Below are 121,896 nucleotides of genomic sequence, written 5' to 3'. Positions count from 1 at the left end.
CTACTTCAAATGGCAGCTGAATGCCCCATGTTGAGGAATAGAGTTAACCTATACCTGTATACATTACACTGCTTGCTGCTAGATTTTAAAAGTAATTTATTACACAGATAATAAAACACTCTCAATGACAATCAGATTTGTCTAGAACCCATTAGCCCAAATGAATAGATTTGAATCACCACCCATGCACTGTGAGTAGACACTGCTAATAAATAATTAACTGCTTTTTTTTCTAGGATACATTTTCTAAATGCAGATTCACAATCTTTGGGAGCAAAGGCGGCCACTCTCAGTCAGAATTTTCAGTCAAGATATAACTTGTCGTCTTAGCCTTAGTCTTTCTTCAACTTAATATCAAACATTTATCTTATTTAAACATCAAAGTAATAATCACCATTCCCCATTTCACATATTGTATGGCAGCAGCTTCAACAATACACATTTGATATTTTCAGTCATTAAGCTCTCTTTTTTTTTTTTTCCCCTAATGGAGACAAATAAAGTGGGAAGCAGTTCAGTCCCGAGCATCACAGTTTTAAGAGAACTCAATATTGCAGATGATTGCTTGGAAGCTGTAGCAGTAACAGACCACCTATGAGGAAAATGGAGATAATTACAAACAACAGTCACAGCTGTTAACGGCAGCACTCATAACACATCCTCAGCATGAAAAGATTGCAACTAATGCATCAGATGTTCAGCCACACTCAGTCACTGTGATGGACCCGGAGTGAAGACGATGTATAGACAAAGCCAACAACAACAGCAGGAGAGGTCAGAGTTAAAGTCCAGAGTTTTCCTTGCATGAGAAATTTTTAATCATTTCAGAATTAAGGCTTAACTTATTTTGCATAAGAAATATATTACTTAAAGGTTATTTATCAATCAAAGCTGCAAGGTTTCTTACCATATTTTAACACTTCCTATAGATGGCACTTGAATCATTGTTCTTATTTTTCCCTGCTGTACAAAGAACCTCCCTTCATACAGATATTGTGCTCTATATTCTTTAGTTCCAACGCCATTTAGGAAACACTTCATAGCTCCCAGACAGGGACATATAACTTTCACTAGCCAAGGACTAAATTATCTTGGGTTTTTCTCCAGAAAAATAATTAGGATTTACTTAAGAATATTCATTTTTGGAAAAACTTACTGATTTCATTTCCTATAAAACATATTTAATGTTAGAGGATAAAAGACACTAAATAATTCTAATGTCTTTTGCTTAATATCTTACCAAGCCCATGAAATAAGCAACAACCATGACAAGTAATGCCAAAAAAAAAAAAACCCCGCATAAAAATACTCATAGTCTAAGTCCCATAGATTAACTCAAATTGTGATAATCACATATAATTTAAAGAAACATGGTTGATACTACTTTGAGATAAACCAGCATAATCAGAATATATTAAGACTTATAAATGAGAATAAGATGATATTACCATCATCTCTTTGGGTCCAAATCATATCCTGTTAATGTGAATTATATGCATTTGAAATGTTTATTGTCACATACAAGAAGGATGTTTTGCTTTTGGCAAAATGTTAGTATATAATGTGTTTGCTTAAGGGACACTGAAATGTAGAAAAGTACTGATGAATTTAAGTTTTGTTTGAAATGAATGAGTGTTAGCTGGTCTGTAGTGAGATTTAGTTGGAGGGGCTTCCCTAGTGGCTCAGACAGTAAAAAATCCACCTGCAATGCGGGAGATCTCGGTTTGATTTTTGGGATTGGGAAGATCTCCTGGAGAAGGGAATGGCAACCCACTCCAGTATTCTTGCCTGGAGAGTCGCAAAGAGTCAGACACGACTGAGTGACTATACATTCATACACACGCACACCCTATTTGAGAGACAGAATCATGCAAATTAGTTGTAACCTCAGCTAGAAAAGGGCTTCTACAGGGAATGTATAGAGGACCATCTACTATCCTAAGTACAGAGGAAGGCAAATAATGACATGTATAGGGTTAGATAGCTTAGAGAAGAGGGATATTAAGATAATTCCTGTCTTACCTCTCTTCTGAAAGAAAATAGAAGATAAGTTCAGTTTAAAAGATGAATGTGATCATTAGAAGTCTAGAAAGTAGCTCCATTTCTTTTTCAAGCCTTGGTTCCCCAAATCTGTTTTCCCTCCTGCTAATGGTGCTTTTGGGGGGACCTTAGAAAAACTTACTTTTCCCATACCCTGAATTCATATCAGTATGGAGATACAACAGTGAGAAAACTGATGTCTTACATTCCTTAGAGATCTTCTGTGTTAATAAATCAGTAAATTAAGCGACTTTTGAGTATATTTGAATGTATTCTCCATATAAAATAAAAGTTTTCAAAGCATTATCGCATTTAGTATTTCACTTGAACTGAACAACAGTCCTAAAAGTAGAAAGTGAACACATTTTTGTTATTAATATGACATTAATGGCATCTCATATTTATAGGTCATCTTATAATATGCAAAGTGATTTTATATAACTTTCTCATTCCAGCTTCAAACAAATTATCAGAGTACCAGAAGAATTTGCAACAGAATAAATACGAGTAGTTAATATTCATAAAAGTTGTTCAAGGTCACTTAAGAGCAAAGAAATAAAAATTAAAATTACCAAAAAACATTTTTACTTGTCAAATAATTGAGGGAATGACATGCTTAATTTTGTCAAGGGCATGTGTTGGCAAAACAGGTACTGTTATGTGTGGCTAGTAAAGCTGTAATTTGTTACACCTTTTCTGAATGACATTTGGCACTAGGAATTTATTCTGAGGAAAAATGGGAGATATAAACATAAATTTACTTGTAAATGAATTCACTACAGAGTTATTTATAACACAGAATACCAGAAACCACATTTTTCTGGGTAATTGTAATTTGAGGCAGTCATCTCGGAACACGAGATCTTGGGAAGGTAGACCCTGTAATGTGAAACAATAATTGGAAGAAGGCTGGGATCATAGCTCCCCTATCTGAACTGACATCCCTGGAGTTTATTTTTATTTTTTTATTTTTTTCCCCTGGAGTTTAATATGAGAAAAATAAAATGCTTATGTAGGGCACTATTCCTTTTTTGTTGTTGTTTTTCTTTTTTATTTTTTAAATTACTAAAATACATTAACACATTTACAAGAGACTTGGAAAATACAGAACAAAGTTACATGTAGTTCCATTATATTTTACAATTTTTTTTTAAATAGATCAATTAAGATTTTTAGTCAGAGTTTCAATATCAAACTCTCAAAAATTAATAGGATGAATATACAGGAAGATAGAAGGATATAGTGGACCAGAAAAGCACTATTAACCAATTCAATTGCTATGGACCAAAGTGTATTAAGATTTACACAATTTTCACACAACAGTAGGATACAAATATTATTCAAGTTCCCCTAGACTATAAACTAGAAGACACTGGAACATATCCAGGGACATAGAACAAGGTACAAAAATTTCATGGTATAAAGGATTGAAATCAGTAGGGCACTATTCTTTGGGGATTCATTGATTATAATCCAACCTAATTTTAACTGGCATAGGTATACTCGCTTGCTTGCTTGTGTATATATGAATGCATTTATTTAATCCATAAAATATATCTTAGGTAAACTTTCAATCTCTTTGTTACAAGCATAGTCTGTATTACTAAGGAAACTGTAGGAGTGAGCCTACATGGTAATAACTTTGCCCATTGCAAAGCCAGTAGATATTGGAAACCTAAAGTTATTTTAAAAACTATTGAAATGTATGTCTCTGATTAAACTGGCTTAGGTAATATCCTTTATTCTGATTCTAGGACTTGATGATCCTGAGATTTCTTTTAGCTTTATGAGTCTATGGCTGATTTAGCAGCCACATTTATTATTTAAAGAAAGCGAGAAAGATGGTGTTAAATGTTCCTCAAAGTGGAATTGAGGTTTTAATTATTACAGGACATATGGGTGAGAGAGACACTGAACAGCTCAATTCCGAGCCTGACCATTTTTCTGTGAATATTTAAAAATACTACAGTGTGGCTATCCAATTAAAAAGCTCTTGGTTGGTGTTTGTTTGCTTTCAGTAGGCACCAGTCATTCAAGTCATTACAGCACTTCCAAATTAATGAAGAGAAATCTTTTTGTAAAGTAGTGATTAAAACTCCCTTAATTTTCACTCAAACAAAATCAGTGCTACAAAAACTATGCAACACTTTTGGCTATAGCTGCTTATTTTGTGATGTAAATTAAAGGCCACCCTAACAATGAAATCTGCAAAGCTGAATTCAGTGTATGGAGCTGTAGGAAATTCTCCGATTTCTTCTCTTTCTGAATTATTATAGTAAAGATGGCAGATGTTTTAACTATTAAAACAACTTTACTTAAAGAAGGCAGTCTCTTTTCTGCAGATGGCCTCTCAGAAGTCTTTTTTTTTTTTTTTTGATGACAACTCTCGTGTTGTTTAACTCTTCTATAGCATCTTATGTTATTTATTATTGTATCCTTTCTCCTCCTCTCCCTGCCTTCTTTCTTCTTTCTCAGTTGTTGAAATCAAAGTGTTGGTGCTACCATGGATAAGGAGAATATAAAATATCTCTTTGAATAAATGCTCCGCCCGGACACTGACATAGATGAATGTCAGGGCAGTGAACCTGTCCTCTGTGACCCCAAGTCCTGTGTCTGCAGAGGATAGCTCTGTGCTTCTGGAAACGTCCTGGGCCCCTAGTTTCTGTCCTGCCCCCTGTCCTGCTCTCTCTAGCTCCTGGATGAAGCTTCTTTCTTCCCTGCCGCCTCTTTTTCCTTTACTGTGTTATCCTGAGGCTCGAATAGTCTTCAAGTTCCATCTTCTTCCACACACCCACTTCTTTTGGGACCTCTTTTTATGCTTGTGGTTCCACCTATTATGAAGACAGACACCAAATCTATTTCTCCAGTTCCAGCTTCTAGACTCCTTACTGGACATCAGTACTCAAATTTGTATTTCAAGCCCGACTCCTTCTCTTTCCCTTTTACAAACCAGTCCTTTGATGTCACATTTTTACGACTCTATCGGCGCTTTTCCAGTCACCCAGACACTGAAATTCTGATATCCTTTCCTCTAATCAGGCATTCCTTTGCCATATCTCCTGCACCCATCCTTTCCTTTCCATTCCCTCTGATACCAGGCTGGCTCCATTTGCTGTGAGATCAATTGCACTGGAATCTGAAAGGACTACACAAAGATTAGTTTATGCTCTCTGTTTTCAGTCTCTCCCTCATCATCTCCTTTGTCTTTAGGCAAATCTCGTTTGCCTTTGGGATTAAATCCCTTTATGTTGCATATAAGGGTTCACACAGTTTACTTTCTAAATACCTTTGGAGCTAATCTACTTCCCTCACACAAACCTTCCATTTCAATCCAACTTAACTAATTACTATTCATTTAATATTATTCCTCTTTGTTCACTCTGTTCTTCCTACCCAAACGGGCTGAGTATGTTTCTCCAGCAAAAGCCCACCCTTTCTCTAAGGTCCAATTTAAACTTTAACCCCCTTTCATGAGCTTCTGTTAACATGAAGTTACATATGCTGCCTTTTAAGCTCAATGATGAGCTTTAATCACATTTCTTCTTATTTATCAATTTTTTATAACACTTTGTTGCTTGGTATATTTTAATACACTTTATCTCTAGTTTTAGATTATAAACTACTTGAGGGCAAGGAGTTTATTTGTATTTTCCACAGTTAATAGGAATGTTCAGCATATCAGATTGCTGCCTGGAGGTTGTGTCATATATTGTAAAAAACTATTTACCGCCTTTCTTTCCATGAATGATGAATGATTCTGAAATTATTCAAAATAGCTACCTACATAATAGGAACTGAATTTGTCTTGAAGACATTTGTACTTAGTTTTATTACCACTTGTATACCCATGTGGGTTTTAGTCTATTATAATTTTATTCTGCCCTTGGGGGATTCTCAAGGTCTTTAGAGCTCTAGGGCTTTATTTATCCCTGGTAAATAATACCATCATGCACAAAAGGAAATCAGCAAAACAAATTTCCTCATTGTATAACTACACACAAAACTGCCAGATTTAAACTATTTGAGAACAGGAACTACCCCACAAGATTTGTCTGTTAAAATCCAAAAAGCTTTGAAGATACTTCCAAGGCTAAAAGTAACACACAGTCAAATCAGGAGTCACACAAAAAAAACCCCAAAACACTAAGGAAAACATTTTCCCCAGAAAGATAGTGTAGTTATTGTTGTCTGGGGCAAGATCCTTTTCTGCGTCCCACAAAATAGTGTGTGTTGACAATTAAGCTAAGAGTAGATTCCTTTTTAGCCTTTGAAAGCAAGAGTTGGTAACTGACAGTAAGAAAACTAGTATAATGCCAGCAACTTCCTAATATAAAAAGCCACTTAAATTTCAGCATGAAATCAAAAGTTTTAAATAAATGGAATTCATGTTCTGAAAGGCAGTTCACATAATTTGCAGTACTTACACTATTCTTTCACAAAGAAGTGTAGGAGAGCATGACCAGAAAATGATTCAGTTGCTGACAGAGAAAGTCCTTTGTTCTCAAATGTGAAGTAATTTTGATTTTTTTAAAATATATTGAAAATAGCATTGAGTTATCGCCACCCTGGAGTTGTAAAGATCTAGAGAGTCCTCTCTTTAAAATAATTCTTATTGTTTCATCTATAAGTAGAAATATTAGAATTCAGTTTTCCATAAACTGCATTCATCAAGTATTCATTAAAACATTCCAAGCATATTTCCCATAACCTCTTTTTTGCATTCTCTTTTCCAGGCAAACTAAATTAGTAAGTGCTCACATGGTATAATTCCCCACCTCTGAATCTCTGCTCATATTGTCTTTCCCGCAGAAATCTCAGGAGATTGCAGTACATAGGCAACCCAGTCTTAAGTCATTTAAGACATAACTAACCACACCCTTTCTTATGGCGGGCAAATATGGTTTCAAACTCAACCTTAAATTATATCAAAGTTATCTAGCACATACTCAATTCCAGCTACTGGATAAATATCATCTTATATCTAGCAAAGAGAGGACCTGTAAAGAGTTAAAATAGTGGGTATAAAAACCACGTTGGCAGTTCAAAATGGTGACCTTAGAAAAATATCATGGTCTGTAATTTTTGGATCTTAAGATACTTGCTGAAAGAGCAAGAGCATAGAGTTTTTTAACATCTAGATTTCATTTTCAGGACTCCATAGAGCATTTTTATAACACACCAAGTCTGCAGTCATTTCAATGGCTGTTTATGGCCTCTGTCTCAGCCAGTTCAAGTGGAGGTGAAAGTTGACTGCTTCAATGGTGCTCCCTATTTTGAAGTGGACCAATTTTCTGCTCTTTGGTAGTTTGTGACTTTTTAGCACTTCAGTGTATTGCTTGTGATCTGTATTTTGATTGCTAAGGCTTGAAGACTTTGTTTTGGTAGTAAGGACTTTTGATTATTCTTTGAAAGTTCTAGCGTTAGCTGATTATGTTTAGCATATGCTTAGAAATTAAAGAAGCAGCATCTGATTAGATGTTTGAGAGATTGAGAGAAAAAGGCAAAAATCTAACTTTTAAGTCAGGAGGTGAAATGCCTGTATTGAATTGACCTATCTATGTAAGGGAGCTTCTTAAAATATAATTGCTGAGAATCATTGTGTCAAGTCATTTGCTGAAGTTATTGCACGTATTTGTCTTGGTGACTCTGTACAATAGGGATGACTAGGCCATGTTGTGGACGTCTGCTGCTTTTTGAACTGCTTTAATCTTTTCCTTTATGAAACTATCCCTCCATGCAATTCACATGGTGCAAGAAAGTAATTATTCCTTCACCTCCGTGTGCTGTAGATCAAATCTGCCAACCTGTACTAATCTCAGTAGCTTAAGTACCTAAAGTCCTAAGAGAAAGAACAGAGCTCAAGCCATCCAGAATCCATGTTGGAGAGTCATGTGGCTCTTGGAGCCACATGTGACCTTGACATTTTGTCTGATGTTTTTAATATTGAGGATATGTATACTTGGTACTTGGAATGGCAAGGACCCATCTTTGCTACTTCTTGGGGAGAATCTTCCTACAAATGAAGGCAACCTAGAGGGAAAGCAGAGCCAAAAAACTATGTTAACCAATACTTTTTTGTTGTTTGTTTTTTGCTTAAGCCATTTTTAGTAGAGTTACTGACATTTACTGTCAAAAGAATGCTAACTAATATTCTCTTCCAATTTTGTTACATGAAAAAGGGTACCTAACTTCGCCTTATATTCACAGCTAGTAGGTGGCCAGCCCAGGATTTGAATACAAGTCTCTCTGAGTCTAGAAGCACAGTCACATAATGACTCTGAGAGTAGTTTGGGGAATCTGGGTACTAGTTAGCTACTCAAAACATCAAGATGGCTTTGGACTCTGATTTCAAATTAGGCAAACCATTTTCTTCCCAAGTGGTTTTTGTGTACCCCCCAAATGATAAGGGAACAGTTTCTGAAGGGCAAATGTAATCCTGCAGATTCTTGCATATATTATCTGTTTTTATTAAGACAATCTTGGAGAATGTTTGCTTATCTTAAGCTTGGCAAGCGAGAATGTTTTCTAGAAATCACCTCTTTACCTCTATCAGTGTTGGCTTGCATTGATTAAAAATTCTGATGTTTACTGTTGTACAAATAGTCAATATAAGTTAGGACCAAATGATGGGAGTTGCTACAGAAATTCATGGATTTAGATCAGCAACCTCTCCTGAGATGAACTTTCCTAATAGGTACTTTCATAAGCCAAGCAGGGCTTTCTTGGCTTTCTCCTCTCTGGCTCTCCACTATGTTTGGATGACCTAGTTAGAAAGAGGTCCCTGCTTGGATGGCATGGAGAACTGTAAGATGAGGAAGCTGTTCTCTGATGTCTGTGACATTTAGTGACGTCTTATACTCGCAAAAATTCATGGACCACTAGGTATATCCTTTTAGGTTGAGATAAAAACAGATGTAGGAATTCTTTTCTAACAGAAAGATTTCAAAACCTGTTCTGGAATTTCCTCAATATGCTGGAAAAGAAGTTACACTGTTAAGGGAGATGGTGGTTAGCTGTAAGGAGAATTGCCATTGTTTGTTTCTTCATTTAAAGAAATTTAAATCTCTTAATAATTTATGGGGATAGAGTTGCAGGTATTCAATTAAGTGTGTCAGACTTAGTGTATACAATGACAACTTGTGAATGGTAGGTTTTTCAGGTGTCATAGATATTCAGGTTTTTGTTTTATCTTTTGGACTCTTGTTTACTCTAAAGCATGAAGAAAACTTTCAGTACACTGATTTCAGAGGCTTAGATTCAAATAGGCAATATTTATCAGAGTGCACATTTTAAACTTAGTTCCCCCAATTTTTAGGACAGAACCTGACTTAAATATACTATCAAAATTACTTTAAAGTAGATTTGTATTGCTTGCTATCCATTTATATTTAGTTGAAAAAAGACTCCAAATTTATTGTTAGCAAACCTGGTGTTTGGGGATTACAATAAATAAGCAGACATGGCTAACTTGATCTGTTTTTAAAGTCTATAAAAGTATACTATAAAATGAAAATTGGAAAGTTAAATACAGTGAGTTACATTAGCTTCTGTTCCCTCCTGAAACTGCAGTAAAATGACAGTAAAGATATCTTTTAAGGTCGTAAATAAACAAGGACAATGAGAACGGAAAAGACAATGTCAATAATGAAATGTTGGAAGCTAAAGAACAGATGGAGGGGTTATAACTGACTTAGCAGATCCCAGAAAGCTGAGTCCCAATCACACAGTAGAAAAAGCAAAGAGCAAACTGATTTACACCATGAGACCTCCAAAAGACTCCAGAATTACTGATGTTGGCTAGTGCTGGAAGTGGGAGATGCAAGTGGGTGGAAGAGAAGGGTTTGGGTTAAAAGTCTCTTAAGAAAGTTAGTCCCCCAGCTGTTTTTCCTTCTCTGTGCAGCTCATCACTGCTCCTCCCCAGCGTGGCAGGTTTGCTCTCTAGAGAAGGTCTCTGTCCTGTTTTGTTCTAAGGCACATAGAGAACATGATGCCCCACTGTAAACAGGGAATGAGGTGAAGATTTATGTACCCTGTTAACTCACCAAGCTTGGCTGTTAGACTTCTATCCTCAAGCAAGTACTGAAGAAGCTGTCTCTGAGGAATCTGATTAGTCCCCCAAGTAGAGCTGCTGACTATCCCCAGTGAGTTGATTTAGGCAGACAACAATAAAAAGAATCAACATTCAATACCCATTTGCCTCCACCACATGTAGACCTTCTAATCATCAGTTGATGACTCAGTCACAAATTTGAACAGTCAAGGATCACCAAGTATTTGAAAAAGACTCCAGTGTACTTTTGAAGGCCTCCAATTTCAAAATAAAGAAATAAACAAAGACATTAGCTTGAAAGAGAGGCCATGAAACAAGGAAAAAACAATGACCCAAACCCAGTTATCTTCAAAATAGTCAAAGAAATAAGAACATATATTGTGTTCATGAAATACTTGGTAGAAGAGTTAGAAAGGTTGAAAAATTCTCTCAGAAAACATAGCAAAAAGAAAAAAAGATGCAAAAAAAAAAAAAGAATAAAAGATAAAATCAGAGGATCAGTGTAAATAGGAAGTTCAACATCTGAGGAATTTAGGAAGAAAAAAGTAACATCATAGAAGAAGTAATTCAGTGACATTATCAGCATTGCAAGTTATGAGTTTCTAGATTTAAAAAAATATGTCTGATATAAGGAATGAAGGAAAAAGACCTCATACTAGACATACTATTTTGAAATTTCACAACATCAAAGAGAATAAGCTAAAAATCACTTAAATCTGATGGAAAAATGGCTTCTAATCTAGAAATCTGTGTCCTGCCAAACTATCATTCAAAGTTGGGAATAGATTGAAGACATTTTCAGAAATGCAAGACACCCTAGATTTTAGCACCCATGTTTTTTTTCCTGGGATATTAGTAAAGTATGTGCCTAAAGTAAAGAAATAAACGAAGATCCAGAAAACATAGGATCCAGGAAAGACATCCAGCATGACAGACCAAAACGAATTTCCAGGAAAAAGTTCAAAAGAATAATCAGAGTACGAGATGCAGAATATGCAAGTTTGTATGTATGTATGCATGTAGAGGTTTGGTAAAGAAACTGGGCTGTGTAGCCTAGTTCAGTGCTGCTATATTCATTAGATTAACTTGTCCCTTTGTTAGGCTTAATTAATATTGTGCAACACTATTGTTAACAATTTCCATTTTGCCATATGCGTATATATGGTAGTCAAAGCAATAATTTGATGAATTATTAATTCTGTTCACTAATTTATCCAGCATGGCATCTTCAGAGGCATGTTCTGAAGCGTTTAAGATTTTAATTTCTGTAGAAATTCCAGTGAAAGGTTATGATGAATCTTTATGGAAAAATTAGATTAAACCAGAATCTGCTCAATAGGAAAAGGGACATGACTGCAGGAAGTGGAAGACACTGGGGGCAAATGTACTGTTTACTGGTTTAATGTAGCAATAAAATTGTCCAGCACAACCCATTGATTCAAGAATTGTCATTGCACATCCTGTAACTGAGCAATGAAGTATGGCAAGAGAGCTTTTAGAAAAACCTATGTGAGGTTTAGATTATAAATAGAAATATTGACTTATCAACTTGTTTGAGGGGCAGTCGCCTCACTAAGAAATGATTCTTGTGACTACCTCATTCAGATTCACTGTCAATTCATGTTTTCACACTGAAAATACCTTGTCCTTTCTTGGTCTAAATATGTGTCTCTTCATTTATACTCAGTGTTGAGCAGAATGACAGTTCTAGCAATAAACATGATAATTTTCCTTAAAAAAATTTTTATTCTTGGGGGAAAAGTTGCATTTTTATGTTGGATTCCTTTGTAATTAATAGCTTAATGTTGAGCTCCTTTTACTTCTGCACAAATGGGTATCTGATTGCTTATGTATTCAGCATACATATTCCTAATTTAAAATACAGAACCTAATCATCCTATTTCCCTTGCTTTGGGAGCCTTGTTCTCTCAGTTAACCATTCATCATTGGCCTTTAAATTGCTGTAGGCAAGCAGAAAAGTATTTCCTTCTTTATATTTTCTTAGCATATTTTCACAGAAAAGAAAATTAATAGAAGTATAAAAGACTCCCTGAGAACATTTGTGGCCACTGTGATTTAGAAATATTATTGGTTAAAAAAAAAAAAAAAAGTATGAAATAAAAGAATTAAAAAGAGGTGAAGGAAACTTGCAGTTTTGATTTTTAAAATATTTCTGAGATGAACAAGAAACAAAACTAAGTTTCAGGCTGCCAACCATAGAGTTTCCAAACCTGTAGCCGCGCTGGAACTATCACGTTCTCACACACCCTTTCATGTAACACTAGATGATGGTGGCAAATACAGACACAGCCACTCCCATTCTTAATGCAAGACAAGTAAATTGCAACTGTAATGAAATACTGTTTACAGCTGTCAGATTGGCAAAGATAAAAAGACTTGCTAATATGCTTTGAGGGTAAGGGTGTGGAAAAGATAGCTTTTTATCCTCACACACTACTGCTGGGAATGTAAAGTGGAATGACCTCCAATGAGGGCAACTTGATAATATTTACCCAATTCCCTGCTTATACTCTTGGCCTAGAATGCTACTTCTGAAAACTTATTCTCCAGAAAATATATCCACATGTATGAGGATATTCATTGTGATTATTCTTTTGGCAAATAAAATAATGAACCAACGAATACTTTGAATGTCCATCAATAGACTGCTGGTTAAGTAAATTATGGTAAATTTATGATAGGGAATATCTATGCCATATGCAAGAGATGTTATTAAGTGCAGAACAGTGTGTAAAGGTGAAACACTACCATTTGTAGAGGTTTTTTCCTTTGATTTTTTAATTATTATTTATAAGAATTTATAGAAGGCTTCAGAAAAGCTACATAAACTGGTGACAGAATTTGCCTTGTAGGGAAGGGAGGAGGACTAGGGTGGTCTGTTTCCATGTATTTTTTTGTATTGTGGGGGAAAAAATGATGCCAACACAACATTTTTCTGTCCAGTTAAAATTTCAAAACAGAATGGCAAGCCCAGTTCCGTGGGCTCATATTCCTACTGACCACTGCAACTCTAACCTGTCGTAAATACCCCTAAATGTCCAGAGGGAGGCCCTGGAGGTGAAGGGAAAGTGGAGAACAGTTGGATGGAGGAAATATCACGAAATGAGTAATGTTAGGGACCATGATGTTACTTTACAGTTTTTGGGTGCTTAGAACATGCTTGGTGCTGGTCAGTTTTCCATGTATTAACCTATTTAATCCTCACATCTGTCCCGAAAAGTCTGTATAATCATTGTTTTCATTTTACAGATGAGGTAGACCTGAGAGATGGGGAGGTTGAAGAACCTGCCCCAAATCACATAATTATTAAATGACCTCCCACAATGCCAGTGACTCTAAGCACTGCACTCAGCAAAGCAAAGAGGTCCCTGCGTTCCCACCAGCACTCTTCTGCCCTTTTATGAAAATGACCAACTGTTCTCCAGTCCAATAAAAAGGTATTTTTCTCTCAAAAAAGGAGACCTGTTTTCATTCATTATTTGGATTTGCAAATATTTACAGAGACTGTGTGGGCAGTATGAAGACTAGTTAGTTTCTTGGAAATTGGAAGGCTAAGCAAACGAAGGAATGAGTGAAAGGTATGCCAGACAAATGCCAAGAGAAGGACAGTGGGTTGTCAATATTAATATCAGAGAACACCATCAAAAGTCATAATATAGGAGGAAAATTTTTTAAAATATTGACAAAATACTTAATTTCCACAGTGAAAATGTCACAGCCATGAATGTTGAATTGTTAAATATGTACAACCAAAGATATTAAAAATTCAAGAGGAATGAACAAAACCACAGTCATTGTGGTACATTTTGACACTTATCCCCTTCTGTCTCTGTCATGTCAAATAGAAGAATAGTGATGGTGATATCAATAACAAGGAATAAAAGTAAAAGGGAATTAAAACATATTTACTGCCTCAAAATGATTTATAAATCTGTCTCATAAAATTTGAATTTGCATTTATTAGAATGTTTAGTGGCCTAGGGATTTTGATGCTAACCTAACTGAGTGAGATTCCTTCCCTTATGCATTTTCTTATACATGATAGAATGTGTGTGTGTTAGTCACTCAGTCATGTCCAACTCTTGAGACCCTTTGGACTGTAGCCTACCAGGCTCCTTTTTCCATGGGATTCTCCAGGCAAGAATGTTGGAGTGGGTTGCCCTTTCCTTCTCCAGGGGATCTTCCCGACCCAGGGATCAAACCCGGGTCTCCTGCATTGCAGGCAGATTCTTTACCATCTGAGATACTAGGGAAGCCCAATGATAGAATAGACCATTTTAAAGGCAGAAAAAAATATGAGTATACCATAGGAATTATGCTCAGATGCAGACAACAGAATTTTTAGGAAGGTGGGGAAAAGAGAGTCTCTAATAAAGTATCTGGAGTCATACTGTAAGATACTGTTAATTTTAGAGTAGAAAAATGTACTTTCCTTGTAGCTCTTCCACCCCAATCCTGGACCAGGAAAAGTAGAATTTCTTTAACATCTTCTTCCCACAAGCAGGGTCTAATGGACTGAAAACCTAGGCCAGTGTACATGCTGGGAAAAAAGCAGGAAGATACCGATGGGAGATCAGGATGGGTAAGGGACCATGGAGGGAAGGATCATATTTTGATGGTGACTGAGCACCATAATTTCCTCTGTGAATTGTCTAATCCTAGTCTTTACCCATTTTAAAATCAGGTGATTTATCTTTCATTATTGATTTACAGAAGCTCTTTATATATTATTTAAATTAACTATTTTATATCTGGGCTTCCCTGGTGTCTCAGTGGTAAAGAATCTGCCTGCAATGCAGGAGATGTGGGTTCTATCCCTGGGTCAGGAAGATCCCCTGAAGAAGGAAACAGCAACTCACTCCACTATGGCTGGGAAATCCCATGGACAGAGGAACCTGGCAGGCTACAGTCCAGGGTAGCAAGGATCAGACATGACCTAGCTACTAAACCACCACTACCAGTTTATATTCAAATTAGATCTATTATGTCCAAATATTTAAATATTATATCCAAATGTACTTACTATATTAAATATTAACATTATTGTATATCCAAGTTTATCTAGCATATTCACATAGTTCTAGTGCATTTGGGGGCTTATTTTTGTGTGAATGTTTTGTCTACAAATGTTTACACTTGATACAGTGAAATGTGTTCATTGCCTTTTTTATGTCTTCTGGGTCCTTATTTTGTTAAGCAAAATTTAACAACTTCTAAATGTAATATTTTTGTACCAAATTGGAATTTCTAAACTTCATTCAGTAGTTCACCTTACTTCTCTTTTAGGCATTTGAAATTATTATATGGATTCCCTTTAACCTCCTGCAACTATTCCTTACATAAGTTTGGAGTTAACCCCTCACCCAGGGCTCAGTTTGGAGAATTCCCTTGGTGGCTCTGGTCTCCTTTGGTCCACTTCATTTTCATTCTCTCGTAGCCCTCTGTGTTTTGCAGTCTGCGCTCTGTTTGGATGTTCACTTCCTAAAACCTGCCAACAGAGAAGAAATAACTATAACTGCCTTGATCCATTAAGAGATACAGAATATCTTCATTTCTGTGTCAGATTTTATTTTTCCCTATTGCAACTTATAATTTCAAAATGTTCACTTCCTAAGCAATACATCAGTAAGCATACAGCCATATTAACATACCCTTGATTAGTCTCTTTCTGTGCGATATCCCCCCCACCACTTCTCCTCACTGATTCATGGCCCTCAGCTGATGTCTTTAAGTAGTATCTGTCACCCCAATGGGGTGGTGGGTGCTGTTTCTTCTCTGCAACGCATGTTGAACCCCATGACTCTTTTGGAACTGCTTTGCAGGGACTCTGTTCTCTCACTGTTCTATCAGGCAAGTATTTCTCTGCTGGTGACCACTTTGAATCTTCATGGTGCTGGACCTTTGAGAGACTCTGGAAGAGTGGGTGAAGGGTCTATTTTCCTTTGTATTATACTCTTTTAGTGGAGTTCAAAAGCTGAGTTATTTGGAACCAATGATATACTGAGTTCAACGCATACCTTAGTTTGAGTTCTTCAAAAGCCAGCTCCAGGGTTAGGACTTGGGAGCATGTGGTTTATTTGTAGAGTATTCCAGTAAGCACTGGATTTGATCCCTGGGTTGGGAAAATCCCCCGGAGGAGGGCATGGCAACCCACTCCAGGGTTCTTGCCTGGAGAATCCCCATGGACAGACGAGCCTGGCGGGCTACAGTCCATGGGGTCGCAAAGAATCAGACATGATTGAGTGACTAAGTGCACACTCACAAGTGAAGGAGTGGGGAAAGAGAATGAAGAATCACTGATTGAGGTTATGATAAGCTGGTTATAAGGAGGAGCAAGGATGCCATCTGACTAGGGGCAGTCTGAGATATTGGGTGGAATACACCACAGAATTGTCCACTAGAGCACGCAGGAAGCTTGAGTATTTATCTGCTGATTTCTATCTCTCAGTTGTTGAGGGGTGCTCCTGGGGCTGTAAAATCTCAACGTTTCCGAACTACAGTCGGCAAACTCCCAGGGCTTTGGAGAAAGCCCTAAGACTGAGAAATATTGACCTGGTTGCCTATACAGGAATGTATATTCACCACAGCTATTCACCACAGCTATTCACCACAGCTGCTGGTGAATAGAGTGGACATGGACAGAACCTGCCACTGAGAAACTGCACCTTCGTTTTATACTTAAAATTCCCCCGTACCATCACAGCAGATGCATGCTCCAGTGTGTTTTCTCTGAGCCAAGTTCACCATGAATACTATCATTTTTTGTGGAACTCACCTGCTGTTATGTGGAACACCCCCCACATACACTGTCAGCCCCTCTAGTTTTCCAGGCAGACCTAAGATGTCCAAACGCCACAAATGAATACAAGTTCAGTTATTTCCTAGCAATCCCATGAGACTTCCATGCAAATAGATTTCCCCATAGTTCACAAGTTGCAGCCCATCACATGTTTGAACTCTCAGCAGTGAACACAGCCACGGTCAAACTGATCATCACATCATACCATCTTAAAATAAAATTTAATCTTTTATGTCTTTTTCTTTCCTGAACTCTGCCAACTGGTACTTGACTTATTCTATATAATGTAACATTGATTTACTTACAAACAGTTCTTGCCAGGTTTCCCTAGATACTCATAGCAACTGGCTTCTTAAAACTTGCCTTTTGTGCAGACTTAAAGTGACAGCATTCCTTTTAAAAGCACAGAAAATTAATCAGTTCTTTCATGTATAGAGTGACACATAATTGTTGCCTCTTGCTTGTTGTATACAGACAGCATCTTCCATTTATTTCCTTGACAATGATTTTGGAAGACATGACATTAGGTCAGGACATTCCAAGGACAGGAAAGAATGACTGAGGCGCAGGTGATTATTGAAGTCCTCTTTCTTCCAATGATTTATGGTAAAGCTCCAGGCAAGCAGGCTGGCTCCTCTGCATTGCAGTTCCCTCGCTTTTAATATGGAAATACTTATGTGCTAAAGAACTCCAGGGAAGGAAAACCAGGGGGCAAGATCAGCTGCCCCTGGCAGAGTGGGAAGCAGAAGGACTTGACAGAGAAACAGCATGTCAGAGTTCGCAGGCTCTTGTTAGCAATTGACATTAGGTGAGATTAACTTGTGTGGGGGACACCTTCCCAATTAGCCATGCATCTGAAGTAGCCCTTGTTAGGGTTGAAGTATTTGTTGTTTGAGTTGTTTGCATTCTAATATTGTTTCCATATGGGTTGCAATCTGACTGGTGTCTCTCTAGAGGACTTAGATTAGTGCTTTATCCATGATTTACTTAATAAATGCCAAGTGATGTATTGCTATATATTGAGGCTGTATAAAATAGCCCTATTTAATATTTTTCTCTGTATTCAGAGAGGAGTGTGATAAATTCACAAAGAAGTAGAGAATTTTTCTTCCCCTCTCAGTCTAGAACTGAGGAAAAGCAAGGCAGTCTATCTCTGTGTTCATTTCTCTCCAGTTCCCGCCTCTGTCTGCCCTTGTCTGCTTCACATACAGGCACATTCGCAGACACACACATACTATGTAGATTCTCTTTTCCCGTCCAAGGACATTCCCCACACTTAAAGTTAGCCTTGACCTGTCTTACCCCTTTGAAACCCATGGGAGAGGCAGTGTGGAATAGTGTAAAGAGCTGAGGTTTTGACAATAAACACAGTTTTGAATCCTGGCTTTACCACTCAGCTATATGACCTGCAAGATACACAAACTTTCCTCAACCTTCTTTCTCTGAAGGTCCAGATATTTGCTACCTCTTACAGTGAGAGAATAACACATCCCTTCCCATGACACATGGCTTGCGGTACTGTCTCCCTCAGGGAGGATTAGGCTTCCAGCCATTATGTTACCCTTGTCTGTGTGTCTTGCTTTAGCCAGTGGGTGAACAGAAATCTCAAGAGCCGTGCTGTGGTTTGACTCTTGGTCTTTGCTGCTGTCACAGGTGACTATGTCTTAGGAGGGGGTTGTTAACTTCAGTTTGGGTCTGGAAGAACAGGCAACATGCAGCACAGACACAGTGGATCCACCATGGAGACCTAAAACGTGAGCAGGAAACAAACCCTTATTGCTATAAACCACTAAGACCACACAGCACTTTAGCCTTATATTTCCTTATCTGTAAGATGGGGATAATAATATCCACTCTGCAAAGCTACTGTAAGAGTGAGATAATTCTATAAAAGCTCAGCAATTGGTAGTCAACGAACAGCTTGGAGATGGCAGTTTAAAGGTTTTTAACTAAAACAGCTAGAAAGGAGGGATTCTGGAGCCCCTACCTCATTATTTTTGAAGATGCTTTCTAATCAAAGGAAGGCGATTCTTTCTAAAACGATCTCCTCCTTCCTTTTTAGGAAAATGTCAGCATATAATTCAAGTCACAGTTCTAATTTCATATCTTTAATAAAGTTTCACCCAACCCTCTGCCCCTGTGTGAAATCAATTGCCTCTCTATAGCCATAACAACACTGTATTATAAATGTTTACATGCTGAATTTCCCACAGGACTGTGCAGGCCTTTAGGGTATAAACTGATTTTCGTATTCAAACATCTAACAAGCAATGGAATAGGTAGAACTGATAGTGGAGCCTCATCCTAGAAACAGTTTTAATTTATGCTGAGAAACACAACAAAGTTAATGATTCTATTATCTTGCACAATGACAAGCACATCTAATAAAGTGCACTCAAACGATTGTGTAACAGAATGCAGTAAGGATGCCTTAGAATTTTTCACCCTACTGTTCATCACTGGGACTAGAAGGAGAATGGCTTGAGTATGTGCATACTTTCCTTTTCTCTTTCTTAAGCCTACTCTAGTGGGTCTCACATTATGCTCTGTATAAGAATGTCTGTGTATAATATATTTGTGTTTATTGTAATTTAAGGGCAAGTAACTGGGTTTTTAAAGAAAACATTTTAATAACTTTATGGAGGTAAAACAGACATGCAATAAACTGCACAGAGTTAAAAGGTACAGTTGAAAAGTCGTCATATGTTTATACTGGTAAGACCATCACCACAATCAAGGTAATGAATAAACCTATTCCATTAGAAGTTTTCTTGTGTTCCTTGTAATCTCACCTCCATTTCTCCTCCTTGGCCTTTCCATCCCTAAGTGACAGCTGACCTGCTTTCTGTAATATAAATTAGTTTGCTTTTCCTGAGCTTTATATAAATGGAATCATACAGTGTGTACTCTTTGTTGGGCTTCTTTCACTCACTAGAATTATTTTGAGATGAACATTTGGGTTATGCCCAATTTGGAGCTATAGCAAATAAAGCTTCTTTGAACATTCACGTATATGACTTTGGTAGGCATATGTTTTTATTTATCTTGGGTAAATACCTAGTAGTGGAATGGCTAGATCATATTATAAGTTTATATTTAACTTTATAAGAGCCTGCCAAACTGTTTTCCAAAGTGGTTGACCATTATGCATCCCCTAGCAGTGCATATGAATGCCAGCTTTTCTATATGCTGTCAACACTTGGTGTGGCCAGTCTTTTTAAGTGTAGCCATTCCATGGGGTATACATCTCATTATGGTTTCAATTTGCATTTCTCTAATAGCTCACAATATTTAGATTCTTTCCATATGCTAATTTGTTACACATATATTTTGTTTGGGGAAGTGTTTGTTCAAAACATTTTCCCCCGTATTTTATGGTGTTATTTGTTTTTTTTTACAATTGCATTTTGAGAGTTCTTTATATTTTTTCAATACAAGTTTTTTGTTTTTTTTTTCAGAAATATGCTTTGAAAATATTTTTCCCATCTGTGGCTTGTCTTTTCATACTCAAGAAAGTTATTTGGAGAGTAATCTAAGTTTGGTAAAGTCTACGTTATCATCTTTTCTTCCTCTTATGTATATGCTTGTAGTGTCTAAAGAATTGGTTTTTAACCCCAGTCATACAGATTTTCTATTCAATTTTCTTCTAAAAATTTTATAGTTTTTTAGGCTTTACATTTAGTGCTGTGATCCATCTTGAGTTAATTTTTGTTATAGTGTGAGTAGAGATCAAAGTTCGTGCTTTTGCATATGGATTTTCATTGCTTCTGTCACTATTTGTTGAAAAGATTGTCCTTTTTCCATCTTTGCAACTTTGTTAAAAATCAATTGTCCATACCTTGGCAATTTTGAATACTGTTGCAGTGAACATGGAAGTGCAAATATCTCTTAGAGATAATGATTTTGTTTCCTTTGGGAATACACTCAGTAGTAGGATTTCTGAATCCTGTGGTAGGTTTTTTTTCCCCCCATTTCTTCCCCCCAAGCAATCTGCATTCTGCTTTCTGAAGTGGCTGTACCAGTCTATATCTCTACCGAGAGTGTTCCTTTTCCTGGACATTTTTGCCAGCTTTTGTTGTCTCTTGTTTTTTTTTGATAATAATCCTAGGAAGGTTTAAGCAATGTCTCATTGTGGTTTTGATTTGCATTTCCCTGATGATTAGTGATGCTTAGTACCTTTTCATATCCTATTGGCTTTTTTGTAAGCCTTCTAGGAAAATTGCATATTCAGGTTCTTTGCCCATATCTTGATTGGGTTATTTGTCAGTTTTGCTATTGAGTTGTTATGAGTCTCTTGTATATGAGTCTCTTGAATATCTTCTCATAGTCATTATTAGGTTGCTTTTTCATTACAATGATGGTTTCGTTTGCTGTGCGAAAGCCTTTTCATTTGTAGTTCCACTCGTTTATTTTTGCTTTAGTTGCCATTGCTTTTGCTGTCAATTTTTAAAAAATCATTGCCAAGACCAATGTCCAAAGGGGCTTACTCTCATAAAGAAAATGGTATGGCTATTCGAGGTTTTTTGTATTTCCATACAAATTGTGAAATTCTTTGGTCTAGTTCTGTGAAAAATACCGTTGGTAGCTTGATAGGGATTGCATTGAATCTATAGATTGCTTTGACAATATGGAACTGGAGGAATCAACCTGCCTGACTTCAGACTCTACTACAAAGCCACAGTCATCAAGACAGTGTGGTACTGGCACAAAGACAGAAATATAGACCAATGGAACAGAATAGAAAGCCCAGAGATAAATCCACACACCTTTGGACACCTTATCTTCGACAAAGCAAGGATATACAATGGAAAGAAGACAACCTCTTTAACAAGTGGTGCTGGAAAAACTGGTCACCACTTGTAAAAGAATGAAACGAGAACACTTTCTAACACCATACACAAAAATAAACTCAAAATGGATTAAAGATCTAAAATGTCAGACCAGAAACTATAAAATCCTAGAGGAGAACATAGGCAAAACACTCTCCGACATAAATCACAGCAAGATCCTCTATGACCCACCTCCCAGAATACTGGAAATAAAAGCAAAACTAAACAAATGGGACCTAATGAAACTTAAAAGCTTTTGCACTACAAAGGAAACTATAAGTAAGGTGAAAAGACAGCCCTCAGATTGGGAGAAAATAATAGCAAATGAAGAAACAGACAAAGGATTAATCTCAAAAATATACAAGAACTCCTGCAGCTCAATTCCAGAAAAATAAATGACCCAATCAAAAAATGGGCCAAAGAACTAAACAGACATTTCTCCAAAGAAGACATACAGATGGCTAACAAACACATGAAAAGATGCTCAACATCACTCATTATCAGAGAAATGCAAATCAAAACCACAATGAGGTACCATTACACGCCAGTCAGGATGGCTGCTATCCAAAAGTCTACAAGCAATAAATGCTGGAGAGGGTGTGGAGAAAAGGGAACCCTCTTACACTGTTGGTGGGAATGCAAACTAGTACAGCCACTATGGAAAACAGTGTGGAGATTCCTTAAAAAACTGGAAATAGAACTGCCATATGACCCAGCAATCCCACTTCTGGGCATACACACTGAGGAAACCAGATCTGAAAGAGACACGTGCACCCCAATGTTCATCGCAGCACTGTTTATAATAGCCAGGACATGGAAGCAACCTAGATGCCCATCAGCAGATGAATGGATAAGGAAGCTGTGGTACATATACACCATGGAATATTACTCAGCCATTAAAAAGAATTCATTTGAATCAGTTCTAATGAGATGCATGAAACTGGAGCCCATTATACAGAGTGAAGTAAACCAGAAAGATAAAGACCAATACAGTATACTAACGCATATATATGGAATTTAGAAAAATGGTAACGATAACCCTATAGGCAAAACAGAAAAAGAGACACAGAAATACAGAACAGACTTTTGAACCTGTGGGAGAAGGTGAGGGTGGGATGGTTTCAAAGAACAGCATGTATACTATCTATGGTGAAACAGATCACCAGCCCAGGTGGGATGCATGAGACAAGTGCTCCGGCCTGGTGCACTGGGAAGACCCAGAGGAATCGGGTGGAGAGGGAGATGGGAGGGGGGATTGGGATGGGGAATAAGTGTAAATCTATGGCTGATTCATATCAATGAAAAAAAAAAGAAAAGAAAAAAAGAAAAAAGAAAAAATATGAAACAAGCATGTAAAAATATTAAGAAATTAGCATTACTTAAAAAAAAAAAAAAAAAGAAAATGGTATGTATACACAGTGGGTCAGTTCAGTTGCTCAGTCATGTCTGACTCCTTGCAACCCCATGGACTGCAGCACGCCAGGCTTCCCTGACTGCAGAACCCCTGGAGCTTGCTCAAACTCATGTCCATCAAGTCGGTGATGCCATCCAACCGTCTCAGCCTCTGTTGTCCCCTTCTCCTTCTGCTTTCAATCTTCCCCAGCATCAGAGTCTTTTCCAATGAGTCAGTTCTTTGCATCAAGTGGCCAAAGTATTGGAGCTTCAGCATCAGTCCTTCCAATGAATATTCAGGACTGATTTCCTTTAGGATTGACTGGTTTGATCCCCTTGCAGTCCAAGGGACTCTCAGGAGTCTTCTCCAACACCACAGTGCAAAAGCATCAATTCTTTGACACTCTGCTTTTTTTATGGTCCAACTCTACATCCATACATGACTACTGGAAAAAACATAGCTTTGACAAGACAGGCCTTTGTCAGCAAAGTAATGTCTCTGCTTTTTAATATACTGTCTAGGTTTGTCATAGCTTTTTTCCCAAGGAGCAAGTGTATACACAATGGAATATCATTTAACTTTAAACAAGAAGGAAATCTTGCCATTTGCAACAGCATGGATGAACATGGAAGGCTTGAATATTCAGTATAATGTTGAACAGAAGTGGTGAGGGTGAACATCTTTGTCTTGATCCTGTTCTTAGGAGGAAAACATCTAGTCTTTTACCATTAGGTAATGTTCAGTTCAGTTCAGTCACTCAGTCATGTCTGACTCTTTGCAACCCCATGAATTGCAGCATGCCAGGCCTCCTTGTCCATCACCAACTCCCAAAGTCTACCCAAACCCATGTCCATTGAGTTGGTGATGTCATCCAACCATCTCATCCTCTGTCATCCCCTTCTCCTCCTGCCCTCAATCTTTCCCAGCATCAGGGTCTTTTTAAAATGTTAGCTGTAGTTATTTCATAGACATCCTTTATCAGGTTCGGAAAATTCCCTTATATCCCTCTTTTGCAAAGAGCTTTTATCAGAATGAATCAGATTTTATCAAATACTTTTTCTGCATTAATTTGGATGTCACCTGATTTTGACATGTATGTGAACAATTAGGGTGTACCTTGATTGACTTTTGGCTGTTTTTAATCAATTTTATATTCATAGGATAAGTTCTACTTCATTATGACACTTTTCATTTTTTAATGTATTGCTGGATTTGATTTCCTAAGATTTTGTTTAAACATTTGAATTTATAGTCATGAGTCATAGCCAGCTCTAGTTTTGCTTGTTTTTGTTTTTGGAATGCCTTTGGGTTTGGTTAAAAAGTAATACTAGCCTCCATAAAAAGATTTAGGAAGTAGAGAATTCTCTTTAATTTTCTCAGAGTTAAAGTCAAATTGGGATGAATTCTTCCCTACTTGTTTGGTAGAATTCACCAGAGAAGACTTGGGCCTGGAGTTTTCTGTATATGAAGGTTTTTTTATTTACAAATTCAATTTCCTAACTAGGTATGGGATTATTTCTCTTATCTCTTTTCTTCTTGAGTGAAAGTAGGTGGCTTATATCTTCCACAAATTTGTTTATTTCATCAATGTTGTCATATTTATTTGCATGAAGCTGTTAGTAACATTGTCTTATTTTTAAGTATATATAGAATCTTTGGTGATGTTATCTTTCTAATTCCTTATATTGATACTTTTGTCTTCTTTTTCTCCAGACCAATATACCTGGGTGTTTATTGCTTTTATGGATTCTATCAAAGACTCTGATATCATTTCATTGGTGTCTAGTCTGGCAGATGGGCACAGGTGCTATTCCGTGTCTTGCCTGAGTTTTAGGAACTGTTCTCTCTCACCTTACAGGTGGTTCTGTCCCTGTCTGTGGGCAGCTTCTTCACATGCACTCACTGATCTAAACTCTAAGGAATATCAAGAGTGACCTTCTGCAGATCTCCAGTGTTCTTTTTCTGTGCAGTTCATTTCTTTTCAGTACTCTGTCTTGAAACTATACCCTCTTGGTCTCTTCAGACCCTCAGCTTCATCTTTTCACCTCAGGGAGCCCACCAAACTCCTCCTGGATTCCTCCCTCCCTGTAAACTATCTGGAAACTCTCTTGAGGCAATAATCCGAGCAATTATGAGGATCACTTCATTTATTTTCCACCCTCAGGGATCACTGTTCTTCTTTACCTGGTGTCCAGGGCCCTTAAATTCATTGCTTCAAATACATTGTCTGGTTTTGGGACTTTTTTTTTCAGTTAGGAGAGTAAATCCAATTCATCTTCTAAAAGTCTTTCTTCCAAGATGGCAGAAGTCCCTCAAAGCTAATTTCGATCCTGTGATTTTTCACCTCAGTAAATTAAATCTGTGAAAGTTAATTGATTTGACTAAAGGTTTTACTGCTAGTAAATAAAGCCTAGCTAGGAACAGTTAGACCTAGAACTCACAACCCAGTCTTTATTTCACTTAGCAGTCAATCTTCAACAAACTTTCATTTAAAAAATTTGCATGTAGTCAAATGTCTGTTTGGGAACATATGCACAACTATATCAATTTTTGGTGCTTGATAACTTAATTTTAAGTAATTCACACATATGCTAGTAAAAAATAGTGTGATAAAATGATTTTTGCAAAGAGCTGCTCCTGTCTGCATGCCTACTGTTACTTTGGTGTAAATTTACCATTACCTACAATTGCAGTGTTAGCTGATCTACTTTTACAGAGTTTTTCCAACACGAATCATACAAAACTGTCAGCTGTCAGCTGTGAGCTATGTTTATTTTGTATCAAGTATATCCTAGAAAGTGAGAACTTACATCCTTATACTGTGGTTTTTATACAGAAATAATGCTTAAATTAACACATAGGGATATTTAATTTCATTTACATATTTTAGAATTATGAGAAATTATATCTGCCAGACTTGGTGAAAGCGATGTTGTAGATTATTCTAAAAGTAGAGTTGGCTTATTTTTTTTGTCTGTTATTGGCAAATATGTAATATTAATTTCTTCCATCTTGGAAAAGCTGTCGTGCTGATTGAAGTGTATTATAGAAGAGTTCTGGTGACTGAGATTTACATATATATGTGTATGTATACGTATACACACACACACTCAAAATATGTTTATTGAATGGATAAATGAATACTTACATGTTTCTTCAAGTTCCTGACCCAAATTTTTATTCTTTAATTTTTAATTGTACTAATATTCACTAAGTATTTAAGTACCAGGCACTGTAGAATACCCAAAGATGAATAAATTTTAATTGCTACACTTAAGGTGTTGATGGCCTAGTATATTGCATTAATTAGGAGGCACGCACTATAGAGGACAAGGTGGTGTGAGTGAGGTTAATGCCATAAAAGAGTACAAAGAAAGTTCTGTAGGGACTGGGCATCTCAAAACTCAGAGAGCAGTCACCTCCACTTGGGAGAAATTGGGAAAGTAGACAAGGCATTTAAGATGAATTTGGAAATATGGGTAATGTTTTGATAGGTAGAAATAGACATCCAGGAAATTCCAAGCAGGAGAATCACATGTACTGAGATGTTCCATTTATCTGGTGAACAGAGAACCTGTAGAAAGAGCTGAGGGATGAAACTGGAGCAATGGGAAGGATGACGTGGCAATAATATTGTTAGCAGCCACAGAATGAGCAGGAGAGTCTGTAATTAATGTCATTAGAAATTGGAAGCCTTCACATATTTTAGTAGGAATTTAGTAGGATCAGAGCTGTGTGTGAATTTAAACTGACACCTGAACATAGGAAGGAAGAGGGCAGTGATGAGGGCATGGAAACTTGGTTAGGCCACAAGAAAAATAATATTCAGAAGAAACAATTGAAGTACAAGTTGGGAAGATTATAAAGATGTTTCAGAGGTAAAAATCTAAATAATTTGACAACTGATTAAGTATAGTCATTAAAGTAAAAGAGAAGGAAGAGATTTACTTAGCTGCAAAGAATTTTATAAATGTACTCAATTTGTTTGTAGCTAACGTTTCCAAATTAGAAACCACAGAATACTGAACTCAGAGATGAAGTATGTGTGAGAACATAGTAATCTGAATGTAAACTGTCTTTAATGTCTGTACACAGAAATCGAGGCCAGACCAGTTAAGCCAACACAACAGGGTAAATAAAGTTTGAAAAGTGCTCACATTAGTAGTTCTTTTTACTTTCTCTCTTTCTTTAAACATGAATGACCTTGAAGTGTTCTGAGTTTGCGTGGCTGGAGGCATAGTCCTACTGGTAATGGAATCTGGAAATCCAAAGAGTAGGCTAATAAACTGATTATTACCAGTCATGTGTTCTTTGACTCTGAACACATTTGGACCACCAAAGCAAACAAAAACAAAATCTTTCTCCAAGAATAAAATTGTATTCAAACTATGAGGTCAAAGACATGAGAGGGAGTTGCAGATGCTTACAGCAAATCTAATACAAAAGAGTTTAAAGAACTGATAATATTTGAAGCCATGTTTAAATGTATTCATTGCAAGGACCACATAAAATTATGCAAACCCCTAGACCTTTCCTGAATTAGCATTGAGCTCACAGACACCTGATACCAATGCTCAAATATTTTTTAATTCCAATAATCACTATTGTCTCTTATTCATTTTGAAGATTGCATAGACACAATACTTTTCTCATACTACGTGTGAACACTTTTTGTCTTTCAGAATTATTCCTGATTTTGAATATTTCACTTTCTACCTAACTATCACCATTTATCACAACTTTCAATGATTTTATGATCTTTATTTTTATTTTTAGTAAGATATAACTCTTCTTTCCGGCACCTTTACTATTTCCACTCAATTTTTATGTATCAGATATGATAGTATTTATGTTCATGAAGCACGACAACGGGAAACACACCCTGTACCAGTAAGTACTGTGAGAGACAACCCTAAAATGAATGTACCCAGCTGCTAAAGTCCTCTCTTGTTTGGGTGCAGAAATGAAACAACATTTGCTTTGCTTATGAAAGTTAACAGGTTGAGAAGTTCATGAGTACAGGGGATGTGTGTTTATGCTGTGGCCTCAGGCCTTCCATCTCCTGAGAACATACTGGAAGTGAGTCAGTCTTTTCCTGCAGGTCAGCCATGATGGTGCAACACAAGAAATTCAAGCCTTTTCTGTCTCTGCTAAGCCAAGAGGCCCGCTGTGTATGATAAATATTTCATTAATGTTTGGGCAGCGTCTGAATTCCCCTATATAAGAAAATCACAAGAAACATTTATGAAAGGATTCTTAAGAGGTAACTTCTCATTGAGAAAATGCACCCAGTCCTCAGTTCACCAGCCTCTCTCAGGACTTGGGGCTTTAGCCAGGCTCAGGGGGTACCACATGAGGGTGGGGTGTGGGGACTTTCTTCTCATCTTATGGAGGCTGTGCTAGGACAAAGTCTTGCTGATCACAACAGTTTTCCTACCCAGGGAATGAAGACAATATTGTACTATTCTGCTTGATTTATATTCCTTTTTGTAAATTTCTTTCATTCATTCCCTCCACTACTTAAGGGCTACATTAGGTTGCACTGATACAGAATGTGCAAAGAAGGGGAGGGTTTAGAGAGAACCTCGGGATCGTAAATAGCATCAGTTATAAACCTCACGTCATGAGGCTGGAAATTGAACTAAAATATGTCGAACAGTTTCTTGCAATATCACGGTGATTAATTGTCATTTGTTCTAGAAAGCACATTTTAGAAAGTTACTTTAGTATTTGGAACAATGTAAATTACATTTTCCAAGTCCAGTACTACTGATGGTTTCAGAGGATTGAGTGAGACTCAATATTTAATCAGATTTCATTTTCTTGGTAAGGTTAAGTGGAAAGTTGAGAAGAATATCTCTTTCATAAATATTCACGTTTATTAATGCACACACAAAGAATAGGGAAACTCATGAAAAATAAAAATCCATCAAGATAAATAGGACCCCATTACTTATCAAATATATTGGGGAAATTTTAGGCAATAAATTGCCTATTGATAATGGCTAATATCTTCAAGCCAAAAAGAATTATGTGTGCTTATGACATTGTTTTGTGTTAATACTTGAGTTTTTTTTTTTTTTAAGGGTTAAATTAGTTACCACATGTTCAGGATTTTGCAGAACTGTCTTGATTTAAAACAGGGATTCTCAGTACATGGTGTTTTGCCCTCCCCGGCCCTCTGCAGGGGACAATGTCTGGGAGCATTTTAACGGATACAACTTGGGAATGGGGAAGTTGGTGCTACTGGTATCTTGTGGGTGGAGGCAGGAGATGCTGCTGAATGTGCTTCAATACACAGGACAGTCCCTTACAACCAGGAATTACCCAGGGGCAAATGTTAGTGATACTCTGGCTGAGACACTTGACTTAAAATATTCTATCGTGTCATCTTTCTGTATGCTCATCAGCTCATGTAGTCTGATATTCCTAATTTGGAGTTCAGAAAATATGATCCAGTCATTTTATTCCACAGTAGGCTCAATATAGACCAGGTTTTACGGCAAAATACTTAAAAACTATTCATTTTTGCTTGTAAAATTGTTGCCTAGTATAACACATGAATATAAATATATATATATGTATATATACATTTCTTTTAGTTCAAGTCTTTGCTAACATTTTGATACAGTTTGTGCAAGCTTATTAGGCCAGTTATCCATGGAAAACATTTTCTAAACTGACAACAGAATGCTTCTGCAAACAAAGACTGGAATATCAAGCTAATAATTTTCACACAAGGAAAGCTCAAAAATTAAATCGAGTATTCTAAGCTCTACGTTTCTTTTTTCCAGCAACATTTCATTTGCGCTGGCTTTCACAACTGTATGGAATAGTTACTGACATTCTTCAACATGGACCAAAGGTGAACTTTTTACCCAGTGGTTGCAGAATGACTGAACGTACTGTTCCTGCCTTCCAGGCCCTGCTGCTTGACAAAGAGACCGTTTTGGGCGGACACGTACCTGGTGGTGGGCGTGCAGCTGGGACCTCTGAGTGGGTGTGAATAATCTTTCTGTGGGTTGAGTTGTACCCAAGGACAAAGTAAGACCTGAGCCTCAGAATGCAGCCTCTGTACTCTCTTTTAAAGAGTTTTGTTTATCTTTAGGTTAAATAACATTCTAGAATATGTGAGCAAAGTCCCCGAGGTACATGGTGTAGTAGAACAGATTGCACAATGGTGAAGCTTGTGTTAGGCATACTGTATGCACGGTGCTCAGTGGACATTCCAGAATCATATGCATTATCAAAAAAAAAAAAAATGAGAGGTTCCAGCAGTAAGCTAATTTTTTGAGAGGTCACAAGTGTTATGCATCTGGAAGTATACATGTAAATTCACATCAAACACAACTGGTCTGTTAAAAGGTCAGAAGAGTTATTACCCATCTTCCTGCCTCTGCCACCTCCTTGGCCTTATGATCAAAGCTCACTGTGTATTGACATTTTAAAAATGAATGTGAGAAAAATGATTTTGTTACTATCCTCCCAAGTTCCCATTCTTTAAGGAATACTAGTTGTCCAGGGTTGGTATCTTTTGGTTCATCATAATGCATTCAAGCTGCAGTTGTGTGTTATCTTTTTCCTATTTAGTAAAAAAAGAAAAAAAAAAGGAAATATATCACCTCAGAGATATCAGATTCACTACAAAATGCACTCAATCAAGGTTAAATTATTTTATTGTCACTGGGGAGAAATAAGGTGCAAACTACCAAATTTCAAGATATATGAATAAAACTGAAAATATAACACAGGTATTGCCCTTCAGTTCTAGATCACATTATTTTTAGAAACCATTTAAGATATTTTAAGAAAACCAAGCCTGACTTATTTACCAGGACAAGCACAGAGTAAGTCTCATTTATGATGAGTTTTCTTATTGGCCTCCTTCAAACAGGAGTTTTAAAATCAAGGTCATTGTTTCTACTGGGTGAGAGAAAGAACTGCGAGAAGAGAAGATTCAGGGTATGAGGGAGTATGTTGGGGGCAGAGTTTAAGACTCTTGTGGCCCAATACTTGTCCGTTTCTTATTGTCAATTCTTTTTATGGGTCTCCTTCCTTTTTGGTTTGTTTTCTTTTGGGTTTACAACTTTCTTTCTGGTGTGACAAATTAACAAATACATAACTGAAATAAGCTTGTCTGTGCTTATTTCTCCCTTACTTCCGTGCAAGTGTTTAAATATTCAGTGCCAGACGATATAAGGCCTGGTGGGGATAGAAGATATGTGGGCCATGGTACTTGTTCCAAAGAGAGCTCTGCATATCTGCAAAATTGGCTGCCTAGCTGTTAGAGAGATGCGGACAATAGATTCCCTTCAAATCCTGCCTTCGCCTGTGTGCTGCCCTCCCTTTTTAGCTTGACTTCAGATTTCTGCCTAGAGAATCGCTATTATTCAGCGTTGCAAATTTACCTAAGCCAATTTAGCTGTTTAGCAAATGTCAGGTTTTTTTTGGTAAATGTCAAAGTTAAGGGTAGGTACTGATTTTCTGCCAGCATCTCTATAAACTAATAGCCAGATGGTTCGTTACAATGAAAGCAAATTTGAGACCAAAGTCTGCCAAAGTTACCTGCATTTATTACTGAGCTGTCACACAAACTGTCAGAGACTCTGTTCTCGTAGTATGGGGAAACATCTATCCTTAAACCTTCTGACTGGCACCATGCATGAAAAGTTTACTTTGAGGAGGATGCAATGTTATGTTTTTCTTATTTTTTATGACTATTAAGATATAATTAAAATACAATCATAAGCATTAGTTTATTGCATTGTAACAATTTTATATACCCATGTAACCACTGTTACAAATAAGATTTGGTATGTTTTCCTTCCCTACTCCCTTGAAAAAGCAACCTGATACTTCTTTCCAGTCAGTTTCCCTCTCACAACAACTGTCTGTTTTCCATCCCTATAAATTGGTCTGTGTGCATTTAGATTTCATACAAGCAAATGAATTCTAGATAAGTTTGTAGTTGAATCAGGACAGAATCTCTGTGGAGTGAAGGAATATACTGCCAGATGGGCTGGATTCTTACTCATCCAATCACACCACGGATGAGGGTCTGCAAAGTCTTTCTAACCAATCACGTGTCTTAAATATCACTCATTTTGCAAATGAAGAACTATCTCTTATACTCACTACGCTACTTAACAAATCCCCTGGCATGGATTTCAATAACAATACATGAATCATCTATCTTAGGGAGTAATTAAAGTTTTCACTCTTAAAGTACATAGTCAGCTTGATAGAGGAAATTGTCTTGTGATGATCTTGCTCCTGCCTTTACCTCTTTTCCTGAATAAATTCCACTCACCCTTAAATGCACGATTCAATAGTCCTTTGTCCACCGCCATCATCACCATTATTGTTTCTTCCATTTCCCATGCTTCTGTGTGAGAACCTTTATCATTGCACAATAAACAGTGAATTAACCACAAAATGTGTTCTTTCTTGGCATGTAGATTTTCTCTTCAGAAATCGTATTTTAGACATCTCTGAATTTTCCAGATAAATTACTGGAATTACATCCCCCAGAACAGAATGCTAAATTAATATTTGTTGCAATGATATATGGATGGATGGATGATAGATGGATAGTTAAAATACTCATCAGTTATCTGGGGCTGTTTCAAAGAGTAGTTTATCAAGAATTCATAACACTGTCTAGTTTTGGGAATAGAACATTTTCACTGGGGGAGTGGGGGTTGACTGCAGTTTCTCAGTGGGTGGGCCAGAATGATGTCACCTGATCAGGAAATATATCTTCCTAAGGCACTAAAAAGAGATGGGTGATGATGAGCTCTTTAAAAATAGATTTTCTAAAAATACTAGATTTCTCTTTTTTTCCTAATTTTACCGAGGGTTTACATTGTTTCCCTGCCTTCCTTCCTCCCTTATTCTTGATATGAGGTTTATTATATTACCAGAGAATATGAGGTTAATCATGTCATGAACTAGCTAGAGTTCTTTGTAAGATTTTATCTCAGAAATACTGAGATGACTGGCTTAGAAAGAAAAAAAAAAATTCCCAGAAAACCGCAGTTCAGATACTCATGACCATCTCCACCCTAGCCTTGACTTTTGCTCTCTGAAATGGTAAGGTCTTCCTCCAAACAGAGAAGTTTATGTACTGACATGTCTTACTGGGGGAAAAGAAAAAAAAAGCAACTCAGCCCAGGTTTTATTTGCTTCATGATGCATCAGGAAACATTAAAATTCTCAGCGTCAGTGACAAGTTATCAATTAATTGATCCTAACTTGCTGTAATCACAATTAATTTTTTCTTAATTTTGCATTTAGGACATGTGCTCCTCTGTAACTGGAGAGGAATTTATATTGCCTAATAGATTCTTAGCACTAATTAAAGTTATACAATTATAGTTCAGTGAACTAAAAAAGAATGCTACTGAGAAAATTAGCACACTACTTAGGGTTTTAAATATGAAACAAAGAAATGCCTTTATTCAAAGAACATCGGTATTTTACCTCTCTTTTCTAAATCAGGGAACCACTCCATTTCCAGCTATATACTCCTTCTCTGCCTCGTCTTCAATTTCATGACTCTCTCCTTCTGCTCTGGTCCCCTTTGAACTATTTTCAACCCAGAAGTCAAAGTGATTCTTCAAATTGCAAATCAAATTATGTCACTCCTTTGCTGAAAACTTTGTAATGACTTTCCGTCGCAGTCATCCCTAAAGGCTATCACTGTCATTTTATCTAAGGCTGTAAGAAAGCCCAACCTCACTCTGGAACAAGAGACTCTTTCTTTCAAGTCTCCTCTCTATATAAACATCCTAGCCCAGAACAAAGGCAGTCAGTACGTCTGATCACAAGTTGTGTGGAAATGTGAGAGACCCATGGAAAGTTATTTCTTAGTAACTATGCATTTTATTTTTCCTGTTTGTTGTCTATCTCCCCCATTACATTTTGAATTCCATGAAATTAGGGGTGTTTCTCCAGCAGCTAAGAAGAGTATCTAATAATAGATACTTAACAATGTGCATATTGATCAAATGAATGAATGGCTGGTCCTCACCAGAGGTTACAAAGGAAGCTGGGTGACAGAACCTCAGTTCAGTGATGTGAATATAAGGTGAGCTTCTACCCCAGCTAATACCGATTCTGTCTACTAGTGCTTAGAACACTGTCTGGCTCTTGGTAGGCACTGTGTAATTACTTGTTGTATACTTGTTTATGATTTATCATAAGGAATTGGATCATGCGAGTACAAAGCTGAGAAGTCCAAGATGTGCAGTCAGCAAGCTAGAGACCATGAAAACTGATGATGTCAGTTCCAGGGCAGATCCAAGGGCCTACAAACCAGGAGAGCTGGCAGTTGAGTTCCAATTTGAGTCTGAGTCTGAAAGCTGGAGAAAATCTATCTCCTGGCTCAATGATTGTCAGAGAGAAAGAATTCTTTCTTACTTAGCTTTTTTACTCTATATAAGGCTTCAATGGATTGGATGAGGCCCATCCACTTTGGAAAGGACCATGTGTATTCAAGCTGCTTAGAGGAAGAAGTGAGGGCAAAGATCAGGTAATGGGGTAATCTGTAGAATAAAAATTTTTACCAGGGTGAAGAGAGAATGGGGTGAGGTAGGGAAAATGCCTTGGGGTTCCCCCTGGGTCTGGGAGATACAGACTACTTGGCGCTCATAGAAACATCTGTGTTCTCTTCTTCTGCTAACCTAGAGAAGGCTCTGAGAAGGAGACTTCCTCTCTTAGTTTGTTCTCTGTGCTGGGAAATTTTAGATAGGAGCTTCCCTGGGGGCTTAGCAGTAGAGAATCCTGCCATGCAGGAGACGAGGGTTTGATCCCTGGGTCAGGAAGATCCCCTGAAGAAGAAAATCACAACCCACTCCAGTATTCTTGCCTGGAGAATCCCATGGATAGAGGAGCCTGGTGGGCTACAGTTCATAGGGTCGCAAGAGTTGGACCTGAGTTACTGACTAAAACACCACCACCCATCTCTCCAGCTAACTACTACTTTCTTTGTTACACCAAGGGCCTCAAACTGGAATGGGGGAGGGAGACAAGGGTCAGTCTATTGAGTGAGATTGGAAACCAGATTAATCCAAGGACTTCTCTATGATGTACTTGGTCCTAAATATATCATGAAAATGACCTAATTAGAAAAGTAATAAAGTTTTACATTTAGAAGTTAAAACTTTATTTGAAAAAAAAAATCTCATCTCATCCAGAAGCATCGTGAAAATGTACCCAGAAATAATGTTTAACTGAATATCTAGGAATGGGACTCAAAACTGGCACATTCTGGTAACTTGGAAGTAGAAGAAGAGAGAGACTCTCCTGGAGTATATATCCCACTGAGTTTGTAGGAAAATGGACAAAGACCCTAGAAACCATCCTGGGCCCAGCCAGGCACATAAAACTAACCATAATCATTGTTCTGGTTCTTCCAACTCTGTTTTTTTCATTTGCAAAGCATTTTATTATTATTATTTAATTATTCATTTTTAATTGAAGGATAATTGCTTTACAAAATTTTGTTGTTTTCTCTCAAACCTCAACATGAATCAGCCACAGGTGTACAAATTATAGTTCCTCCAACTCTCAGTGAGTACTAATAGATAAAAGTGTTCCAAGGATTTGGTGAGTTCAGACCACTGTGTTCTGGATCATCTTTACCACATGCAACACTTAGGTGATCAAAGATGACAGAGGGTTAGTCCTATTCAGCAAATCACGGCTGCGGATGGTGATATGAACAAACTCATGCTGAAGTAACTGAAAATAAGGAATTCAGAAATACATGGAAGACTAAACAATTATCTTTAAAAGGTAAGAAGGATGCTGTGAAGATAACCTTGCTGTGTTTGATTGCCCATAAAGTTGACATATTGACAGAAATAGAAGCACAGTGCACTGCAAAAACATAATGTCCTTGATTTGTTATTATTAAATATCTAAGACATTGGACAGTGCTAAGATTATGAGACCCAAAGCAGGCAAGTTCTGGTAGGTTGGAAATGAAAGCAGGGAGATTGGTTCTGGAGAAAAATGGGCAATGACAATGTGGGACAAACCACCAGTGTGGCTAACAGTGCTCTTCAGGCATGAGCCAATGTCCTCTTTCCTCACATAAAGAGCCACAAAATCTGCTTGCTTTCTACCATTGGTCTTCTGTTTTATCATAGCAAAATGAAATTTTTAACTCTCTAGTAACACATAGAACTGCATCTCACTTTACTATCTTCCTTGGGCTCAGAGATAGAGTACTTTAAGATTCTTTTCAAATAGTTCTTTTAAAGAAAGTGCTATTCAGTATTTGATTTTTCCCCCATATGATACAGTAGAGCCAAAAAATAAGTCAGAGTGAAGCTCTAAATAAACATATTATTAGAGCTATTTACTTTTTTAAAAATTAAAGTGTTTTGCACAAAAATTACAGTTTCATATGTACCACCTATGTATTTAAAGAGTACATTGCAATCATTATCCAGATGTCCTCTAATAAAAAATCTTGAAAACAGTTTGTACTGTTGCTTTTTCATTCTGAAAGAACCAGAGTTTCACGTGTTGAAAGTACCCTAGGTTATTTTTCTCTGGGCAAAAAAAATAAATAAAATAGCTTTGACTTGTCAAAATCTCACAAGTCTTCAATTCATTCAAAGCTCTAGCTTCCTTTTTGGTAACTTATTCATGACTTCCTGAGAGTGGCCAATCTCCTAGGTAGAAATGACTAGATTTCTAGAAATGGTGCCCCAGTGAGTCATCATTTTGGCCTGAAAATCCCATTTCCAGGGGTAGAACATCAGGAATGGTGGCACACCCATTATGAGACAAACATTAGTAAGGAACTGAAACATTTGTGCATGAAAATTTTTTTCCTAAAGTGTTTGGATGTCAAACAGAAAAATTATTAAGTTATTCAGTGGCTGTGGTCAGGTACTGTTTGGTGGAACAGGATTAGGCAACTACAGACCAGCGGTGCTTCACGGATCGGTTCCTATTGGGTGACGATTTAAGCTTGGAGGTAAGACCAGAGTTCAGGACCAGCCAAAGCCGGTTACTAAGGGTCACAGTTGAAAATCCCAAGAACCAGATGGCATAGATAACAGAGTTAGAATTGTGATTGAGCAGTCATAATCAGAAACCAATAGAAACAAATAAATCAGATTGGGACTCTGGAAGTAAATATAAGTCAGTGTGATAACATTTGGCTGATAAAGACTTGCTTGTTGAGTTTACTTAAAAAAAAAAAAAAAAGACTGGCTTCTGATCATCCTCATAAAACTCAAATGATAGTTGTGGGTATATATTTTAAAAACTAATGGGGGGATTAACATCTTTGCAATGTTAAAGCCTTTGCATCCATGAATATTGTTTTACTTATTCAAGTCTGTTTTTATGTTCTTCTTTCAAGTGTTATTCCTCCTCAAGTCTTTCTATCTTAGATCTCTTCCCAGCTTCATGGTGTTTTTGTCATTGCTGTTCTTTTCTGTAACTGAACATTTTTTCTGTTACATTTTTAACGGATTTTTATTGGTGTGGGAACTGTAATTTTGATGTTGACTTTGTGTCCTGCACACCGAAATTTCCTGTTAGTGAAAATTCCACAATAATCTCTTAGGTAGCCAATACATGTAATTTTGTGTCTTCATTTCCAATATATTGCATTGGCTAAGACTTACAGTACAAGAGAGGGATTAACTTCACTTGTTTTTTAAATGTATTTTTTAAAAATCATAAATGTTGAATTTTATGAAATGCTTTCTTTCCGCATCTACTATTATGATGATGTGGTTTTACTCTGTCACCTGTTCATTAGTGTGATACTTGATAGTTTTCTATTACTGGACTCTTCTTGTATTCCCAAGATAAACAGAATTAGGTCATGATGTGTTATTTGATACACAACTTTATTCATTTAGATAATATATTATTTAAGTTTTTGGTATTTATATTTTTGTTGGATTGGTTCTTAAATATGATTTGGTTTTAAAATGTACTTTATAAGTGTAGATCTGTCTTTCATTCCTAATAGTATATGTGTTTTATTTATTTTGTTGATTAGTCTTATTTCTATTCTACTGTATTTGTTTTTTTTGTTTTTGGCAAATCATGTTTTGATTTCACTGATCATTTTTTTTTTTATTTCACTAATACCACTTCCTAGCTTTATTATTTTCTTGCTCCAACTTTCTCCAGCTTTATTTTGTTTTACTTTTCCTAGTTTCTTGAGTTAAATGCTTAACTCATTTAACTTTTTAGAAAAATCAGATTCAAAATACTTTCCTTTTCAGGGAAATGAATTCATACATTTTTCTTTGTAGTACTTTCATGTCATTTGCTTCTAAGTGTCTTATTATTTCCATTGTAGTTTCCTCAATATTCTATGAGCCACTTAGGAGTGCATTTTAAGGTGTGTGTGTGTGTGTGTATTTTCAGATATGTTTACTCTATCTAATGTAGAAAAAGTCTGTATAATATCATTTGAAATTTTTTGATATGTACTCTATACTTTATTTTCTATCTTTGGCTCATGATTTTAAGATTACTTCTACCTATTCTTAGAGTCCAGAACTAGGTGTTAAGATTATTTTTTAAAGCTTCTTCCCTGAAGTTATATTGGAAGATATAGAAAAAACCAGTTCTACAGGTCTCTTGATTTAACATTTGATCCTAACTATATCTGTGTTCATTGCCTTCTTAAGTTAGCTGCTCCATGAAAACAGTAACTGGAGGAAATGATTGGGAGTAGTTTTGTGTTGTTATTTTTAAGTGTGTTTTATGGGAGAGAAATGCCTTTCCTGTCTGCTGGTTTAAGCAGTGGTCACTGACTCACCTGAACTGACTCATTGACTCACTTAGTGTTTGATTACTCTCAGGAGCTGAACTTTGGCTGTTTGTGCCTACTCCTGGACACAGGGTTCTGATGACCAGTGTTGTCATCAGAACTGGTCCCACTCAGTGTCTTGAGTTTGTTTTTTTCCCTTCTGTTTCTGACTCAAGAAAAACTCTATTTTACTTTTGATCCTACTCTCCCATTTTTGTTTTTCCTTTCTATATTTTAGTCCTATGTGTTCAGATCAGAGGGAGTTCATCAAAGCATAAACTTCCTGCATGCTATTGACTTAAATGCTTTTATGCTTAAAATATTTGGAATTACTTTTGCGTATGGCGTGAGATGGGGCTTCCCTTGTAGCTCAGACAGTAAAGCGTCTGCCTACAATGCGGGAGACCTGGGTTTGATCCCTGGGTCGGGAAGATCCACTGGAAAAGGAAATGGCAACCTGCTCCAGTACTCTTGCCTGGGAAATCCCGTGGATGGAGGAGCCCGGTAAGCTACAGTTTATGGGGTCGCAAAGAGTCGGACATGACTGAGCGACTTCACTTCCCTTCCCTTCTCTTCACTTCATGGCATGAGATGAACATCTAACTCCTGTTGCTTTTTCTTTCTCTGTCTCTTCAAAATGAAATTAATATCTCCTTTATTTAGTAATAAATGATAATTCAATCTGTCCTATGAGATTTAAAGTACCACAAGTTGATGGCCTCTGGCTGAAACTGATTTGGAACTTACAGAGCTTTTCTGAACTTTTCTTGAACTTTTGGAATTAAAGTCACTTTGAAAGGGGCACAGTCTTTACAGTTAGATACAGCCCACAGCCTTCTCTCTTGTCTTACTGGCTTTAAGAGCTTCTGAGTGTGCAAATTCTTAAGTAAAACGCAGTCTTTTAAGTTTCCAAATCATGGATTCCATTATTTTTGACTCATTAATGTGAAGGATTTTGAAAAATTTATTCACATAATATTCCTCCCCTCAATTTTGCCTGCATATAGCTTTACTCCCTTCAGATTGCAAATGTTGTGTCTACAGAAGAAATGGTTAATGGCCAGTCTCAGATTCTGCATAAGTATTGGGAGCAATAAATGATCTTTTAAAGATCACTGAACCTTGCTTGGCCTTTACTCCCTCATCAGTTAAAATGAGAGAAATGGATTATCTGACCTTTGAAATTCATGTAGCAATGTGGCTGGGTCTATATCCTATATCTGAGTAAAAATATAATAATACTAAACAGCACTTGAGAGAGCCCACCATATGGTGTGTAACTGGGTGTGATGCTCTGTCTAATCCTGTTAATTTAAAATTCTTAAAAAAATCATTAGTGAGTTGGAAGACAGGGTGAAGAACATATTAATTACATGGGCAAATGATGCTGTTGTATGTAAGGATATGTTGCTAACGTGACGGAAAAGAGAAATGATAGGTATGGTTTATTACCTGTGCATGACCAAGAGAGAGAAGGACTTGCTGACTAAAATGCACACATTTCTGTTTGTTATTCTAGCACAAATTTTTCTTAATGAGCCAGATTCTTGAATTGTTTAAATTGTTCCCTTAATTCTTCCCGGCTGTTGGTGTACCACGCCCTTGAGTATCAAAACTGCCTTTGATGTTACCCTGTTGTCACAAATGTTATACTTCTCAAAGTGTTCTTTAGGCAGTTGAGAAGATCTGACTCAATTTAATGTTCAGTTTTAGGTATCAGGGGCTTTGGCACATTATCTTGTTTTTTCCCTGGAGAGTTACAGTAATTGCATTAGGAACACCGAAGTGGTAACACGCTTAGCATTATTTATCTCTGCATTAGGCACACATAGGACCTATTTAGCTGGTGGGAGCATCGGAAGCATCATTTTCAGTTTCTAAAGAAATCGAGTTAAAAAGAAATCGAGTTTTATTCTCAGTCCTTTGTGTTTGTTAACAAACTTCTCTTTAGCCTTAATGATCCATTCACCTTCTCAGAAGAACATTAAAGTGTTAATAATAAAATATCCCAAACAAACTGTTTTGTTGATTTCTAGTTTTCCTAATTTTTTAGATTTGCTGATTATGACATAATTTTGGTTACTTAGTCTTTCATCCTTGTTGCTGCTACTGTGTTGAGCATCAAAGCAATTTCATTACTTTGACTTTTAATAAAACATTATTATTAATACATCCAGATGCCCTGAAATGTTTATTTCAGTACACATGCTCACAGTTGCTGTAGCTCAAGTTCAAGACTGATATATCATTCCGTTATCGAATATTTGCCCTGTACACTCCTTTCCCTTCCCTAGGTTTTGTTTTAATTTTGACTGAAACTGAAGCCACATCTTGGGTAACTTCCCCCCCTACCCCCGGCCCCCATGAAAAACAAGAAGACAAGTTCCTTTCATTTTTAAGTTTTACAGTTATTCACTATATAGTAGCTGAAAAGAAACATCAAAGATAGCAAACTAAACCATATTTGAGTAGACTTTAACACATTTTTACCTATTTTTCTCTTTAAGGATAGAGAACAAATGTTTTACATCTCTCTTTTCTTACTTTCCTCAGTGAGTGGCCATCATCAAATATCCTTATGTCCATTTTCACACATTAAGCCAGTATTTATTTGACAAACCATGTCTTCTCTTTTGGGGCTTCCCTGATAGCTCAGTTGGTAAAGAATCTGCCTGTAATGCAGGAGACCCCAGTTCAATGCCTGGGTCAGGAAGATTTGCTGGAGAAGGGATAGGCTACCCACTCCAGTATTCTTGGGCTTCCCTTGTGACTCAGCTGGTAAAGAATCCACCTGCTTATTTTGAACACAAGTAATGTATAGTCATTGTATACATTCCTGAATAATATGAATTCTTGAAAGTACACAAAAGATTCAAATCAAAAACAATGAAATGAAATTCCACCCATATTTAGACCCCTCTGAGGTACCTACTGCACTATATCCCCTGCTAATGCACTGTCTTCTACAAATCTTTCTTCATACACAGAGGGTCACAAGGTTCTGCTCAACTTAGCTCTTGTCCTTGAAGAACGGTGCCAATTGCCCATCAAGATATGTCTACGACTCTGAACTTTAAACATTTGAGTTTCATTTAAAAATAAAACAGATCAATTGCATCGTTATTTGCTAGACAAGCTCCGTCAAGGCCAGTGTCACCAGGACCAGGCTTCTGAGAACTTGAAACTGCAACAGAGAAGTGCTCTAGCCATGTTAACTTGCAGGTGGGCAGTCAGAGAGCAGTGCCCACGGGCATGAGCCACGGCCGTCTTCTTCAGCAAGGCTACACATCGGAAGGAAAACTGACCACTTGCCAGACCATAAGCATGAATGAAATAGCATTTTACTTCTTGGGCATCAAACATTAACTTACCATTAAGCATAACCCTCTAAGTTATAATTCTAAAAAATCATAAAAAGTAATCATGTTGGAAATATCTTAATTTGATTAATCTTATGATTTCTTTCCAAAATATTTCTGAATTTGGTTACTAGTATGTATCTGGTTATTTCCCAAAGATATGTCATATATGCATAGTCAAATCAGGTACAGGATTTCACAAACTGAATCTTCTTTATTTTCTGCCTCAGATCATGTTTCATGTGACTAAAACTCTCAGCCTGTCTACAGGCATTGCCCCGTGTATACAGAACTGTGAGATCAGGGGACATCAAATGGAAAACAATGGGCCAGACTTGGCTCGTGTGTATCTTTTATTTAGGTGTGAATTTTTTAAAAAAATAAATCAGTTGCTAATATTTAAAAACTGATAGAGTGCACATAAGTGTATGGATTCCTTAGTTTTTCAGAGACCAGACAATAATTGGAACTATATGCAAATCTAGCAACAATAGACTTAGATCGTCTTACACATGGGATGCTCACTCTTTTCTGCCCCCATCCCGCCACCTCCAGGCCTTCCACACCTGCTGCTTTTACTCATTCACCTCTATCTGCTTCACAGCTAGAGCTTCTTCTGTGTCACTCTGGTTCCCCTTACCACTGAAGCTCTTCAAAGGCTCAAAGTATGATCACACTTCGCAACCCATTATTTTTCTTTCCTTCAGTTCATTTGCTCAGTCGTGTCTGACTCTTTGCGACCCCACGGACCGCAGCACACCAGGCCTCCCTGTCCATCACCAACTCCCAGAGTTTACTCAAACTCATGCCCATTGCGTCAGTGATATCATCCAACCATCTCATCCTCTGTCATCCCCTTCTTCTCCTGCCCTCAATCTTTCCCAGCATCAGGGTCTTTTTAAATGAGTCAGTTCTTTGCATCAAGTGGCCAAAGTACTGGAGTTTCAGCTTCAACATCAGTCCCTCCAGTGAACACCCAGGACTGATCTCCTTTAGGATGGACTGGTTGGATCTCCTTGCAGTCCAAGGGGCTCTTAAGAGTCTTCTCCAACACCACAGTCCAAAAGCATCAATTCTTCGATGCTCAGCTTTCTTTATAGTCCAACTCTCACATCCATACATGACTACTGGAAAAACCATAGCCTTGACTAGACAGAACTTTGTTGGCAAAGTAATGTCTCTGCTTTTTAATATGCTGTCTAGGTTGGTCATAACTTTCCTTCCAAGGAGTAAGCGTCTTTTAATTTCATGGCTGCAATCACCATCTGCAGTGATTTTGGAGCCCAGAAAAATAAAGTCAGCCACTGTTTCCGCTGTTTCCCCATCTATTTGCCATGAAGTGATAGGACCATTTGCCATGATCTTTCTGTCCTTAGACTTGTTTCTACTTCTGGAATGTTCCTTTTGTTGTTGCTGTTTGTTTCCACAGGTTCTTTCCCTATTTTCACAGTCACCTCTTCTCATGCTTTTATATTCTAGATAAGCCATTGACAATATTATGAAGTTTCTTAGAGTCTTAGCCCTTACAAAATTCCTTCAGCCTGTGTTGCTTCCTCTCCTCAGAGCTCTCTTGTTCTCCTCATCTGTCCTTAGATATCATATCATTATCCTCTGGGAATCTGTATCCAAGCTGCATTTTTCTGACACAGCCTTTCCTTCTACCAGATGGGTGAAGGGTCTCTCCCTTTGTCTGCCAGAGAAACCGTGGACACAGTTCTATTAAAACATGTAACCCATTTATAACTCTAGAGTATGTTTGTTGATTTGTTTATGTATAGCTCCTCGGTCTCTCAGCCCTGGACTCATTCCTTGAAAGCCAGGACCAGATGTGTCCAGGACCAGTACATATCTGGTCCTGGCTTGGTGTGTCCCCACTCAACAATATGCTCAGCTTCATAGTAGGAGTGGAATAAAGGAATGAGAAGGAAAGTATGTATTTAAAGATACAGCCCATTTTGAGGTTTCATTAAAAAAGAAAAAAAAAAGTGAAAGTCGCTCTGTCACATCTGACTCTTTGCGACCCCATAGACTATACAGCCCATGGAGTTCTCCAAGCCAGAATACTGGAATGGGTAGCCTTTCCCTTCTCCAGGGGATTGGAAGTTTCATTAAATCATGCTTTATTTGATAACTTTTAACCCTGAATATTCATTGGAAGGACTGATACTGAAGCTCCAATATTTTGGCCACCTGATGTGAAGAGATGACTCACTGGAAAAGACATGGATGCTGGGAAAAACTGAATGCAAAAGAAGGGGGTGGCAGAGAATGACATGCTTAGAAGGCATCACCGACTCATTGGGCATGGATCTGAGCAAGCTCCCGGAGATAGTGAAGCACAGGGAAGCCTGGCATGCTGCAGTTCATGGGGTCTCAAAGAGTCAGACAGAACTTAACAACTGAACAACAATAACGACACTGAACTCACAATTCTAACATTTGATGGCATAACATTTCTCCTCTTCTCTTCTCTTCCCTTCCTTCTTTTCTTCCCTGACTTTTATAGGCTGAAAGCATACTCATGTATACACACACCACATAAACATACTGACCACTCATACACATATCACCACCATTGCCATTACTATCATATACTAGACAGGAATACTTAATAAGTATTCAATAATTTGGAATGTTTCAGTAGCACAGAAATGGAGATCTAGAATTTGCAATATAAATATAGACTTATTATGTGCTATATAGTGTCTTATATAGTTTATTAAATTTTATGTTTAGAACTTGCTCCAAAAGTAAATAATAATAATTAGAGGAAGCATTTCATGTAGAAGTAGAATAAAAGGAAATTCTGAATGCTTAGAAGATCCTGCTAATTAGTATGGATTGTGTAAATGTGGCTGCTTTCAGAAAAGAGATTTGGAACTTTTAGATAAAGCTGCAAAGCAGTTGACTACAGAAAACTTCATGATTACAGTATCACGTCTACTTGCAAACATGGGCTGTGAATACCCTCATCTGTGTGCCTACTTGGGGGCTGTTTGTCTTTATGGGACTTTACACAGCTGACAGCTAATGCAGACGTTTAAATGCAAAATCTGACACAGATATTTTCCTCCAAATGACACTTCGATTCATAAATTATATGAATGCGGGTAGCACTATTCATTTATAAAATAATGCAGCTATCACTTAGTGATGCAATTCAAAACATCTTTCACTTTATTTAGCCATTTCCAGGCCCATTACAAGTGATGACGAAGAGAATAAAAATTGATTAGACAAAGAGTGAAAGTGGGCAAAAGCATTTCCCAGCATGTTGCCCGCCTTGTGGCAAAATGATGGAGCCAGAGCATTTTATTTCTTATTGAGATGTTGCTTAGGTGGCCTGTTTCTGATTAAAAGCATCTTTATAATATTGCATTCCACTTCCATAAAAAGAAAAATATGCTCTGTGCCAGGAAAGAGTAGTACTAGTTGCAAAAAAGAAAGAAAAAGAGGTTAATGTGGCAAGACAGGATATCCTTGCTTCCAAAGCTTATAGGATGGCTGGTTTTGAAACCAAAGCAAATCTTGTCTGTTAACTTCTAATTTCTCTATATTGGGTCAGTGATAAAAGTGGTAGTGGCAAATGTAATAATTGCTAAGATAACAATAATAGCTGTAATTTGGGGGACTTTTTTGAGTACATTATATTACAAATAAATATATTATTCATAAATGTCAAAGCAACCTGGTTGTGGAACCATTGTCCTGATTTACAAATGTGGACTTTGAGCCCAGTTAGGTGACTTCCTTGAGATGAGAAGTGAGTGCCCAGGGCTAGACTAGGGCTGTCAATCCTTTTTCCTTGTACCTACAGAACCGAGGGGCTGAGGTGGCCCTTTGTGAAAACTAGGAAATTCTTGTTGGCTATCTTCCTGAGAGTGGTTCGTGGGTCTGTGTGATGGGGGGCACTCTTTACTTGCTTCCACACACTTTTTAGACTTCTAAAAAGAAAAAAAAAGTATCTTGCTGTTTAGATTTTTTTAAAAAATATGTATTTACTTCTTTGGGTGCACCGGGTCTTAGTTGTGGCACGTGGCACTTTTAGCTGCGGTATGTGGGATCTAGTTCCCTGGCCAGGGATCGAACCTGGGCCTTCTGCACTTGGAGTGGGAGTCTTAGCCACTGGACTACCGGGGAAGTCCCTGTTCAGAATTTTCCTTTTGAATTTTGGGGAACTGGTCTGGATGCAGATCTGCTCTATTTCAGGAGGGAGAAGACACATCATCTCTCCCGTGGTACTTGGGGGTGGCATCCTGGCGGGTCATCCCGTTGTGGGAGCACGCAGGACATGGCTACTGGTGTCCTCGTTCACAGGTGCTGCCTGAGGAGCAGCTTAAATCAGAGTTCAGTGAAAACTAGCTTGTTATAAAACAAGGGAAGTAGTTCCCATTTACTTTTTCAATAAGTGGTATTAGGTATGGGGACCTTGCATTCTGACCAGAAGGCTGCTAATTTCTGTGTGATCTTTATCAATAAGTACAAACCCCGTGAGCAGCGTACTGCCAGAACACACCTCAGGTGGCTTGTGAATTACACAGCCAGATGGCCTCTGCTGCCCAAGGACTGTTCCAAAGTCATATACATTCTTTATTCATTAATTTCAAATTTTGCCTAACATTTTTACAGACATAAGGCTTTTCTGCAAGGGGGAAAAAAATCCATTTTAATGAGAAGAAAAAGAGTACATTTGGACATTATTCATTTCCTAGGAAAATACAGTCCTATATTTATATACAAAAAAAGTGTAAATGCTAAGATAATATCTATGTTCAAAATATATTCACAAACTGTTTTTGCATCTCATTTTTCAAAATTGTCTTACCATTATTTCCCTCTTACTAAGATCCTCTGTCTTGTTAGTAGCATACAGAGCCCCATAGACTAAATTTTCTGTTTTAAATATTACAGGAAGCTTATTGCATAGAACTGCTTTCCTTCTCCTCTTTTGGTTTATTTCTTTTTCTTAATCCTATATGATCCTGATATTATACTTTTAGTCAGTTGTGCTCTTTACTAGTTCTATACAGGAAAATAAAAAAGGTATTGAGTTGGAATCTCAGGCTGAAAATTTGATAGTTGGAAGCAAAGGAGAGGATTTAAGGAAACATGGTCAACATCAGAAAAGCTTTATGTTCAATAATGGCATTGCAGGTAGATTCTTTACCAACTGAGCCACCAGGGAAGCCAAAGAATACTGGAGTGGGTTGCCTATCCCTTCTACAGAGGAGCTTCCCTACCCAGGAATTGAACCGGGGTCCCTGCATTGCAGGACGATTCTTTACCAGCTGAGCTACCAGGGAAACCCTCAATATAGGCAAAAAACCATAAAATAATGGCTGCAGAATAAATATAATAAATAAAATTTATTTTATTTATATATATAAATTTATATAAATCTATATAAATTTATATATATAAATAAATTTATATTTATTTATATATATAAATATAATAAATAAAGTATTTAATACAAGTATATTTCTTTCTTTCAAAACTCCACCCTCCGGAATCTCTGGCGATCCAGCAGTTAGGCCTCTGTACTCTCACTGTTGAGGATCCAGGCTCAGTCCCTGGTTGATCCCTGGAACTAAAATCCCACAAGCTGTGGGGTGCACACACACAAAGTCCCAGCCCCAGCTTGGTGCTTATCACTATAGTATAATTTCTGAAGTAACTGTCATAGATTATGTTATGAAAGGCAAAGGAAATTGAATCAGATCTTTTTTGCATTTATATTAATTCATTAGATCTACATGTTCTTCCCTTTGTTTTGTTTAATCTTAAAGGGGTGTTTTTGAAAATTAGTAACACACAGATAGCCTGTCTCCTCAGTTCATCCAAAGGGCCTCTGCACAGTCCATGAACAGACCATGTCTATTCTACCCCCAAGAGGTTTCATTCTGTTTCTCTCTCTTGACTTGTCCCTGTTCCTGCCCTCTGGGATCTAGCACATGACTCTCTCTTAAGTCTTTCCTGGGGAGCCCAGCCTTCCGTTGCCTGAGAAAAAGTGTAGCACTTAATCACACACTGCTTAGTCCTCTGCTATGTCCCTCTGTGGAATGAGTCTCTCTCCGCAGCACCTAGACTGCGGGTCCCTTGAAGATAGAGAAGCTGGCGTCTGTGTCCCTCAGCACAGAGCGGAGTGTGAGCGCTCAGCAGGAACTCTTTGATTCAGAGCCTGCTTTCTGCTACTTTACTTTTATTATTTAATCGAGGGAGACTCTGTAAGGCATAAACTACGCCCTTGAAACCAAGCACCCTTGGGAGCTATATTAACTTAAGGCACCTGGGCCTTATTTATTTACTGTTTCAATATACTGAGTTAGCTGTACCATCAATCACACCATCTGACAGTCCTAAAAAATGCAATGCTTCTTCTACAGTTTTTGGCTTTGCTCCTTCTCTTATGACCTTTTGGAAGCAGTGGAGAGGGACTGGAAAGGAGGAGTGTTTCTCATGCTCTGTCAGCTTCTAGAACCTGAATCAGAAAACTCAAGGAGGACAAGAATTCCTTTTGTCATACACTTTATAAAAAGACGTATGTTCCTATAAGTATATAAAATTCTAGTATTTCTTTGACTCTTAAAATTAGAGGCATGGAATGAGCTGGTGATATTTCCCTTCAGATGGCCTTTGTCCAGTTGGGTCTGTGGCTATGTTCCTGCTTTCTTTTTTTTGTATAGAAGTCATCAGGTTACAGTTGCGTCTGCGATGACGTGGGTGAGTATTTGGGGGCTTGTTTAGGGGTGAGTTGTCAGGAACTCTCAGCCAAAGTATGTTTCCAATGAAGCATTCTAAATAGTGCTTCCCTAGCCATCAGGTTTTCAGGGAGCTCTGAGTTAGGAGGATGAATCTAGGGGCAATGAGCTCAGGTAAGAGTAAGAGGGGCAAATTAATCCCGGGACAGAACCACTACAAAAATAGCCAACCTCAAGAAGTGTACAGATTTGAGATGTATTCAGGTTAGTGTTGAAATACCCATTGTTTAGAGGGGGTCTGTGCAGAGCCAAAAAAAAAAAAAAAAAAAAGGTCAAACTTATTGTATGCAAGGAAGACAGAAAGCTGGGTCCAGTCCAGCAGTAAGTGTCTGCTAGGAACTTTGTGAAGAGACTAGGATAGTGGCCACTTTGCTTGAACTATGACAGACCCTGGTCCTAGCAGAAACTTGGGGTGAGAACCTAAGATTTGTTTAAAAGAGCGTTAGGTAGATCAGATACACCTGAAGGGATCTGAAGTCTTCTGCTCTTATGAGTCCTCTGAGCACCAAATGTATCCTGAAACTGGAGGCAAGGGGAGAGGGCATCAGGCAGGCGGAATTCCTGACGTTCTGTGCTGGTCTGTGGCAGCGCTCAGGCTGCTACGTGACCTGACTCTCATTCCCTCAGCGTCCTGCACTCAGCACACATTTATCCTGGCCTCGGGGCAGGGCAAGTGTTGGTGGGCATTCTTACAAAGACTCCCGAGAAATCAAGTCATTTTGATTTTCACTTGAAATGGCACGAGGGTGGCCCCAGACTCTTGGGCCCAATCTGGTTCTTGGGTCTGCCCCAGAGCGAAACCACACCCTCAGTGTCTGAATTATCCGGATGGGTCGTCTTGCTTTCAAGACCACAAGGGCCCCCTCTAGGCAAGAGCAGACTCCAGGATTAGCCTCAAGCAAAAATGTATTTCTTTGGAATCCCTCTAGGATGGAAATAGCCTCCCAGGCCGGCAGCTGTGTGGTACCGCACTGCTCAGCCCAGCACATTCTCCTTTAATGTATGACTTCAGAGGGAGGGTGGGAAACTTAGGTGGAGGCTGAGGGGAGAGGTTTCTCAGAAATGTCAGTTTCACAAAGCAGCTCTTTTTCTCAGTCGAACAACTTTGAGCCTATTGCTTTCATTTCCCTCAAATATCTATCAGGGCTTTGTAACTTATGAGCAAACAAACTGAAACAGAAAGCCATTTTCTAAGTTAATTTTATATTTGGTACAGGATTAGAAACCAGGCTCTGTTCACACACCAGCTATAGCCTGTAGCACAGAAACCGTGTCTGCTCTTCCAGCCCATCGCAGGGATGTTCAGCTGGAAGGGGATTAAGGATAAGAAAAAAAAAATAAAAAAGGTCAGTTTCTATTTGTAGGTAATTCTCAATGTCCCCTCTCAGAATCTCAATGACTTCTTTCTTATTTTCTTTTCCACGTGTCTCATGGCCTTAAGACTCATTGGAAACACGAACGTCCTACATTCTCATCAACAGCCATGGATGCGCCACTCACTCACATTTTACTGCAGTGTCCTGAGCTGCCCAGTCACCTCATGCTAAATTTAGGGTTTAAGTAAATAGAGCATTTTGGTTGCAGTGCTACTAGAAAGCAGCTGGAGTAAGGATAAATGGATCTGCTGCTTTTGTATTGCTGTAATGGGAAACATAATTTTGAGTGTTACTTTTTGTTCTTTCTTTTTTATTCCAAAATATTTTATGGGAAAGTAAAATATCTTCCCACCATAGCAAGGGTGGGGACTAGCCTCTCAGATTAATTAATTTCTTCGTTAATATTTTTAAACTAATCAAATACGTAGAGAAACTAATCCTTTTCCTGAGTGGTTCTGAATAAATTAAATGTATATCCATGACTAGTCTCCAAACCAGAAGTCCCAAGTTGAAGCAGTGGTCATCCTCTCAGCCTCTTTAAAACCCTTGGCTCTATTCTCTAATGATTCATATGGATGCATCTTGCTCCCCAACAAGTATCTTGAAGTGAAGGACTAATGTTAAACTTCCTAAGACTCTCTGATAGCACCTGCCATTGACCTTGGCACACAGTGAAGCCATCAAGAAATCTTTGTTAAAGGGATGTGCCCTTGTTGACCTAAAACAATAAAACAGCCAGTTATTTTACCAGCAAAATGGGTTTATTCAGTAATAGCAAAGGATCACAATTTGGGAAATGCCGTCTATGGTGAATCACGGGCAAGTCCAGAAACTGAAGGAGAGGAACTTTCTTTCACAGAGAATGGGGAGGTTACACCGGCTGCTATAGAGAGACAGTCCATTGGAGGAAACTGGTGTTCAAAGTGTAGTGGCTTTTCATTGGCAGAGTTGGGACAGTCTCTCATTGGCTGGGCTGTTGCTGGGCAAAGAGATATTCTTCCTAACCTTCTTATTGTTGAAGTTGCAGTCATCTCTCTCTTTTTTTTTTTTGGTCTGTAGCTGATCTCAACTAGCAGGGTGTGAAATCTTTCCTTCTGGCCCCTGATTGCCTTTTAAATGAGGTTTCTGTTTATTAATTTTCATATCCTTACTGTGAAATTGACATTTTAGGATCAAAACTTTAATTTCTATTCTACAACTTCATATGGACTGTTTAATTTGATAGTGTATAACAAAACGATTATTTTGGAGGATAAAAAATAGACTTACTTAAATACTTTTTTGAACATGTATACAGTACACAATATAAAAGCTGCTATGAAATATAAACTTAAAAGTCAAGGCTGCTTCTTAACTCTGTCTTCACCTAGTTTTCTTCTGAAAGGCAGAGTCCTCCTGTGTAACTTTCTAAAAATACTACATTCATTTACAAACACATGCATAGAGAAATGTGTATATACATTATCAAATTCTAGCAAAACATGTACACTGTCCTACAATTGACTAATTTTTTTTTTACTTAACAGTATATTCTGGAGAATTTTCTGTCAACACATAGAAAGCTAATGCATTCTTTTCAAGAGCTGCATATTATATTCTATGGTTGTACATTTTCCCAAACTTTTCACTATTATCAATTACATGGCAAGAATATTTTCGTATATATGTCATTTTATAAATGGGTAAGTGTAGCTAAAGGATAAATACCTAGAAATAGAATTGTTGCATAAAGACATTGACAATTTGCTCTCTGCCAACTTTCTCTCCAACCAAGTTACAAAGTATGCAGTGACTGTTTCCTTGACATGCCCTGTGATACCCAAGAAAGGCACATAATTAATGGCAAACACTTACATAGCATTTAGCCTGTGCCAGGAGCTGGTTTATGTGCTTTACATATATTAGCTCAAGTGAGACTCACCACAACCTTTTGAGGGAGGTACTTTCATCATCTCCAATATACAGATGAGATAAGACACTTTGCCTCAGGTCACCCAGCTAGTAAATAGTAGATGACATCTGTACCCAGGCTATCTGGCTCCAGGAGTTAGTTCTTGTAAGCATGACCCTAAACTGTGCTAATCATGACAATTCTTAAAAAACATTCTATATGAGAGATAAAAGGAATTTATCAAGAAATAAATGTTCAACTGTTGAATAATTATTGCATCAGGCCCTACCACTGTCCCCTCCCTGTTACTAGTCTTCCACAGCACCCTGAGTCCCTCCTCACCATTTCTTGAAGGCATTAGTTCCTGGTTCACTAGCACATTCTGGTCATAATTTGCCAGAATATCAATGCACATGTAGATGAACCTTGCATTACTCTTGTCTATTAATTCCTTAGTCTCCTCTTCCTGAATGACCTTACCCTCCACCTTTCCTCAGCTCTCGTTCCTGCTAGCATAACCAAGAATCTTGTCATCATCAATAACTGCATCTCATTTATTTATTTATTTTGGTTATTAACTATTTTTTCTAATTTTTAAAAAATTATTTTTAATTGGAAGATAATTTCTTTACAATTTTGTGTTGGTTCCTGCTGTCCAACAACATGAATCAGTTATGTGTATACATATATCTCCTCTCTCTAAAGCCTCCTTTCCACCCACGCTGCCCCATCTCAACTGTCTAGGTCATCACAGAGAACTGAGCTGAATTCCCTGTGCTATCAGCTGCTTACCACTGTGTGTGTATCAGTCCCTCAGTCACGTCCAACTCTGTGACACATGAACTGGAGCCCAGCATGCTCCTTTGTCCCTGGACAAAGACATTGTCTCTAGACAAGAATACTGGAGTGGGTTGCCATTCCCTTCTCCAGGGGATCTTCCCAACCCAGGGATTGAACCCGGGTCTCCTGCATGGCAGGCAGATTCTTTACCCTCTGAGCCACCAGGGCTTACCACTAGCTGTCTGTTTACACATGGTGGTATATATGTCAACACTACCCTGTCAGGTCGTCCCACTCTCTCCTTCCCCAGCTGTGTCCACAGTTCCATTCTCTAAATCTGCATCTTTATTCCTGCTCTGCAAATAGGTTCATCAGTACCATTTTTTTAGATTCCATGTATATTTGTTAATACGTGATATATGTTTTTCTCTTTCTGACTTCACTCTGTATAACAGGCTCTAGGTTTATCCTCACTCAACTGACTCAAATTTGTTTCTTTTTATGGGTGAGTAATATTCCATTGTATATATGTACCACAACTTCTTTATCCATTCGTCTGTCAATGGCCATCTAGGTCTGCATCTTGTTTATAATGCCACTTTCAAGCATCCTACATTCAGATCAGTGGTTCCAATGTTTCTAAACAGTTCTTTTGATACTTCTACTTCACTGGGGTCTACATTCTGTTGATACTGTGAACAAAGAAAGAACAAAGAACACTGCTCATCACTTAATTATATCAGAGTTAGATCATAATTTATGGCAGTTGTTCACCAACAAAGTCTCCAGAAAGGAACTCAGGATAAAAAAAGAGGATGAGGCACTCCTTGCTTTGGATAACCAGCCCCTAGATAATTAAACGTGTATCTCAGGAAGAATTTCAGTGACTCCAGATTCTTGCATTTTCCCATACATAGAAAAGCATTGGAATCATTAACTTGAGACATTGGTTGGTTGTTACTAGCAGTAATCTTCTACCAAGATGTATGCTTGACTACATGTAGTTCCTAGCCTATATGTGTGTGTGTGTGTGTGTGTGTGTATATATATACTGCTCCTCCCCTCCCTCTTTGGACCAACTCCTCAGAGCTGTCTCCTGGGCTATAGTCCTCAATAAGACCCTAAAAAAAAGAACAACAATAAAAAAATCTTATAACTCTTATGTGTTTTTCTTTAAGTCAATAGTACTGTCTTTTTTTTTTTTTTCATGTCATCTGCGCATTGGTGCTCTCATTTTTCCCTTACACAATAGCTTATATTTCACAGCTCATTGCTACAATCAATTTTACCTAGATTTTTGTATAGCCTGAAAAATATATCTGTTCTTTGCCTCCTTTCTGTATATTCTTTAAACAGCAGATGATCTGTTAAAATCTAAGTTAGGTAAAATTGCTTGTTAGTTTAAAGCTCTCCAATGTCTTTCCATTTCACTCAGGAAAAAGACAAAGTATTTTAAATGTTTTATAAGCCTGCATACAGCCTCTCTGGATGTTTCCTACCACCTCCCCTTTTCTCACTCTACTTAAGCCACGTGTTTCCACCGGAAGTCTTTCTATTTGCTTTGAGACTTTGCCTGGAATATTTTCCTTCCAGATATCCATGAAGACCCTCGTATCACTTCCATGATTCCAAGAAAAATAGTGTTGCAAGTATGATAATGTTAGTCACAAAAATCAAGTGTGGAAATGTTAGCTTTGTTCCTTTTTTAGTACTGAGCTCAACATAGTGTATTTCCCTTCATTAACTGATCTTTTAATCAAGCTTTAATTACTTGTTAAAACTTGGTGTTAAAAGTCTGTCATACTCTTCCTCACCTGCTTTTCCTCAAAGGTAATATGAATTCCTGGTTTTTGAGTGGTTTACTTAAGAGATATGATGTGAGAATGGGGATACATTTGTTTCAGAGAAATAGGTTCTGCCTGGACTAATTTTTTCCTGAAGTGTATCCTTCGTATTTGTTTGCAGCTTTCTTTGTAATAACAGAGAGCTGGAAACAGCTTCAGTATTCCTAAATGGAAGATAGTGCTTGGCACATTTTACAATGAAATGCTACATAGCCATTACAAAGTAGTGAAAATATATCTGAAAATACTGATTTGGAAGGATCATCAAAATGAGTGAGAAATACATGTAAGTGAGAAAAAAGATACAGAACAGTGTATGCAGCGAAGTTCCTATATATTCTGTCTTGCTCAGTCGCTCAGTTGTGTCCAGCTCTTTGCAGCCCCATGGACTGCAGCACACCAGGCTTCCCTGTCCTTCACCATTTCCCAGAGCTTGTCCATTGAATCAGTGAAGCCAGAGTTATAGTTAGTATGATATAAATAAATAAAAATATTTGTTTTAGTATACATAAGTAACCACTTTTGCATACATGAGAGTCCACTTTAGGAAAAAGGGCTAAGGAGACAGTTTTCATTCAGTTTCTCTTTCATAGCCTTATCATGCACGTATTTTTAATTTCTGTGTTTAAATTTTAACATACATTAAATATTATTGAACTGAGTCATTTAACATCAATTTATTTCTTTGTTATTCAGAAGACAGAAAATTAACTCTTAAAATTTTGCTGTGAGCATAGTACCAAGCCAGGTACTGGGGAGTCCATAAAAGAAAAAGAAACAATCACCTACCTAACAAAAGATAAAATAGGGGAAATAAGATTCACAGAAACAGTAAGAGGAGAACATAAAAATCATATAATACAGACTAATGTAAAAATGTAAACTGAGACAAGGAGAAGACAAATTGCCAGGGATTATCAGCTAAAAAACTAAAATCTTTTCAATTCATTGCTGAAAGAAATGTAAGGGTTAGATCAGCATTGTTTAGTTGCTAAGTTATGTACAACTCTTTGCCACCACATGGACTCTAGCCCACCAGGCTTCTCTGTCCATGGGATTTCTGAGGCAAGAATATTGAAGTGGGTTGCCGTTTCCTTCCTTAAGAGATTTTCCTGACCCAGGGATCAAATCCATGTCTCCTGCATTGGCAAGCAGATTCTTTACCACTGAGCCAGTAGGGAAGCCCAAGGATTAGATTAAGAGAAAGGAATGGAGAATATAATCCATGAAAAAGTAACATACATCAGGGAGCTGTAGGAAGGTCAAAGGGAACAAACCAGCAAGTTCAAAATGTTTTAGGACAACGAATTAGCACAGGCATGAGAATTAATAGATATGGTGAGAGACTGGGGAGGAAGTAAATTTGAAGACTAACATAGAAATCAAAGCCTGAGTCTATTTCAGTCTATAGTGGAAAAATAAAATTTGGATGCAGAGAAGAGGGTAAATCCAAAATATGCTGGGAAAGTAAAGACATTCTTAAGTAGAGTCTGACTGAATGTAAGCACTACAAGATAATTTTCAGGGAATGTTTCAGAAAAAATATTTCTATTTTTCTTACTTAGAGTACATATCCTTATATATTGATAGAATATCATGTCTATCCAATTAAGAGCTGAAGAACAGGAAAAAAATTAGTCTTATAAAATGTCTGATATAATTACTGATAAAGACAGACACAAATAACTACAAATCTATTTAATAAAACTGAATGTAAACTCAAGAGATAAAATAAAAACATAATAAATAACCTAGATACAAAATCTAGATATAACAGAAAATATTGAGAAACTAGGCAGATGGAATGAGAAAAATAAAAACACACTGCTAACTCATTTTCTCTTGAGGGACTGAAATGTTTTCGTGGAACTCTTAGTACAATGTTTCAACCTTGACTCCAAACATTAGAAAGTAGTGCTGTCTCCCTGTTACTTTCTTTGGACTGACCAAACTCTCCAGGATGGTGTGAAGAGAAGGGAATGAGATCCAAGGTCTAGGCTGCTTAGATTGCCCTGAACCCCTACACAGGGCACCAGAAGACTGGGCATCTGCTTTTGCTCAGGGGACATTTCTTAATAAACAAAGATTCCTTTCAAGTAACAATGCCACAGTAACTAGATGAGGTAACTTGGATATAAAACTACAAGATTCATTACTTAACATCTATTCCAACTTGGGTCAGAAAGAGTAGTGATAAGTTTGCAACGCTCAAGTTTCTCTTGCATTTCTTTTTGCAGATATCCCATTCTTTCCCTTTATTGACATCATTCTTGGTCTCCATCAGAAATCCTTTCCAAACTCCTGCCAGACTCTTCCTCAGTGCTGTACTCTCCAGGCCACATATGCCCCTCCTGTTATTGTTTACTTCATTTGCATGGGGGTTTTCTTATTATAATTCACTTTCATAAAGTACGATTCTATTGTCAGGTCAATACAATAAAGCTTCGATAAGGACACTTAATGCTACTTGGTCTGATTTCTAATACATTCTCACCTTCATTTCTGAGGTAGGCTGAATAAGGTCCACTCAAAAATGTCTACTCCCTAGTCCCTGAGACCTGTAAATACATTATATTGCATAGCAAAAGTTGTGTGATATGATGAAGGTAATGGAATTTGAAATGAGGAGACTATTCCTTTGAGTCTAATCACATGAGGCTTTAAGAGGAGACTTCTTTCCCAGTTCAAGTCAGAGCAAGACAGTGTAAGAAGGATTCAACCCATGCTTACTGACATTGAAGACTGAGAAAGAAAGGGAACTAGATGCCAAGGAATGCAGGTGGCATCTAGAAACAGAATAGCTCTCAACTGACATCTAGCAAGGAAGCAGAACCTTAGTCCTACAGCTGTAAGGAACTGAATTCTATCAACTGAATAAGTATGGTTGATTTTCTTCCCAGAGCTTCCAGAAGGGAGCATGGGCAGTTCCAACACCTTGATTTCAGTCTCTGAGACTCTTAGCAAACCCCAGAGCCCAGTGAACTTCTGACCCATTAGAAACTGTGAAATTTATAAATTTGTGTTGTATTTAGCTACTAAGTTACTGGTAATTTGTCATGGCAGCAGTAGAAACCTAGTATAATTTCATCGTGGGGTTAAGAGGACACAGAGCATTCCAAGGGTTTTCTTGTATCTGTTTTTGTTCTTTCCTGTTCCCCTCAATATCCATCTTTGTTGTTGTTCAGTTACTAAGTCAGGTCCAACTCTCTGTGACCCAATGATCTGCAGCTTGCCAGGCCTCCCTATCTCTCACCATCTCCCAGAACACACTTAAACTCATATTCATTGCGTCAGTAATGCCATCAAACCATCTCATCCTCTCTCATCCCCTTCTCTTGCCCTCAGTCTTTCCCAGCATCAGGGTCTCTTCCAATGAGTCAGTTCTTTGCAACAGGTGGCCAAAGTATTGGAGTTTCAGCATATCAGTTCTTCCAATGAATATTTAGACTGGTTTGATCTCCTAGAAGTCCAAGGGACTCTCAAGAGTCTTCTTCAGCACCACAGTTCAAAAGCATCAGTTCTTTAGTGCTCAGCCTTCTTTATGATCGAACTCTCACATCCATACATGACTACTGGAAAAACCATAACTCTGATTATATGAACCTTTGCTGGCAAAGTGATGTCTCTGCTTTTTCATATGCTGTCTAGCTTTGTCATAGCTTTTCTTCCAAGGAGAAAATGTTTTTTAATTTCATAACTGCAGTCACTGTCCACAGTGATTTTGGAGCCCAAGAAAATAAAATCTGTCACTGTTTCCATTTTTTCCCCATTTATTTGCCATGAACTTATGGGTGGGACAGAATGTCATGATCTTAGTGTTTTGAATGCTGAGTTTTAAGCCAGCTTTTTCACTCTCCTCTTTCATCCTCATCAAGAGGTTCTTTAGTTCCTCTTCACTTTCTGCCATTAGAGTAGTATCATTGGCATATCTGAGGTTGTTGATATTTTTCCTGACAATCTTGATTCCAGCTTGTGAGTCTTCCAGCTCAGCATTTTGCATCATGTACTCTGCATATAAGCTAAATAAGCAGGGTGACAACATCCTTTGATGTAATCCTTTCCTAATTTGGAACCAGTCCCTGGTTGCATGTCCAGTTCTAACTGTTGCTTCTTGACCTTCATACAGGTTTCTCAGGAGGCAGGTAAGGTGGCCTGGTATTGCCATCTCTTTACGAATTTTCCACGGTTTGTTGTGATCCACACAGTCAAAGGCTTTAGTGTAGTCAATGAAGCAGAAGTAGATGGTTTTTTTTGAATTCCCTTGATTTTCCTGTGATCCAGCAGATGTTGGCAATTTTATCTCCGGTTCCTCTGCCTTTTCCAAATCCAGCTTGTACATCTGGAAGTTCTTGGTTCATGTACTGTTGAAGCCTAGCTTAAAGGATTTTGAACATTACCTTACTAGCATGTGAAATGAGGGCAGTTATACAGCAGTTTGAACATTCTCTGGTATTGCCTTTCTTGGGAATTTTAATGAAAACTGATCTGTTCCTGTCTTGTGGCCACTGCTAAGTTTTCCAAATTTTCTGGCATATTGAGTACAGCACTTTGATAGCATCATCTTTTAGGATTTGAAATAGCTCGGCTGGAATTCTATCACCTCCACTAGCTTTCTATGTAATAATGCTTCCTAAGGCCCGCTTGACTTTGCAGTCCAGAATGTCTGGTTCTAGGTGAGTGACAATACCATTAGGATTATCTTGGTCATTAAGACCGTTTTTTGTATAGTGAAAGTGAAAGTGAAGTCGCTCAGTTGTGTCTGACTCTTTGCGATCCCATGGACCCTACATCCACAGAATTTCCAAGGCAAGAATACTGGAGTGGGCTGCCATTTCCTTCTCCAGGGGATCTTCCTGACCCAGGGATTGAACCTGGGTCTCCAGCATTGCAAGCAGGCGGTTTTACCGTCTGAGCCACCAGGGAAGCTTTCTGTATAGTGCTTCTGTGTATTCTTGCCACTTCTTAATCTTACCTGCTTCTGTTAGGTTCTTAACATTTCTCTTTATTGCGCCCATTCTTGCATGAAATGTTCCTTGGTATCTCCAATTTTGCTGAAGAGATTGCTAGTCTTTCCCATTCTATTGTTTTCCTCTATTTCTTTGCATTGTTCATGTAAGAAGACTTTCTTATCTCTCCTTGCTATTCTCTGGAACTCTGCAGTCAGTTGGGTATATCTTTCCCTTTCTCCTTTGCCTTTTACTTGTCTTCTTTTCACAGCAGTTCGTAAGGCCTTCTCAGACAACCACTTTGCCTTCTTGCATTTCTTTTTAATGGGGATGGTTTTGGTCACCACCTCCTGTACAATGCTATGAACCTCCATCCATAGTTCTTCAGGTACTGTGTCTACCAGATCTAATCCCTTGATTCTATTCATCACCTCCACAGTAAAATCATAAGGGATTTGATTTATGTTATACCTGAATGATCTAGTGGCTTTCTCTACTTTCTTCGGTTTAAGCCTGAATTTTGCAATAAGGAGTTCATGAGCTCATGATCTGAGACTCAGTCAGCTACAGGTTTTATTTCTGCTGACTGTAGAGAGCTTCTCCATCTTCAGGTCCAAGGAATATAATCAATCTTATTTCAATATTGACCATCTGGTGATGTCCATGTGTAGGGTCATCTCTTGTGTTGTTGGAAGAGGGTGTTTGCTGTGACCAACACATTCTGGCAAAACTCTGTTAGCTTTGTCCTGCTTCATTTTGTACTGCGAGACCAAACTTGCCTGTCACTGCAGGTATCTCTTGACTTCCTACTTTGAATTCCAATCCCCTATGATGAAAACCACAGGTTTTTTGTTGTTGTTAGCAGTTCTAGAAGGTCTTGTAGGTCTTCATAGAGCCATTCAGTTTCAGCTTCTTTGGTATCAGTGGTTGGGGCATAGACTTGGATTACTGTGATGCTGAATGATTTGCCTTAGAAACAAACAGATCATTCTTTCTATTTTGAGATTGTACCCAAATGCTGCATTTTGGGCTCTTGTTGACTATTAGGGCTACTCCATTCTTCTAAGGGATTCTTGCCAACAGTAGTAGATATAATTGGTCATCTGAATTAATTTTGTCCATTCCTGTCCATTTTAGTTCACTGATTCCTAATAAAATAGTTTATTTCTCAAATCAATACATCCAGTCAACATACATTTAAATAATTTTAAGTGTTTAAAAAACTCATGAATGGGATTTAAAATATGACACATGTGGTCTAAAATAGCAGAAATTATGAAAACAAACAAACAAATGAGTCCATATGGCACAAATTCGAAAAATAGGAAAACATTAAGAAAGCATTATAGAAAATAGAAATTATTTAAAAAGTAAATGTAAATCAAAATAATACAATTTTACATGCAAATAGGAGATTAGACTGTAAAATAAAATCCCAAATGACATACTTAAAGAAACACAAAACAATTAGGTATTGAAGCACTTAAAGAGCATATATAATGCATTCAAGTTATAAGAGGGCCTTGGTCTCCAATCAATGTTACATGGTAGCCTGAATGGGAGGGAATTTGGGGCAGAAAGGATACATGTATATTCATGGCTGAGTCCCTTCGCTATATACCTGAAACTGTCACAACATTGTTAATTGGCTGTACTCCAATACAAAATGAAAAGCTTAAGAAAACAAACAACTTTAATCATAAGTAAAAAAGAGAAAGATGGCATTGGTTACAATAATTATATCAGCAATGAGTTAAAAGCAAAAGGCACAAAATAGAATAAAGATCTTTTTTTATATTTTAAATTACATAATTTATATAAAAGATTTAAGCAATATGAATCACCCCTTAAATAACATTTTATTGATTATATAAAGGAACAATTTGTAAATGTAAGGAGAAATTGAAAGAAATAAAGAGTTAAAAATATCATGTAGTATTTCACACACAAAAAAATGGTGTGTGTGCTCTGAATTAAAGAATAAAATTTATTTAAATATATTAAAACATATGTTTTACACTTGAAATGAAGCTTCTTTACCAGTGGCTATTAATTTGCCATGGCAACAGTGGACATGCTAATAAATTCCTGAAAAGAGATATTTTATGATTTATATTCCCTCTGCTAAATGCTTTACTTTATATCAGAAAATTGCAGCAATAAATTAACATTAAAGATCTAATCATTTAGAAAACTTAAAATAATTTGCATAGTATTTGTTGGTTCAAAGTAGAAAGACCAGTACAATATAGAATATTAGAAAATCAATAACCATAAGAAGGTATAAAGAATCTGGCCAAGGGAGTAACACAGAGGAAAATTCATAGATTAATAGCTGTACAGAGCTAACTAAAAAAAGCAGGAAAGAGTTGCACTAAAGACCATAAAATAAGAAAATGAGAAAGATGGTTAGATATGCTTTTCTAGAAAAATAGAAATTACCAGAATTAACTGAAAGAAGGTATGACTACATTGAAAAGGGTGGCACTCATTTTTACCCCAAACTTGCCTAAAAGGAACATCTCTTGATCCATTTTAAAAACCAAATGTGGGGCTTTCCTAGTGGCTCAGTGGTAAAGAATCCGCTTGCCAATGCAGGAGACACAGGTTTGGTCCCTGGTCTGGGAAGATCCCACATGACTGGGAAGAACTAACCCCACGCGCCACAACTATTGAGCCTGGGAGCCGCAACTGCTGAAGCCCGCGTGCCCTAGAGCCTGTGCTTTGCAACAAGAGAAGAAGAGCCCCCGCTCTCCGTAACTGGAGAAAACACAGTAACAAAGACCCAGCACAGCCAAAAATAAAGAAGTAAAAGAAATTCTTTTTGAAAGAAGAAAAAAACTAATGTGTTCTATTATTACTCTGAGTTATAATGCCATTCTAACAAGAGGATGGCAAAGAATGTAAATATGTAGATGCAGTAGATGGTTTCTGTCCATGATTCGTTCTAGTCAATGTGGAGCAGACTGCTCTAATAGAAATGTGTCTCCAAATGATGCACAGTTCTCCAATTATAAGAGAACATTTTGAAAGACCAGCCACTCCTAAAAAGTATGAACCAGTAAGGCCCTTACAAGTGGATGAATTTGTCCAGTTGCTTTGCTCCACATGACAAGAGAAGTGAGCCCAAATGGACTGTTTCATATGGTCTGGGGAACACATCTTTGAATTGGTTTTCACTCCTTTCCTATTTCTTCAGTTCCTCTGCCCTTTATTCCTTCTCCCTGAATCACTTCCCAAACAATCCCCCACACTGAGAGGATTGTAGCCTCCACTTTCAGGAGAACCCAAGTGAAAACTTGAGAGATGGTGACATGCTGAAAGGAAAGATGAGATTTGTTTTACTGGAGTCTAGCTTTTTCTGTGGATGCCAGAAATGACTGCAGAGTAAATATTTAATGACCTAAATTTATACCATGTAGACTCCTCCTACTTTGGGTAGATAGAGTGGATCATAAGAGGGAAAGAATATTCCTTACTATTTCACTTTGCTTTCACTTGTTACTATTATATAACAAAACTAATTTGAAAGTCCCTTTACATATCCATAAATAAACTTTTCCTTATGAGAAAACACTCCCCTCCAATTTTTAAGAATAAATCATGCCTGATGTTGTTAATGCACATGAGCTTTACTGGTCTTTAAATACATATAATTTTTTCAAAAGCCTTAAATTTAGAATAAAAGATTTAAAAAACAAAACTCAGGAAAGTCAGAGATACAATGACAGAATCTTTGCATGAAAACCTTTTGGCATTCTTTCAAAAATTTTTAAACTTATCATTCAACAAGAGAAAGTCTGTTTAGCACCCTCTGTGCTTTCAGAGAAATTAACACTTCAGCAGATGTCAATGATGCTTCTTTTTTTTTTTCTTTAAGTGACGGCCTTGTTCAAATTCAGGCTTTAGAGCAGTTTTTCTAAATGCACATCCATAAAACATTTATGGACTATAATGAAGATCTATTGTAGGAAATGTCTAAATTACCAGTTTGGGGAGGGGGAGGAAGAATTAATAGCAAATGGAAGAAATAGACAAATGCCTTTGATTGACATTATTGTTCACTGTTCTTTTCGCTCCTAAAATTAGAGCTTTCTTTATAGCTGGCCATAAATACCTATTTCTATTTTATAATGTATGTGCTTCCATTCCATGGGTGACCAAAAGGAGTTTTCCCTGTGACTGTGAACTGTCCATCTTGCTGACAGTGCTGGAAATGAACAGCCTTGTAGACGTGAGACAGATTATCAATCCTGGGGAGAGTAATCTGTTCAGAATTGAGGGGCCCCATTGCTCTGAGATTGGTCTGGATGTGTACAATTATGAAGTCAATCCTGAGAGAGAAGATCTAGAATCTGGGGAGGAAAAACAAGCACAAAGCTGGAGATAAACAGAAACAGTGGTAGGCTCTGACCTGGAATGATATTTTAGGTAAACTGTTTCATTCTTCCTTTCTTCAGTATGAAGAGACTTTGCAAAAAACAAAAACCAAAAAATAAAAATAAAAGGCCCTTCTTGGGGACAAAAAAAGAGAGAGAGAGACTTTGCAGTTTTATGGCATAAATTTTCAAGTCTCCAATTTGGCTATGGGGAAAAGTGTAAAAATAACTGATTAGAATTTACACTCAGATTTACCCTTTTTATTTTCTCCCTTGTGGGTCAAAGTAGTTGTGTATAAACCTTAACTAATTGTTTAGGGGTTAGAGATATCATACAGGGCTTCCCTGTAGCTCAGCTGGTGAAGAATCTGCCTGCAATGCAGGAGACCCCCGTTTGATTCCTGGGTGGGGAAGATCGGCTGGTGAAGGAATAGGTTACCCACTGCAGTATTCTTGGGCTTCCCTGGTGGCTCAGCTGGTAAGGGATCCTCCTGCAATGTGGGAGACCTGGGTTCGATCCCTGAGTTGGGAAGGTCCCTGGAGAAGGGAAAGGCTACCCACTCCAGTTTTCTGGCCTGGAGAATTCCATGGGCTGTATGGTCCATGGGGCACAAAGAGTGGAACATGAATGAGCAACTTTCACTTTCAGTTTTCTTTCTTTTCTCTGGAGAAGGAAATGTCTACCCACTCCATTATTCTTGCCTGGAGAATCCCATGGGCAGAGGGGCCTGACAGGCTACAGTCCATGGGGATGCAAAGAGTTGGACATGACTGAGTGACTAACACTTTTGACTTCCCTGGTGACTGGTGACTCAGACAGTAAAGAATCTACCTACACTGCAGGAGACCAGGGTTCAATCCCTAGGTCAGGAAGATCCTCTGGAGAAGGGAATGGCTACCCACTCCAATATTCTTGCCTGGAGAATCCCATGAACAGAGGAACCTGGCAGGCTACAGTCCATGGGGTCGCAAAGAGTGACTAACACTTTCACTTCCACTTCAGAGATATCAAAGATTAATCACCAGTGGATCCAGAAATAAAACCTGTTCTAGGATCCACACTCTATTCTAATTTTCCTTTGGTTGGAGAGAGGGCACACCAATGGTACAAATTAAAATTTTTGTTCCATTAGAGAAAACAATATCCAAGAACCAAATTGTTTTTCTTTGATCACCAAACATAGTATCTCCAGCTTCTCAAGTTCCATTATGAATTTCCCTCATAATGAAAAAGCCACGGAGGGCAAGGTGTTAAACATATCCTAAGATACAGGTGACATTATCCTGCAAGGTAGTACGTGCATGCCATGTCTCTTCTAGATTGCCAGAAAGCACTTTATAAGAAGAACCTGATGGCACTTTTAAAACTCTTTACCAACTGCAATGTATGTGACTTCCTTTTCTTACTGTTTTATATTTACAGATAAAAATATAAACAGCCTGGCAGTTTTCTAGTTAATCTGATTATTTGGGACAGCCAGATTAAATAATTCAGTTCCCAGCTGGAATATGATTGACCTGAATGACCTGGTTTGGCAGTTTGCAATTATCCAGTTGACACACACATTGCCGAATCTCCACTTCATGGCAGTTTCGCAGTGTCCGGAACTACTGCTTCAAGCATCGGTCCCATGAGACCTAAGTTGGCTCTTGCTGCTAATGAGTTTAGTTACACACACGTTGCCTGCTCACAGCCTCTTTTCTTGCCCCAAATCCAGTTACAGAACTAGACAAGAGACAGTGGGAGAATCAGAGAACCAGGGTGAGATGGCATTTTGAGGGGTTGGGCAAGGTCATGCCATTATAGTGAAGGAGGAGCAGGAATATCCCAGGAATTGAGAAGTGACACTTCTCGTTTTCTCCTCAGCCTCACTGGGGACTTGAGTTAAGCAGCCAACAGACACACATGGCATCTACAGTGACTGAGAGCAAGTTCCTTGCAGGCTTCACCCTAATTGGGTTGAGCATGTCTCAGGACTCCTATGAGGGTTTTCGCGTGCAGAGTTCTGGGGAGAGCCCCACCCTTCTGGCATGTTCTGTTTGGCAGGGCCGCCTACCTGAGTGGCCCTGAGCCCAGGCTGAGTGGCCAGAGCCACCCAGCCTGGCTGTGGAGACGGGCAGAGTCTGCAAGTCAGCAAAGCCCTGGTTCCAGACATTTTTGGTCATTGATTTAATTTCTACTTTCAAAAATATCCCTGAAGCAAGCAGTGAGCAGTGCATAAGAGATCGTGTGTCTTTTTTTCCCTCCTTCTATATTATCCATGTCTAATTAAGAGGCATTTTTTCCCCCATGAGCTTAGTTTCAGGTAGAACACTCCATAGGGAAGTACAGTTGTGACATAAAAGTGCTGCAAAAACTGAATTGGAGGAATCAAGTCACAAGATGAGCTTTTACTTCAAGAATTTTCTTCACCGCCACCCTTGGGACTGAAAACCACCCAGGTACACACCACATAAAGAGGCATATTTATAAAGATTGAATTGTCACTAACTTAAACATCAAAAATGACAGTGCAATTCGAAGAAATTTTAATCTTATAGCCAAGGTAAAAGTCATCTAATATCTTTATATAAAATACAACAGAAATAGGCATACATGTGTGTAAGTTTAAGGTGGAAAGTAATATGTGAAATGTTGAAACAAGATAAAAAGATAAGTTATCTTAAATTACAGCCAAATTGACTTCCATATTAGAACCTTTCTAAATGGAACGTTTTACTGAGGGAAACAGTGGTTGTCAGAGATATTTTAGATATGATTTTATTTTTATTTATTAAAAAGATTTCAGAACATCTTACTTACATGGGAGAAGAGGTAGGAACTAAACGATTTTTAGGAGCCCCTTGTAAATCTATAACTCAATAGTCTCTGTTCTGATAGTCTGCCTGCCGTGTGTAGTTGGGAGACTAAAACGCAAAAGTGCCTGCTGGTCCCTGACTACTCTTTAATTCACTCTTTAATATTAAGACAGGAGAAGGAGATGCCAACCCACTCCAGTCTTCTTGCCTGGAAAATCCCATGGACAGAGGAGCCTGGTGGGGTCACAAAGAGTCAGACATGACTGAGTGACTTCACTTTCACTTTTAATATTAAAAAAGTCCTTCTTGGACCCATTCAAGGGCATTCAGTTGTTATTGCTTAGTCGCTAAGTCATGTCCGACTCTTTTGTGACCCCATAGACTATAGCCTGCCAGGCTCCTCTGTCCATGGGATTTCCCAGGCAAGAATACCGGAGTGAGTTACCATTTCCTTCTCCAGGGGATCTTCCCAACACAGGGGTCAAATCCGTGTCTCATGCATTGGCCAGCAGATTCTTTACCACTGAGCCACCAGGGAAGCCCTATACTTAAGATCAAAGCAATACCAAGAATTGGCTGTTACGGTAGCATTATAGTGGCATGCTAGGGTATACAGATCCTGGATATCACTATAATTATCTTTTCTCTTTCTCTCCATCCTCCCTCCTCCATCTGGAAGCAATTTTGCAAACTCATCATCATAAGGATAGTCATTCTTGACAGGATTTGAGTTTGGATTTCAAGTCTTGGAAGGATTCTTGGATTGTTAAACAAGGCCAAGAAGCATGTTGTTTGGTGCAGGAGGGGAGGGGATTCTAAACACCTGAATGCATTAGAAAGCCATCTGTGTCTTTAAGAAGCCCATTGTGAAAGGTCCTGGGAGTGGGAATTGCCTAGTAAATATCACTCCAGTGAAAAGCTTTGGGAAAGATGACCTAAGTGGTCCCAGAAATAATTCTCTTTCTGACTGATATATCTGTCTCATCCATCAGGTTTCCAAATAGGCCTTGTCACTGCTGTCAGATTGCTGGTTCTCTGTGGAATATCAGTAACTTAATTTTTTGAATTCTTTTTACCCATCTCTGTGTTTTCCACAGAGCTCTGGAATGTTGGTCAACATGGCATCAGTCATATACACTTGCAGAGACTCAGTACCTTCCTGAACTTTATTTGCATCTTACTCTTTCTCAATGATTTTGACAAAAGACAAAGAAAAGTTCATGGAAACAGGGAAAAACTGGGCTTGAAGGGTATTGAGGACAGAGATATTGTGAACTAACTTTAGATACAGAACAAGACACTGTTATTTAATGTTCAGTCTGAAATATGCCAGAATACAGAAACTCATTTTCATTGGATTGTTATTTTATCAAAATCAGACAAAATGAGACTGTCAGAAGCTCTGCATTATCCTAGTAATTGCATGTGCCATCTGTACTGTGATTCTTAGCGATGGGTTCTTATTATTAAGCAAAGGGTATGTTAAATGCCCAGAATGTTTCCATATTCTATGGATATTTTTTTAAAAAGCATGCTTTTCTTCTGACAAATAAATAGGAAAACAGAAATTATATAAGAACATAGCCAAAACCAAGCAAAAGTTACATTAACCCACCTGCGCTGTCATTGCTCTTCATGTTGTAAACGCTCATATTCCAGTATATTCCTGCTGTTATTTTATAATCAGATGGGCTCTCATAGGTGCAATTCCTAGGGGTGGGTACCATTGCTAATATGTCTAAGTATTCTCGGTGTGAAATGGGCCCAAAGTACAACCCTTTAAACTTACATTCTCCTGGGGATAAAGATGAGGTGCTCCCCACCAACAGTTGGAGTCTGTGTCACTGTCCTCTCCAAGTTACTCTCCTGGGCCAGCTTCAGGCAAAGATGTGAAGTAAAATGTGCCCCTGGTGTTCTAAGTCTTCTCATTTCTATTCTTCTGCATTTGTCAGCATTCACTCCCCTTAGCGTCTTAACCTTGTCAGAATTTTGCTCTCAGAAAAAGAGCTCCTTGAAATCTTTTTAAGTCTTTGTACGAAAGTCTTTGTATCACCTCTCCCAGGGTGACTTGAATGTTAGTTTCTAATGCTAATTATAGAATGAGATGCTCTTCCCCGTCTGAGTCATCCCATGCATCACCGGGCAGGTTAGGAAGACATTCTGGAGGGACACCAAAGAAAGCCTTCTCAGCACTGTGGTACATACCTTGACTTCACACACACACACACACACACACACACATACAATGAAAGAAGACCTTAGCAGCCATCACCTCTCCATCTTGTGTTAGCAGGCACAGTTACAGTCATTTGTACGTTTCTCACTAAATTCTGTACTGTGGGTAAGAAAGACTCAAGAGAGGTCAAGGGATTTTGTCAAGGTTACACAACTAGTCAATACAAGATGCAGGATAAAAAAGCTCAGCCAAAGCCCAATCTCCTTTCTCTGTATATTCTAATCATCTTTGTTGATTTGAGTGTGTACTGAAAGTGAGGCATTTTCTGGGCTTAAATGCATATAAAACTATGGGAGAAACCGAGTGAGAAAAACGTAAAATCCTCTCAGAAATCCCAGGGGGAAGCCAGATTGATTTCAATGTCTGAAGTCTTCATTCATTTTTTACCATTTCTAAAGGGACACTTCATCTATCATCTTTGTGTCTTCTCTTGCTTTGGTTAGCGAATGGTGTTTCTCTTTGATTACTGACTGATCTCTCATAACTTCTGTGCTGTGAGGCATGAAACATTTCATATCACAAAACATGGCATTCTCACTGTGGAGTAACTAAATATTTATTTCCCTGGAAATGTTCAGCAGTGTCTGGGTGGTTTGTTTGTGCATTTTCTTACTTTTCCCCTTTTGTTAATTTCATTACTGTCAACATTTTGGCATAAAATTCTTTTCTTGAAGATCACACACAAAACTAATTCAATGTTCTTTCATCAGCGCTACTGTCTTCTCTATTCCCTATGGAAATGAGTGTTGTATCGTTAGGTGGACTTATAGGAACTCAGAACAGGTAGGAAGCCCGTGATAATGAAACTTCTCAAGGTCTGACACTCCTTTTACATTTACTGCTCCTAAACTACCTATGCCCATCCCAACAAGGAGAAGCTAGAAACACAACTTCATACTTTATTTATTGCTGTATTAAGCAAAGAGTATTTTAAGAAAATGGTTGACTTGCACTAGCAATGCAGTGAAAACAATGTTTTCATTTATTTAGCAAGTATTAATGGCCTCCTGTATTACATATGCCAGGCACTGTTCTGAGGCTAAAAGAAAATGCTGAAGAGCAAGAGATGCAGCCCTGCTCTGCTATGGACTAGTTGGGAAAGAGATATTAGTCAAATGCAAAAGAATGTATGATTATGAACAAAGATATGTGCTAGAAAGGAGGGGAGAGAGGGAGATGGAAAGGGAGGGGCTTTCTATGTAGCAAAGGAACCTGGCCTAGAACGTGAGGAGGTAAGGCGAAGCTTCTAGCATTCGTAGGAGGCAGTGGGATGAAAAAGAGCTTTTATAAACAGAATGGTAAGATCAAAGGCCTGGTGTTTACAAGGAAAGTGGAGACTTTCGAGAGAAGGCAGTTTGGCCTGAGTGTATAGATGAAGTGAGAGAGTGGTGATTAATGAGACCAGGGAGATAAGCAAGTAACAGGCCTAGTGGATACTGAGGCTGTGCTTTGGGTGCGGTTGTTCCGTTTACCAGCTATGGGAAGCTACTGTGGGATTTTAAGCTTGGGGCATAATGTAATTGGTTGGCTTTGCATTTGAAAAGATTCCCTTCTGCTCCTGGCAGACTTTGAGGTTGGTGAAAGGGAACTCAGTGATCAATTTTATTCTCTAGTGTCCAATTATTATTTATGATTTTATTGTTAAGGAAGAGAAAAATGAGAAACATGTTCTATAATGCTATCAGTGAATTTATTTCTTTCTTTCTCCCCTCCCTCCCTTTCCTACTGTCTCTCCCTTTTCCCACCTTCCCTTCCTCCCCCCATCTTTCCTTCCTTTCTTCCTCCTTTCTTTCTTCCTTCCTTCCCTTCCTCCCTTCTTGAATTAATACTATTAAGGCTGGGTTATTCAAATAGAAAAAAGCTCTTTGGAGAAGGCATCACTAAGCTTCACTTATAAAGATGTATAGAAAATTTTAAATTGTCATACAGTGCGTGAAGAAAGACTGATTAAATAATAATCAATGGCCAAGTACAGGTTTATAAACTAGGAGCAAATTTATTTCTCATATGAAAATCATGTACAGGGAAGACATGATATGCTTCCATATGTACAAAGATATTTTAATCATTTTTGGAGTGTTCTTCTAAGAAATGTGGCTGTTTTTAGAGAAACATGAAATCTCTTTACCCAGAGAGAAGTATGCCAAAGCACACTGGACAGATGGTTATGATATTTCTCTTAGTGGGAAAGGAAGTTTGTATTTGATCGACTGATTCATTCACTAAATAACACATTCTTATGGATGTCCACCCTGTGTCAGACACTGGTTCGAGAGATACACTAGAGAATTAGATATAGCGGCTGTTCTTATGAGGCTATTTTAGGTGGAGTAGATATTAAATGATCAAGGAAATACATGGTATGTTAAATGGTATAAACAAAAGAAAAGTGGGGAGGGGGTGGAATAAGATATCATGAAGTGTATTGTAAATATGTATACGCTACCAGTAAGTTTTTTTCTCAGTATTCATGTACATACACATACGCATATGTACATATACTTGTGTATGCTTGTTTTTGTACAAATTCATATTGAGAGAAATATCTCACTGATGAGGCGGCACTTGAATCGGTCAAAGTACTGACACCCTGAATGAAAGAAAATCAGATAAATCTCTTTAAAAATTTTTGCTCCACCAATTGGTGAAAGACACACCAGTTCAGCTGCTGAGTTGTGTCCTACTCTTTGCAACCCCATGGACTACAACACACCAGGCTTCCTTGTCCTCACTATTTCCTGGAATTTTCTCAAACTCATGTCCATTCAGTCAGTGATGCTGTCCAACTATCTCATCCTCTGTTGTCCCCTTCTTCTCCTCCCTTCAATCTTTCCCAGCACTGTGGTCTTTTGCCAATGAATCAGTTCTTCCCATCAGGTGACCAAAGTATTGGAGCTTCAGCTTCAGTATCAGTCCTTCCAAAGAATATTTAGGGTTGATTTTCTTTAGGATTGATCTAAAGGCAGTTTAGATCAACTGGGTAGTTTGATCTCCTTGCAGTTCAAGGGACTCTCAAGAGTCTTCTCCAACCCCACAGTTCAAAAGCATCAATTCTTCGGCTCTTAGCTTTCTTTATGGTCCAACTCTTACATCCATACATGACTACTGGAAAAACCATAGCTTTGACTATACAGACCTTTGTTGGTAAAGTCTCTGCTTTTTAATATGCTGTCTAGATTTGTCATAGGTTTCTTCCAAGGAGCAAGCGTCTTTTAATTTCATGGCTGCAGTCAGAGTCTGCAGTGATTTTGGAGCCAAAGAAAATAAAATCTCTCACTGTTTCCATTGTTTCCCCATCTATTTGCCATGAAGTGATGGGACCAGATGCCATGATCTTCAATGATCTAAATGTTGAGTTTTAAGCCAGCTTTTTCACTCCCCTCTTTCACTTTCATTAAGAGGTTCTTTCGTTCCTCTTCACTTTCTGCCATTAGGGTGGTGTCATCTGCATATCTGAGGTTATTGATATTTCTCCCTGATATCTTGATTCCAGCTTGTGCTTCATCCAGTCCAGCATTTTGCATGATGTACTCTGCATATAAGTTAAATAAGGACGGTGAAAATATACAGCCTTGATGTACTTCTTTCCCAATTTGGAACCAGTCCGTTGTTCCATGTCCAGTTCTTTTTTTTTTTTTAATTAAAAAAAATTTTTTTTTTCTTTTTTTTTCCATGTCTAGTTCTAACTGTTGCTTCTTGACCTGCATACAGGTTTCTCAGGAGGTAAGTTGGTCAGGTGTTTCCATCTCTTGAAGAATGTTCCACAGTTTGTTGTGATCCACGCAGTCAAAGACTGTAGAGTAGTCAATGAAGCAGTAATAGATGTTCTTTTGGAACTCTCTTGCTTTTTCAATGATCCAATGGATTTTGGCAATTTGATCTCTGGTTCCTCTGCCTTTTCTAAATCCAGCTTGAACATCTGGAAGTTCTTGATTCATGTACTGTTGAAGCCTAGCTTGGAGAAATTTGAGCATTACTATGCTAGTGTGTGAGATGAATGCAACTGTGCAGTAGTTTGAACATTCTTTGGCATTGCCCTTCTTTGGGATCAGAATGAAAACTGACCTTTTCCAGTCCTGTGGCCACTGCTGAGTTTTCCAAATTTGCTGGCACATTGAGTGTAGCTCTTTAACTGCATCTTCTTTTAGGATTTGAAATAGCTCAGCTGGAATTCCATCAGTTCCACTAGCTTTGTTTGTAGTGATGCTTCCTAAGGTCCACTTGACTTTGCACTCCAGGATGTCTGGGTCTAGGTGAGTGATCACACCATCGTGGTTATCTGGAGCATTAACATCTTTTTAGTATAGTTCTTCTGTGTGTTCTTGCCACTTCTTAATAACTTCTGCTTCTGTTAAGTTCATACCATTTCTGTCCTTTACTGTGCCCATCTTTGCATGAAATATTGCCTTGGTATCTCTTAATTTTCATGAAGAGATCTCTAGTTTTTCCCATTCTATTGTTTTCCTCTATTTCTTTGCATTGTTCACTTAGGAAGTCTTTTTTTAATCTCTTCTTGCTGTTCTTTGGAATTCTGCATTCAGATGGTTATATCTTTCCTTTTCTACTTAGCCTTTTGCTTCTTATCTCAGTTGTTTGTAAGTCTTCTTCAGACAATTATTTTACCTTTTTGCATCTTCTTGGGGATGGTTTTGATCAGAGCCTCCTGTATAATGTTATGAAAGGCACACAGAGTCATCTTGCTTTTTTTTTTTTAAACATCAGAGTCATCTTGGTTTTTTTAAACATCATGCTGAAAAAGAATTGTTGGTGTTTGATATTAGATGATCACTGCAACCTCACCTCCACTGCCACCTTCTCTTCTGCTTTATCCTTAGTTCCTTACAGCTAATCTACTTCTGGCACAGTCTGGAGTGCTTGCTATTTGATGATTATGGATGCTATGAAGAGCATGTTTGGGAAAAGATCCACTGCATTTGCAACACAATTTAATTATAAAAGAACTTTTTAAACTAATGTTTTCTTGCTAATTCCTTTCTCAAACTTGGTCTCTCTCTTTTGTTTAGCAGATGTGTTTTCATTACACACCCATTTGGCAATTTTGAAACAAGTTCACAACAGAGCCCATTTTCTAAACAAATCTGTACAAATATGCAAACTGTGAACTTGACATTCAGCTTTACAGCTGCAACAACTGAAGGATAAATAGTTTTGTTAGGAATTACTATCATGAGATTGAAGATTAAAATTCCCTTTCAGGGCAGTATCATCAAACACGATTACTTATCTTGATATCTGGAAACAAAATACTGTATTTATTTGTGATAGAAATGACTTAAAAGTATCTAAGAATCTATTTCTTCAATTCAATAGTATGAAAATATGTCAAGTCTAAGCACATTTTAAAAATCACTTTCTTGTAAATACTTTCAAGTTGTAAGTCTGTCATTGGCCATAATATTGCATAGAATTTTTAAAAATGGATCAGATTGCTGAAAGCACACATATGGGGTTGTATTACAAGCTGTATGTTCTATGTTAATAAATGAACTCACAGATAAAAGTAATATGACTGAAATACTAACCTGAAATTTCCATGTAGGGTATCAGAAGAAGGAAGCAAAATTACAAAAAAGACTGTGGCAGGACATGCACACCTGGTATTCAGATCTTCTGATTTGGTTCAAGAGATGCTTTATCACAAGGGCCCCAATTCATCTTGCAGACCCTTAAGATTCACAAACACATGCAAATAAATTTCCCACCTCAGGCTTGCCTTTCAATAATGTTTGATATAGTAGCAAGATATTAAGGAAAATCGGTAAGTTGACATCTCACCATGGTGATGATATTTATCACCCAAAATTTAATTCTTTTATTTTAAAAAGAGCACATGGAAGGGCCTCCCTGTGATTCAGACACTAAAGAATCTGCCTGCAATGCAGGAGAACTAGGTTCAGTCACTGGGTACAGAATCCCTTGGAAAAGGAACGGCTACCCACTCCAGTGTTCTTGCATGTAGAATTTCCTGGACAGAGGGGCCTGGCAGGTTGCAGTCCATGGGTTTCAAAGAGTTGGACACAACTAGTCCATGAGTCTTAAAGAGTCACACATGACTAAGCGACTATCACTTTCTTGAAAGTTTTACATTATTTCTTGAACTAGCATAGAACTATTAGAGGGACAATTCAAGAACCTACATGAACTTACTGATATGATTTAAATGCCTTGATTCTTTCGTGGAATTCTGAATAGCATGATATAGAAAGTTTGAGTCAAGAACAGCTGTTATACCCACCAAAGTGATCACTGTATTTTTTTTCCCCAGAATAACACGCAGGAATTAAAATTGAAAAAAAAGAAAAACAGTTGTTAAATATGGTCTGATTTAGAGTTGTGACTAAAAAAAGTAAATTCCTTCAAGGATTTATGAAAGATAAATTATGAAAGATAATTCACATATAGAAAGATAATTCACACATACACATCTTCCCCCTGTCCTTCTGTAACCTAGAAATGAAAGGTGAGGTTACTGTTACCTAGAGAGTAAGGATATGAGAGGAAAGTACTGAAAATAGTTTCTGAATTATATTTAAAATTTTGTAGGTGTTTGACTCTTGGAAAGTCACTTTCCCTTCTCATTCATAGGGTCCATAATAATGAGTAGTAATTAATGATTAATTACTAGGTTTTCCAAAAATTTTGTTGCTGTTCAGTCACTCAGTCCTGTCTGATTCTTTGCAACCCCATGGACTACAGCATGCCAGGTTTCCCTGTCCTTCACTATTTCCTGGAGTTTGCTCAAAATCATATCCATCGAGTCATTGATACCATCGAACCATCTCATCCTCTGTCATCCCCTTCTCCTGTGCCTTCAATTTTTCCCAACATCAGGATCTTTTCCAGTGAGTCGGCTCTTCCCATTAGGTGGCCAAAGTATTGGAGGTTCAGCTTCAGCATCAGTCCTTCCAATGAATATTCAGGGTTGATTTCCTTTAGGATTGAGGCATTTGATCTCCTTGCAGTCCAACAGACTCTCAAGAGTCTTCTCCAGTACCACAGTTCCAAAGCATCAGTTCTTCAGTGCTCAGCATTTTTTATGTCCAGCTCTTATATCCATATATGATTACTGGAAAAACCATAACTATGACTATATGAACATTTATCAGCAAAATAATGTCTCTGTTTTTTAATATGCTCTCATGGTTGGTCAGGGCTTTTCTTCTAAGGAGCAGGCATCTTTTAATTTCATGGTTGCAGTCACCATCTGCAGTGATTTGGAGTCCAGGAAAATAATGTCTGTCCCTGTTCCCACTGTTTCCCCATCTATTTGCCATGAAGTGATGGGACCAGATGCCTTGATATTCATTTTTTGAATATTGAGTTTTAAGCCTACTTTTCCACTCTCCTCTTTCACCTTCATCAAGAGACTCTTTAATTCCTCTTTGCTTTCTGCCGTTAGGGTGGTGTCATCTGCATATCTGAGGTTATTGATATTTCTCCCTGATATCTTGATTCCAGCTTGTGCTTCACACAGTCTGGCATTTCGCATGATGTACTCTGCATAGAAGTTAAATAAGCAGCGTGAAAATATACAGCCTTGATGTTCTCCTTTCCCAATTTGGAACAGGTTCATTGTTCCTTGTCCAGTTTTAACTGTTGCTTCTTGACCTGCATACAGGTTTCTCAGGAGACAGGTGAGATTGTCTGGTATTGCCATCTCCTTAAGAATTTTCCACAGTTTGTTGTGGTCCACACAGTCCAAGGCTTTAGCGTAATCAATGAAGCAGAATACATGTTTTTCTGGAATTTTCTTGCTTTTATTATGATCCAATGGATGTCGCCAATTTGATCTCAGGTTCCTTTGCCTTTTCTAAATCCAACTTGTATATCTTGAAGTTCTTGGTTCATATACTTGTACATCTGGAAGTTCTTGGTTCTAGGCTTCACATGTTGAAGCCTACATTGAAGGATTTTGAGGATTGTCTTGCTAGCATGTGAAATGGTGCAACTGTATTGTAGTTTGAACATTCTTTGTCATTGCCTTTCTTTGGGATTGGAATTAAAATTGACCTTTTTCAGTTCTGTGGCCACTGCTGAGTTTTCCAAATTTGCTGGCATACTGAGTGCAGCACTTTAACAGCATCTTCTTTTAGGATTTGAAATAGCTCAGCTGGAATTCTATCACCTCCACTAGCTTTGCTCATAGTAATGCTTCCTAAGGACCACTTGACTTTGCACTCCAGGATATCTGGGTGAGTGATCACACCATCATGGTTATCGGGATCATTAACATCTTTTTTGTATAGTTCTTCTGTGTATTCTTGCCACCTCTTCTTAATATCTTCTGCTTCTGTTAGGTCCATCCTATTTCTGTCCTTTATTGTGCCCATCTTTGCATGAAATGTTTCCTTGGTATATCCAATTTTCTTGAAGAGATCTCTAGTCTTTCTCATTCTGGTGTTTTCCTCTATTTCTTTGCATTGACCGCTGAAGAAGGCATTCTTACCTGTCCTTGCTATACTTTGGAACTCTGCATTCAGAGGGGTATGTCTTTCATTTTCTCCTTTGCCTTTCACTTCTCTTCATTTCTCAGCAATTTTAAGGCCTTTTCAGACAACCATTTTACCTTTTTGCATTTCTTTTTCTTGGGAATGGTCTTGATCCCTGCTTCCTGTACAATGTAACAAACCTCCATCCATAGTTCTTCAGGCACTCTGTCTATCAGATGTAATCCCTTGAATCTATTTGTCACTTCCTCTGTATAATCATAAGGGATTTGATTTAGGTCATACCTGAATGGCCTAGTGATTTTCCCCGCTTTCTTCAATTTAAATCTGAATTTTGCAATAAGGAGTTCATCTGAGGTACAGTCAGCTCATGGTCTTATTTTTGCTGACTGTATAGAGCTTTTCCATCTTTGGCTACAAAGAATATAATCAATCAGATTTTGGCATTGACCATCTGGTGATGGCCATGTGTAAAACCAAAGATTTTAATGGTTAGCTATGGTGGTGGTTTAGTTGCTAAGTCATGTCTGACCCTTGGGACCCCATGGACTGTAGCCTGCCAGGGTCTTTTGTCCATGGGATTCTCCAGACAAGGATACTGGAGTGGGTTGCCATTTCCTTCTCCAGGGGATCTTCTTGACCCAAGAATGGGATCTCCTGCATGCAGGCAGATTCCTTACTGACTGAGCTATGAGGGAAACCCCTATGGTTAGCTATCAGTTCAGTTCAGTCACTCAATCGTGTCCGACTCTTTGTGACCCCATGAATCGCAGCACGCCAGGCCTCCCTGTCCATCAGAAACTCCCGGAGTTCACTCAAACTCATGCCCATCGAGTTGGTGATGCCATCCAGCCATCTCATCCTCTGTCATCCCCTTCTCCTCCTGCCTCCAATCCCTCCCAGCATCAGGGTCTTTTCCAATGAGTCAACTCTTCACATGAGGTGGCCAAAGTATTGGAGTTTCAGCTTCAGCATCAGTCCCTCCAATGAACACCCAGGACTGACCTCCTTTAGGAAAGACTGGTTGGATCTCCTTGCAGTCCAAGGGACGCTCAACAGTCTTCTCCAACACCACAGTTCAAAAGCATCAATTTTTTGGTGTTCAGCTTTTTTCACAGTCCAACTCTCACATCCATACATGACCACTGGAAAAACCATAGCCTTGACCAGATGGACCTTTGTTGGCAAAGTAATGTCTCTGCTTTTCAATATGCTGTCTAGGTTGGTCATAACTTTCCTTCCAAGGAGTAAGCGTCTTTTAATTTCATGGCTGCAATCACCATCTGCAGTGATTAAAAAATCACTGCATGGAGCCCAAAAAAATAAAGTCTGACACTGTTTCCACCGTTTCCCCATCTATTTCCCATGAGGTGATGGGACCAGATGCCATGATCTTAGTTTTCTGAATGTTGAGCTTTAAGCCAACTTTTTCACTCTCCTCTTTCACTTTCATCAAGAGGTGTTTTAGTTCCTCTTCACTTTCTGCCATTAGGGTGGTGTCATCTGCATATCTGAGGTTATTGATATTTCTCTCAGCAATCTTGATTCCAGCTTGTGCTTCTTCCAGCCCAGCATTTCTCATGATGTACTCTGCATATAAGTTAAATAAGCAGGGTGACAATATACAGCCTTGATGTACTCCTTTTCCTATTTCGAACCAGTCTGTTATTCCATGTCCAGTTCTAACTATTGCTTCCTGACCTGCATACAGATTTCTCAAGAGGCAGGTCAGGTGGTCTGGTATTCCCATCTCCTTCAGAATTTTCCACAGTTTATTGTGATCCACACAGTCGAAGGCTTTGACATAGTCAATAAGGCAGAAATAGATGTTTTTCTGGAACTCTCTTGCTTTTTCAATGATCCAGCGGATATTGGCCATTTGATCTCTGGTCCCTCTGCCTTTTCTAAAACCAGCTTGAACATCTGGAAGTTCTTTGTTCACGTGTTGCTGAAGCCTGGCTTGGAGAATTTTGAGCATTACTTTACTAGCATGTGAGATGAGTGCAATTGTGCGGTAGTTTGAGCATTCTTTGGGATTGCCTTTCTTAGGGATTGGAATGAAAACTGACCTTTTCCAGTCCTGTGGCCACTGCTGAGTTTTCCAAATTTGCTGACATATTGAGTGCAGCACTTTCACAGCATCATCTTTCAGGATTTGAAATAGCTCAACTGGAAATCCATCACATCCACTAGCTTTGTTCGTAGTGATGGTTTGCTATAGGAGATAGCCAATACTAATTTAGCCCCCGGTCATAAATTTCCTTTTCAAATTACATTAAGGTTTAATTCTATCTACCTGTGTTTGATCCCTGGGTCAGGAAGATCACCTGGAGAAGGGAATGGTTACACACTCCAGTATTCTTACCTGGAAAATTCCATGGACAGAGGAGCCTGGCAGGCTGCAGTCCATGTGGTCACAGAGTCAGACATAACTGAGTGACTAACGCTTTCACTTTTTCAGTTTTAATTCTATCTAATATGAAATGAATCTTGCACTTGAGTATGATAACATGTTCATAGGATAAAAAAGTCTCAAAATGGAACATAAAGTTCATACCACAGATAATTCAGTAAAATGTGATTGAGGAAAATCTAAAGCAATAGTGTTTCAGGACACTGGTGAGTTAACCTTTTTCAATTTGATCTTGGACCTTTAAGAATACTGTGCAACAAATTATGTGTATGCATTAAACCTTAACCAACATTCATTAGCAATAGGCACACAAGTTCATGTAATCTCTTTTATAAGCTCTCTGTCCTTCTAGGGGCTCAATTTGTATAAATAATTAATCATCAGTTTGTATAAATTATAACACACACCCAGCCAAGAGCAGACTGAAGCAGGCAGCTGGACACTCATACTACATCTGCGTTGCTTTTGCCATATGTTGCTTTGGTTGAAACATACAAAGAATCTATCTTCACACAGATATATTGTTAGAAAAGAAGCATTTAATAGCCTTTCCAATTGTGGATATTCTTCTTTGATACTGTACCAATACTTGACATGTGGTGGTTTCTTTAAGATTAGTTGCTGCATAGAATTTGAAATCCTATCAATGAGCTTTTTTTATACTATGTAATATTAAAACCCATAGGTCTATCTAGCATTTTGAATACCAGTTACACATGTACGATTGATTTTGTGACATCATACGTTTGTTACTTGGAAAGTATTGGTTTATTGAGTTACATAGATTTTTCGAATGTTGATATAATTTACAAAGTAAAAAAATCACATTCATTTATATCCCACCAAACCTATCACAAATGTCTGTAAGTTTGGGGACACTTTCAAGTTCACCATGGTAAATATAGTTTTTCAAAATACATTTCCACTTGGCAATCTTATTCTATTACTTGCAACAAATATTGGGAGTTGCTATTCTGAACTGATAGATTCACATCATTCATTTTTGAAAAAAAAAAAAAAGATCCCAAATACTTGTGTGTGTAGCCATAATTTTTCTCCAGTTGTTGTTTAAAATAAAAATGGTATTCTGCCAAAAATAAAGGAAGAACCATGGGAAAGAATTTGCATAAGTGTTTTACCTAGAGATCACTGTCATACTTCTTCGTGCAGTGAAATTGCTTTATGTATATTTCATATTCAGTTATAAAGAATATTTTAAAAGATATTTACTTAAGAACAGGACCTTAATAAATAAAGTGAATTTTATTTATCAAGGATCTTAAGTAAAACTGACTTTTTAAGAACTGGAAGTACATACAACTAGAGAATACACTGACCGTTGTTAAAGTTTGGTGCTACTGCCCTGATTTGGGTCAAGATGTCAGTAGATTTATTTACAATTGCTTTTGCAACATCAGTGCAAATGTCAGCACAATGAAAATAAAATAACCTTGTTGTATTATATAAATAGGTTTTATCTTTCAGATACCCTTAATGGTCTGGGGGACTAAGAGCTCCACAGAACACACTTTGAGAACTACTTACTGTTCTATACCAATGATTCTTACCTTTGTTTTGTTCTTAGAATAGAAACAAATCATATTACAATGTTGAGAAATTTATTAAAAAATTATAGTGATAATAGTAATTGCCATCTATTTAGCACATCTACTGTGGCAAGTATCTTAGATGCATTATCTTATATAATCTGTACTGGAAAACAGAGATGTATTATTGTGCCCATTTTATAAAAGAGAAAATTGATAAACTTAAAAGGTTAAGTAGTTTTCCAAGATTGCACAACTTGTAACTTGCAGGATTGAGAATAGAATGTTGGAATTTCTGATATAAACTCTAGCTACTCTTAACCATTAGGTCAATTCATTTTTCAATGGATGTACATATTTAAATATAAATTTAAGGTGATTTAGAGGCCCAAAGAAGTCAATTTATGTAAACAATTATTGTTCTGGAATCTTGATCACTTTATAAAACTTCCAAGGAAGGCTTCCTAAGATGCTTTCCATGGAACAACATCCTTTACACTTTTTCCTACAGAAAATTTCAAGTTTTGTTTTATCCCTTCATTCCTATTTCCTCATCACTTTCCACTCTTTGAAAATTTAGTCCCCCATTCAACAGAGCTTTACTTTTAAAACCTTGGTGTAGAACATTGACCATGTCCTCTTTAAAGCTTAAGTCCTCTTTGCTTAAATTTCGGTAGTCCACACTCGCTCCAGACCCTCAGATCACTCTAGATTAATCAGGCATAACTGACTTCCTTTTCCAGAAGTGTGTTATTTTCGTTCAGATGCTAAGCCTTTGGGAACAGGAACTTGTTTCATCCCTATATTGTTTCCTGTGTGACATCATTGGTGCTGCTCCTGATTAGTAAGACAGGGTGATAAGGGGGTGTCCCCTGACAGGAATTGATAACCCAGCAATGTCTGTCCATTTCCTAGTTGAGTTGATACTTCCCTCTCAGATAACAAGGTCTCGAAATCTGTGGGAACTCTTCTCCCCGAGTGGTAACCAAGAGCATAGCGAATAACTGACATCTAGGCTGAGCGAGTTTGACTGATCACTAAATGTCGCGAACGCTAGCTGTGTGAATGCTGCCTCTTCCCAGCACTTAGCCCCCACGCACTTCCTGCAGGCACAGTGTTAGAAGCTGGAAAGCAACAGTGAACAAGACAGCAGATTCCTGCCCTCAGAAGACTTGCTGTCTATGGCAGAAGTCAAATGGTCACATTAGACACATGATGTTCTCTACAAGCAAGTATTTTAGTGGAGTTCTTACCCTTGCTTGCTTATAGAGGGAAAACAAATTTCAGGAAAGAGGAAAAGCTTGCTTTTGAATCAGAATCTGATAAAACCACCTCTCTGCTTTCAAAATCAGCCTCTGTTGTGGGCGACAACTTGCTGGCATACAAAACCTCTTTCTGACCATTCCAGGCTTTCCTTTACTTGGAATGACTGTGCCCTCAGGCTCCCTGTCTTCAGTTTTTCAGACACAGCAAACCAGCCCTTCTGTTGTTTCCTCTGGCATTGTGTAAACCAGCAAGCTTTCCGTCCAAGGAGTCAGAATTCAAGATGCTTGGGTTTGAAGGCCAGCTCTTCTCTACCTCCTGTGTGATACTGGACTACTTTCATAAACTCTCCAAGGTTCAAGTTTCTCAAACTAGATTATAGGATAGGTTGACTGTGTACACTTGTGAAATAACCTGGCACGTAGTAAATGCTCAGAGTTTATTGGCTAACGATATATTAGTGGTTGCATTCATTCTTTGACAGCATTTCCTGAAGCTGTATGTGAATACTCAAAAGCCTCAATGACAGCACTGCTCTGACATCTACCATGGCTTCCCTCTCACTCAAAGTAAAGGTGAAAATCATTCGAGTGACCTATAGTAGGACTCTAAGTGGGCTTCCCTGGTGGCCCAGTGGTAAAGAATCTGTCTGCCAATACAGAAGATGTGGGTTTGATCCCTGGGTTGAGAAGATGCCCTGGTAAGGAAATGGCAACCGACTCCAGTGTTCTTGGCTGGGAAATCTCATGGACAGAGGAGCCTGGTAGGCTACAGGCCATGGGGTTGCAAAGAGTCAGACACGACTTAGCAATTAAGCAGCAACAACAGGGCTCTAGGTAATCTGTCTCCTTTCACATCTCTGTCCTTACCTCTTGTTACTTTTTCTCTCCCTCACGCTCCTCCAGCTACACAGGCTTCCACGTTGTTTTGCATTGCAGCAGTTTCTGTCTTTGATCCTTTGCACTCCTTTGCTCTCCCTGGCCTGATCTTCGCAGGGATCTTCCCATCTTTTCAGCGAAGGACCACCTGCCCCAGTCAGCTCCCATTGCTTGACTCCTCTTAATGTTAGCCCTTAGCTCATTTCCTTGCTTTATTTTTCTTTATAGCACCTACTATGGCTGTGCATCTTGGTTCTTACCTAATCCCTATATTAAAATAACCTTTTGAAGTAGACATTTATGACTTTCATTCACCACCCAAATCCTGAGCACCTATAACAATGTCTGCATCTAGCAGGTGCTCAGTAACTGTCGCTGAAAGAAAAAAGAAGTGGTTCTCCTCCCTTTCCTTGAACCCCTTCATAGTTTCATTTGCAGGAGATATTAGCAAACACCAGTTTAATTTATGCAAATAAATTGTGGTGAATGAACTGAATGAGGGTTACCTAGTCGATTTTTACCTATAAAGATGAATATGAAAGATGCTTTCCTGTGTGAACAAGTCTTTCTACTCTATGGAACTATGAGTTTTCACTGCTCATACTGGAATCATTTTCAGAAATCCCTCATGAAAGTATTTATTATTCAATGCTTCCCCCTCCCCATAACCAGAATACTCTATAACTCAAAAGTATAAAAAATATTTATATGACATTCAAGTGTGTTTGTTTTGTTTTGTTTTTTGAGCCTGGAGTCTTGAAAAATGTAGAACTTTATCTTTGCAGCTGTGAAATTTTCATTTGGACTTCTGAATAATAATTTTTCATCAAAAGGTTTAAATTGCTCATGACCAGTTTTTACTCCAAGAGGGTATCATATTTACAAGGGCTTCAGACACATAATTAATTCTAAAGCAGTATCACGTTGCAGCTAACTCTTACAGGAGTTGGCTTTACTGTCACTCCACTGTTATTACCATTCAAGAATCAAATCTATAGCCAGGTTGCTGTTTGCTTCTTTCTCAGTTGCTCAGTAGTTTGAGCAAATTATGTAACACTATTTTAAAAATATTCACTCTCAGGTGTATCCATTCAGAACATATCTTTCAGTCTTGAAGGCATCAGTTTTTTATCTTAATTTTATTATTGGGAGCCTTTGCTTCCCTTGTGGCTCAGCTGGTAAAGAATCCACCTGCAATGAGGGAGACCTGGGATCAATCCCTGGGTTGGGAAGATGCCCTGGAGAAGGGAAAGACTACCCACTCCAGTATTCTGGCCTGGAGAATTCCAAAGACTATAGTTCATGGGGTCGAAAAAGAGTTGGATACGACTGAGTGACTTTTACTTTCACTTGCAGAATATAGGTAATGTATGTATACATTGCAAAGAACTCCAGAAATAAAATACATGGCTAGAAAAGATGAACACATATTTATTGGTGGAGTATAAGGCTCTTTGATAGCAGGGGAAGTGAGTAAGTAGAATGCTTAGTGATGCTTAGACAATAGCTGCTCTAAAAAAAATACATATTACAACTCTCTAATACTTAATTATTAAAGAGACTACAGAGATTAATGGTAAGGGAACTTGGGAAGAAACCAAATTAATTTTCTATCATGTTTTATTATCATTATGAATTTTTGATCACTGAAGAAGAAAATACTTATTTTACTGATTTAGTGTTATAATTCTAAATGTAAAACGAGTTATTAAATATAAGTTATAAGTATGTGGGTAAAAAATTACAAAATTTAAATGACTATAATTTTGAAGGAAAAAGTGAGAAAAGCAGAAATGAGCCTCCATTTGCTCTGGGGAATTTTCAAACATGGGTGTTCTGAATCCACTCACAAATCTCTCTTCTTTGATGCTCTTTCCTTTTTCTACAGACCCTTTGGTGGCAGAAATGGCTCATGACTTTCTGAAAAAAACAGCTCTCCAGCCAAATTCTGTCTGCTGGGCCTGAAACTGAATTTTAAGGGTGATATATGAAGGCTGGCTTTCTCATCAGGGCTGAGGTTAGATCTGTGGGTTCCAACTAGTCAGGCATGTCAAGAAAGACTGCATATATCTTGTGTATGTCAGGTTTAGTTTTATCTGGTTTGTTCTATAGTTATTGTCATGATTGCTACCTAATTACACTTAAGCAGTTGTATGCAGGACTTTTTTCATGTTAGAGAACCAGAGACTATACTAGCAAGGGTGAACTTTACGTGTATATTTTATTTTTTCATCATAATTTTATCATCTATTGGAGACAAGAAAATATATTCCAGGGAAAATGGCCATCCACTTTACTAGCTATGAAACTGTATACAAATTATTCTCTCTGGGTCTCAGTTTTCTCATTTGTAAAATGGGAAATGTTAAGGTGATTGTGAAGATAAAATGATTTCATAAATGGAACACACTTAGAATTATGCCTGGCTTATAGTATACTCCTTGGAAGGAAAGCTATGACCAACCTAGACAGCTTTTAAAAAACAGAGACATTACTTTGCCAACAAGGGTCTGTCTAGTCAAGGCTATGGTTTTTCCAGTAGTTGTGTATGGATGTGAGAGTTGGACTATAAAGAAAGCTGAGCACCGATGAATTGATGCTTTTGAACTGTGATGTTAGAGAAGACTCTTGAGAGTCCCTTGGACTGCAAGGAGATCCAACCAGTCCATCCTAAGGGAGATCAGTCCTGAGTGTTCATTGGAAGGACTGATGTTGAAGCTGAAACTCCAATACTTTGGTCACCTGATTCAAAGAGCTGAGTCATTTGAAAAGACCCTGATGCTGGAAAAGATTGAAGGCAGGAGAAGAAAGGGACAACAGAGGATGAGATGGTTGGATGGCATCACTGACTCAACGGACATGAATTTGGGTAAACTTCAGGAGTTGGTGATGGACAGGGAGGCCTGGCGTGCTGCAGTCCATGGAGTCACAAAGAGTCGGACACAACTGAGCGATTGAACTGAACTATAGTGTATGCTCAATGAGCATCAGCCATTTTAGTGTTGGGGGGTTTTAATTTTTGGTTTAATGAAATTGCTCTGCAATATAACATCCCAGGTAATAGCACTGCTATTGGTCAAATGCTGCAAGTGAACATTTTTTGGAGATAAAATTATGCATGCCAACCCACCCCAGTATTCTTGCCTGGAGAATCCCCATGTGTCGACAGAGGAGTCTGGCAGGCTACAGTCCATGGGGTGGCAAAGAGTTAGACATGACTGAGCGACTAAGCACAAACATACATATTGCTTCTCTAACCAAATCCAGTTCTTTAACTTAATTTCTGGTCACTGCTGTCACATTTTAGTGAACAAATCTAGAATCTAGGGCATACTTCATTCTTCACTGGAAGAACTTCAGGCACTTCATGTAGATAAATGATTCTCAGATGTCAGCATGCATGTGGAATACTTGTTAAAACACCAATCATTGAGCCCTATTCCCAAGGTTTCTGACTCAGTCTTCTAGGGTATTGTCCAAGAATTTGCCTTCCTATCAAGTTCCCAGGTGGTACTGATACTATTGACACATGGACATACTTGGAGAATCAAAATGAAATGGTACAGTTTTTTAGGTGTCTTATAATTCCTTTTGTGTTTAGTCGCCCAGTCGTGTCTGACTCTGTGATCCCATGGACTGTAGGCCTCCCTGAACCTCACCATCTCCTGAAACTTATAATGCCATCTAGCCATCTCATCCTCTGATGCCCTCTTATTCTTCTGCCTTCAATCTTTCCCAGCATCAGGGACTTTTCCAATGAGTCAGCTGTTTGCATCAGATGACCAAAATACTGCAGCTTCAGTTCAGCATCAGTCCTTCTAGTGAGTATTCAGGGTTGACCGGTTTGATCTCCTTGCTGTCCAAGACCCTTTCAGGAGTCTTCTCCAGCACCACAGTTCGAAAGCATCAATTCTTTGGCTCTCTGCCTTCTTTATGGTCCAGCTCTCACAACTGTACGTGAACACTGGGAAGACCATAGCCTTGACTATATGGACTTTTGTCAGCAGAGTAGTGTCTCTGCTTTTCAACACACTGTCTAGGTTTGTCATAGCTTTCCTGCCAAGAAGCAATTGTCTTCAGATTTCATGGTTGCAGTCACCAGCGTGTGATTTTAGATTTGTGATTTTAGAGCATAAGAAGAGGAAATCTGTCTCTGCTTCCGTCTTTTCCCTTTCTTTTTCCCATTAAGTAATGGGGCCAGATGCCACGATCTTAGTTTTTTTTAATATTTAGTTTTAAGCCAGCTCTTTCATTCTCCTTCACCCTCATAAAAAGGCTCTTTTGTTTCTCTTTGTTTTCTGCCATTAGAGTGGTATCATCTGCATATCTGAGGTTGTTCATGTTTGTCCCAACTATCTTGATTCCAGCTTGGAACTCCTCCAGCCCAGCATTTCTCATGATGTGCTCAGCGTATAGGTTAAACCACAGGGTGATAGCAGACAGTCCAGTTGTACTCCTTTTTGTATTCTTTCCTAATCTGTTTGTCTTTGCTTGTTTACATATAGACCTCTTGATTTCAGGTTTCAAATTAGAAACTGGTGGAGGCTAGGTCCTAGGACGTGTTGAAAGAGAAGCAATAACAGAAAATCACAAAAGACGACAGAAATTTTGACAAAATGGCATTCTTTACACTTTTAATATTGCATTTTAAAAATCATATTACATGTACTTTCCCTTTAATAGCTGCTTTGAAAAATCTTACAGAGATTTCCTCTTATACCCATCTTGTGGGTTACAGGACCACCATTTCTAGTCCTGTGGAGCAGCACAAGATGTAAGTAATAAGAATGATTAACTCTGAGTATTTCTTTTTGAAAAGATAACAGAATATTTTGCTTTATTAATCTCCTTTTGTTTGCTTTTCTTTTGAGAATCCACATTGCCTAGCAAATCAGGCTTGGAATGTAATGTGATGTAGTACATATTAGACCCAATATATGAGTGGCAATTCTGTTTTTTTCATAGCTATTTTCTAAGCTTTTGTGGCATATAAGAACATTATTAAGAGGAATGGCAACATCTCAGTCCTAAGAGTACTTTTAAAAAAAATCAGCCCTGGATGAGTACTTCTCAGGCTGAATATTACAATCTCAAGATGAGTCACAATGTTCTTGTTTTTTGAAAATATTAAAGAAAAAATTCCATAGATAAAATTCAATGAATGTTGGGCCATTTGAAATGAGCAATTGATGGGTGATAGAAGGATCCAATCAGCTAATCATGGCAGTATCTAGAGACTGTGTCTTTTTACAGCTTGCCGTTTTAAGAAATATCTTTTAAGAAATAGCCATTAATACAAACTACAAACAAAGTATGTTCAAGTCCAAGGATTAGCTTTCTTATTTAACACCACAGACCTTTCCATAAAGGATGTATGAGTTTCCATCACACCTGTAACTAAATTTGACCTTATATTGGAAACACTTCACCTTGTTGGGTATACACATTTTAAAAAGAAACACTCATTTTAATTTAAAATATCTAGTTTATTGTATTTAACGCAACGTTAATACGTAGTGACTCAGGAGATCCTCTCCCAAACACCTCAGTCAGGAGGCCATTTGTAAGACATCCAAAGACAAGTGACCACAGGCATGAGGCCTGGGAAGGGGGTTTGAAACCGCAGCCAAAGAACACTGTATCTTGTTAAAGGGGCGTGTTACTTAGAAACAAAGCTGCCCTTTTGAAAAGTGTACTTTTGGAATGTTTCCAACATTGGGGTGACTCTAAGCAAAATAAGAGTTAAAATGGAGTCCTTCAACTTTGCTGTCTCATGATTTTGGAAGTGAGGCTTCAAGCTCTCCCCCGGAGATGCCATTTTAGGACTGGAACAGAGATGCAGCTGAAAGGAAAGCAGAGCACTTTGCTGAGACAGGATGTGCCTGTGTGCAAGCTCCCAACAGCTGTGTCCTCAAAGAGGATAAATGAGGGCATATTCACTCATTAATCAACCGAGAGGGATCACACACAGAGAAAGGCTCCAATCGAGTTGCTCGGATGTTTTGGTCTTTAAGCGCAATCACTAATTGCCTGGAAATGTGCCCACAATTCTTAGAGATGGCCCTGGGCGCCTCTCATTGTGAGTCCTGTCCAAATAGCAAGAGCCAGCTCCCCAAATTCTGTCTACATCTGGAGCCTCAGATCTCAACACACTCAGCTGCTCTCCCTGATTCTGCCAGAAAGAAAGTGGCAACCTGATTTGAAGTGGCTGGAGAGATAGGGCTGGGAATGAAGGGGTGGAGCATGCCATCTCTTTCAGAACAGTCTTAATGACTTAGTGGGTTCCTCTTGGGTTTTTATTTGTTTTACATCCCATGTAGCTTTCCTTCCTACAGGAGAGGTTGAAGATGCCACATTTAATGCTTGTCAATGAGACAGTGCGAGTCTGCTTACAGCTGAGCTCCCTATGAGCCCAAGAGAAGAGCTATTTCCAGTTTGGAGTGAGTTATAAGATGAAGCTGTGCTGTGGGATCTAGACAGCAATTCTTCACAGCAAGACTTTATTATTTAAAGAGGAACTTGGAGACACTTTGATTTGCTATGCTGTGAGGGGCCCTAGATTCAGTTTCTGGTCTTGTTCTTTGTTTTCCTTAAGAGGAGAGGAGGCCAGAGAGGGGCAATCACTTACAGAGGTTACTCAGTCGTGGATCCAAGACTAGTTCCCCAGGGCTGTGGTTCTCAGCTACAGTGCTTCTGTTTGAAGTGAGTTTCCAGATCATTCATATTCAAACAGGAGAACCAAAATACATTCTGAAGTGAAAGATAAAGGTTTCTTCCCAGAACACTGGCTTGCTTTGTCTTCATTAGGAATAGTCAAGTACTAAATATTAATTATTTGCAGTGTATATTTTAAAAAGAGAAGAGGGAATGATTAAGGCAAATATATACTTATCTTGTTAGGTATAGTGAAGAAGTAACAATATTTTATAAAGACTTTTAAAAGAAATATAGAATAGATTAATTAATACTCTGAATTTTATGTCTTGGTTAGGCAAGATGTGGACAGGTGGGTTTGGTTGGGAACTGAGAAGAAGCAAGACTTTATTATTAAAATTACCTTACCTTTTTGAATTCATCCTCTTTCCTTTAGCTCTATAAACATGGCATAGGTGTTCTTTTTTTAATTTTTATTTTTTATTGAAATATAGTTGATTTATAATATTGTGTTAGTTTCAGGGCTTTCAATTTGCTTTCAATTGTTTCAAGCAAAGCAATTCATTTATATAGTATATGTACATCTATTCTTTTTTCAGATTCTTTTCCCAGATCGGTTCTTAAAAAAGTGTTCTTATATCCTCTACTCTATATGGGCAAGTGCAAGAGGTAGAGTTGAGTCTCCAAGCTTTGATCAAGCTGGGTAAGCGTCTGCTGAGGCATACGTGTTCTGCTGAGTCTTACAAAGACCCTTCCTGGGAGGAAGCCAGCCCCAAAGCTTAAATAGCAAGATAATAACAAACATGGAGTTGTTAACAAATTTCTAAAAGAAACACTGTGTATATAACAGGAAAGACAGGAGAGGTTCTGCCTTTGTAGATTCTAATGTGACAGGTAGGTTTTCCTCAATAGATTTTTGATACCATGGAGTAGGGTTTTAATGTTTATAAATGAGGCTAGCTTTGGAAGTTTCTAACACGCTTACCTTCTTAGCAATCGTACTTTTTCTTCAAGAGTATAATCTTTATAATTTGAGAAGTTACTGTATATCAAACGCAGGTTTACTCTTGTCTCAAAAGAAAGACAGCAGGAACCATATAGCAAACAAACAAACAAAAAAGACTCCAAGGCTATTCTCATCAATACAGCACTGACCCAAGAAAAGAGTAAGTATATATAGGCATATACATGGAAATCTACTGTCTTAAGGGGGCCTATTCTTCTCCAACGTTGTTCAGATTAGTTCTCTCTCTCTCTCTGTTTTTTTTTAGGTTTTTTTAAAACTTAATTTTATTTATTTTAATTGGAGGCTAATTACTTTATTTGTAGCGTTTTTTTGCCAAACATTGACATGAATCAGTCTCGGGCGCACATGTGTTCCCCATCCAGAACCCGCCTCCCATCTCCCTCCCCATCCCATCCCCAGGGTCATCCCAGTACACCAGCCCTGAGCACCCTGTCTCATGCATCGAACCTGGACCTGCGACCTGCTTCACATATGATAATATATACGTTTCAAAGCTACCCTCTCAAATCATCCCACCCTTGCCTTCTCCCACAGAGTCCAAAAGACTGTTCTTTACATCTGTGTCTCTTTTGCTGTCTCGCATATGGGGTCATTGTTATCATCTTTCTAAATTCCATATATATGCGTTAGTATACTGTATTGGTGTTTTTCTTTCTGACTTACTTCACTCTGTATAATAGGCTCCAGTTTCATCCACCTCATTAGAACTGATTCAAATGCCTTCTTTTCAATGGCTGAGTAATATTCCATTGTGTATATGTATCACAGCTTTCTTATCCATACGTCTGCTGATGGACATCTAGGTTGCTTCCATGTCCTGGCTATTGTATCTCTTAAACGGCTGGGGCAAGGAATTCTGGAGATCAGCCAGAGTCTGGGACCGGCTGGGAGCTGGTCATACTCAACCTTAATGTCCACTTTTTCTGCAGGTGAGAGAGTTCTTTGTTTTGCATAGAATGGTGGGGAGGACCGGAGGGGAGTTTTGACTCCAGGCTATTTTGAGCCATGTAACTTTCCTTCAGGAGGGGCTAGGGCAGAATCAGAAGGTACCACTCCACTCAGCAAGCAGGTCTTGTACCAAACTCTGGATTTGGGAAGAAAAGTGTCTTTATGAATTCTCATTTTTTATGCATCTCTGTAATAATTTAGTAGTAATAACTTATTGCCTATCCTAAAATATTTTAATATAGATACTTCTTTTGTTCAAAAATAAACTCATTTTCATTGTAAAACACTGTTACATTGTAAGCCTTCCTGCTGTTAGTCATATGAATACATTTTCAGAACCAAGCCCAGGTAGGGGCTCATGGGAGAGGCTGCCCAGGGTTCAGGCTATCAGGGATTCACTATCTGGGGAGAATTTAAGAGTGAAAGTAAAACCTTTAGTAAATCTGCTTTTTATTAACACTATTTGGCCCAAATCCCAAAGAATGTCAGTAATAAAATATTCTTCCTCTCCAGAGAGACTCATTCCCACTGTCTTGCACTTCCTATACTACTGTTTTTCCTTCAGCAGAATTGGATCATTCTATATTTTTTCAGTGTTCAATGAACCGTGAATATTTTCTTTTATCACTAATCAATATCCTTCTAGGGCTTCCGAGGTGGCACTAGTGGTAAAAAAAAAACCCTGCCTGCCAATGCAGGAGACTTTAAGAGATGAGGGTTCGATCCCTGAGTTGGGAAGATCCCTGGAAAAGGAAATGGCAATCCACTCCAGTATTCTTGCCTGGGAAATCCCATGGACAGAAGAGCCTGATGGGTTACTCCATGGGGTCACAGAGTCAGACACAGCTGAGTGACTGAACATAGCGCAGTATCCTTCTATATTACAAATTTTGTATTTGCCCATCATGTCACCATTTACTTAAACAATCCCATGTTTTTGATTAATTTTAGACTGCTTCTAATAATTCTTTTATATTTAATTACTTGTATTTTTAAAATGTAACTACTGACTCAAAATGTATGGGAAAAATTTGATTTTTTAATATTTTTTAACTTTTATTTTTACTTGGGAGATTTGTTGTGTTGGTTTCTGCCATATAACAGTGTGAATCAGCCGTAAGTATACATATATCCCCGCCCTCTTGAATGGGAATTCCACCCCTCTAGATTGTCACAGAGCACCAGGCTGCACTTGTTGTTTTATAGGGCAACCTTCCAACTAGCTCTCTCTTTTAGATATGGTAATGGATATGTTTCTTTTCTTTTTTAATTAGAGGAACATTGCTTTATAACACTGTGCTGGCTTCTGCCAAGAAACACTGGAAACTAGTTACAACTGGCAGTGTATTTGTTTCAGTGTTATTCTCAATTCGTTCCACCCACTCCCTCCCCGCACTGTGTCCACAAGTCTGTTCTTTCCATTTGCACCTCTATTCCTGCCCTGCAAACAGATTCATCAGTACTATTTTTGTAGATTCCTTCCATATGTATTAATATATGACATTTGTTTTTCTCTTTCTGACTTACTTCACTCTGTGTAACAGGTTCTCAGTGCATCCACCTCAGTTCAACTGACTCAAATTTGTTCCTTTTATGGCTGAGCAATATTCCATTGAATATATGTACCACAATGTCTTCATTCATTCATCTGTCATTGGACATACAGGTCGCTTCTATGTCCTGGCTCTTGTGAACAGTGCTGCAATGAACACTGAGGTTATTGTTGTTCAGTCACTTAGTCCTGTCTGACTCTTTGTGACCCCATGGACTGAAGCATGCCAGGCTTTCCTATCCTTCACCATCTCCCGGAGCTTCCTCAAACTCATGTCCATTGAGTCGGTGGTGCCGTCCAACCATCTCATCCTCTGTCATCCTCTTCGCCTCCTGCCTTCAATCTTTCCCAGCATCAGAGTCTTTTCCAATGAGTCAATTCTTCCCATCAGGTGGCCAAAGTATTGGAGTTTCAGCTTCAGCATCAGTCCTTTCAGTGAATATTCAGGATTGATTCCCTTGAGGATTGACTGGTTTGATCTCAGTCCAAGGGACTCTCAAGAGTCTTCTCCAACACCACAGTTCAAAAGCATCAGTTCTTCAGTGCTCAGTTTTCTGTATAGTCCAACTTTCACATCCAAAAATGACTAGTGGAAAAAATGTTGCTTTGACCAGGTGGAACTTTGTTGGCAAAGTAATGTCTCTGCTTTCTAATCTGCTGTCTAGGTTGGTCATAGCTTTTCTTCTAAGGAGCAAGTGTATTTTAATTTCATGGCTGCAGTCACTATTTGCAGTGTTTGGAGCCCAGGAAAATAAAAGTCTGTCCATGTTTCCATTGTTTCCCCATCTATTTGCCATGCACTGATGGGACCAGATGCCATAATATTCATTTTTTGAATGTTGAGCTTTAAGCCAACTTTTTCACTCTCCTCTTTCACTTTCATCAAAAGGCTCTTTAGTTTCTCTTCACTTTCTGCTATTAGGGTGGTGTCATCTGCATATCTGAGCTTATTGATATTTCTCCCAGCAATTTGATTCCAGCTTGTGCTTCCTTCAGCCCACCATTTCGCATGACATACTCTGCATATAAGTTAAATAAGCAGGGTGACAATTTACAGCCTTGACATAACTTCTTTCCCATTTTGGAACCAGTCCATTGTTCCATGTCCCATTCTAACTGTCGCTTCTTGACCCACATACAGGTTTTCCAGAAGCAGGTAAGGTGGTTTGGTATTCCCATCTCTTTAAGAATTTTTCAGGTTGTTGTGATCCACACGGTCAAGGCTTTATTCAAATCAATGAAGCAGAAGTAGATGTTTTTCTGGAATTCTCTGCTTTTTCTAGATCCAACCTTCACCATCTCCTGGAGCTTCCTCAAACTCAGGTCCATTGAGTCAGTGGTGCCTGTGTTGGCAGTTTGATCTCTGCTTCCTCTGCCTTTTCTAAATCCAGCTTGAATATCTGGAAGCTCTTGGTTCACATAGTTTTGAATCCTAGCTTAGAGAATTTTGAGCATTACTTTGCTAGAGTGTGAAATGAGTGCAGTTGTGCAATAGTTTGAACATTCTTTGGCATTTCCTTTCTTTGAGGTACATATGTCTTTTTCAAGTATAGTTTTCTCAGGGTATATGCCCAGTAGTGGGATTGCTGGGTCATATGGTAGTTTTATTCCTAATTTTTAAAGGAAACTCCATGCTGTATTCCACAGTGGCTATATCAATTTACATTCCCACAACTAGTGCAAGAGGGTTCCCATTTCTTCACATCCCCTTCAGCATTTATTGTTTATAGATTTTTTGATGATGGCCATTCTGACTGGTGTGAGACATACCTCATTGTATTTTTGATTTGCATTTCTCTTAGTGGCAATGCTGAACACCTTTTCAAGTTGTTTATTGGCCATCTGTATGTCTTCTTTGGAGAAATGTCTGTTTAGGTCTTCTGCCCATTTTTTGACTCGATTGTTTGTTTTTCTGATATTGAACTATATGAACTGCTTATAGATTTTGGAGATTAATCCTTTGTCAGTTGCTTCATTTGCAATTATTTTTCTCCCTTTCTGAGGGCTGTATTTTCATCTTGTTTATAGTTCCTTTGCCATGCAAAAGCTTTTAAATTTAATTAGCTCCCATTTGTTTATTTTTGTTTTTATTTCCATTACTCTAGGTGGCGGGTCAAAGAGGATCTTGCTGCAATTTATGTCAAGGGGTGCTGTGCCTATACTTTCCTCCAAGAGTTTTATAGTTTCTGGCCTTACATTTAGATAAGACTTTTAATAATGAGAAAATTTCTTTAGATAGTTTTTACTATTGACAATCCCACAGCAGTGTAAGAGAATAGGCATTCCCCAATAGCTGTGCCAACACTAGAATTTGTCTCACAACAAAGCAACATAAAAACATAAATAAAGACTTGATCAGTTTGGTAAATTGGTGATTGTATTTGATTGTGTTGTAACTTATTTTACTTTAACTAGTTGTGGGGCTGGTTATTTTGGTATATTTATTATTTTTAATTCTGCTCTTACAGTCACCCTCTTAATGTCCTTAAATGATCTCGCCTCTCTTTTGAACTGTGTGTATATGTGTTCACACATTCATAAAAATCTGTGTAGTTTAGGAGCATTACCGTCTATTTGTTGTATATGCTGCTGATATTTCTATAAATTTTATCATTTGTTTACCGATTTTGTGTCTGAAATTTTGGGTTAACTAAAATTTTTAAAATTTAGTATTATTGTATTCTATCTTTAATAACATCCAAAATCAGCCATGGAAAGGTCAGTGTTCATTCCAATCCCAAAGAAAGGCGGTACCAAATAATGTTCAAACTACCACACAATTGCACTCATCTCACACGATAGCAAAGTAAGGCTCAAAATCCTCCAAGCCAGGCTTCAGCAATACGTGAACTGTGAACTTCCAGATGTTCAAGCTGGATTTAGGAAAGGCAGAGGAACCAGAGATCAAATTGCCAGCATCTGTTGGATCATCAAAAAAGCAAGAGAGTTCCAGAAAAATGTCTACTTTTGCTTTATTGACTATGCCAAAGCCTTTGACTGTGTAGATCACAACAAACTGGAAAATTCAAGAGATGGGAACACCAGACCAGATTACCTTCCTCCTGAGAAATCTGTATGCAGGTCAAGAAGCAACAGTTAGAACTGGACAGGGAACAATAGATGGTTCCAAATTGGGAAAGGTGTATGTCAAGGCTGTATACTGTCACCCTGCTTATTTAACTTATATACAGAGTACCTCATGTGAAATGCTGAGCTAGATGAAGCACAAGATGGAATCAAGATTGCTGGAACAAACATCAATAACCTCAGATATGCAGATGATACCACCCTAATGGCAGAAAGCGAAGAAGAACCAAAGAGCCTCTTGATGAAAGTGAAAGAGGAGAGTGAAAAAGCTGGCTTAAAACTCAAGATTTGAAAAACGAATGTTATGGCATCTGGTCCCATCAGTTCATGGCAAATAGATGGGGAAACAATGGAAACAGTGACAGACTTTATTTTTTTGGGTTCCAAAAATCACTGCAGACTGCAGTCATGAACCTAAAAGACATTTGCTCCTTGGAAGAAAAGTTATGACCCACCTAGACAGCATATTAAAAGCAGTGACATTGCTTTGCCAATAAAGGTCCATCTAGTCAAAGCTATGGTTTTTCCAGTAGTCTTGTATGGATGTGAGAGTTGGCCTATAAAGAAAGCTGAGTGCCAAAGAATTAATGCCTTTGAACTGTGGTGTTGGAGAAAACTCTTGCGAGCCCCTTGGACTGCAAGGAGATAAAACTAGACAATCCTAAAGGAAATCAGTCCTGGGTATTCATTGGAAGGACTGATACTGAAGCTGAAGCTCCAATACTTTGGCCACCTGATGCAAAGATCTGACTCCTTAGAAAAGACCCTGATGCTGGGAAAGATTGATGGCAGGAAGAGAAGGGGATGACAGAGGATGAGATGGCTGGATGGCATCACCAACTCAATGGACATGAGTTTGAGCAAGCTCTGGGAGTTGGTGATGGACAGGGAAGCCTGGAGTGCTGCAGTCCATGGGGTTGCAAAGAGTCAGACACAATTGAGTGACTCAACTGAAAATCATCAGTGGGATCATATAGCCTCAGTATTTCTTCTAGCATTTTTCTTCTTTAAATTTAATGTTATATTCTGTTGAGAATGTACTTTAGAGTATAATACATTGAATCAATTAAGATGCTTTATTGAACAATCTTCCTATTCTCTCCCCTCTGGTATAAAGTGACACTATATATGTAGTATGTGTACATACACATGCAGGTATGCAATTGCATTTGAGAACTTTGTTTTATATTCTATACATTCTGTAGTTATAACAGTATTATGCTATCTTAATAGTTGCTCTTCCATGTTAAGTATAGTAGGTTCCTCTCATTAATAGTCTTATAAAATATTTTATTGAGTTTGTCTCTCATTTATTCTTTAAGATATACTAGAAAGTCATATCAAGAAATTTGCAAAAGAATTTTTTAGACTTTGTGTTGGAATTATACTAGTTTCTAACTTCATTGCATGATTTTATGACATTGAAAGATTTCTACTTTTTTTAATTTAAGATTTCCCCTATAAATACTTCATGAATACTTAGAAGAACATGGGAGCAGTTTGGGTAGAATTATTATTGCTAGTTCTGTTTTCCAAATTCTGTATTTTTATTTCACCTACTGCTTCTTAATTTATTATTAACAGTTATTTTTGTTTGTTATTTTGATTCCTATTCATCCCTTGTGGATTGGAACACATTATCAATAATTTTTATATTTTAAAAAGCCAGAGAAAAGTGTATAAGTGTTTATATTTATAAATTTCTTACAGTTCTGACAGTTTAACTTCATTTATGTTGCTATTTTATTAAGTGACATATAAATGTAAATAATCATTGTATATTTGCTGAGAACTGTATCTCTTAGCAATATAAAATAGTGAATTTCTATCTCATTTAATATTTGTCCTTGAACTTGTTTTGTAGGCCATTTATATCACTGCTTTCTGTTTATTTGCATTTTCTTATAATCCTGTGTTCCCTCTTTTATTTTGACTCTTTTACCTAATTTTATCTTAGATGCTTCTCATATGAGAAGTGTTTTTATATTAGAGTAAAATTGTTAATTTAAAATCCAAATAGACTAAAACAGCATCTGTCTTTAGGAACTAAGGGAGAATATGGGAACAGGTGAAGGACTAATTCATATTCAGGGAGAAAAGCAAAATCTCTGACTCCCTTGCATTTACATAGGCTTATAGAACAGTCAAAATGAATAGTGAAATTTCAAAGCCTATTCTTCTGGATTGCTAAAAGGTGAGACCTAGAGTAAAAGAGCTATTTGAATAGTGATATTAATAAAGTTTGGAAAAGCAAAGGCAGGAAAGACTATGTGTGGTTCAAAAGCTAGATAGATCACCCTGTTTAATGTAGGGAGGATAGCTGAGTTTTCTGTAAGTAAAACAGTGAGGAGTTCTTGGAAATCTGAGGGACCTTGTGATATGCAAGGCGTCTTGAGAACAAAAGAATATGCAATGAACAGATGTGTTCGGGCCCTGCCATGGTCTCAAAGCTTCAGTGATGTCTACAACCCACACCATTGCTTATCTAGGGAGCTGGACATGGGGAAAACCCAGGAGGTAGGCAGGAGTAAAAGCTGGAGAGATAGGAGGTTAGATGCAAGTGAGATTTAGAGTTTAGAAAGTTAAAGACCTTGACTCCAGCAAAAGCTACAAGAACATACCAACTCAGAACATTGATCTTCCTGTAAATTGTGAAGTAATACAATGAGTATCTGTTTTAATCTCATAGAGCATATGATCTCACCTGACATCTGGGTTACATATGTTTAAAATTTTTGTTTAACCTAGACTGGCCATCTTTGCCTTTTAATAGGAAGCATAATCTATTTATATTAGTCATCTTATCTGATATATTTGTGTTTATTACCATCACATTTATATATATCAGGTCTATTTTTTAACTTAAAATATGAAATAGTTTTCAGAATGGATACATGGACAGATGCATACTTTTTAAGCACTTAACTAAAGATGTCTTTAAAACTTTTTCACATGAAGAGAGTCAAGAATGGAAAAATAAACCTTGGGCTAAATTTTTTATTATTGTTGTTTACTTTTCAGAACTCAATAAACATTGCTTGATTACCTTCTAGAGTTAGTGTTGGGAAGGAGATATCTAAATTCAATTTGAATTTTGTTCTTTTGACCTTCCCTGGTAACTCAGTTGGTAAAGAATCTGCCTGCAATGCAGGAGACCCCAGTTTAATTCCTGGGTTGGGAAGATCTGCTAGAGAAGGGATAGGCTACCCACTCCAGTATTCATGGGCTTCACTGGTGGCTCAGCTGGTGAAGCCAGCTACAATCCACCTACAATGCAGGAGATCTGGATTTGATCCCTGGGTTGGAAAGATCCCCTGGAGAAGGGAAGTATTCTGGCCTGGAGAATTCCATGGACTGTGTAGTCTATGGGGTTGCAAAGCGTCGGACAGGACTGAGTGACTTTCACTTTTGTAGATTATCTGCTTTCCTCTATGGTAGTTGAATGTCTTCTACCCCTTGATTTTGTGAAATGTAAGTCATAACTAGGATATATTACCATATTAACTCTCTTCATTATTTATTTTTGTCCAGTCCTTTAGATAAAGACTTTGTCTTTCTTCAGCTTAAACATTTTTTAAAAATTTCATCTGTTACTAATCTTGTAATTAAGTTTTTTTAAATTCTGAGATGTCTCATATAGATTGGATTCTCTGACTCTTTCCTTCATACCTAACATATTTCATGACACTGCTTTTATCTTTTTGTCTTTCTTTTCTGAATTCAGGGTTGATTTCTTAAGCTCATCTCCTACCACACTAAAATAAATATGCAAAACCCAATGTACTGTTTTCTCTCATTGTCAAGGCTCAGAATGCAGGTAAGTAGGAGGCATATTTTCTGTAGAGACTTTACAAACAATAATAAAATCAAGTTAAATCACTTGTTTATCATTATGTGGTAGGAACTGTAATAATGCTTACCTAGGGTACAGATTATGTCTCTAATCCTGGTAGGACTACATATTTATGCACTAAAATAGTCATTATAAGAATTAACACACAGATCATTAATTATGTTAATTCAGCTTTTCTACATGGCCAATTGAGTTTTGTTTTGTTTAGAATTTAAATCAATAAACTGCTGGTATATTTTTAATTGGTAAGTGAAAATTTTAGCTTATAAGTAAAACATTTTATTGTACTTAAATAGTAATAAATATATAAATTCTAAAATAAAATGCTATTCTTTTAAATGATAATTAAAAATAGTGACAATGATTATTACTTATTACTACATGATTGTGGTTTTTGTCATATAGAGGAAGATTTTAACACATGATCTGATTTTGTCATCAAATATGCTAGTCATGTCACTGCCAACCTGGTGATATCAGCTTTTTTCAGCAGCTCACTCTATGAGGAAATTTGATCAATTAGGTTTTCTCTCTAAAACCCTATTAACATTGACAATCTGCTTGCTGTGGCCATCTGGTCTACCCAGTCTCCTTTCTCTCCCTGCACTCTGATGCTGTGTAAGTGAAACTATGTAGGATCTTTTTAAAGTCTCCTACCCTTGTTTCCTAGAAAAGCTGCATTTTTGCAGGTCTCTATGCCTATGCCTCTTTTAGTACAGTCCTATCTCCACTTCCTCTTGAAGAAATTCATCAAAGCTTTCAAGTCTTTAAAAAAAATTATTAATTTTTGACTGTGCTTGGGTTTGCTGCTGTGTGCAGTATTTCTCTAGTTGCAGCAAGTAGAGGCTACTCTCTAGTTGTGGTGTGCAGGCTGCTCATTGCAGTGGCTTCTCCCTTTGTGGTACATTGGCTCTAGCATGCAGGCTTCAGTAATTGTGGTACACGGGCTTGGTTGCTCCCTGGCATGTGGGATCTTCCCAGACCAGAGTCAAACCGACGTCCCTTGCATAGCAGGGCAAATTCTTAACCACTGGACCACCAGGGAAGTCCCCAACCTTGGATGGAACCCTTTCTACTTTCCAGATGGGTAGAAATTTTTCTGTATTTTGCTTTCTATTTCCATATACACAGAAAATATGAGGAAAATGTGAGAATGGTGGGGGCCATCTATGCTCCTGTCATTATCCTTCCCTCAGTTTTCTGCTTCTTATTGATTTAAATACCCCCTACTCTTACTCTCATTAAATGCATTTCTGGAAGAGGTGTTAATAAGCAGGCATTGTGTGTGTGTACAGGCAAGTATGTGTGATGGTGTGCATGTATGTGTATATGGATTAATTTTAAAGACTTACAGCTGTTAGAAGAAAGCTCTTGAGTAATCCTGTAATTACAGTGCACTGCATAGTTTAATGAAACCATAGTTTTTTTTCTTTCTTTTAAAGGAGTTAATATAAGAATCTGAATAAGTGTACTGTTATAACAATTTCTCAATAGAAATTTTAAAGTTTATACGTGCTTGCATTCATAAAAGAGGAGACCCAGAAAATCACTTTGACTAGTTCAAGAAATATAAACTTTATTTTCTCAAAGAGAACACCCACAATAGCTTGTAGAGGTAGTAGATCAGCTTAAGAATTACTGTTTTGAAGCTGAAATTTCAGCATCAGTTTAGGGAATTGTGGTATCCCTAAGACTTTAGACTCTTTGCTTCTATCCCATATATTTCAGAGCTGGTGTTTTTCTACTCTTAGATTTATCCAATATAATGTACTTTTGATGAAACAGATTCTACAGAATGTGACCAAATCACTGGCTTCTGAGTGAAGGCTAACAAGTCCCTAATATTGGCAAGGGTACAGCAAGGGTATAAAACTCCTAGAAAACATCAGTGGAATTTAAACAATTCAGGACTAGGCTAGAAATCTAGGACTAATAGGTAGAACCCTGTTATTGAGATATTATTATTTGCAAAGATTAATAGTTAATTAGTGAAAAATTAGTATCTATGATGTTTAAGAGTTAAGTCCATATAGAAGGAAGACAGAAGGTTATTTCATGATGGCAAATTTTTAAATGAGCATAGTACCCTGGGGCAAAAGCAAGGCATCTATCTATGGTGTGGGGTTGGGGAGGAGGAGACATATCAAATTTTGACTCCTTCTGGGGTCTTTCTGGTTTACCTTCTGAGTATAAGCCTCATTCCCATGCCACCACCTCATATATATGTCTGTTTTCTTGGGCTCCAAAATCACTAAAGACAGTGACTGCAGCCATGAAATTAAAAGATGCTTGTGAAAGTTTGCTGCTGTGAGCCGAGCCGTGAATGATGTGATTCCTGGCCTCTGGTGGAGAGGAATTCAATCCAGGGCCAGACACAAGGCTTGATCACTCAGAGCTTTTGTGTAATATTAAGTTTTATTAAAGTATAAAAGAGATAGAGAAAGCTTCTGACATAGACATCAGAAGCGGACAGAAAGAATGCCATCTTGCTAGTTTTTAGCATGAAGTTTATATTTTTATACATTTTTATATTATATATTTCATACATTTTTATATTATATAAAATATAATAATATTTTTTATTAACAAGCTACTAATTAGAGAAAGGAAATGCCTCAAACTTGAGAGTTTCACCAGGTCTCTCACCCACAGCATGCATTTTGAGATAGCATTGGCACCAGGTGAGTCATCCTTGGCCATAAAACAATTGACATGAATATTGAAGAAAGGCAGTTTTCTAAGCAAATACATAGTTCATTAACATAGCTTAAGAAAACATTTCCATATGGAAAAACACAGTGGTTAGCTCAGGGTTTTAGATAAAGTTCAGGTGGAACCAGGTGTCGCCATGACAACACAGGATTAGAAGAGAAAAAAAAAAAATTGAAAAACGACTGCCACTTGCTGTTTATTTCTTCCTGCCACTTGGGGACCTCTGACCTCCCTACTGAGGCTATTAACACTCTCACTTGCTCCTTGGAAGAAAAGCTATGACAAACCTACAACATATTAAAAACTAGAGATATCACTTTGCCGACAAAGGTCCATATAGTCGAGCTATGATTTTTCCAGTAGTCATGTATAGTTGTGAGAGTTGGACCGTAAAAAAGGCTGAGCTCTGAAGAACTGATGCTTTCAAACTGTGGTGCTGGAAAAGACTCTTGAGTCCCTTGGACTGCAAGCAGATTAAACCAGTCAACCCTAAAGGAAATCAACCCAGAATATTCATTGGAAGGACTGATGCTAAAGCTCCAATAATTTGGCCACCTGATGCGGAGAGCTGACTCATTGGAAAAGATCCTGATGCTGGGAAAGATTGAGGTCAGGAGGAGCAGGGGATGACTGTGGATGAGATGGTTGGATGGCATCATTGACTCGATGGACATGGGTTTGAGCAAACTCTAGGAGATGGTGAAGGACAGGGAGGCCTGGTGTGCTGCAGTCCATGGGGTCACAAAGAGTTGGACATGACTGAGAAACTGAACAACAATGTCCTATTTTTGATAAACTGTGGATCATTTCCTAAACACATGTTTCATTTCATAGCACTCTTCCTTTGTATATGTTAATCCCTCTCTTGGAATGCTTTTCCTATTTTTGCTTGCCTGAATAACCCTCCTCATGTACTAGGGCCCACTTCATATGTCCACTGTTCCATGAAGCTTTCTCATCAACTATAAGTAAACAGTATAAGTTGCTAGGATTCCTGTGCCCAGTCCATCACATTCACCAATCCCAGCATTTTGTTTCCACCAGCACTTACCACATTGTTCATAATGTTTGTTTTTTTCATGTGTCTTCCTACTAGACTGCATGGTCCTTGAGGACTGAACAGGGTCATGCTGCTTTGCATTTTCATTATCTTACATAGGGCTTGCTCTTCTTTAGTAGAAGCTCATCTATGTTAAATGCATGAAGGAGTGAAGGAAGCAATCCTATAATGTTAGATTTACCTCCATAACATAGACTTAATTTTTCTAAGAATAGTGAACATAGAATTGTATTTGTATTATTCAGAAAAAAAGAAACTTCAAGTACTATGCTGCTTCCTTTGGGATATGGGATTTCTAGAACAATGGAAAATTAGAGATACTGATATTGTTCAAGGGTACCTGGGTACTAGGGCTTCCCTGGTGGCTCAGTGGTGAGAAAAAAAAAATCCTCCTGCCGATGCAAGAGATGGGAACTCTATCCCTGGGTCAAGAAGATCCCCTAGAGAAGGAAATGGTAACCACTCCAGTATTCTTGCCTGGGAAATCCCATGGACAGAGGAACTTGGTTATAGTCCATGGGGTCACAAAACAGTCATACATGACTTAGTGACTAAACATTAGCAAGCTGAGTACTGACAATGCTTTCTCCTTCTAGACGAGAAGCTCCCTGTTTTATGCTGTTTGTATCTGGAACAGGATATTTGTGACTAGTCCCTTCTAAAGAAGAATATAGATCATTGGTAAAAGTTTTTCTGGATTGGGGATGAAAAAGAGACTAAGTGTAAAAAGGGCACTGGCATAACACTTTTTGCTTCATCCTTAACACTTACAGGTGTCTAAAAGGCTAATGTGGAAGCTCCAGAAGAGGGACAGAAAAACCACACTAAGTACTGTTTCTGCAGCATCTTCTATAATGCCACGTACAAATGCTTCCTAACTTAAAAATTCATAGCAGGTGTACATGTAAGATCTTTCCCTGCCATCTGTGGTCCACCTGCAGTGCTGCAAATTATTTACAGTGGATTGTGTTGATCATTCTCATTAGTACTACACTTATCAAAGGTTGTCTATACAAAGAGGAATATCCTTGATTTCATAGAAAAACTCCTTGGGTCCCCAGTTAAGTTTTAATGGAAGTGAACTTAGAATGAGTGTTAGTCACTCAGTCATGTCTGATTCTTTGTGAACCCATGGACTGTGGCCCACCAGGCTCCTCTGTCCATGGAATTCTCCAGGCAAGAATACTGGAGTGGGTAGCCTTCCCCTTCTCCAGGTGATCTTCCTGATCCACGGATCGAACCCAGGTCTCCTGCATTATAGGCAGATTCTTTACCATCTGAGCACCAGGGAAGCCCAGAATGAACTTACTTTGCACTTAATGTCTATCTGTGTAAGTCAGCATCTACTTTTTGGGTATTCACAAACATGCTTGTGGCTTAATTAAGATGACATCCTGAGTCAAAATAACACAGCTACCCATGACCTAATTGATTTATCTACACATGAACTCATCTCCTTGATGCTTTCATGCATCCTTTGTATGCTAGTTCCTGTTTCTAAAATTGGTTGCAGTTTAAATGGAATGTTTCAAAATCTGACTCTGCCTTGAACAATTCTATCTATAGTAGCTAGTTATAGAGAATTATGTCAGCACTTCTTAACTGTTGCCCTAAGAAACACGTGTGTCTACAATTCCATGATATTATGCTGAGATACTGATTTATTTAATCCCAAGCATAGCCAGAAAAAAAAAAAAAACATGGAATGGTACCTCTGGCCACAAGCAATCCTAAACTTTGATTCCAATCTGCTGGTCTAATGTCATCTTTTTTCTTGTCTGTGCCATCATGTGAAAAATGAAGAGGCACCGAATTGTAGCATGTTGATATAAAAACAATCCACAAGGTGTATCTGCAAGAGAACTATAAAGATGCTGAGAGGTCATAGAATAATGGTTGGGAGCTTGTACTTGATGTGCTACGTGAGTTTGAATCCCTAGTCTCTTCTTTACTAGTTGTGTGGAATTAGACAGATTACTTAGCTTCTCTGTGCTTCACTTTTCTTATCTGTAAAATGGAGATAATAATAGAACTTAGCCTATCGGGTGAGAAGAAAAATTAATATAGCCAGAGTGCTTAGAACGTGCCTGATATACAGTCAAGGTGATGATTTTACTGTTATGATTTATTTTCTTGTTGAGGAATAAGTTCAATTATCATGTAATTGGAAGGAAAATTTGTCTCTTGCACTTAGGATACCATCATTAAGATGCATTCATCTCCAATACACCATAAACAAGTATAATATGTTTATAGTTATTCATGTAAAATCCAGAGTATTAAGGGCTTCCCTTAATATTCTCATACTCATTGACATTACTTTGCAAGCAGAAATTGCTTATTCTAGATGAGTCTTATAAAAATTCAAAAATTTTTTTCTTGGGCCATACAAATGACTTATTAATTAGATATATGGCAGGGATGAAAAATATGCTGATAAATAGCAATAGTTTGTTGGCCAGATAATTAGGCTCACCAGAGTGTTTTACTAGGAAAAATTGGTGGAGTATACAGGACACCAGAAGCCCCATCATTCCTACAAGGGCAGTCAGGTTGATGGATTAGCACATCTGCTTGGTAGAAGAACATAGACTTCTGTTCGATAGATTAGCACAAAATAGAGCTAAATTTGTGATTTAATTGACTCAAACTATAAAGCTTCATACATAAAATTAGGCCAAATGTGATGGTTGTAAGATTCCTTTTAAAATTGTAGGTGGTGCATGCATAATTTTTTAAATTTGTAATTAAAATAGACAAGGATTTAATATTTCAACAGCACCTTCATTTGTGGTACCCAAAGAATTGCAGTATATGTTGATACAGTTCAGGAATCTTTTTATGTATGCTACTGCGTGCGTGCTAAGTCACTCCAGCCGTGTCTGAATCTATGCAACCCTGTGGACTGCAGCCTGCCAGGTGCCTCTGTCCATGGGATTCTCCAGGCAAGAATACGGGAGTGGGTTGCTGTGCCCTCCTCCAGGGGATCTTCGCAACCCAGGGATCGAATCCGCGTCTCTTACATCTTCTGCATTGACAGGCAGGTTCTTTACCCCTAGCACCACCTGGGAAGCCCATCTATGCTATTATGTTTGAGGAATACCAACAAAGATATTTTTTCATTTCATACTATCAACTCAATGCTTCTGTTCATTTCCATCCAACACACATCTGATAACTGCTTCCTCCCTGAAAATTAAGTCTACCCGTTAACTAACATTGCAATCAAACCATAAATTAATCATGTAGTTTATTCACCCCTCTGCTGCCATCATCCCCCAATAGCAACTTAGATGCCTCTGAGAGTATGTTGACTATGGAAGTGCACAAAATGGCATCTTAATGACCTGAAAGAGCTAATACCCTTCTGTAAGTGCCTTGCTAAATATCACAGAGTGACTTGGACGCTGGGGAAAGCTTGGCTCATTATTCCACTCTGCTGAGCTAAATCATTTGGGTTCCCTTTATTTGCTGTTGGCCTTTCTCTTTGCCTCTCTCTGCTCATGCATAAAGGATATTGATTTAAATAAAAGATACTGTAAACATGTACTTTGTTAGGGAAATCTGACTATGCAAGTATAATTTCAAAGGTCAGAGTTCTAACAATGCTTGATTTACATTAATTTGTGCTTGAGGAAAATGCCTACTTGACTAAAAAAAGAAAAGAAAAAGAATTTAATTCACATATTGCTCTGTGTTTTTCTATCATTTTCTTCCAGAGCTGATCAAAGAGGAAAATCATATTTACTGGAAAAATCCCACACTTGGGATCACTCAATGTAGCACAACAGATTAAACCTCTGAGAAAACATATTTGGGACCTCCATTCTAAAATGATTGCCATAGTGAAATAAACAATTTGTATTTTTAAAGATTATTTTACAGCTTTTTCTAGGACAACATAATTGTTTAATTCTGTAAAGGTATTTTCTATAAAGGTGTACCTTTATTGACATGGAAAACTGAGAAAAAATTTTTAAAAAGATGATTATATGCTCCGTGAATTGCAAAAATGGCAAAGAATTTAACTACTTTTCATACTCTAGTAGCAAATCTGGCTTTCAATGCCCTTAGTTTTGTATATAAATTCACTTTTTAGTGCTGATTTGCTTGTATTAAAATGTACTTCTATTAATATTGTTAATAAGTAGTTTTTAGAGTTCTGTTCCTTTTAAAGTATTTTCAGAATTTTTAATTTATGATTTTATGACTTTATTCTGTGTAGTTTTTGAATATGTATTTATGGCTGCCCTGAATCTTCACTGCTATGCAGGCTTTCTCTAGTTGCAATGGGCAGGGGCTACTCTCTAGTTGGAGTGTGTGGTCCCTCATCGTGGGGGCTTCCCTCTTGTTGCAGAGCACAGGCTCAAGGCACTTGGGCCTCAGCTGTTGCAGCGCATGGGCTCAGTAATTGGCGGTGTGCTGGTTCTAGAGTTCACGTGCAATAGATGTGGTGCACAGGCTTAGTTGCTCCACAGAAAACGGGATCCTCCTGGACCAGGGATCGAACCTACATTGCAAGGTGAATTCTTAACCACTGGACCATCAGGGAAGTTCCTATTCTGTGTAGTTAAAAGATAAACACGAATTAAAACTTTGTAAGTTAATGATAGGCACAATATCATAAAGAAATAAATAAATGCACAATAATGTCAGAAGCATAAAATCCCCCTATGTAATATCATGTATTTTTCTTTTTTTAAACTTAGGGTTTGTTTGTTGTTATTGCTGGAGGTTTTTTTTTTTTTTATGCCAGATTTGGGTCCAATTTGCATATTTACCTCTTACTAGATAAATTGTGAAAGGGAGGTGACAACTACCACCTTATACATTGTTGAGGAACTTGCTGATAATAAAGTGATCGTTTAGTGATCATTTTATTGTGTTCACTCTCCCTGCAAAGTATTAAAGACAGTACTGTTCCTTTTTATCCTTATAACAAACCTTTAAGGTAGATAGCAAGATTGTTATATTTACTGATGAAAAATGAGAAGTTAAGAGAAGTTAGGTAATATTCAATATCATATACCTAACAAATTGCAGAAACAGGATTGGAATCTTGGAATCTGACTTACACACACACACAAAAGCTTAACAACTGAATTATATTGTTCCTAACTGTAAGGATATAGAAAATCATCTGGAATCTGATAGAGTAATAATTGATTACTATGTTTAAATATTTGCTATTGCTTTGATATTCAATAAAAGATGGTTGAATGATCAGAATTCAAAATTATAATACTGGAGTTAATGAGTTTTTACTTGTCTTGGTAGTTGAAATTTTAGATCTACAATCGACTTAACTTATTGTTACATTAATTATCTTTGGTGGCATTTGTTTTTCTCTGCTTGAATTCTGACTTTAAGACCAGTACTTCCCTTCACTGTCAGATCCTCTGAAATTGTATATACTTTTGACAGATTTATAATCCTTCAATTGTCAGATGCTAATTGTAGTATAGACAGTCCATTTTGTTTCTATTTGAGGTATGCAAGTCATTTATCTTTCCATGCTCATAAGATTTCCTTAGGCTTCCTGACCTAGTTCATGAAGCCTTTCATTCATAAGTGGTATTTGCGCACAGATATGGAATCATAATGGAGTTTTGTAAACTTGACATGTGCTTGGTGTTTTCAAACAAATGAAAGCTATTTTGTCTTAGGGATATTCCTGAGTATCCTTGTAAGACTGAAATGAATGGTCATTGCTAGTTCTAATGCTTCTTAAATTACTGTATCTTGAATTTTTTTCTGGAATACAGAGCTGGGAACAAAGGTCAAAAGACTATTTGTTTAATCTCTGTAATGACATTATTCAAGTCCATTATGTTACACACCATTACACATCAAAAGTTCATTCATTAAAATACACATGCCTGAGAAACATAATTGGAACAAAATTTATTATATGCATAGATATATATCTCTTTGGTGTTGTAAATACTTGTGTATACATAAACACGGGTTTCCCAGGTGGCACGGTGGTAAGAATCTGCTTGCCAATATAGGAGATTCAAGCGACTTAGGTTCGATCCCTGGATTGAAAAGATTCCCTGGAGTAGGGAATGGCAATCCACTTGCATATTCTTGCCTGGAAAATCCCTTAGACCGAGGAGTCTGGCAGGCTACAGTCAATGGGTTTGCTAGGAGTTGGACATGATTTAGCATACACACACACATACATAAACATATGTATGTATTTTTCACATATATGTATATATATGCAATCATATAACTTCTACAGGAATTATATTACTGTGTATATTACACTAGAAAATATATATAATTCAGTTGAATAGCTCCTTTCATCAAAAAGAACTAGATAATTAACTATTTTTTTATTTGGCTTCAGTTATGTGGCTAATGGAGAAGGAAATGGCAACCCACTCCAGTATTCTTGCCTAGAGAATCCTGTGGATGGAGGAGCCTGGTGGGCTGCTGTCCATAGGGTTGCACAGAGTCAGACACGACCGAAGCAACTTACCATGCATGCATGCATGTGGCTAATAGCTCTAGTTTTCCATTTCCCTCTGTGCATTTCTGTATGTGTGCATCTGTGGAGTCAATTTATTTAATGCAATAAAACCTAATTAAAAAGAGTTTTTCTAGATCATCTTTTCAATTATATCAATGCAACAGAATATATTTTGAGCACTCATTATGATACTGGGTAGTTCTCTCTCCTTTGAAGAGTGAGGACCTGAAAAATAGATCCATGTCCTTCAACATCACATGTTTCTTAACTACTTATATTAAGCATTTGGGTTTAACTGTGTCACTGTCCCCATAGTTTAAAAATTATAACAAAGGCCCAGTCAAATAGTCACTAAACTTTAGAGTTGTAGTGAACTCTATGGGTTGTTTAACCCAGATTCTTTATTTTATGTATTTTAAAAGGAGCTGTGTGTGTGTGTGTATGTATTATAAAATATAAAATTTAAAAAATTAGAACAAAATGTTTGCTATTAAAGGATTGAAATTTTTAACTTTCAGAATTTTCTGTGACATTTTAATGAGAAAGGAAAAATTATCCTTTACTTAATTTTAAAGTTTCTCTTTGCACTTTTATAACAGCATCCCTCCTTGGGAAAGAATCTTCTAAAATGGTCTGGAGTAGCCTCTATGGGGTAATGGTTTATAAATACATTTTAGTTAGTTCAGTGGTAATTAGTGACACATGAGTGAAGAACCATATTTTAAGTTCATGGATACTGAGCTTAGTGATTGATGTTTTGCTTTATAAGAGTCTGTTGGGGGCTGTTATGAATAATAATGAGGAAAGAACATATATTTGCATCTATAGTGAACGCCCCTGGCAGCAAGGCCTTGAGAATCCTCAGTGTCCCTGTACGGCTGCCTGAGTGACATTCCAGACTACCCTCCCCAGCACAGCAAAGCTGCAGTCAGCGTATTGCTGCAAGGATCATTACCTTTTTGACACCACTTTCATTGCTTCTTTCATTCTAAATTTCTCTGAGAATGAGTTTTATTCATTCTATAACTATAATACATCTAGTTTTGACACTTTTTATCAGTAATTACAAAAGAAGCAGTCGACTGGAATTTGGAGCAATTCAGATATTGTCTAACTCAAGTGTAACTCTTGCTTTTGGAGAGTTCCCTGTCTGAAATAGGACCAGCGCACTTTCCTACTTTGTACACTAAGGCCTAGAGAGAGTATCTGCTCCAAATCCCCTCATTAAGGCAGCTTTTGGACCTCATTAAGGCAACCATTTCTAAACCAACACCTTTCCCATCCTTCTCTGTGTTCTTTCCCTGTTTATGTTCTTTCTAGCACACATCACTCCCTGACACACTATTTAATTATTAATTCTCTCAATCATTTTACAGTGGAAAGTAAGCTTCATAAAAACAGAATTTTGCCTATTTTACTCACCTTTGTATCTTTAGTTCTAGAACACTGGCTGACACATCATTGTTGGATGAATGAAAAATGATGAATTATAAGAACTTTGAAGCTGGTTATATATATCTCCTTATGGTTCACAATTCCAAAATAGATTTCAGCATTTATTCCTACACTGATTGAATTCTGACTATGTGCTAGGCATTATGACAAGTGAAGATGAATAAGATAGAATTCTTGCCCACATAGGACTTACTGACTCATGTGCTGTGCTTAGTCGCTCAGTCATGTCCAACTCTTTGTGACCCCTTGATCTGTAGCCCTCCAGGCTCCTCTGTCCATGAGGTTTCTCCAGGCAAGAATATTGGAGTGGGTTTCCATGCCCTCCTCCAGGGGATCTTCTCAACCCAGGGATTGAACCTAGGTCTCCTACATTGCAGGTGGATATTCTTTACCATCTGAGCCACCAGGAAAGTCCAAGAATACAGGAGAGGGTAGCCTATCCCTTCTCCAGGGCATCTTTCTGACCCAGGAATGGAACTGGGGTCTCCTGCAATGCAGCCAGATTCTTTACCAGCTGAGCCACCAGGGAAGCCCTGATGACTCATAGGATGTTCTATTAATCTGATTTTCTGAGGATGGGTTTTAAGACTGCATAACTGGAAGTTTCCTTTACCTATAAAGTAAAGGGCTCGATTTGAATGTCCTGAAAGATGCTTACTACTAATCCCAGAATAGAGTTATTTTTATGAGTGAAGCCATTGTTTATGTCAAGTAGTGTTGAATGCAAACATATTAGCAAGGGGTGGTAACTTATTAATGCAGTGACATTTAAGTCATACATTTCCATTAAAATTTTTTATTTAACTAACTTCTGTACCAGGTGAGCCTGTATCTATAATCACAAAATACATAGAAGTGGCACCGGAGAAGATTAGGTTTGTGGAAGGCACAGGCTAAGGACTGAGAGAAGTCTAGGTGGAGCACAGTTCTGTCAGGAGTCTCGGTCTTACTACGGATGAGGACCTGGGCTAAGCAGGGAAAAACATGAGGCCGGAGTACCTGGCAGGCAGGTGTTACAGGGAAGGGAAATTTATGCATTATCATCAAACTCTATGGTAAATTCAGATATTAGAAGTCATCCAGGTCAAACCTGCATCTTTAAAAAAAAATTATCTGTTTTAATTGAATGAAAGATTCTTTATAGTGCTTTACAATTTTCAAAAGTTTCACACACACAATTTCATATAATCCCATAATAACCCTTTTTAATCCCCTACCCCTATATTACTCCCCCATCCCTTTCCCCCACTGAGAACCTGTATTTTGTTCACTATATCCATGAGTCTTCTTTGAAAAAAAAATTTTTATTGACTAATTTGTTGTATTTCTTTTTAGATTCTATATATAAGTGCTATTATACGGTATTTGTCTTTCTCTGTCTGATTTATTTCAATTAATTTCACTAGCATGATGCACTCCAAATCATCCATGTTGCTGCAAATGGCAAAATTTCATTCTTCTTTTATGGCTGAGTCATATTCCATTGTGTACGTGTGTGTGTGTGTATACATACACACATATATATATATACACACTCTACCTCTTTTTTATCCATTCATGTTGATGGCCACTTTCATTGCTTCCTTTCCTTGGCAATTATAAATAATGCTACTATGAACATTAGGGTGCATGCATCTTTTCCAATTAGTGTATCTGTTTTTGTCAGATATATATCCAGGAATGGAATTGCTGGGTCATATGATTGCTTCCCTGGTGGCTCAGATGGTAAAGAATCTGCCCGCAATGCAGGAGGTCTAGCTTCAATCCCTGGGTTGGTAAGATCCCTGGGTTGGTAAGATCCCTGGAGAAGGAAATGGGAATGCACTCCAGTATTCTTACCTGGAGAATTCCATGGACAGTGGAGCCTGGCAGGCTACAGTCCATGGGGTCACAAAGAGTCAGACACGACTGAATGACTAACAACTTTCACTTTCTTCCCTAATAGTTCTATTTTTAGCTTTTTAAGAAACCTCTATACTGTTTTCCATAGTGACTGTACCAATTTACATTTCCACCAACAGTGTAGGAGGGTTGCCTTTTCCCCACACCCTCACCAATATTTGTTATTTATTTCCTTTATGGTGACAGCCGTTCTGAAAGATGTGATATCTCATTGTGGTTTTGATTTGCATTTAGTTGGTGATTAGCAGTGTTGAGCATCTTTTCATGTGCCTGTTGGACATCTTTGGATGTTTCCTCTTTGGAAAAAATGTCTATTCATTTTTTTTTGTCCATTTTGTAATTGAGTTGTTTGTTTCATGATGTTGAGTTCTATTAACTGTTCATATATGTTGGATATTAACTCCTTATCAGTCGTATCATTTGAAAATATCTTCTCTCATTCAGTAGGTTGTCTTAATTTTGGTTTTGGTTTCCTTTGCTGTGAAAAAGTTTGTAAGTTTAATTTGATCTTGTCTGTTTTTTTGCTTTCGTTTCCATTTTCTCTATGAGATGGATCAAAAATTCTTTTGCTGCAATTTATGCCAATGAGTGTTCTGCCTGTTTTCCTCTAGGAATCTTATAGTATCTGGTCATAAATGTATGTCTTTATTCCATTTTGAGTTTATTTTTGTATATAGTGTTAGAGAATGTTCTGGTTTCATTTTTCACAAGTAACTGTCAAGTTTTCCCAGCACCATTTGTTGAAGACACTGTCTTTTCTCCATTGTTTATTTCTGCCTTTTTTGACATCGATTCATTAACCTTAAGTGTGTGGGTTTATTACTGGAATGTCTACCAGCTCCATTGGTCTACGTGTGTGTTTTTGTGACAGTACTACACTAGTTTTAATTACTGTAGCTTTGGAATATAGTCTTAAGCCAGGGAATGTGATTCCTCCAGCACTGCTATTTGGCTATTTGGGGGTCTTTTGTGTTTCCATACAAATTTTTATATTATTTGTTCTAGTTCTATGAAAAATGCCATTGATAATTTCATAGGGGTTACATTGAGTCTATAGATTGCCTTGGTTAGTATGGTCATTTTGAGAATATTAATTCTTCCAGTCCGAAAACATGGTATATCTTTCCATCTCTTTGTTATCATCTTCATTTTCCTTCATCATTGTCTTACAGTTTTCCAACTACAGATCCTTACAGTTCCTTAACCTCCTTATAGTTTTCCAAGTACAGGTCCTTAACCTCCTTAGGTAGATTTATTCCTAAGTATAGTATTCTTTTTGATGCAATGGTAAATGGGATTGTTTCAACCCTGCATCTTAAAGATGAAAAAATAAAGATGATGAAAAAATAAGATCTAGAAAATATTTGGTGATTTGCATATGGTCAGTTGAGTATTTGATTGCTATGGTTTTATGATCATTCAACATCCACTTTTTCTTTTGGTAGCAAGCACTGAGACACAACTGAGCAGCTTCACTTTCACTTTTCACTTTCACACATTGGAGAAGGAAATGGCAACCCACTCCAGCGTTCTTGCCTGGAGTATCCCAGGGATGGGGGAGCCTGGTGGGCTGCCATCTATGGGGTCACACAGGGTCGGACACGACTGAAGTGACTTAGCAGCAGTAGCAGCAGCAAGCACTGAGTGTGTTTAAGGATCTGCCTTTTCTTATATCCCCAGCTCTTGTGACATAGTGAGTACCATTCACAGATTCCCGGGGTGGCGTATGAGATGTCAGCCTAACCCAATCAGAATAAACCATTTCCCTGAACACAGTGAGGTCTTACCATGCACGCTGTGTGACTCAAGTGACACTTTGCTACTTCCAGTCTTTTTCTGGTCCCATGAGGAAGTGTTCTTTATTTCTAGTGGGCTCGGACCTGAAAGATGAAAGACTGAAGCTGCTTCAAGTGTCTTGAAGGTAGAAGTATGTCTGTCTGACAGGTAGAGCCAATTTGTGACTGGAGCCAAGGTTGAGGACTTGAAGCCAGGGGGAGGGAGGACACAGCCTGTTGCCATTGTTGGAACCTCTGTACCAGACAGTGTTTGGAATAGAACAATGCCTTCTGGGCTTCCCAGTTTCCTGAATTATTGAGCTTCTTTTTCCCCCTCGTTTTCCTTTTTATCCATGCTGGATTAAAGATTGGGTTTGTTTGGTTTTGCAGTGTAAATGTCCTCACTGATACACTGGTGGATTTCTAGTTTAGTTTCTTACTTGTTTGGTGCTTTTGTGTGTTTTTTGAACCCTGACATAAAGAGTCATACAGGTGAATGTGTCTGTGTAGCACAATTTGGAGGAACTAGTTTTAATTCTAATGATATGGCCACAAAAATATTAGTATAGTACAGAGGTTAATAATACCAGGTTTGGAGTAGAAAACTAGGAGCTCAAGTCTTCTTTCTACTTCTGAGATTTTCAGTAATTTCCTGAAACTCACTTCTTTGGTGTCTTTTAGACACACAGTGGAAATAATGGTTATCCTTGCATGGTGGGCTCACTGTGAAGATTAAGTGAGATTATATGCCTATAGCATGTTACAGAGCCCAGCATGTGGTAAACAATCACAGGTGTGTTATGGTGATTGATATTATGTTGTGCTAACAACTGCTTAGTCATTGTTAAGTAAATTATACATTAAAAAGAGATTGTTTTAATTTGGGATCAGAAGAATTTGACTTTATTCTCTCCTTCCAAGATTTCATTTTCAAAGTCTCATTCTGCTCCTTTTTTCAATTTTGTAAACTTTATTTAGGCAATTATTTTTTAGGCTCTCATTTTTTCATATTTTCCTCAAAAGACCCTTTTGGGATTTTATTTCCATCCTTGATTTCCTTCTGCATAGCTAGATATTTAATGGACAGCCTGCCTGCTAATAAAACATACTCAGAGAAACTATGCCTAATCCATTTATTTTTATTTCCAATTGTTTTTATACACTCTCTAAAGATGCTACTTGCAAGTTTTATTTTGAGATCCCAGTCATTTTTTGGTCTAATAAATATCATTTTATGTTTCTGAAACACATGTTAGAGTAGGTAGAAAAATAGATCTCTCCTGTGTTTTCAATTATGCTATCTTCACAGAGTAATGGTAAAACTTCTTTTGCACTGATAGAACAATTTCATGTATATATATATTTGCATTGAAGATTTGTCTTCATTTTTGGTAATTACACTATTCAGGGGTTTGAAATTCTCTGATTACATATTAACTGTTTCTCATCACTTTGTGTTAGCATGTACCAGAAGCATGATTTTAAGTTAGAATGGACCACATGCTGAGAAAAATGGGATAACCCAGGCAGTGAGAACTTAGTAAGTTTAGTAACCTGGAAATCTCCTTGTAGTCTCCTTACTGTGTGATTAATGAGGAGCTGTGTACATAAGGTAATCCTAAGGCAAGATTTTCCAATTACATTTTTTTGTTCTATATAATAAAATTTTGTGTGTGTAACTGATGTTTTTTCATATCCCAGCAAAACTCCAATATGGAGAATTATTTTGAAGAAAATTATATTATTTATAGGTCTTCAAACAAAACAACTTCTACTGTACTCTAGGGTCTGAGCTCCTAGGATCTAAACAAAAGTCTGCAACTGATTTAGAATCAAGAAGTTTCTAAGAGCATATGCAAACCAATGGACCTAGCAGCACTTCTGTCAACCACTGTCTTGAGTGTGCCATTTGGGTAAAAGCCCATTAAATGTTCTTATCAATGATACATGAAAATATAATTTTTTAGGATAAAGAATTCTCTTAATCAATGTGATTCAGCAGCTTGAATGATATAGATTTTTATGAATTTTGTGCAATCTAGTTTGGGGATTAAAATGGTGATATCTATAGTTGATAGATTTATCCTCTGGTAAATTTCTCATTAGCAGAAATGGATTGTCTGAAAGAGGAAAGTATATTTCAGTAGCCTGGCTTCTTCCTGCAGCCAGAGTAAGTTTGTCAGTCTGGAGTCTTAACTAAAGAAAATAAAATGCATTCTAGATGGTTTAAACTCAAGGGATTATTATGGCTCATATAATCATTGATATACCTGATGAAAGAGATGCTCAGAATGTTCAGGAATAGATTCCCAAACTGTATAGCTGAGCTGGACTGCAGATGGATCATGTAACTCTTCAAGAACCTGTTGAACCAGGAAGTTATTACCACACCTATCAACTCCAGCCCCCGGAACTTTTGCCACTATGTGCACCAGAAAACTTTCTGCCATTCATCCTACTCCTCCTGGGAAACTCAGCTTAGATTCAGAATCCCTGGGATTCTGTCTGCTTGACAGAAACTAAATTGTTTGTACTGTTAGCTGCAAAGGAATCTGGGAAATCTAGCCTTTAGCCTTCAAGCCAATGCAGATGGAAAGTGATGTAGAAGCAGGTGGGAATGACTGCTGAGTGAGCCAGCTACAGTGTTTGCTATGTGTAGCCTGGAAGTGCACGTGTTTTAATAGTTTAAAAATCTATTAAGGATGTGTGATATCCTTAAAAGCAGATTACATTACAGAAAAGTGTAGGTTGTAAATATCTGACGATTTGGCCGAGGCACATAGAAGGAAGGGAAAGAGATCGGAAGGAACAGGAAGAGTTTACAGGAGTTATGATTCTAAGATCAGACAGATCCACCTTGGTGAGATCTTGAGATCCTTCAGTCTCCTTTACCCCTATCTCTGTCCTGCTTTCTTCATGTGCAGTTGCTTACATGAAACATCTTCTTGCCTTACCTCTTTACCTAGCTCATTCAACCTCTTAGCAGAGGACCAAAGCCACCTTTCTCCCTGGATAAGACAGAAAGCTTTTAGTCTGTGAGTGAGGAATAGTTTTCTCTGTGGCCCTTTCATTTTCTGTACAACTAACACCGAATGCACCATTAAATGCATCGCCATTCTCCTACCATCACCACTATACAGGAAGAGGGCTAAACTAGTTCCTTACCGGAGGTGAGCACTCTGCATTTGGATCTCCCCTTGCACAGCCTGGGGCTATTATCAGGAATGTCTGCTTGGGGAATGCTAAAAAATTGGCGAAATCTGGCATTGCTTCAACTACAGAGTCTGAAATGTGATATTTTAGCAGACATCTTATGGCCCTGCACCAAGCTCTCAATTCCCTAGCCCTGCCCAATTAGCTATTTCTTTCCTCTCCTCAAGTGGCAGCATCTGGACAGTCTTCAAGATGAGGAGCATCTGTTCCTACCCTTTAGTTTTTCATTTTTCCTACAACTCAGACCCAAAGCCTGGTGCACAATTGAGCCCATCAGCAAGCTATGTGTTTGAGTGGCAAATTGAGGTGTGTACCCCTTTCTGAGCTGTTTTACAACCTCTCTCTTGTCATGATGCACACTGGGTCCATTGTCTGTGGCTCTCCACAGGCAAGGCTGAATTTTGAAAGCACAGAGTTCTTTAAGAGCTGCCTCTTAACGCTCTTTTGATTCTGATTATCTTTAAGATGAGTGACTGAGATATTATGGTCAAGATGAGAAGACCCACAGTCTAACACTGCAATTATCAGGAGACATATTTTGGCTTCATTGGAGTGTTTGGAACAAGTATTTTCAAAGAATTACCTAGTAGCTCTTAGTAGAGGGCTTCTGAGATTTTTGTTTCCTTTGTAAAACAGACAAACTAGTAGGAAAGCTATGTTGATTGTTATTTCAAAAATTCTGAATTCTCTGTGAATTTTTTTTTTGTAAGATGCTAGACATTATCAAAGGTCTACAAAATAGGCTGTTACCTTGCCCATATGGATGACCTTGTCCTTTTAAACAATTTAGCACAGTTGGCTGGGTGAGTCAATCCTATTTATGTCTGCTCTTTGGGAGAAAGTAAATGGTCAATTGAATCTACTAGAGGACAATAGTTATCTTCTAATAGGGACAGGCAATACTAAATGTTGGCTTTAATTGTGGAAGTGTCAACTGTATGTCAATTGGATAAATGCTTTAACCAGGTGAAAGGAAAGTTCAGATGGTTAGAAACATTTTCTTTTTTAGACTCATAGTCTTCAAGTTAATAAAATTTAAATTCAATAAGTAGTTTTCCACATGAATGTAATTCTGAAAACATTTGTCTAACACTTGATATCATCTCTAATGGCATTTGTTAACAAATATGCATTCATTAAAACATATTGCAACAGTAATTTTTTGTGTGTCTGTATTAACTGAGTTTCTTTTGAAATGAATACTATTTGTAGAGGAAGGTTGGAGGTTTTATTTTGCTGTAGTAGGATGTCATCAATGTAGTAAAAAGCATACAGGTTTTAAATTCTGAACCCTTTTGTTTGGGGAAATTTGGGCAAACATTCTGCTTCTGTTTTGTTATAGGTACTATAAGGATAATTACGCTGAAATTAAAAATTTATTGGAGGATTAAATACAGTCATTGATTTACTCGATAGCAATTTATTGGGTACCTACTCTGTGCCAGGCACTAAACTATTATTCCAAAACAAGGCTCACTACTACCATTAAGAAACTGTAATCTAGACTATGAAAAAGCACTTTGGGTGTATAAAAGATGTTAAACAAATACTTGTAGTTACTACAAAAAAATGTAAAGATGGAGTAGTTATCTATTCTGTCTTTCAGATAAAATATTCAATGCTCTTGCCTTAAACAGTAACTCGTCAATGTTAGATCAGTTTAAGCAGTGTATTCTCTCAAAGAGAATCTCTACTTTTCCAAGACTCTATCACAAATAACTACAGTAATAGTATCTTTCTAATTCCAACACTTTCATGTGACTTAAGCAAAACCTTTGTTATCTCACCAGTATCTAATTTCCAAAAAGACAACTCACTAGTTTTACTAGTCATAGACTGACTAATCTTTATAGGGCCTGAAGCATATACAAATTTGGGAGTTCTCTTTAGAAAAGAGAATCTAATATTGAAAATACAAAATCAGGTTCAAATTAATATAGATTTAAAATAAAATGATAAATCAAATTACAAATATTTAAAAAGTCATCAGATACAGAAACATCACAAAATTCAAAAGTAATGCTTTATTAGTTAATTTTTTCTAAAAGTTAAGATTATTTTCCTTATAATTTTGGCAGCCTACTCCTTGACTGGGCTTCCCAGGTGGCACTAGTGGTAAAGAACCTACCTGCCAATGCAGGAGACATTAGAGATGTGGGTTCGATCCCTGGGTCAGGAAGATCCCCTGCAGGGGAGGGCATGGCAACCCACTCCACTATTCTTGTCTGAAGAATCCCATGGACAGAGGAGCCTGGTGACCTACAGTCCATAGGTTGCAAAGAATCAGACATGAAATGAAGTATACAGTTTGA

General features: G+C 37.8%; 1 long non-coding RNA gene across 1 annotated transcript; it reads right to left on the bottom strand.

Annotated features, from left to right (window-relative positions):
* Positions 1-329: 329 nt before the first annotated feature.
* Positions 330-69,088, bottom strand: LOC122439559. The gene is made up of 3 exons (XR_006268917.1): positions 68,853-69,088; positions 15,475-15,599; positions 330-592 (listed from the first exon to the last, which is right to left on the bottom strand). It is a non-coding gene; the product is annotated as an uncharacterized LOC122439559 (long non-coding RNA).
* Between the last annotated feature and the right edge of the window lie 52,808 nt (positions 69,089-121,896).

This window comes from Cervus canadensis, chromosome 4 (genome assembly GCF_019320065.1).
Source record: "Cervus canadensis isolate Bull #8, Minnesota chromosome 4, ASM1932006v1, whole genome shotgun sequence".
NCBI classification, from domain to species: domain Eukaryota; kingdom Metazoa; phylum Chordata; class Mammalia; order Artiodactyla; family Cervidae; genus Cervus; species Cervus canadensis.
This window is presented reverse-complemented; position numbering and strand designations above follow the sequence as displayed.